Source organism: Hemicordylus capensis, chromosome 16 (genome assembly GCF_027244095.1).
Source record: "Hemicordylus capensis ecotype Gifberg chromosome 16, rHemCap1.1.pri, whole genome shotgun sequence".
Classification (NCBI taxonomy): domain Eukaryota; kingdom Metazoa; phylum Chordata; class Lepidosauria; order Squamata; family Cordylidae; genus Hemicordylus; species Hemicordylus capensis.
Genome location: NC_069672.1, coordinates 10997112 through 11134091, shown reverse-complemented (window position 1 = coordinate 11134091; position 136980 = coordinate 10997112). Strand labels below are relative to the sequence as shown.

General features: G+C 48.1%; 2 protein-coding genes across 7 annotated transcripts; one reads left to right on the top strand and one right to left on the bottom strand.

Annotated features, from left to right (window-relative positions):
- Positions 1-19968: 19968 nt before the first annotated feature.
- On the bottom strand, positions 19969-93362 carry CFAP74 (cilia and flagella associated protein 74). Of its 6 annotated transcripts, XM_053281251.1 has the most exons (40): positions 92604-92808; positions 91034-91254; positions 88192-88276; positions 86452-86595; positions 84839-84937; positions 81869-81973; positions 77209-77382; positions 76645-76755; positions 75801-75903; positions 74809-74966; positions 72824-73028; positions 71889-72071; positions 68377-68553; positions 67439-67557; positions 65471-65537; positions 64308-64397; positions 58204-58377; positions 57187-57349; positions 55870-55991; positions 55147-55269; positions 53729-53850; positions 48900-49028; positions 42288-42375; positions 41015-41188; positions 40432-40565; positions 38347-38623; positions 36955-37089; positions 34928-35073; positions 33347-33478; positions 32683-32792; positions 30845-30900; positions 29553-29672; positions 27547-27702; positions 26457-26583; positions 25143-25297; positions 23552-23687; positions 23155-23282; positions 22857-22991; positions 22139-22248; positions 21629-21760 (listed from the first exon to the last, which is right to left on the bottom strand). In XM_053281251.1, the coding sequence occupies exons 2-39, from the start codon at positions 91218-91220 to the stop codon at positions 22141-22143; spliced, it is 5157 nt and encodes a 1718-aa protein (XP_053137226.1). In that variant the 5' UTR covers positions 91221-91254; positions 92604-92808; the 3' UTR covers positions 21629-21760; positions 22139-22140. The 6 variants fall into 6 exon arrangements, with proteins under 6 accessions (XP_053137224.1, XP_053137223.1, XP_053137221.1 ...); XM_053281249.1 differs by lacking the exons at positions 22139-22248; positions 92604-92808 and adding an exon at positions 93103-93362 and having other exon boundaries at positions 19969-21760; XM_053281248.1 differs by lacking the exons at positions 22139-22248; positions 92604-92808 and adding an exon at positions 92886-93025 and having other exon boundaries at positions 19969-21760.
- A 13403-nt stretch (positions 93363-106765) lies between these two features.
- Positions 106766-134312, top strand: GABRD (gamma-aminobutyric acid type A receptor subunit delta). The gene is made up of 9 exons (XM_053281407.1): positions 106766-107497; positions 122554-122666; positions 123590-123657; positions 124645-124865; positions 125913-125995; positions 129013-129150; positions 130320-130475; positions 131133-131344; positions 132301-134312. Exons 1-9 carry the CDS (start codon positions 107427-107429, stop codon positions 132598-132600), a joined length of 1362 nt encoding a protein of 453 aa, XP_053137382.1. The 5' UTR covers positions 106766-107426; the 3' UTR covers positions 132601-134312.
- The last annotated feature ends 2668 nt before the right edge of the window (positions 134313-136980 follow it).

Sequence of the window (136980 nt, the reverse complement as noted above, 5' to 3'; positions counted from 1 at the left end):
AAAAAGAGGGAAAAGAGAGAAAAAGAGGGGGAAAAGAGGGGGAAAGAGGGGGGAAAGAGGAGGGGAAAGAGGGGAAAAGAGGGGGGAAAGAGGGGGAAAAGTTGGGATTCTTAGGAATTCTGCAGCCAGTATTGCATTCTGTGACTGAATTTTCTCCCGCCCAAAGGAATGATGGCCTGTATGAAATCCTGGAGAGGACATCCAAATGTAAAGATGAACCCAGTCTGGGACAGGAAAACAAAACAAAACACACACACACCCTCCCCCATGGCATTGCACACATCAACAAATTCTTACACCGACAAGCAGGGGTTGGTTAGGTTCCTAGGAGGCTGGAGGAGTCTCCCACCTACCCAACTGAACTGGCTTCTGCTGCTTGTTCTGGAACAGCAGAGTGAGTGAATCGGGCTTCTTTAAGCAACCAAGACCTTTAAACATAATTAATTCCAGCTATAGACCCACAATACAAGAGGACCTCGATATCCGCGGATCCGTTACCCGATTCGCATATCTGCGGTCGTGTAAAGGACACCCAACCTTGGCATATGCGGGAAAAGGGCGGGGAACACATCGACCTCACATATCCACGGGTTGGGGGAGGCTGGGAAGGACCATGGAGGTCATTTCTGGTTGCCATTTTGTGTTTTGGAGCCTCAAAATGGCTCCATAAAAAAAAAAAAAACTAACGAGGGGGGACTCGGGAATTTTTCGCCAATAAGAGGCATTTGGGGGCACAGAACAATTCAGGGGGAGCAGCTATGGTAGGCAGGTTCCCCCCTCCTCCCTCAAATTTGATGATTTTAAGACTTTCCCCCGAATGGGAACCTAACCCCCAATTCCCCATTGCCCGAATGCCACGATATTCATGGTTTCTGTATCAGCGGTTGTACCGTAGAATGGAATCCCTGCAAATATTGAGGCCTTCCTGTATATTATGATGGTACCGTTTGACACTTTGCTGTAAGGGTCTGGTCCAGTGGATGGGGGAGCGAAAGGTAGGGTGGGGAATATTTTTTGGGGGGAGTACCTTCCCTTGGAAGGTACTCCTTCCCAGGGGACCTTCCCAGGGGAGTACCTTCCCCGCTGTCTAATAAGCGTCTCCATTGCAAAATTTCAAAAGTTCCCTGTTACATATAGTGGCCTCCTTGGAGTATTCGCGGGATATTGGACAGGGTTTCGCTTCAGTCAAACGGGAGGTCCATTACCAGGATTCGACCGATCAATGAGCCAGTATGCCCATCCTGGCTGCAGCAGGCAAAGATGGCAAATTTGGGGGGGGGGGGATTCCTAAGCTGCAGTGGTTAGCTTTTGCTTTTTTGTTTCCCACACCAGTTTCTTCCTGCTCAGAAAGATCCCGTGCAGCCAAGTGTGAAGAAAACTGCCGCCGATAAGGAGGCCCTTGTGAACCGTTTCCTGGAGGGAAGGCCGAACGATGTCCTTCAGACCTATAAGCCACCCACGCTGAACCTTGGCATGGCTTCCTTCTGGGGCAAGGAACTTCCACCAATTCCCCCCACCCCCGGTGATAACTAGATTCCGTTTATGTTGGACCAAACCGCACTCAGAAAACAACTTTATATCTCTTTCCAAAATAGCTGGAAATGCGACGATCTTTCTGGATGCATAGCGCAAGCACGTGTGGGAGAGAGGGAGATGTCAGCCAATTAGGGGTAACCCACTGATATGTCGGCTTCACCAAAAACCCTATGGGGGTATCCCTCCCAATAACCCCAATGTAACTCAACGGAGCGGAATGTACATGAGCTCAAAAGGACAGTTGACAGCCAGGCAGCGCTAATAGAATTCAGTGGTGAAGAGCGGGATAATGTTCCTGATACGAGGGAATCCTAAAATAGATCATGTTGACTACAGCACCCAGAATCACTAGCTGCAGTGTGCTTTGGCTGAGGATGTTGTGTTGTAGTCAGGGGCGTTTCTAGGGTGGGGCAGGCAGGGCACATGCCCCGGGAGCCACTTGAAGGGGGCGCAATTTTGTAAAGTTAATTTAAAAAAAAAAAATGGCTGCAGAAAATAAAATGGCCACCGTGCATGCTCAAATGGCCTCTGTGAGGCCTTAGGTCATGCCAGGCCTTGCAGAGGCCATTTGAGCATGCACGGCAGCCATTTTGTTTTCAGTGGCCTTTAGAAAAAAGATTATTTTTAAAAATGGCCACCGCAAATGCTCAAATGGAAGGCCCTAGAGGCCAGTGGGAGGAGGGGGAACCTTTGCAACCCCCACCCCCAGACTTTAGGAAGCCCCCCAAAGGGGCTACAGGTTAAAATGAAATAAATAAATAAATAAACTTAATATAATATAAGACAATGTACACATATTCAGATTGGCACTATGTACAGAGAATCAGGGCTTGTGAATACTGAGCTGAAGTGTATGAGCTAGGATTGTATTCATTTGCTCTTACTTTGCTTCTTGTGATAAGTGAGTTAAATGTGATGTCTTGCTAATATGACTATTAATAGTGAGTTTCTCTTTGAATCAGTGTGAAATCCTTAATATTAAGGCCCACTGGGAGTTTCTTGCTCTCTTTCTCTCATTTTAACTGTCTTTCTGAAATACTAGGAGAGGAGAGCTGGTCTTGTGGTCACAAGCATGACTTGTCCCCATAGCTAAGCAGGGTCTGCCCTGGTTGCATATGAATGGGAGACTTGATGTGTAAGCACTGCAAGATATTCCCTTCAGGGGATGAAGCCGCTCTGGGAAAGCAGAAGGTTTCAAGTTCCCTCCCTGGCATCTCCAAGATAGGGCTGAGAGAGAATCCTGCCTGCAACCTTGGAGAAGCCGCTGCCAGTCTGTGAAGACAATACTGAGCTGGATAGATCAATGGTCTGACTCAGTATATGGCAGCTTCCTATGTTCCTATTCCAAGCAGTGACACAGTTTACTCTGTATATCCTTTAATTATTTACAGAGTATCTGGGAAAAGTCAAATTCTCCATTGATTCTTAAAACTTATGTAATGGTGATGCTACAGTGCATAGTAGAGAATTAGACAGGCACTTCTAGTTTTCCAAGTACACCTCCACATAGTATTTGGGTATTTCATGAGCCCCCGCATACTGAAATTTGTAGTTTTCCAGCATTTTTTGGTCTGGCTATGTCCACTGCTAAATAGTTTTTGAAATATTAAAAGATTAATGAGCCTGACTTGTATTTTTCAGCTGATATTATGGTAAAGTTATCTGAAAGATGGGTGTCAGATGCTTTGACAGGGGGCGCAATTTCAGTGCTTGCCCTAGATGCTATTTTCCCTAGATATGCCTCTGGTTGTAATCAATAATGTCTGGATTTTCTGTTAGAGGGAACAGTGGAGGAGGTGGGAGGGGAAATTTCTCAGCTTGAAGAATACTCCCTCAAAACACAGTGGCAACCCCTTCTGCTCCTGGTGGGGGAAAGGCGTCTAAAACTTTCACTGTCCTCAGGCACAAGCTCAGGCAAGGCACGCACACCAGAGATATACGGCAACATTTTCTGGCGGGTGCATAGTTGTTATTTTAGTCACACATACGTAGGCTTAAAAACAATAAGGCGAGGAGGAGGGTTGTGGCAAAAGCTTCACAGAAAAAAAGAGGACGTGGGAGGCAGTTCAGCGCTGATCTTTATTTTTAGCACAAGCTGAGCAGGGGAGGAGTCCGTACCTGCCCGCTTTTGAATTTGTAGGTGTGATCAAGAATAGCCACACGCCCTTCGTATTCTTTGTGAAGCCTGTTCACAGCCACCCAACCCAAACAATGAGGTTTCCTGGGTCAATTTGGTTCTCAGGCCCCGACAGAATGTCCCAAGCTCCCTTGGGCATTCCAGTAAGACTGGGTCCACCTCTCCAGCAGGCCTCAAAATCTCTTTAGCAAGTGGCTGCCAGGCTGCCATTGAGGACCAAGAATCCCACTGGCACCACTTGGCCATTGCCTCCGAGAGGTTACGGAATGTTCAGCAACATCCCAACTGCTCCGACGTTTTACTGCCGCTCTCTTGGAGAAATGGGGCCCGGTGGGCAGTTGGTGTCAGCCTTCCCTCTAACAGGGAATCCCAGATGCCATTGACTACAACTCCCAGCATCCCCAGCTGCAATGGCCTTTGGCTGGGAATTATGGGAGTTGTAGTCAGAAACATATGGGATTCTCTGTTAGATGGAACACTGATTGGTGTAGGAAGGAATTCAGCAGGGAAGTATTTTAACTGTGGCAGAGATTTGGGAGGTATCTTTAAAAACGGTAAGTGTTAAGGCCTGTCAGGTATTTGGAGAAACAATTGCAAGGTAACTTCCCTGCCCCCTGAAAAGGGAAAGCAGGAGGAAAATCCAGTGCATTTATTCGAGAAATACATGCAATCTTATTAGATGACTATCAGTGGTTTTCTTCAAAACAAAACTTGCAAAACCCGTCTTGAGACACTTTCTGGTTTTGCCCAGTGTGTGCAAATTGGCTGGTTGCCTCTGATGAGGCTAACCGACTCGTCAGTGAGAGAAAAGGCTTCAGGCACGAGTCAGGGCTCTGAAGAAGTATTCCAGAAAAGCAGGAATCCTCACGAGAAGAGCAGAAATAGGGCCAACCCATCAGGAGAAGGGGGACATTGTTGCGAGAGGGAAGCCTTACTTAAGTCAATAATTTGGTAACTAATCTAGCCTGTTTCTATATAACCAGTTCATTCTCCCATTTCGCAGGTGGGAACACCGAGGCGGAGAAAGCATTATGTCCCACAAGGTCATCTATGGCAGAGGACTCTTTTGGGGTGCCATTCTCCTTGTTATGTAATAACAAGCTGATGCAGTTGCTCCTTGCGATTTTGGTCCAGGCCTTCCACCCCTAGAGATGGAAAAGAGGAGATCGCACTGCAAGACTTTTGGCTTTCAGGGTCTTCTCAAGCTCGGATTGGGGTTAAAAAAAAAATATTTATTTTATTATTTAAAACATTCCTGTACCGCCCCAAACCTGCGTCTCTGGGCGGTTTACAATTAAAATCATTTAATATGGGTTCCCTCCCTGGCTTCTCCAAGATAGGGCTGGGAAAGACTCCTGCCTGTAACCTTGGAGAGCTGCTGCCAGTCAGTGTCGACAATACTGAGCTGGATGGAACAAGAGTCTGACTCAGGTTGGTAGCTGCTTATGTTCTTCTGGAGTATCTGCTTTGCATGCAGAAGGTCCCAGGTTCAATCCCTGGCAGCATCTCCAGGCAGGGCTGGGAAAGACTCCTGTCTGAAATCTTGGATAGCTGCTGCCAGTCAGTGTCGACAATACTGAGCTAGATGGACCAAGGCCCTGACTCGGTAGGAGGAAACTTTCTGTGCCCCAATGTCACGACCCCCTGGCACTCCTCATCAGAAGAGGCTTGTGCTCACAAGTTTTGCTGCTGATCTTGCGCTTTGCTGAACTCCGTTCAAGAGATGACAGTTTCCCCCTCAAGAGTTCACTGGTCAATGACTGAAATAAAAATTTATCTATCTATCTACCCCTCGAGAGATTCCTCTGCAGAACTAGCGGCCGCTAGATCACAAGATATACACCCGGATATTTCTTTTGCTCCATTTACAGAGCAATGAAGAAGCTAATGGTCTTTGGAAAGGTACACACAAGAGAAATGCTTAATGGGATGTATCCAGAAAGCATTTCAGAGTCAAGAGCTGGAAGCCCAAACTAAACAAAAGGTAACACGTATGCACTGTTCAAAATTAACCCCAACCACCCTCTGCCTTTAAAAAAAAAAGTTTCCAGAAGAACCAAGTTCTTCAGGCCCATAATCATAGTGGAAACATGAAACCAATTGCTGGGAAATTTAGGACACCCCAAGGAACGACTTTCACGTAGCACATAGTTAATCTGTGGAATTCTCTGCCACAGGATGTGGCAACAGCCACTTTAAGAACATATGAAAAGCCCTGCTGGATCAGGCCCAAGGCCCATCTAGTCCAGCATCCTGTTTCACACAGTGGCCCACCAGATGCCTCTGAGAGGCCCACAGGCAAGAGGTATGTGCATGCCCTCTCTCCTGCTGTTACTCCCCTGCAACTGGTATTTAGCGGCATCTTGCCTCTGAGGCTGGATATGGCTTCTTTGATGGCTTTAAACACATTCAGACACATTCACAGAGAACAGGTCTATCAGTGGCTATAGGCTGTATAGCTATAGGCTACCTCTGAGTTCAGAGGCAGGATACCTCCGAATAGCATTTGAGACGTGCTCTGAACCCCCCTGCCAAACCTAATACCCCATGTCTTCTACTCTCCAATCATATTTTCTCCCCTCAAAAGTGTATTTTCTCTTTCTCCAAAAAAAAAGAAGAAAAAAAAGAGTGAGGAATTGCTCCTCAGGCTTTCCCTCTGACTTCACAAAATTTGGTTTGAGGTAGTTTTTGTTTTTTAAAGGCTGGATAGAAATTTAAGCAAGGTCTTCCAGATTAAAGCTATGGAATGTGAAACCTATAGTTCATCCTAAACTTAATCTTGGAGATCCCACTTAAATCTCTCTCTCTCTCTCTCTCTCTCTCTCTCTCTCTCTCTCTCACACACACACACACACACAACAATTCAGAACAAATTCCATGCACCTTGTAGCAGATCAAAGCCTTTGTCACCGAGCAAGCTTACATGAGGAAAGAAATGCTGAATCATCCTTGCTGAGCTGCATGACTAGGCTTCTCCTAAAGCTCTTCTTTATTTGTGTTATTTATGTTCAGAAATGGCTGCCATCACCACCCCTCTTTATTACAGAGTATGAACCTCCCTGGACTTGGAGTGGAAACCCAGGGAAAACTCTCTCTTTTGCTATTGGAAAAGTACCCCAAAATCCTCCACGTGCAAATCTACACGTGGTGAGAAAACTGATAGCTGTTGACCGATATAGGAATGTTGGCACTTGATCTTTAAAAATCCCTTTCAGCCCCCTCTCCTTTCCTGAGTTAAAAACCCCACTCGGAGAGGCTTGTACAAGAAAGAAAGAAAGAGTTTTATTCAAATTCTACAGACTGCTTCTGTCTGAGGCTGTCTCAGCTTTTAGTAACAGGTAAAAATACTCAGTAGTTTACAAGAATACTTCAAAAAGCATCATAGAACAGTTTCAGGGATATACAAAGCACACACCAAAGAAACAGAAAGTCTAATGCAAAATCTGACTAAACAAACTTTCCTTAGATTAAACTTCCCCAAGCCAAAGCCCAGGCTTCCTTTGTCTTGAACTCACCAAATCCTGGATGAGAATTCAAGCCCCTGCTGTTCTGTCTTCCAAGAACTGTAGTCATCCTCCAGCAGCCATCCTCTCTGGTCACATGTGTTCCTCTCTGCACTCCCAGCCAGCTTCTTCTCACAAAGAACCTCTCCTTCCTTCCAATGGCCCTCTAGGTCCCACCCACCTGGTGTGCTGATTGGCTGAGCCCTGGAGTTCACCAGCCTGTCAATCAGGGCAGGGTTCACTTCCAGTTAACTCTTTAGGGGAGGGGTGGCTGATCACTACACACCTTACGAAGGAGTTCTATCCTTCTTAAAAGTGGTTCCCAGCTTTAAGTGGAAAGCAGATGCTGAAATGTTGAGCAAAACAGTTTTAAATCTCTCTCTGTTTGGTCACTCATCGACATATTACAATTTGCATTTGACAGTATCCTTCTATGATTCAAAGGCCACATTTGCATGTAACGGAGAACTGGAGTTTCAGGGATCTGAATTTTCCTTACTGTTGCATCAAAACGCCTGAAACTCTGGTCCCATCTCTAGGGCGACCCAAGGATTCGCTAGCGAAACTCCAATTTGAACCCTCAGTTTGGAGTGACTTTCGCTGCTCAATGCTGAGGGTCCACGGAGCGTCCATTCCATCCAAATGCAGCGCTGGAGGCTACATTTGGCCGGACTGGGATCAAGGAAGGAAGCTCCTCCCTCTCGCCCTCTGTGATTCGCTGTGTGGGCTGTCCTTCAAGCAAGAAGGAAGCCCACATAGTCAGTTGCCCCTCCTCTGCAGATTGCAGAAGGGACGCTGTCCCTATCATCCGAATGCCAACAGGAGAGAGGTGTGTGTGTGTGTGGGAGGGGGGGAAATGAAACCATGGATCCATTGTACCCGCGGTTCCACGTGACGTGTGAATGCGGCCAAAGCAGTCTGCAGCACTGCTTAGTGCCTTTTTAATTTTTCAAGTCCCAAATTCAAGAACTGCCTCCCGTCAGCTTTCATGCTGGGCACTGCTTTTTGATTTAAATTGCTTTATGGACAGCATCCCTGGCCAAATCCTGGGATAAGCCAGCCGAGGTGGTCAGGACAAATGCTCATGGTGAGTTTTTAAAGAAGGACTACCCGACTAGGGATGAAAAAGAGGCACCCGCATTGCGCAATATCCAGCTTTCCGTGTGTTCTCCAGCTTGAACTGTCCTGACTATCAGGCCTGTAGCAGCTATATCCACAATGCCAGATCAAAAGCCTTAAAAAAGTTCTAAAAGCACAAAGAACGACGATAAAAGTTTATCAGTGTTGTCAGAGGGATGGAAATGACAGATGGCAGGAATGCCCTGCAGGTTTTCCGCCCTGGAGGGAGTATTTGGTTTCCCTAACCCTGACCCTTTTGCTTTACGCAAAAATGACTGCAATTTTGCTCGAATGATTCAGGGGTAGGGATCAGGGAGGGGTGATCACACCCAGAAAGCGGTCAGTGCAACAAAGATGCCCCCCCATCTCTAGGGGGGTAAACGTTGCCCCAAACCACGATGATCGTTTGTCCACGGAAATGACACACCCGTAACCACAGTAGACTATTAGGACCGTTCTCTGCCAGTGACACAGTATGTACACTTCAGGGCAATCACAGGCACAGGTTCAGGGGCAACTGCTTGGCAGAACTGCTACACTGACCTACAGGCCAGTTCCAGGCAAGTGCTGGAGACAACTGCTCAGGATAGCTGTTTCGCAGCTGCCTTTGACGGCTTAGACCCCAGGTTAGCGAGCTGGAGAGACCAGAGAAGGTTGCATTCAGGGACACACAAATATGGAAATCAAGCCACTTTGGGGAGTCACACTGACCCTGTTTTGGTCCCCCGATCCTGCAAGTTTCCATCCCAAATGGCACGTGTGCACAGCACCGATTGGCTGGCCTTTGTGATGTCACTAACCCACCTCTCTACTCTCTAACCCACCTCTCTACTCTCTGGAGCAGTTTTTCAAGTCCTTGTTGTTTTTTAAAGCACTTCATGCATTTCCTTAAAAAAAGAAAAAGCCACCAAACCAACATTTTATCTGGTAAAATTGAAGGCACTTGTCCGTGAAACGCAGGAGGTACAGTCTGTAACATTTCTATGCAAATATATCAGAGATAAGCACAGTCACCATTTACAAGCAGAAACTGGTGCGTCCTGGCACTGGTCTTATCTTGTTTTAATTGGCAAAGGCTGTTGTAATTGCGGCAAATGGTCACTATGCTAACATTTCAAGCGTTGCCCAGAAATGACACATGCCTTTTGCATTTTGTATTTTGTATTTTGGCCTCCTTGTTTATATTTTACTGTTTCTTTTCTCCCCACTTCTAGATATCGGTCGACTGATAGCACAGCATGGATCGGATGACATGAGCTGTCGTCCAGAAAAAACCTTCCATGACGATGAATCTGTTTGGCTTTAAAGGGTCACAAGAATCCCCCCCCCTCTAAGTCCCTACAATAAACTGACACTGGGGGACTAAATTGGGTAGGAGGAGAAAAAGCAGTCCCTGCAACCTGGTCAGTTTTGTGGATTTGTTTTACAAGAAGAAAAAAGCAGAAGGCAGCTGTGGACAAGATCCTGTTGGTGGTCGTGTTCCCCCTAAGGTGTGCGCATGTGCGCATGCACATGCGCACGCATACAATTTTTTAAAATGTCTGCTCAGTTAATTTTAGATCCTGCTCAGATTGAATCAGGAAGGCCCCTCTCTGAATGCAGGTGTGCACACACTGCCTTGGTTCTGCTGCCTAGAACAAAACTCATTTTGCGCACAGATGAAAAATCTTAGAGGGAACTCAGGTTGGCTCAAGTGACTGTATGCTATGAATCTGCTTTGACACAGGCCTGCAAGAGGGCCCACAGATCCCTTCTCAACAATCCGCATTGTTATTTTTTTTTTTAAAAAAAATCTTTGTCAATCCTTGTCGATCTGAAGTTGGATTTTTTCACACCTGCAGACAGTCTGGTCTATGGGAGGAGAGTTGGTCTTGCGGTAGCAAGCATGCATTGCCCCCTTTGTGAAGCAGGGTCTGTCTTGGTTTACATTTGAAGGGGAGACTACATGTGAGCACTGTAAGATATTCCCCTTAGGGGATGGAGCCGCTCTGGGAAGAGCATCTGCAGGCTTATGTGCAGAAGGTTCCAAGTTCCCTCCCTGGCAGCATCTCCAAGATCAGGCTGAGAGAGGCTCCGTCCTGCCTGCAACCTTGGAGAAGCCGCTGCCAGTCTGTGTAGACAATAATGAGCTAGATGGGCCAAGGGTCTGACTCGGTATATGGCAGCTGCCTAGGTGACACAGAACCATTTTATTTAAATTTAATTAATTAATTAATTAATTAATTAATTAATACATAAACCACTTGAGAACTTTTGTGGGAAAGCAGTATATAAATATTCATCGTCATTACACTTGTTTAGCAAAGGTGTGTAACTCCAAGGCTATAGTACTGTTGCACTTATCACTTTCTCTATGTTTGAATCCTACCACCACTGGCACTGGTATGTTTCCCAGCCTATGGGAAACTCCTGTATTGGGCAGCAGCAATCTAGGGAGATGTTGAAAGGCATCATCTCATACTGTGTGGGAGGAGGCAATGGTCAACCCCTCCTGTATTCTACCAAAGACAACCACAGGGCTCTGTGGCTGCCAGAAGTTGACACCCATTCAACGGCACAACAACTATGTTATCTCCCCCCGCCTCTTTATCCCTAACCCTTTCTATATGCAACAGAGAGTTATGCTATAATAAAGGTAAGGTAAGGTGTGTCATCAAGTTGATTTTGACACCTGGCGCCCACAGAGCCCTTTGGTTTCCTTTGGTAGAATACAGGAGGGGCTGACCATTGCCTCCTCCCACGCAGTATGAGATGATAGCTTTCAGCATCTTCCTAGATCGCTGCTACCCAATAGAGGTGTTTCCCATATAGTCTGGGAAACAGACCAGCGGGGATTCGAACCGGCAACCTTATGCTTGTTAGTCAAGCATTTCCCCGCTGTGCCACTTAAGGTTGGTTATGCTATAATAGGCGTCTGAAAACACAGGGAACCAGAACCAAGAACTTGGGCAAAAACGATGTACGAGTGAGGCAACAGTTGATGAGCATGTTTTGTTCCTAAAAGTAAACCCTGCTGAGACTTAATTGGTGTCCTCGACACCACACAATAAGTCAGTGAGATCTGGACGCCGGACTTTTCTGGGTAAATCGTTCCCCTTCAAGATGTCAACAGAGAGATGACTGCACAACCATAGTGGTTATGCAGTCACCCCCAGCTTTATGATTCATGCCCCCACAAAGTATATTCCAGCCCTGCTCTGTATCATTGACACCCAGTGGAGGAGATGTAGAAACTTTACTCACCATAGGAGGGCCTCCAATCATCACAGGGTGGCGGCATATCAACACTACAGATTGCCACACTCCCAGAAGGTGCCGTCCTCATGGAGAAAACTCACCTGGTGGTGATGCAAGGGTGAAAAGCTTCTATCCTGTCTCCCACAGATGGCCAGAGTTTCTGTTGGCGTCTGCAACCTCAGCATGCAGACGATCATGGCAGCCGTTGGCTGGACACATAGCAAGTCCTCCGAGGATCGAGAGAGGCTTCCCAGAAGGCACTGCAATTCCTGGAGACTGGAAAAAAGCTCATCACTCAGAGGATGGGTCAACCATCCTCTGACACAGCCCTCCTGAAGGCATTGCAAGTAGAGAACCATAGAGTGCGCTCTGCTGAGTGGCACACACAGAGATGGCAGCCCCTCTAGCCACAGCTCTCTATCATAAGCATGGCCGCTCACTCCTGGGGACCCCCAGAAATGGTGAATGCACCCACATGATCAACACACTGAGCTCTTTCCTTTCTACCGTGGTGAAGAACAAGGTACAGAAGCTGGACTACTCACATTTGAGTGAGCTGGGTTGGAGGAATTTGTGGGGGTCCTCATGAGCATTCATAGCAGCAATTGCTGCCTCTACATCCATTTTGATGATCGTGTGAATAGCCCTATCATTAGACGACACAGGAATCTAGCAGGAGGGGATTTGACCGGGCCCTAGAATAACTTACAACAACACATATATTTGTTGTGAATATATGTGAAAATCGTGCTGTGAAAATCGTGCACGGTCCCTGCTTGGCCTGTGTACGGGGGATACAAGCCTGCTAGGGAGAAGCATGGAAGAGTGCTGCTTTTAACATTCTGCAGTTTCTTGGAAAGCTCCGGAGACACCAAAGAGATTGCTTTCATAGCCACTTCCCAGGCACCATATTCTTTATAGGAAATTGTCGAATACAATGGTACTAAAAAACTTTCTGAATACAGTATGGAGGCCAGGGCAAAGTCCCATAAACACTGGGAATTTCGGGAGGTTGTAACAACCCTGGGAGATTAATCAGGCAATCTAGCTGTAGGAAATTAGCGCCAATCCAATCGATGGGTGATGTAACCAAGTTTAAGTCAAGTCAAGATACTAGGAAATAAATTGTTTGCTATAGGGGATGTGTCACTAGATAGAAAGATGGGATTTGTATTATGGTCTGTTGACCAGCAAAATACGCCTTCCACACGAGGCCAATAAACCCGCAGAATAAATACTATATTTACCCGAACAGACAACTCTGAATTTATGATCCCTTTTTTTAAAAAGAGGGATTAAATATAGGTTATGTCTGTCTTTGGCTCAAAGGAACAGAACCCGTGATTTCTTACATCAAAGAACCTGGAAAAAGCTATCCTTGGATTCTGGTACATACGGTACAAGAAACACTTTCAAAAGTTTGCAATAACTATGGAAAAGCATAAAAACACGGGTCAATGTAAAAACCCCTCAAAACATGCATAAGAAATCAACATCAAACATGGCTCAGGGTAAACACAATTCAGGAGTCTTTTAGCAAACGCAGACAGTTATTAACCAGCTGTGATCTGAGAAAAGCAAAGAGATATAAAACTTAGCAGGACATGCCGTTAGACAAGGTCTTCTGTGAAGGAACTTTGAGGTGTGGACAGTTGTCCTTCACAAACAGGCAGTAAACCTGGGCCGTAAACCTGACTCGGGTGGACCATTTCACATGGCAGGATTTCATATCTGCTCCTGGGGGCGCTCACGGAAGTCTCTCTTGAGCTTTCTCTCACTCTCTCTCATGAATGGCCAGGAAAACAAACCAGATAATTCATTTTGGAGATGTTTAAGTTTGGATCTTTAAACAAAATACATGTTTTATATTTCTAAAACTGCGGTAGTGTGCATGATATGATATGATGGTTAGCATCAACCACTGAATGGACGGGATGACATCTCAAGAGGCCATCCATCCATCTCTGGTGAGTCCCCAGTGAAGGCAAACGAGAAAACCCCTCTCAGGTCACCTTGTTGCTCGTTTCCCCGGTCTGGTGCTCTTTTTTTTTACATGGCAGGCAGGAAGCTGGCCAAATCAAGATCAGATGAAATCAGTATGGTTCATAGTACCGACTGTGCTGTGCCCTGAGCAAAGAATAGGAGTGAAGTGGATTAGAAAGGGGAGTGAGTGGCACCCATTTTAATGGACCAATAATACCCCATTGAATTCCAGGGCTGTAAGGCCTGCCATAAATCAGCAACCAAACAATGCAAGTGGTTCAACCTGACACCATTTGGGAAGGGACGGAGCCTCCAAACCACACTAGCTGTAACAAGAAGCAGGGCTGCTTTTATTACAGTTTCACAGCTCTTTTTTGACACCACCGGAAGTTGCCTTGTGACCACAGCTCCTTCTCGCTATTCCAGTCTTGCCTACACCAACCTGGGGTACTCCAGATAGTTTCTGAACTACAACTCCTATCATCCTCAGCCACCGTAAGCAGAGGTCTACACTGACTGGCAGCAGCTTTCCAAGGTTTCGGGCAGGAGCCTTTCTCTGCCTGAAAACTTGGAGTGTAAGTCAATGTAAGTAGCCTGCATTTAGCCTCTGGTTTTTAAAGGGAGTCGTCTTAGATTCAGAATCATCTTCTATTTGGGTAAATACGGTGCCTTTCTTGAATTTGGACACAGTTTTTAAATCATCTCAGTTGTAAAAAAATAAAAATAAAATAAAAATCTCAGGTGTGCATCTGGAAGATATCATATTTGGTTTGAAAAGGGTTTAATGTTGCTTTTCAGAAGGCTATAATTTTACATTATTCACACACACACACACACACACACACACACACACACACACACACACATGCATCTGATTTAACATCATGTGATTTGCTTTTGAGTGACTCAATCACATACAAATATTGCTAAAGAGTATACAGACCAGTTCACAGTGTGGCAGTTAAACTAGGGCTGAGGCCATCTGGGTTCAAATCTTCATCCATTCCTCAAGTTTACTGGATGACTTTGGGCCAGTCACTATCTCTCAGCCTGTTGTAAAGATACACGTGGGGGTAGGTGAAAAGAAGTGAAGTTTGCATGCAAGAGTTCTTTGGTGAAAGAGGGGACCAAAAATGAAACAAATAAGGATTATTTGCACCTACCTTGCGAGAGATGGCAGTGGTAAACCCCTCCTGTATTCTACCAAAGATAGTCACAGGGCTCTGTGGTCACTCCAAGTCGACACCAACTCAACGGCACACTTTACTTTACCCTTTTTTAACAGCAAAGTATCTTGATTAATGCTGCCCCCTGATTAATCAGGGTACTCACTCTCAAGATCTGAGGTCACCAAGAAGCTGTGATGTACTTGTGAAGAAGAATGGAGGAATATCACATGGGGGAATAGACAGAGGTGTATCTAGGGAAAATAGCGCCTAGGGCAAGCATTGAAATTGCGCCCCCTGTCCAAACATCTGACACCCATCTTTCAGATAACTTTACCATAATATCAGCTGAAAGATACAAGTCTGAAGGTCACATACAAGTCACATATCTGAATATGTGTACAGTGACTTATATTATATTAATTCTTTAATTTTTTTTACCTGTAGCCCCTTCAGGGGGCTTCCTAAAGGCCATGGGGGGTCTTCAAATGTTCCCCCTTCCCCCTGATGGCCTCTAGGACCTCACAGGGACCATTTGAGCATGTGCGGTGGCCATTTTAAAAAATAATTTAAAAATAAATAAAAATATGGCAGCTGAAAACAAAATGGCCACCACGCATGCTCAAATGGCCTCTGTGAGGCCTGGTATGGCCTAGGGCCTCACAGAGGCCATTTGAGCATGTGCGGTGGCCATTTTGTTTTCGGCAGGCTTTTTTTAAAAAAAATTAATTTTAAGAAATGGCGCCCCCTTCAAGTGGTGCCCGGGGCATGTGCCCTGCCTGCCCCACCCTAGATACACGCCTGGGAATAGACGAAAGGGAGATAAAACAGCTGCTTGAGGGAAATAAAAGAGTGTCTTTTTGTGCTTCATATACTTTTGACCACAACTTTTCTCCCCTTTCATATATTTCCATGAGGCTGAGACTTTTCTGCTCTTTGCTCCAGTGAGTAAACGGAAAAAAAAGATAACTATCAGCAACCTGCTGAATAGGAGCTATTCTTTCCTTTCCTGTGTAGCAGGAGATGGGCGGGATTAGCACTGATGTTTGAGAACCACTCTGGGCTGTGAACTAACTTGACCCCCCTGATTATGCCTGCAGCAGGAAGTCTGGATCCAGCCAATCAGGCGCTTTATCCAACATGCACTTTCAACCCATCTGCGTCCCACAGTCATCCGTCCGAGATGTTCCGAGTTGATTTCTTGCCTAAAAGGCAGACAATTAGCTGCTTCACAGATTGCATTTGAACATGCATATTGTTGCAAGTTTGGCCATCTTGACCACTGTCAGTGGTCCATTGCTATGCCTATCCCTGCTTTGACAACATCTGGGATCTGTTTCCAAAAGAGCACAAAATATTAGGCTTCTTTATGTACACATAACCTGCAGGGGAAAGGGAGGTACTGGCTGACTTGGGGTATCCCACAGAAGAAGTGTCCGTTTCACAAAAATCTGAAGAAAAGAAAGTTAAAGGGGTCAAACCCCCTCCAAACAGATCAACAGGGGATTTGGTGCAGGGTGTTATCAATATGCTGATTTTATTTTTATTCAACAAATTTCTATAATTTGGGCAGTTTACAACAAACACGCAAAACAAAATTTAAACCTTAAAACAATTTAGAACTTAAAACAAAGTTAAAAATATTAAAGCAGTAAATCTAATTAAAAGCCTGGGTGAACAGATGTGTCTTGGGTGACCTTTTAAAATGTTGTCAGAGATGGGGAAAGAAACATTTTAAGAGAACTACACTGGCTGCCGATAAGTTTCCGGGCGAAATACAAAATGCTGGTCATTCCCTATAAAGCACTAAATGGCCTGTGTCCAAAGGATTTAAGAGAACACCTTCTTCCTCATCAACCCCACCGCCTATTAAGATCATCTCAGGTGGTCCGGTTGCAATTGCCACTGTCTTGATTGGTGGCGACTCGAACCCGGGCCTTTTCTAGAGTTGCCATGGGACTCTTGAACACACTTCCTAATGAAATCAGAGTTTCCCATTCTCTGAATGTTTTTAAGAAGGCCCTGAAAACAGACTTGTTTAGCCAGGCTTTTAGTTTTAACACTTCAGGTTTTAGAGTTTTTATTTGAATTTTTATATGGTTTTAATGGTGTCAGTGATTTAATGGTTTTTAGATTGTGAACTGCTCACGGACATTTTTGTATAGGGCGGTATAGAAATGTAAGAAATAAAATAAATAAATAAAACTCAATGTAACTCAACGGAGTGGAATGTTCACAGACTAAGAGGACACTTAACAGACAATCAGGTGGGCAGAGTTAATGGAACTCAGCGGTGAGAAAGGGAGGAGGGCTTGAACAAAAGGAGTGGGGCATTTCTGAATTTGAAGAATACTCCTCAAATATTCTGAATTTGGAGAAAAAAATAATTAAAAGAAAAGAAAAGAATACTCCATTAAGATAGTCACAACTTTTTCTGCTTCTGGAGGGGAAAGGTGCCTAAAACTTTCACCGTTCTCACGTATAGGTTCAAGTCACTCACACACACACACACACACCATACTGCAACACTTTTTTGTGGGCCCAGACACCCATGCCTAAAAGAAATTAAGTATTCAAATCAGGATGCAGTACATGAATGTCTTCTCTGCTGGTTGATTTCACCTCACATGCAACAAACCTCCCAGAATCCCTGTTCTGGCTCTGAAATTTGTGTCGGAGTTAAACAAGCAAAGATACCATCAAGATACGGAAAGCAACAAAGAGGCTGATACAGCCAGGATGACCTCTCATCCTGAACAGGTCAAGCCTTGCAGGATTTTTTCCATTGTGACCTGAAGATAGGAAGACGGCCAAAGGCTGAATATAAACAGAGACACTCACACTCTGCCGGACTGGTGGCTTCAAGCCCCTTGGATACTTGCTGACGTCAGAAAACACAGGTTTTCCTGCACCTGGCTAAATGATTATATGCAGAGCAGATGAGATTGGGATTAGCTGCCTAGGACCAATTTCTCTCCCCCCCCCCACCCTGTGCAGCATCATCAAATAAATGCCAGACACAATTAAGACAGACACAAAAGTGCCTTCAACTTTACAATCTAAAGGCACAGGAGAAAACACGCAGAGAGGGTGAGGGGGAGAAAATTTTGCATCATTTGGGAGAGGGTGAATTGAAAGAATAATGTTATTGGCCAAGTGTGTCTGGGGATGAGGGGAGTTGTAGTTCAACAGCAGCTTGGGAGCTTTGAGCCAAAGGACAGGAAAACACCACAAATCATTAAGGGTATGTGTACATACATACATGGTATTTTGAGGATACCATGGACAGCCAGGAAAACAAACCAATCGATCAGAGAACAAATCAATCCAGAATTTTCACTCGAGGCTCAAATGACCAGGTTCCAACTATCATACTTTGGACACATTGTGCGAAGACCCAGCTCCCTTGAGAAGTCCATAATGCTGGGGAAAGTGGAAGGCAAGAGAAGAAGAGGACGACCAGCAGCAAGGTGGATGGACTCAATGACGTCAGCAATGAATGCACCACTGAGAGGCCTTCAAGGCCAAGTGGAAGACAGATCATCCTGGAGAGAATCTATTGATGTGGTTACTAGGAGTCAACACCAACTTGACGGCACTTAATCAATCAATCAATGTATACATTGCTTTTTAGTAAGAGAGTTCTCAAAGATGGTTCTACTTTTACGTCACTTGCATTGGGATTACAACTCCTATCATCCTCGGCCTTCAGCCATTGTGGCTGAAGGGAATTGTAGTCCAAAACCCAAGATCAATTCATCCCGGTCCACCTTGATGCTGACAGATGTCACATCGGCCTGTCTTCGCATCACAAAAGCATTTCGGGTCAAGACGGATGGAGCGTTCTAACCCATTGTTTGCTTCCATTTGCATGCAGAGACCACAGGCAGATCAAGCTCGGAGGGCATAATTATAGTCTTTCACAGCACCACCTGAAAAAACGTGCAATTACCACCCGGGAACAGCCCTCATTGGCCTCATGACAGGGATGAAATGTTCTGCCAGGGAACCAACCAAGGAAGATAAATAGTGATTATCTGCCCTTCGCTGTGATGGACATCTGCTAGCAAAGTGCCTGGAATAACTTTATCAGGGGATAAAGGATATCAGGGGAGCTTCAGAGAAAAAAGAAGGCAACTAGCAGCTGGAGATGTGCCACCTTGAGTGGGAACTTTTATCGCCCAAGGTCCAAATGTTGCCTAGTCCAGTGGATCTCCAGCCAGATGGTGTCGGACCAGTTCTGGTCACCATAGTTCAAGGAGGACATTCTAGAACTGGAATAGGTTGCAGAAGATGGCCGCTGTCGATCAGGGGGCCTGGAGGACCTTCCTTATGAGGATAGGCTATGGCTTCAGGGGCATCTGAGTTTAGGAAAAATGTGACTGTGAGTAGAGATGAAGGAGGGTGATAAAATCATGCAGGGTGTGGAGAGAGAGAGAGAGAGGTTCATCTTCCTCTCTCACAACACTAGAGCCAGGGGTCAACATCCAGGAAATTGCCAGGAAATTGAGGACTGACAAGAGGAAGTTGTCTTCACATAGCACCTAATTCATCTGTGGAACTCTCTGCCATGGGATGTGGCGATGGCCACCAGCTTGGATGACTTCAAAGTAGGGGTTAGACAGATTCACACGGGACAGGTCTCTCAATGGCCACTAATCTGGTTGACTAGAGACCCCCTCCAGGCTCAGGAGCAGGAGGATGCCGAATAACAGTTGTAGGGGAGCAGTGGCAAGAGAGGGAGTGTGCCTTCATCTCCTGGTTGTGGGCTTCCCAGAGCATCTGGTGGGCCCCCATGGGAAACAGGATGCTGGGCTAAACAGGCCTTGGACCTGATCCAAAAAGGCTCTTCTTCTGTTCTTACCTCCCATTATCCCATTATTATAATGGGAGCTGTAGGTGGGATGATGGGAGCCGTAGTCCAACAACCTCCGGGGATCCCAATTTGAGAACCCCTGGCCTAGTGAGATACTCAAGACTGTGTGCACTCAGGATCCAGCGCCCTCTTCAGGCAGAGAAGGGAACAGAACGTGGCTGTAATGAACCCCTTCAGCAGGCAACCCAAGGATGCATGGGTGACCAGGCCTGGTCTAAACACTAGCAGCCTGCACAGCATTATCCCCTCTCCGAAGGCAGAAGGAACAAAGTCCATCTGATTCCCTGCTTTTCAGACTTAAAAAAAAACACCAATACATTTCAGGTTGCTTTAACAGGGTAACCCAAACACCCTATTTCACACTTTCCCCATCATGATCTCAAATGAATAATCAAAGTGTACTATTAGGAGTTTGGAACACTGACCTGTTTTTTATTATTCTTACTACAATTGCACATTTAGGTTCATAACCATTTGGCTGTGCTCCATGGGGTCTAATCCTGCACCGCGCCACAACTCTTTTGCCAAATGCAGACCCCACCCCAACAAAAGCCCCGCCCAGCCCAGCATCTTCAAGAGTTAGAAGACTATTGGGGAAGCAACGATCCTGGATAATCCTGAGGCTGAGGGCAAAACCTCACACAGTCTCGGAGATCTGTGATCTAATTTCTCAGTTTATATATATATATATGCTATAAAGGAACAGGGTGCCCCCCCCCAATTTTAATGGGGAGAGCAGCACTGGTGGAGCAGAGGCTATGTTATGTTGACCATGAGTGAGAGCCCACAAGGAATGAAGAGGTCCATCGGAAAGTCAACACAGCAGTCACTGCTGGAGTTTCAGCACCTTGGATAGCTCCGAGTAGAGACTGTGCTCCACAGAAGCCTGATAGTTAACAGAATCTGGGCTCTGTCCCCTTCCTAGGAATGGAGAGCCTTAAAAAGGGAAAGTCCTCAAACCTGGAGCCTAACACTCTGCCATCAATTCCCCCTTGATGCGATGCCTGCGGTGGTGAACAGTGGGGAACTCAAGGCCCGTGCTGTGGAAAGGGACAGGCCTTTGAAAAAACTCAGGCTCAACAGATGCTGCTGTCGAGGATCCCAGTTCAGGGGTCCAAGGCTCTAGGGCAGGGGTTGGCCACCTTGGCTCTCCGGCTGTGCTGAACTACAACTCCCATCATCCCCCGCTACAATGTACTGTAGCTGGAGGTGACGGGAGGTGTAGCCCAGCAACAGCTGAAGAGCCAAGGTGGCCACACGTGCTCTCGGGGCTCTCGGCTGTCAGGTCCAGTGTTAAGGATTCAGGTTCAGCATTTCCGCAGCTGGTGCTGAATCCTCCTCTGACAGAAGCTGCAAATACAGGAAGGATACTGCTCATTCCCCTCCCCCTCCCCCTCCCCCATGCAGGCTAAGAGGCCAGAAGGTTCTCAGACTCGGGTCCCCAGATGTCATTGGACTGTAGTGACAGGGGATGATGGGAGGTGTAGTCCAACCACATCTGGAGGGACCCAAGTTTGAAAACTCCCGCAATAGGAGGTTTAGGGAGGGAGGGCAGATTAGATACAGAAAATGTCATGGCAGGGGTGGGGGAGGGTTAACTCCCTCTCCTGCCATGCCACGGCTCTGGTCAGAACTGTAGTCTGCAATGGCTACTTCAAACTCAACAGAAAAAAGAACCAGGAATTCTGACCACAGAGCTCCTATGTCACATGTGGGTTGGCCATAGAGCCATAGGAGTTTAGATGCTCCGGGGCCTCCTTCTCGGAAAACCAAGTTGAGGCTAAGCTGGAAAACTTAAGCCACCTACTCATAGGCAACCCTACTAGTTTCCAGAGAGCCAGTATGGAAAGGAGGTCTCCCCTTCACATCCAGAAACTTTGCCCTGTGCCACCCACAGATTTCACTTGGTTTCCAACTATGAAGAAATCCATGCCTATTTTGCCTGGGTTTGTGTCTGTAGGTAAAACATCTGAGGTCCCTTGCTTCAGTTCTGGGTGTCCTGAGGGACTCTTGGGGGTGATGGAATCTCCTGAGGGGTGTTGCTCCATCTGGCTTACAAAGAGGACGCTTGGGGGCTTTGCTTTTGGGTAGCTCCGTTCTCACTCTCACAGGTCACAATCCTGCCCATGAAGTAGATGTTGTACACTTCCTTGATGTCTCCTTTCACCAGTAGGGTGGCTGACCCCGTCACAGGCTGGTTGGGCTGCAGAGAGACGGCAGAGGAAAGCATGAGAAACAAGGCCAGAACTCTCCCCCAACAGACCCCTTTTGAGTTTCGACGGCAGGTAAGAAGGAGACAAGGGAGGCAGAAACAGACTCATCACCTTCCTTGCTACTAGGGACGGCCTTTCCATGAGGCAAGGGGAGGCAGTGGCCTCAGGCGGCAGTAGATTGGGATGGCAAGATGCCCCACGCCACTACCATCAAGCAGCAATTCCAGCCCAAACGTAAGAGCATATATATATATATATGCTCTCATAAAGAGTCAGACCGTTGGTCTTTTGGAGAGCCGCTGCCAGTCAGTGTAGACAATACTGAACTAGCGGGGCCAAGGGTCTGACTCAGTTTGCCAGCTTCTTACGTTCATCTGGAGCATCCAGAGCTCAGGGGTGGAGCATCTGCTCTGCTTGCAGGAGGTCCCTGGTTCTGTCCCTGGCAGCATCTCCAGGAAGGGATGGGAAAGACTCCTGCCTGGAACCCAAGAGACCAATGGTCTGACTCGGTAAAAGGCAGCTATGACCGACCTTCTGCCTGTCCCCCTGCTAGGAGAGAGGGCATGCCTTCTGCTCTTGCCTGTGGGCTCCCCAGGGGCATCTGGTGGGCCACTGTGTGAAGCAGGATGCTGGACTAGATGGGCTTCCTTGGGTCTGATCCAACAGTTCTGCGGATGCACACTCTCAAGCAGTGTGCAAGACCCAGTTTTGTTTTTACTTAATTGAACCCAAGATGTTCAGCCTGAAATCCATGTGCTCTACCCATTGGGCTGTGGCCCCATCTTCTTTCCAGAATACTAACCTGGAGAGCCCCCCACCCACACACACCCAGTTGAAATAACCTAGTGCTCGGGGGAAAGCAGAATTCATCTTCCTTGGAGGCCTTCGGGAGAGCCTTAGGCCCATCTTCTTAGCTTTTAATGAGATTTAGTTTTAATTTTAATGAGTTTTAATCTGGTTTAAATGCTGTTTAAAAATTTAAATCGCCTCTAATGCGTTTTTGATTTTAAGGGAAACCGCCCGGAGCCACAATCAACCAAGCCAAACAGTACCAAGAAAGGAGCTACTTTGAAGCTTGCAACCTACATCGGAGCCAGCGGGGGGCACCCAAGAGACGTTGATGGTTTTCGTTTGTCCCCGCTCGACAGCGCCTTTCACTAGGTCTATGGTGAATCCTTTCAGCTGCAGGAGCTGGAGGCCTTCCCAGCTGAATTCGACATTCTGCAAAAAAAACCGGGGAAAGTTTCCAATAACTCGGTCAGTTACCGCTGCTGCCACCAGAACCCTGTTGGCCCCAAAGTACATCGGAATCCACTCTGCTCAGGGCCCCCGGGAATGCTGAAGATGCAGGCCAGTGGCAAACGCCACACTGGGGCCGCCGTACCTTCTTCGATGCACAGAAGCTGCCTCGTATCCCTCCGACTCGCAGCTCCCTTACAGCGGGGATCACGAAGGTCTCCGACTGGATGCTTTCCAGGCTGAGGAGGATGGATTTTGTGGCCCTGTCGCTTTCTGCAGGAGATGCACATTTGATTAGCAGAGGGCTGGACAAAAACGTGTTGTGTTCTCTTTCAAGATCATTGGTCCAGCCAGTAATGTCAGCACCTACACAGGACGGGGACTTTTCAGTGGCAGCCCCCTTATTTCCAATTTCTACTCCTGCAAAGCCGGGGTGGGTGTGCTGTTAGCATTTTGATGTGCTCTAAAGACTAAAAACTCCATTTCTAACCAGAATACCAAGCCACAGATTCAGGCAGTACTACCGCCAAGTAGAGCATTACCTGCTGTGGCCATATCTTCAGCCACCGACGCCGTGGTGGTCAACGACTCGATGGGCACATCCAACGGGTCACCGCCTTCCACAAACATGATGTGGCTCCTGGCCATTGCTTTTAGCTGGATCACCCGGATGACTTCCTAAAGTTGGGAAGGAGAGCTGGTCTTGTGGTAGCAAGCATGAATGGCCCCCTTTGCTAAGCAAGGTCCACTCTGGTTTGCATTTGGATGGGGGATGACATGCGTGAGCACTGTAGGAGATTCTCCTTAGGGGATGGGGCTGCTCTGGGAAGGGCATCTGAATGCTTGCATGCAGAAGGTTCCAAGTTCCCTCCCTGGCAGCATCTCCAAGAGAGGGCTGAGAGAGACTCCTGTCTCTGCAACCTTGGAGAAGCCGCTGCCAGTCTGGGTAGACAATACTGAGCTAGATGGACCAAGGGTCTGACTCAGTATATGGCAGCTCCCTGTGTTCCTATGTTTATTTTTCAGTGCAATTTCATGCTCAGGACCACTTGATCACCAGTGCCCCAGGTAGCTTAGGCAAGAATACAGTCCCGACAGGCAAAACCATACTCAGCACCACACCAGGCCCGCCAAGTTCAGTTGGTGGAGAGTTCTTGGAAATCCAAGAAGAGAGTTCTTGGAAATCCAGCCAAAATGGTCGAGGATGCAGTTACGGTTCTGAAAATCAAGGACTTTCTCTCTCTCGACTGTTCCAGGTGTGTTATGCCCTTGGGCCTGACAGGCACTAGATGGCGCTATCTGTTAAATCTTGATGCTCAAGGTTCACTCAAGAAGGCAGGGAAAGGAGGGAAAGATCCCTCTACAACCTCACTCCCACCAACAGCTTCTTCTGTACGAATTACACCACTTGTACCACTCGGGTTTACAAGACCCTTTCTGGGCTCAGCTTTGGTTGGGGGAGCACAGTTTGATAAAAGTATGCATGGTGTAGAGAGAGAGAGAGAGAACGAGAGAAGTTTTCCTCCCTCTCTCACAACACAGTTCTGTTGTAAACTGCCCAGAGATGTAAGTTTTGGGCGGTATAAAAATGTTTTAATAAAACAAACAAACAAACAAACAAACAAACACCAGCACCAGGGACCATCCCACGAAGGTGATGGCCAGGAAATTTGGGACCAACAAAAGGAAAGACTTTTTCACACAGTGCCTCATTAACCTATGGAACTCTCTGCCACGGGATGTGGTGACGGCCACTGGCTTGGATGGCTTTAAGCAGACAAATTTGCGGAGAACAGGTCTATCAGTGGCTACTAACCCTTTGGCTATGGCACAAGTGGGGAGACACTAAGCCCTGAACTCTGTGGTCCGAGGCTGGACTGGCCCCACCCACACTGCTTTTGGACAGATCTGAAGGGAGAGAGAAAGAGGGCACTGCACAGGCATCTTGGGAGGGAGTTCTGAGTATAAGAGGATGCAATTTGTCCAAGCTCGCCTGCCCGGAGCACTCATCCAGCCTATTCCCGTCCTCCCAGTACGCCAATCCGACCCACGCCTGCCCAGAGCTCTGATACGGCCCACTCCCTCCCATCTGGAGCTCCGATTCGATGCGGCGGGCTCCCCAGCAAGCCTCACCTTGCCAAAGAGGACAATCTGGAGGCAGTCTGTATAATACAGGCTCTCGTGATCAGGGCTGAAGGTGACGGTGATCTCCTGACTCTTCCCCGGACCAATGGTGCCTTCTACGGGGGAGACGCTGAACACACTTGAGCCGCTGTAGTTCTGTGTACCTGGGAAAGGAATCCAACAGCAGGCGGGGTCAGGGACAGCGGAAGGAAGGCCATGTCTCCTTAGCTGACACTTTAATCTCTTCCGGATACAGAAACAGAGCTGCAAAGTCCTCCGGCAAGGCAGGGAAATCTGGATATTAAACATATTAGAGCCACCTCTGCCCAGCGTGCAAGAGGGATAAATCGAAACGGAAAACAGAAAGGCTGACGACATAATCCAAAGCATGAGTAGTTATCCAGAATTCAGCTCCAATGATTTCAATAGGTCTTACTTCTAGGTGAACGAAGGAATCTAGTCACCATGAAATGTTTTCATGCCGATGGGCAGGATAGAAAATTTTAACACAGATAAACAAATAAGGAAAGATGTATGAATGGAGGTGGATACGAGTCTGGGATAATAGTGGATACGATACGGGTGGACACGAGACTGGGATAATGAGACCTTAGACCGGTTTAGTCCACCATCCTGTTCCTCACAATGGCCCACCAGATGCCTCTGGGAAGCCTACAGGTAAGAGATGAGGGCATGCTCTCCTGACGTTGCTCCCCTGTGGGTGGTATTAAGAGACATCCTGCCTCTGAACCTGGAAATAGCCTATAGCCATCAAGACTAGTAGCCATGGATAGGCCTGTCTTCCATTAATTTGTCTAAGCCCCTTTAAAGCCCTCCAAACTAGCGGCCATCATCACATTCAGTGGCAGAGAATTCCATGGATTAATTATGTATTTTGTGAAAATGTACGTCCTTTGGTCGCTCCTGAATTCCCTGGAAATCCAATTCACGGGATGCCCCCTGGTTCTAGTGTACCCTACAACTGCTCCAATCTCCTCATCCGTCACCGTGGACCCAAATAAAAATGTAATTACAAGTTGCCAGCCTGCGACTTGTGATTCAATTTATAGGCATCAGTTCTGGAATGTATTCGTGTCGTTCAGCCTTAGTCTAAACCTCGTTGCTTCTGGATCAACCCAAGTAGACTTCAAGAAGATCCATCACTGTTCTCCTCACCACCATTAAATTAATGTTCAAAACAGTGGCTGACGTCAGGACAATTACGCCAACTGTCCACTGAAATGGCCTAAGCTCTCCTTTTAATTTCTGGGGGACCACTCGGAGTAATTCCCTTCTTGTCAGGCAATAAGAATCGTGACTTACCAACCACGTCTGTTTTCCCTTGAGATTCAAGGAAAAGAGGAAGCTTCTGCTGGTCTTTGTGTCTGCGTGCCGAGAGGGACTCCAGGACCATGGAGAACTTCAGCGGTATAGCGGAGGTGTTCTCAATCTGCAAGAGACCAGTGGCCCAACTTCGGTCAACACCACCCTCCTACAAACGGGCTGTGTTAATCAGTTAATGCCAACTTTTTCTGCGGTTCTATTTCCATTTCGCAACACATGAGCCTGCTTATTGAAACAAGCCATCGCAGAAGAATTACAGAGATGGGCCACCTTGTGGTGAGATTTCCCTCCAAGCAACAATCATACAAACTCGTTCTCATTTCCCCCAGAAGTTTGGCCTCCTAAAAGCTCTAGAAACTGAATGTGGACAAAAGTAGCACATTTCTTTCCAGGTGATTTATGCTTTTCAGAAGCTTACGGAACACTTAATTTTTCCAAACATAAATTATACCTGGGTGGGCCCTACTGTGTGAAAAATTGAACAGAGGGTTAGTTCTCCCTCCCCCAGTCCCTACCCACCTGGGGAAGCCTGATCATAACTGATCAGGCTATTTATGTTTGAAAAAAATCATGCTGTGGGAGTATCATCTGCTTTGGTTCTGAAAAAGATCATTATAGGAACATTGGAAACTGCCTTTTGCTGTGTCCAGTTCAGGATTGTCAACACTGACTGGCAGCAGCTCTCCAAGGTTTTAGGCAGAAGTCTCTCCTAACCCTAGCTGGAGATGCTACCAGGATTGAATCTAGGGCAGGGTTTCTCAACGTGTGGGTCCCCAGATGTAATTGGACTTCAACTCTCATAATTCCCAACCAAAGACCACTGGGGCTGGGGATTATGGGAGTTGAAGTCCAATTACATCTGGGGACCCACACGTTGAGAAACCCTGATCTAGGGCCTTCTGAGCCCTTCTACTGAGCCATGGCCCCATCCCTTATCTTACAGCATTCACATGTAGTCTCCCATCCTAAAGAAGACCAAGTCACACCCTGCTTAGCAAAATAGACAGCACCAGACCAGCTCTCCTCCCCACCCATCCAACCAACTCCCTTTGTCCACAATGTGATTTACCTTGAAGGTGGCAGAGGTCATTTCCTTGGCAACCACATATCCCATGTTGAACACGTCTCCCTCTACCGAGCAGCTGATTGAAACAGGCACCCCTTGGCCGATCAAGATGAGGGCCAGGATTGTTTTCTCGCTCCGGATTTCCAAGATTTCAAAGTACTATGGGGAAAACTTGACATTGGTCAATATGCATGTGCGGAAGGGATGTATTCACTCATTTTAGATGTGTACACCTTGGTTTTTACCAGAATGTCCTAAGAGGTCCAAATCATTCTTTACTATATTTCCTGCATGCTGCAGCTGACGCTCTCCCATGATTCTATGCCCAATGTCCAGATTTTGGGTACGAAAGTCAGGAGGAGGATGGATGGAGAATCTTGGGAACTGGATCTGGACAGGTTCAGATGTCACACCTGGGAGGGGGGAGTGTGTGGACTCCACGACTCTGGTCCCCCTCGTACCGACTTGGTAGGCACCTACAGAAGGTTGTGTGAATGCGGCTATAGTCTTGTATATAACTTGTCTCATTGATTTCAGTAGTGCTTAGTCCTGTCTGATTCGTGACTGGCTCATGGACACTGAGGGAGACATACAGATAAACTCTTTCCCCTCATAGTCTGCACCATGTACAATTTGGACCTTAAAAATAAAACAAGTATGGATTCACAACAAAATGTTGCAGTATAGCCTCAATGTGCATGTGTTACCTCAGCTTGTCCCTCAGCATGGAAAAGGTTTTGGCCATCTTTCCTCCTCGGAAGGGGTTGCGAGCGACAGTCTTGAGGGAATATTCTTCAAGCTGAAATGTTTCCTGCTCTTTTTTGTTGAAGCCCAATTTGTCCCCGAGTTACATTAGCCCCACCCACCTGCTTGTCTGTTAACTGCCCTTTGAGTCCACAAACATTCCGCCCCATTGAGTGACACTGGGGCAGTTCTGAGGGGTCGGAGCCCCTCTGTTCCATCCCCCCTCCCAAAGCATCTGTGGGTTATGCTGCCGGTACCTCTCTCTCACCCACAGGTATTCTGGTTATGCATCCATAAGAATTATAACATTTCCTGCTCTTTTGGAAATAGATGGGGTAAGAAAGGAAACCACCCTGGATTCCTTGGAGGAAGGGCGAAACAGAAATGGAATAAGTCTAAATGCTGCTGCCAATCTTTAGTTAATAATAGCTTGGAAATTGATCTCCGTACATTCATAACAATCTTCTCAATGCAAGACTAGTTTTATGGCCCCAGATGTTCTTCTCTGAAACACGAATTTTGCTGTCCTTCTTTCCCCCTGCATTCATCCACCTGCCCCCTGCACCCAAGCCTCCCCCACTTCTTCACTACTTTGGGGGTAGCAGGAGAACGGAGCGATGCCTCTCACCTTCACCCCTGCTCTGGTCCCTGCCATGCTGGGATGGCTGCATGCTAGACTCAAAGGGAAGTGTAGTTTCCCCAAGGCGACTCCCCCATCTCAGTAGCCCCTGAAAAAACTATAATTCCCAGCACTTCTTGCATTACACATGCAGCCACAGAAGCGTGACGGGCATCAGAGAGGGGAATGAGGAGAGAGCCGGCCCTCTATTGCCCTGCCAGTGACAGAGGAGAAAGGCAAGAGCGGTGTCAAGGGGCAGAAGCAGGTAGGTGGGAGAGGGTTGTTAGACTTCCATAGGGGGCTAGACTTCCATAGAGGGATTAGACCAGGGCTGCTCAACTTTGGCCCTCCTGCAGATATCGGCCTACAACTCCCATAATCCCTGGCTATTGGCCACTGTGGCTGGGGATTATGGGAGTTGTAGTCCAAAAATAGCTGGGGGGCCCTAAATTGAGCAGGCCTGGATCAGACCCTGCTGCATTCCCAGTGACATCAGTGCTGTCGAGACAGAGACTTGGACTTTGAGTGGGGTAGGGGGGATACTATTTTCCGAACTGGAGGGAATTATTCCTCCCCGCGCAAAACCTGGCTAGAGGGAAGGATCTTCCATCATTGAAGAAAACCAGCCCCTTGTTCAGAGACTCACCCGTTCGCACTCATCCGGACAGAACGAAATGACAAGGACTCGGGATTCTCCTTCGCCGAGTGTTTTAATGGGATTTACCAACAGGAAGGGTCCATAGGGATTCAGGAGGGAATAACTCAGCTGAGAAAATGCTGACGTAAGGACAACCGGAGTTAACTGGTAGCCAAAGCAACAGTTCCCAAAAGAGAGCGAGCGTGCGCCATGGCAGTCTGTTACCTAGAGACCACTGCACCTTGCAGAAGCTAACAAGGAAGAGGGCATAACGCGTGCCTCCTCTTGGGCATTTCAGTCCGCAGATCGGTTGGCCCCTGGGAACTGTAGTTCTGCAAGGGGTTCTCCGCCAAGTCTGGAAGCCCTTATCAAACTATAGTTCCCAGGATTCTCTGGGGGAAGCCACGGCAACCTCATCAACAGAAATTTAATCCCATTCAGACATGACATTGTACTGTGTACAGAAATCTATGTGGCTGGCAGTGGTCTTTCCCTGGGAACTGTAGTTTGGCAAGGGGCTGGGGAGAAGAACATCAGAACAGCCCTGCTGGATCGGGCCAGATCAGGCCTAGTCCAGCATCCTTTTTCACACAGCGGCCCACCAGAGGCCTCTGAGAAGCCCACAGGCAAGAGGTGAAGGCATGCCTTCTTTCCTGCAGCTGCTCACTCACCTGCAATTGGTATTTAGAGGCACTTTGTCTCTGAGGCTGGATTTGGCCTATAGCCACAAGACTAATAGCCACCGATAGCCCTGTCCTCTGTGAATTTGCCTAAGCCCCTTTGAAAGCCATCTAAGCTAGTGGTCATCACCACATCCCATGGCCGAGAATGCCCATAGATCAATTATGCACTCTGTGAAAAAGTCCTTCCTTTTGTTGGTCCAAAGTTTCCTGGCCTTCACAGTTTCAGGGGATGAAACTGACAAGTCTGGGAATTCTGATCAAACAATAGTTTCCAGGATGTTCTGGGGGAAGCCACGACAATCAAATCAACAGAAATTTAGCCCTATGCAGACATGGCATTGTATTGTGTCCATATAGGAGCAGAAGAGATTTTGATTTCTCATGCTTGAAATGCGCCAGGCAATTTGGAATAGACAATGTATTAATTTATTGCCACCTTTGGGACTCCCCCCCCGCCCTCCCCACACTTTTGACTTGTAGGTCTCCATCCCTTTTTTGTCCTCTGTTTGAGTGAAATCCTGTTTATGTAAGCATGAAGATGTCTCCTAGGGTGCAGCAATTCCTTTGGAGAGAAGGGAAGAGAGGGAAAAAGTGAGGGAACGATTCCGTAAAGGATACAGTCAGTTCTTCCTGGAAGATGTTCTGTATCTGGACTTCTTTCTTAATTCGGTGCCCTGGTAGAAGGAAGAGTGTCACGTTTCCAAAGGATATGTATCCCTACAACAGATGTTCTGCTCTGTTGACTTGACAAATAGTTGACTGTGGCAAGAAGAAGCCGTGGGCGGGTTTAGATCCAATCTGGTCCATCCAGCAATGTATGGTTCCAGGGGCGGGGAAAATGAAGGGAGCATTGCCCAAAATTTACTTATTTATTTGAAACATTTAATATAGCGCCTACTCCAAAGACTCTGGGCGGTGTACAAAAACGTGTAGATAAGGCATCATTAAGGACTGCATTGTAAATTAAAAACTAGAGTAGGTAACAGAAAGCAAATAAAGTGAACTAGGGGGCAAAAGCCTGGCGAAAAAGAAAAGTCTTCAAGAGAGATTTGAAGATCAGTACGGAAGGGGCTAAACGAATCTGGAGGGGAAGAGAGTTCCGAAGAAGTGGGGCAGCAACCGAAAAGGCCCTTTCGCGGGTCCTAGAACCCCGAACCACTCGGAAGTCAGGGACCGACAAAAGGGCCATCTGAGATGATCTAACAGGACGGGATGTAACTAGACGGGAGAGGTGGTTCTGTAGGTAAACAGGCACCAAGCCCCGCACGGCTTTGAAGGTAAGAACCAGGACTTTACATTGAATTTGGAAGCGAATGGGTAACCAGTGCAGTGACTGCAGAATAGTCCACAGAATCCACAGATTCACAGAATAGTCCACAGAATGTCCACAGAACCACCGCTGCCTGATTCTGGCTTGTCAATCCGTGGGGTCAATTTCATACGTGCCTCTTCTCTCTGGTGCACAGCGAGGGCACCAGGGTCCCAAACACATACAGCCCTCACCGGGAGATGTCCCAGCTCCAGGGCCTGAGGATGCCGCCGCCGCCCAGCTTTAGCAAGCTGCTAAAATTGCCTTCCCCAAACAGGCATAATTCCCCAAAGCCCATCTGGAGCCGTAGGCTGACTGTTTGTGGCACAGCCAGAAGCAGCCCAACTGCTACTGAACAATCCCCAATCAAGGAACGAGAAACAGCGGAGGCTTTATACAGGGTGTCAAGATGTCGAGTTAGCTCCGAGTAACCAAGGGTGACTGCTATTTGCAAAGGGGTGGAGGGGTGGGTGGAGATCTCACTGGCGCCTATCCTATGAATAGCCACTCGGAGGGCACAGTTCATCGGGGAAAGGGCTAACTTCCCACTCCCTGCACACTGTGGTCCCAGTCAGAATGGGTCCTATCCTGCAACCACTTTCAGCCCAGTTTCAAGCATGCCTCTTATTGATGCAATTTAGCCACCTGGCCCTTAGAAAATTGGAAGGGGGGGGAGGAATGGGTTGCTTGCCGGTAACCAAGAATCTTTTGAGTGGTCCTCGTGCATGCGCACTAATGGGATTGAGCCTGCGCAGAGGAGAGTCTGCACAAGTGCAATCCCATTAGCATGAATGCACAGAGGACCACAATGAAGATATACAGGTTGCTCACCTAGAACCAAAGACTTTCAAGAGATTGTCGTGTATTCTCCGGAGATCTGGGAGGTCCTCGTGCATTCGCACTAAGGCGATTATGCCTGCGCGGATGATCATCTGCACATGTGCAGTGTCATCAGTGTGAATGCACAGAGGACCACAACCAAGTGAATCAGGTTCACACTAAGGGAATTGTGTGTGCGCAGAAAATGACTGTGCATGCGCAGTCCCATGAGTGCAAATGCATAGAGAACCACAACAGATGGACATTACGACTGATAAGGAACCCAAGCCAGCCCCAAGGCTGCTAAAGCTTGCTAAAGTTGCCGTACCTACTGCGACATCTCCGAAGTGGAAAGTGGTTTTCCCGTTGTTCGAAGTCACCATGATAGAGGGAGGCACGGCAGGGCAATGAAGCTCCAGGTACAGAGTGTTGTAAGGACTGCAGAGGTACAAGCAAAACAAAACCCAGAACATAACCGTTAAAATCCAGTGTCCATTAAGAAAGTTACCTTTGCAAGCTTTTAAAATTGGACCTCAGCTAGAGATTCGGGAGGTGCGAGCCAGCTCGATTCGAATTGTCCCCTTTGCTATGTAGGGTCTACACTGCTTTGCATTTGGTTGGTTGACTACACAGAACTGTAAGATATTCCCCTAAGGGGATAGAGCCATACCTCAGTGGAAGAGCATCTGCTTTGCAGGCAGATGAAGGCCCCAGGTTGAATCCCTGGCAGCATCTCCAGGTAGGGCTGAGAGAGACTCCTGCCTGAAACCTTGGAGAGTTGCTGCCAGTCAGTGTTGACAACACTGAACTAGATGGACCAAGGGTCTGACTCAGTATAAGGCAGCTCCCTATATATTTATTTTATTTTATTTTTTACATTTATATCCCCTAATGCCCGCCAAAGACACACACACACACACACACACACACACACACACACACACACACACACCCTCTCAAGCTAGGAGAACCCAATTCCATATACACAGCACCTGTAATGTAGATCTTCTGCTCCTCTCTTATTGATATTGCCACTGGCAACAAGGCACGGTATCACGTATTTCTCAAATTTTTCAGTGAAGGTCCGAATCAGAGATAAACGTGCCGTGATATACTCTTCAGAACTAGGAAGGCAAAGGAACGTCATCTTAGGAAGTACAAGCTAACAGGCTCAAGAACATTTGATGTTCAAGATTATCTTTACAGTATTTAGATGATACGATAATTGATAGAGCAGACGATCTTTGCAACGCTAATCTCTGTGCTTATCCTTCTTTGCCGTTTAGCGATCGTTCATCTCAAAGAGGATCCAAGTGGGAATTCTTTGTGGATCGCTAAATGGATGGTGTACAATGTATTTGCTTTTCTAGTCATCAAAACGGCATGGAATTTAAACGTGTCAATATATAATGCCATGCCGAGACGAACCATTTCGAAACGCCAGTGATAGATTTTCTATTTGAAGATGCATCTCAGAGATTTTCATATCACATCTTTTTATAGTTTCGTAATATAGTCCATGAGCCAGCTGGGGTAGTTGGTACCGTCTGCGGGAGACTAACACTCATGGTGATTATTGAAATGGTCTGCTCCCCTAGAGGCGCAAAAGAGGTGATCGCATTGTAAGACCCTCACCTTCCAGTGTGTTCTCGTGCTTCAACTACCCTGACCATCGGGCCTAAAGCAGCCACATTTGTGATGGTGTTTAAAAAGCTTTTAAATGTTTTAAACAACAAAAAAGTGAGTATGAAATTTTATCAATGTCGTCAGAGGAATGAAAATGAAAATGGGCAGGGATGTCCTCCCAAGATTACTCCATGGAAAGAGGACAGCCATTTCTTCATTGTTATCTGAACCCTGACCCTAACCCTTTGCTGTGTGCAAAAATGTCTATAATTTTACCCTAATCATTTGGGGGTAGGGGTAAAGAGGGGGGTGATCACACAAAGTAAGCTGTAAGTGCAACCATGCTATCCCTTCTTTTCCATCTCTAGGAGGGCTAACGTCAAAAATCGCTATGAGCACTCGTCCCCTGAGATGGTAAAGGTAAAGTGTGCCGTTGAGTTGATGTCGACTCATGGCAACCACGGAGCCCTGTGGTTTTTCTTTGGGAGAATACAGAAGGGGTTTACCATTGCCATCTCCTGCGCAGTATGAGATGATGCCTTTCAGCATCTTCCTATATTGCTGCTGCCCAATATAGGTGTTTCCCATAGTCTGGGGGACATACCAGCGTGGATTTGAACTGGCAGTCTCTGGCTTGCTAGTCAAGTAATTTCCCCGGCACCACTGACCAAAATTTGTGGGTCTGGCTCACGGACTAACAGGACTCTCTAGATTCCCACAGAGCTGACATTAGATCGATTGTTTCAAACCTGTCCACAGGCAGTCCCACAGGGAGAGTGCTGAAGTAAACTGGATTGGAACTAAGACATGGATCTCTGAGGTCAGGTTGGTCTTCCTTAGGAAAGGCTGAAGAGACACTATTGAAGAGCTGCTCTTAATCATGGAGGTTCGTCAACCATGAAACGCATCATGGATCGATGGACCAGGGGGTGCTCTCTCATACTTACTCTGGCTGTATGTCCTCTGCGTTGGGCGGCTCATACTGCTTGAAGGAATGTCTACTGCTTTTGTCCTTGGATACTTGACCAAGGAAAGATCCACTCCCCTGTTTCTTCCACTCTTTCCGTCCAGTTATGACCTCCTCCTTCTTTTTCTGATGTGGAAAGGAAAGCCAGAACTGTCAAACCTTCTCGCCAAATGGTTAGAGGGACTGGCTTAGAGGTGCTTCTTGGCAGGGGGCATCTTGTTGATGGAAAGAGACCTGGTCTATGGGAGGAGAACTGGTCCTTTGCTAGCAAGCATGAATGGTCCCCTTTGCTAAGCAGGGTCTACCCTGGATTGCATTTGGATGGGATACCACATATAAGAGCACTGGAAGATATTCCCCTTAGGGGATGGAGCTGCTCTGGGAAGAGCACCTGCCTACTTGCAGGTAGAAGGTTCCGAGTTCCCTCCCTGGCAGCATCTCCAAGATAGGGCTGAGAGAGACTCCTGCCTGCAACCTGGGAGAAGCCGCTGCCAGTCTGGGTAGACAATACTGAGCTAGACGGACCAAGCGTCTGACTCAGTATATGGCAGCTTCTATGTTAGGACATGCACACCTGCAGCTGTTATTCTCCAGATGCAGTGCTGTTGCAGGGCATGATGGGTTAAAGAAAATGGAAAGATGCTACAGAATACTAATGTTCAAATGAGAATATTTCAAAAGAAATATAGAACAGCTTTGTACAACTGCTGGAAAAAGTTAGTGGGAAGGCAGCAGTATTTCCCGGTACACTTCTTATTTAAAGTATTTATACCCTACCCCTCTATTACACTACTGCTCAGGGTGGCTCACAACATAGATACAACAATTTAAAAAAATTACTCAAGTTAAAAGACCAAGATATAACCACATTTAAAAGTTAAAAATTCAAATTAAAAGTTCTGGGTAAAACACTAACAACTAAGAACTAAAAAATCTACCATATATAAGAAGCGGATAAAATGTTAAAAAGCCTATATAAAAAGATGCGGCTTTGTTTAAAAAAAAAAAAAAAACCACTGAGAGAGTGAGCATGGCAAAGCTCTTCCAGGAGTGCATTGCAAAGCTAAGGAGCCACAACCGAAGAGGCCCCGTCTCTAGACCCCGCCAACTGGACCTCCGTTAGTGGCAGGGCTGTGAGCAGGGCCTGAGACTCTGAATCGAGTCCCCTGGGATATTCATATGGGCGAATGCAGCCCGACAGCTACCCTGGCCTGAAGCCGTGTTGGGCTTTAAAGGTCAAGACCAGCACCTTGAATCTATCCTGGAAGGAGACTGGTAACCAATGAAGCTGCCGCAGGATGGGTGTGACACTCATGAAGCGACTTGCGCCCACGGGCATCCTTGCAGCAGCATTCTGGACCAGCTGAAGCTTCCGAACAGTCTTCAAGGGCAGCCCCATGTAGAGTGTGTTGCAGTAGTCCAATCTGATTCGTCGGATCCCATAAATGTTGGGTGGAGAATGTAGGTTCCCCTCTGCCACATAGCACTTCAAATGTTGGTTATCAATGTTAGGGTGGAGCAGAACAGACAATCCCCACCCGACATTTCTAGTTCAGATGACAAGGCAAAGGGCAGAAGAACCAGCAAGAGCTGGGAGATCGCCAGGAACTGCCACTTCCCTCCTACGTACTTCCTGGTGGTTGTGTGAAGTTGGGCATATAAAAATACCTAAGCAAAGGAGAAAGTGAAAGTAAACCCAAAGTAACAATGGAATGGGAAACAAAACCCATTAAAATGAAAAAGAAACAAGTTTCCCCCCCTTTGCACACCCCTTCCATCTTCTCTGGGGCTCCTTCATTTGCCATCTCAGCCAACCGGTGCATGTTTCTAGACCTCATGAAGGCACGGTGCTTTGGGAGAAGCTCCCCACACACTCATTTCCCTGGATGTTTGAAATTCTGAAATCTGGCTTGCCTCCATGTGGTATCAACGAGGGTGGGTGGGGTGGGGTGGATCAGATATTTGTCTCAAGGACAGGGGGTGGTTACAGATCACTCTCCCACTTACCTGCTGTTCCGCTTCCCGGATCTTTTTTTCCATCAGCATTTTGGCTTCCGCAGCCTGGCACAGCAGGTGAACTGCCTCCAGTCTGATCACCTGATCGCACAGCACCGGACGGAAGGATACCTCGACCCTGCATTTCTGGGCATTGGAAGGGAAAGAATGCAAGAGAGAGATCGTGAACTTGGGGAAAGAGAGAGAAAGAGAGAGAGAGAGAGAGAGAAAGAGAAAGAGAATGCAAAATCCATTGTGAAAGGGCAGACCTATTCTCTTACTAGTCAGCTGAAAGAGCTGGAAATGTTATGATCCTCATGGACTCAGTGCTGTAAGATATTCCCCTTAGAGGATGGGATAGAACACCTGTTTTGCATGCCGAAGGTCCCAAATTCACTCCCTGGCAGCATCTCCAGGTAGGACTGGGAAAGGTTCCTGCCTGAAACCTTGAAGAGCTGCTGCCAGTCAGTGTAGGCAGTACTGAGCTAGATGGACTAATGGTCTGACTCAGTAGGCAGCATCCGTAGCTCCGTGGTAGAGCACCTGTTTTGCATGCAGAAGGTCCCAGGTTCACTCCCTGGCAGCATCTCCAGGTAGGACTGGGAAAGGTTCCTGCCTGAAACCTTGGAGCAGCTGCTGCCAGTCAGTGTGGACAATCCTGAGCTAGATGGACCAGTGGTCTGACTCAGTATAAGGTCTCTAAGAGTGGGACAGAACATAAAAATAAATAATAAGTGCCATTTTTAGAAAGTGACTTGAAGCTACATGTGAACCTAAAATCGAATTTGCATTGGGGAGTGGCCTTGAGCAAGATGTTTTAGTTTAGAAAAAAAGACGACTGCGGGGAGACATGAGAGAGGTCTATAAAATCATACGTGGAGTGGAGAAAGTGGACAGAGAGGAATTCTTCTCCCTCTCACATAACACTAGAACCAGGGGGTCATCCCAGGAAACTGATTTTGCCAAGAAATCTAGGACCAACGAATGGAAGTACCTTTTCACACAATGCATAATCAGCTTGTGGAATTCTCTGCCACAAGATGTGGTGACAGCCAACAACCTGGATGGCTTGAAGAGGGGTTTGGATAACTTCATGGAGAAGAGGCTTATTAATGGCTACTAGTCGGAGGGCTATAGGCCACCTCCAGCCTCAGAGGTGGATGCCTCTGAATACCAGTTGCAGGGGAGTAACAGCAGGAGAGAGGGCATGCCTTCAGCTCTTGCCTGTGGGCTTCCCAGAAGCATCTGATGGGCCACTGTGTGATACAGGATGCTGGACTAGATGGGCCTCCTTGGGCCTGATCCAGCAGGGCTGTGCTTACGTACAAGGTGAACTGCTCCCGTAAGGTTGGCGGTTACCCAAGGATTTTGCCCTCTGCATTAAGAGCCGTGAGAGAATTTCACCTTCCCCGGCAGAACAGTTCCGACACACGGCAAGATAGTTATGGGAGAATCTTCCGGCACGAGGAACTGGAAGGAAGTGGGCCCCACAGGGGCGAGCTCCCCCTTGCCAATCCTTGGGACGACGTGAGTGAACTGGTTGAGGCTGACGTGCGAGTTGATCACGAAGACGGTGGCTGTCGACACGCCAAAGAGTGCGGTGGCGGAAAACTGAACCAGGGAGTGCGAGAGCTCAAGCGGAGGGTGGACTCCAACTGCTTTGCACGACAGCTTGAATTGTCTAAAAATGGAACGGAGCAGACACGGTCACAGCAGACACACAACCCGGTGCCAGGATCTAAATCAGTTCGACGATGAGCCTGCGATCCGGCCACACGCTTCCCCCGGGCAACGAGATAACCCTGTTGCCCATTCGGGGTCGTGCGGCACTTTTAAGGTCCAGGATGATAAGACGACAAACCAAGATGGAATCCAGATGGAATCCCAGGAGCCAGGCCCACAAACTTTGGCGATCAGTACCATCTCGGGGGACGGATGCTCAGAGTGGTTTTTGGCAATGCCTACCCTGCCGAGATGGAAGTTAGATTATAGCACTGCAGCTTTTTCTGTGTTGTTGCCCCTTTCCGCCCTCCAAATTAGGGTGAAATTCCAGTCATTTCTGCACGGAGGGAAAGGTTAGGGTAAGCATGAACAAATGGTTGCACTCTCTCCTGCTCAACTTAGCCCCTCCCCCAGCTGCTCTTGGACTACAACTCCCATAATCCCCAGCCACAATGGCCAATAGCCAGGGATTATGGGAATAGTAGGCCAACATCTTCAGAGGGCCAAAGTGGAGCAGCCACTAAAGATCATGGAGTGATCTTTACAGGACATTCCTGCTCATTTTCATTTCCATTCCTCTGGCAACACTGAAAATTTGATAGTAGTTTTTGTGTTTTCAAAACGTTGAAGAGCTTGCGAACACCATTGTGAATTTGGCGGCTGCAGGCCTTATGGCCAGGACAATCAAAACTTTGGAAGAAAAGGAAAATTGAAGGTCTTGCCATGCTCTCTCCTGTTTTTCATCTCTAGGGGTGTACAGTAGACCCTGCTAACCGAGTAAAGAGGCACCTTTAAAAGCGGCGATTCTCTTCTATTTAACGGGGGAGAGCAACTGGCCCTATCCGTCCCCAGCACAGCACCCATCAAGTGGTGGTTGCTGGTGTCTGTCTCTCTCTTTTAGATTGTGAGCCCTTTGGGGACAGGGAGCCATTTTATTTATATCTATGAAAATCGCTTTCGGAACTTTGGTTGAAAAGCGGTATATAAATATCCTTCGTATTTGTAGGCTCTCTCAAAAACCACAAGGAGCAAAATTGGCAGGCATGTCCTCTCCCATGGAGAGAGTGCAAGTTGTTCACTGTTACTCGAATGGGGCCCTAACCCTTTGCTCTATACAAAAACGACTGCAATTTTACCCTAACCCTTTGAGGGGTGAGAATAAAGAAGGGGTGATAACGCACAGAAAGTTGTGAAGTGCAACAATACTATTTTCCATCTCTGGGGGGAGATATTGCCAAAAGTCACTATGAGCATTGGTCCCCTGAGATGGTACCAGTGGTCAACATTTGGGGGGAAATCTGATTCATGGAAGGCCTCAGTTAAGTCCTGGACCTTGATGGCACATTGGAGGCTCTCCAAGGTCCTGAAATTGTGGCCTGCCTTGCCCTTCGCCCTCCAAACACCCTGTCAAATGCTGTGGGTTCCTGTTCATGAATGGGCCAGATGGTGGTGGTGGTGGTGGTGGGGAGCTCTGGCTGGGCCTAGGTTTCCCCTTTGCAAGCATGCAGAACTGGTCGAACCAGGCCGAGCCGGTTCGAGCTCGAATCGGTCAAACTGGGCCGGTTCAATTCGAACCGGTTCTGCACATCCCTACCAGGCACAGGTGCATGCAGAAGACAAGCAGAAAAGAAGGAGAGGGTGAACCACCACTTAATATCCCCCCGCCCCCCGTTCAGTTGCTTTGCATCTCAGGGGCTAATGTAGGATTGAGAACTGAATCTAGTTCCGGACTCATCAAAATCCACATATTTGAAACTTTTCACATACCGATTTATCTCGGTCTTGCAGGTCAGATGGAAGCTGTACTCTTTAGCTTTGTTGGCCTTGAAGATTATGTCAAGCTCCAGTCTCTCGAGGGGGAGGAGCACTCCAAAGCCATCATTGGGCTGAATTTCTACAACCTAAAGATGGGGGGAAGAAAAACAAATGCTTTAAAGGAATATACCAAGGGAGAAGTGCGCCACCTGATCTGACGTGCTCTCTCAGGAACCACAAGTCTCAGAGTCCCTTATTTCTTGCAAGCATTTCCTCTGCACAGGCAGAAGGAAGCCAACAGGGTGTGTCAGCCGACTGGGAGGGAAAAGCCCCATAGCAAGCAGGGGCATCAAGATCCTACAGATAATGGGAGAGAGCCAGTGCTACTGATGTGCGTTACAGGCTCCAGAATGTAAGTAAGTGAATGAATTAAGCCTACAGTCTCCAGGGGGAACAGAATTTAGCATCTTCATGGACAAAAAGTGGAACATGAGCAAGCAGTGTGATGCAGCGGCTAAAAGAGCTAATGTGATCCCAGGCTGCATTAACAGAGACACAGGTTATTGCACCAGAAAGTCAGAAGTAGCCATTAAACCTCAGGGAGTCCTACAAAGCCAAACTCCTGGGGAAGGATAGCTTTGTTGGTTAGTGTGATGGTTGTCCGGACAGCTTCGTAGATGGAGCAGTATCCAAAATTGATTTCCGTCGGACTGATCTCCACATCCGAGGGCGTGACTATGGCGTGGACAGTAAATTCGACGGGTTTACTCTGAAATAAAAGCAGACGGCTTACTTTTCACGGCTCTTCCCCACCCTTCAATCCTGCTAGTACTTTAGTGTCTATTCTAAGAGATTAGGTACTGACGACATCCTCCCAAGACCAAGCATCGTTCTCAGAATGCCTGGCAGGAGAAAGAATGACGATCAGATCAATACACCCACCATGCAGAAATGCCCTAAGAAAGACAGACACCAAAAGGAGAAAGTTGGACACATAACAGAAAAGACTGAAACTTGGTTCATTGTTTCGAGTCAGAGTTCAAGAGGGATTCCAGATTTATAGAGAATGAAGGACTATAGTTCTAGATTGTATAAGAGCAACCATTGCTATTTCTATGAGCTCTCCTAGGGAGCAATGTAACAGCAGCCCTACTGGATCAGGCCCAAGGCCTATCTGGTCCAGCATCCTGTTTCAAATAGTGGCCCACCAGATGCCTCTGGGAAGCCCACAGGGGAAAGCACGCCCCCTCCCCTGCAACTGATATTTAGAGGAATCTTCGTGTCCTCCATCAATTTGTCTAAGCCCCATTTAAAGCCATCCAAGCTGGTGGCCATCACCACATCCCAGGGCAAAGAATTCCATAGATTAATTATGGGAGATGTGAAAAAGTACTTCCTGTAGTTGATCAATTTCCTGGCATTCTGTTTCATGGGATGACCCCTGGTTCTAGGGTTGTGAGAGAGGCAGAAAACCATCTCCCTAACCACTCTCTCCACACTACGCATAGTTTTATCAACCTCGATCATGTCTCCCCTTAGTTGCCTTTTTTATAAACTATAATGCCCCGGATCTTGTAGCCTTGCCTCATAAGGAAGGTACTCCAGGCCCCTGATCATCACAGCTGCCTTCTTCTGCACCTTTCACAGTTCTATTATGTCCCGAAAAGCCCCAGTCTAATCAGTTTCCTCTTCTCTGACCGAGTCTACGCACTTCTCTGAAGTGACCGAGTCTGCTCGTTTCTAAAAGGTGGCTTTCCCCAGATGTCGACTAGTTCCCAGCACACCTCTTGGGCTACCTGGGACACAACGTTCTGCAGATCAACAACAACAACAACAACAACAAAAGCGCTGTATTTTTGGCCACTGACCTGATCTGCAACCACAATGGTCACTGGGACCTGCAAGACTCTGGTCTTTTTATCAAAGTATTTTCCTGCATCTTCTGGAAGAGACTGCCTGAAACAAGAAAGTGCCACATCGTAATCGACGACTTCGGAACATCGGAAGCTGCCATATACTGAGTCCAACCATTGGTCCATGTAACTCAGTTTTATCTACCCAGACTGGCAGCGGCTTCTCCAAGGTTGCAGGCAGGAGTCTCTCTCAGCCCTCTTAGAGATGCTGCCAGGGAGGGAACTTGGAACCTTCTGCTCTTCCCAGAGCGGCTCTGTCCCTTAAGGGGAATATCATACAGTGCTCACATGTGGTCTCCCATTCAAATGCAACCAGGGCAGACCCTGGTTAGCTAAGGGGACAGGTCATGCTGGCTACCACAAGACCAGCTCTCCTCTCCACTTAAGAACACCATACTGAAGAATAAAGCTGTGCTTGTGTGTCATTTTATTATTAGGATTTCCAAGAAAGCTAATGCAAAATCTGGGATGATTTTGGCAATGTGAATGTTAAAGCAAGAGCAGAGAGATCTTCTCTTGGAAGGCCTCAAATAGAGAGATCCCTTTCATTTATCTCATAGTTTTCCTTCTCCAGGTCTCAAAGCCTTTAAAGCAGATCTGCACAAATTCAGCACTCTTGCAGATATAGAACTACAACTTCCACCATCCCCAACTATTGGCCACTGTGGTTGGGGATGATGGGAGTTGTAGTCCAACAACATCTGGGGACCAAAGGCAGGCCTGCACAACATAAGGCCTGGGGACTGGATTCAGCCCATGGGAACTTTTTTGCTGGCCGTTGGGTAGAAGTTGTTAGGAGTGAGAATTCTAAAGCATCAACTCTTAGCACTGCAGTAACTGCTTTTGGCCACTAGAGGCATGAAGAGTTATGTTAATAGGTCTCTAAGGCAGTTAAGTCAATTAGAATTATTCATTTATTGAAAGCTAGTGCCTGTTTGTGTACGTTGTTCAATGGTTCTCTCTCAGAAAGTTTTAGTTTCTTAATATATCTTTATTTGTTTTTCTGCTTTACTACTATCGTGGTTTCCCAAATGGAAGCCAACTCCGAATCTAAGATGGCCACTATAAAAATAAATAAATAGAGGTTTATTTATTTATTTAGCATATTTGTATACCGCCCACAACCTACATCTTTGGGCCATTTACAGTTAAAAACATTTAACCATTACATCAACCAAACAATTAAAATCATTTCAACACTGAAACCATTAACATTAAAATCATTTAATGTTAGAACTTAATCATGTAAGGTTAAACACAGGTTATAATCATTTGCCCCAAAGAAGACTTTTAATTTAAGATGACCAGTGGATTTCTAACAGCAGAGAACTTGAGGGGAAAACAAAAACCAGGTCTCGGATTCAGGTAAATGCAGTACTTTGACTCCAGCTAACAAACAGCAATAAAAAAATGCCCCATAAAAATATAGTGCTATGGTTCCATAATTTGTTTTGAATCGCACTCTACTGTTCTATCTTATGCTGGTCTTGGACCATAATAAAGATGACTGATTGATTGAATGCCCTGCCGAAATTGCTACAATTGATGTCCACAATGCAGACTAAAATCAAGACTCATGTTGTGCCAGAGTATTTTAAGTACCAGTTCCACGTGGGAATTACAAAGCAGGATATTAACGGGTCTCGTTGCCCGCTCTTTCTTTGCCCGTTAATTCCCGGTAATGCTTGTGCTACGAAAAGCAGCTGATTAAGGGGCTGTGTTGTATTTACCAGCATTCTAAGGCAGTATTAACCGATATATTGCTCTTTTCCTCGCAAAAAAACCAAAAAAAAAACAACCCCAACCCACTGACAGCTATAAATAGGGCTTTCGAAACTTGCTTGGTAATCAGTATGTAAGCTTCCGCGGGCCCAGCTGTAGCGAGGAGCACAGATGAGAGACCCATCTTGGGCAAGCTGTTCCTCTTGACATTGACGTTAATTAATTCCCAGCGCCTCCGAATCAGTCACAATGGGAAAGCAACGGCACGCAGGTGCGGAAGAGAGAGCTGGCTGCGGGGAGAACCGTCGAGACCAGCGCCCATGCCATCAAGACCAGTCCCCATCTGTCCTCCTGCCCACCAAAGAGATTGGCAGTTATCACTTGCCCGAGCCTCGTGCTAGCACCAGCCCAGCCTGAGAATGCAAACCCAATTAGTCCAACCAGGGCATCATTTCAAGAGTCCACACCCTATCCATAATCCCCAGGTGTCCAATACACCAGGAGTTCGGATGCTCGCCGTCCCGTCTCCATGGGGACAACATGCTCAAGGTTAACTCAGCCTTCCATCCTTCCGAGGTCGGTAAAATGAGTACCCAGAATGTTGGGGGGCAATATGCTAAATCATTGTAAACTGCTTAGAGAGCGTCGGCTATAGAGCGGTATATAAATGTAAGTGCTATTGCTATTGCTATGCTGTACCGATGGTCTTCTACTCCTAAACACCTGCTGCGAATGAATGTGCCTCTAGGCGGGTCGCACAACCAGAGAGGTGGTCTTCCCCCAGTTCAGGGGTGGGCAAACCCGTCTCGCCAACGGTTGTTGAATTACCACTCCCGTCATCCCCAGCCGCAATGTATCATGGCCGGGGAAGATGGGAGTTGTAGTATAACAACAGCTGGAGGGCCAAGCGTGCCCGAACGGCAGGTCATCGTCCGCTGGATTTTAATCGCTGCCGCAGAGAACCTGGCGGGGTTGAAAGCAGAAAGCCGTAAAGAGGTGTAAAATTGGTCCGTGTGATCAGGATAATTCTGTAATAATGGTAGAATGAAGGCGGCATATTGATGTTCCGAGAGTGGGATCTTCCTATATCGTCCCTCAAGCACAGCTGAGGGAAGAACATGGCAACGCACCAGCGTGAAGGCCCTCCTGTGCTTTGGGACTTCCGGCTAACTGAACAAAAGAGGCACCCTTTTCAAGTGGTGATTCTCTTTATTGAGCAAGGGGAGAGCAACTGGCCCTATCCATCCCCAGCACAGCATTCCTCCAGTGGCTGTTATCTCCCTTAAAAAAAAAAAAAGACTGTGAGCCCTTTGGGAACAGGGAGCTGTTTTATTTATTGATATCTAGGAAGCGCTCGATTCACAAGCAGAAGGTTGCCGGTTCGAATCCCCGCTGGTACTATATCGGGCAGCAGCGATATAGGAAGGTGCTGAAAGGCATCATCTCATACTAAGTGGGAGGAGGCAACGGTCAACTCCTCCTGTATTCTGTCAAAGAAAACCACAGGGCTCTGTGGGCGCCCGGAGTCTAACTCGACTTGACAGCAGACTGTACCTTTAAGCCGCTTAGGGAACTTTTTGTTGAAAAGCGGTATATAAATATCTGCTGTAATGTTTACGACCGCTAGAAATGGAAAGGAGCACTATTGCACTTCTAGCTCAATAACAACCGCTTTGTTGCGCTTATAGCTCTCTCTGTGTTATCACCCCTTCTTTATTCTGGCACCCAAACCATGAGGGTAAAATTGCCATCATTTTTGCCCAGAGAAAAGGGTCAGGTCATCGATGAATAAGTGGCTGTCCTCTCTCCATGGAGTCATATCCGGAGAACGTTCCTGCCCATTTTCGTTTCCATTCCTCCGACAGTGATGAAATCCGAAAGTAGTGTTTTGTGCTTTTAAAACTTTGAAAGGCTTTCCAAACACCACCTGAAGGCTGAGGGCCCTATAAACAAGCCCAGTGCGAGACCATCAGTTCATCTAGTACAGCAAGGTCAGCCCGGACTGCCACACACTAAAATGCAAAATGCTCCGGCAATTATGGAAATGCTATCGAGTTAGAGCCTTATGTCTGTTTCTCTTACTACCTAAATCCAGGGAGGAGAGCTGGTCTTGTGGTCGCAAGCATGAATGGTCCCCTTCGCTAAGCAGGGTCTGCCCGGGTTTGCATTTGGATGGGAGACGACATGTGTGAGCACTGGAAGATATTCCCCTCAGGGGATCGGGCCATTCTGGGAAGAGCATCTGCCTGCTTGCACGCAGAAAGTACAAGTTCTCTCCCTGGCGGCATCTCCAAGATAGGGCGGAGAGAGATTCCTGCCTGTGACCTTGGAGGAGACGCTGCCAGTCTGTGCAGACAATACTGAGCTGGATAGACCAAGGGCCTGACTCAGTATATGGCAGCTTCCTAGGTCACTAGCTCAGCATTTTCAGCCTCCGGCTTTCAAAAGCCCCCTCGATAGGCCTCCCTCCCTCCCCCACCCCTTCTAAGTGATCTCCGTTTGTGTGAACCAGTTGGGTGCTTATTTCATGAGTCAGAACTGCCTTAATCTCATCAAATCGCCTTCTGAAGCTTTCGCCCATTATTTTATTTATTTTTTTAAATGCAGATTAACATTTTTAATCCACACTGTGTGCCTCTTTCCACTTGACAACATGGTAGCAGTGTTTCACAACATCGGTAATGCAGGGAACTGGAAACTGTCATAATAACAGGCTCAACAATGGGATGGGAATTTGCTCTATAATAAGACACTGCGGTGTTTGTGTTTCTTAAGGCGATGTGGCAAGAGGACCCTGGCAAGTGGTCCTGGTCAGGATCCCAAGCACAGATACTCACTTGCAAAGCTGCCTTATGCGGAGTCAGACCACTAGGTCACACAGCCCATATTTTCCACTTTGACCAGTGGTGGCTCTCCACAGCCTTCAGGCAAAACCTGGAGACCTCCTGGAGTTGCAGACCGAACCGAAATTGGAGAGAGCTTTAACAACCTAACCTGAGCACTTTAACAGAGGGACATAGGAAGCTGCCATATACTGAGTCAGACCACTGGTCCATCTAGCCCAGTATTGTCTACCCAGACTGGCAGAGGCTTCTCCAAGGTTGCAGGCAGGAGTCTCTCTCAGCCCTCTCTTGGAGATGCTGCCAGGGAGGGAACTTGGAACCCTCTGCTCTTCCCAGAGCAGCTCCATCCCTTAAGGGGAATATCTTCCAGTGCTCACATGTGGTCTCCCATTCAAATGCAAAGCAGGTTGGACCCTGCTTAGCAAAGGGGACAATTCATGCTTGCTCCCACAAGACCAGCTCTCTCCACTTAAGGATTGCTAGTCTTAGGAGTGGAGACCTTGTCAAAAAAATCACAATTTGGCCTCCCAGATGGGACCAACCAACACAGCTGGCCCATCTCCTTCTTTCATAGGAAGCTACCTTATACCGAGTCAGACCATAGGTCCATCTAGCTCAGTATTGCCTACACAGGCTGGCAGCGACTTCTCCAAGGTTGCAGGCAGGAATCTCTCTCAGCCCCATCTTGGAGATGCTGCCAGGGAGGGAACTGGGAACCTTAGATGCTCTTCCCAGAGCGGCCCCATTATCCCCTGAGGGGAATATCTTTCAATGCTCACACATGGAGTCTCCCATCCAAATGCAAACTAGGATGGTCCCTGCTTAGCAAAGGGAACAATTCATGCTTGCTGCCACAAGACCACAGGCTGGTGGTGCATCACAGGGGAGAGCAGTGCACACTGCCGAGGGTTCCTGGTCTGCCCCCAGAATGCCAGCCCAGACAAGAGATCTGTTGAGTTAAGGAGGTGAGGGCGGAGAAAATGCCTCTCTGTTGTGCCAAGTCATTCTATGGCTGGCGCTGTGGGGAGAGAGTTACAGGACAGGGATGCAATCCAAATCCGTTTCCTTCCTAAGCACCTGGGAACTCCTCAATCTGTCAAGAAGAAGAAAAGCCAGGAAAGCTGCAGGAGAACCAGAAGGAAAATGCTGACGGACTTTTAGTATAGGATAAAAATGACCTCAAAACGAGTGGTACGTATGCTGGTAACTTCTGAGCTAGACTTCCGTAACGTGCTGTTTCTGGGGCTGCCGATGTCCATTGTCCAGAAACTGCATTTGGTGCAGAAGGCAGCAACCAGGTTGGTTGACCCGAAGAGACCATATAACTCCAATTTTAAAAGAGTTAAAACTGGCTGCCAGTATGCTCCCGAGCATAGGAACATAGGACTAAGAGGTTTCCAATAAATCAGGAAAAAACAAACCAGATCAAACAGTTATACCTACCTACATAACAATATCACTTATATCGGGCAGCAGTGATCTAGGAAGATGCTGAAAGGCATCATCTCAGACTGCGCGGGAGGAGGCAATGGTCAACCCCTCCTGTATTCTACCAAAGACAACCACAGGGCTCTGTGGGCACCAGGAGTCAACACCAATTCAACAGCACAACTTTACATAGGAACATAGAAAGCTACCTTATACCGAGTCTTAATTCTGTCAAAGACAGAGACTGATGAGATTGATCTGTCTAGCTCAGTATTGTCTACTCTGACTGGCAGCAGCTCTCCGGGGTTTCAGGCAGGGGTCTTTCCCATCCCTACCTTGAGATGCTGCAAGGGATCGAACCTGGAACCTCCCGTGTGCAAAGCAGGGACTCTAACCCTGAGCTATGGATGCTCCCCATAAAAACAGATCCAAATGAACAAATAAAGCTGCTGCCTACTGAGTCAGATGCCTCGGTCCATCTAGCTCAGCCTTGTCGACTCTGACGGGCAGTGGCTCTCCATGGTTCCAGATAGGGATCTTTCCCAGCGCTCCCTGGAGAAGCTGGGATTCCTACCTCGGCAAGAACTTGAGCTGCACGCTGAAGAAGGAGTGGGCTTGAATGTAGCCTGTCTTGGGAAGGAGTTCCAAATGGTTGGCTAGTTCCTTGCAAACGTCGAACTTCAAGCGCAGAGCACTGGTTGCCCTGTGAAGAGAACAAGAAGACCTCCATGAGATTTGCATGGTGCACTCCAGCCACTCTACTAATATTAATAAATACATCTGCCCAAGTCTTTGGGTCGGCATCAAGGGCCCAGCTCTTTGACCGGCTGCTGACGGAGATGTGTTTGGTGGGCAGTAGAGACGGGGCCTTTCCAGTGGTGGCTCCCGATCTGTGGGGTTATCATACCAGGAAGGAACGATTGGCTCCATCTTTTGCCTTTTTTGAAAAAATAGCCCCTGGAGACAAGATGAGAGAAGTGAATGGTTTGGGCAGCAGATCAGCAAGTCTAATGAGATAGCTCCTTCAGTCTTCCGAGGAATGATTGTCGGATCATCTCCATCCTAAGCCAGCCAGTCTTTAGTAAAAGATTTCTCTGCGGCTGGGCTGTGCAACTTCAGCCTCCCTGCATAAGCTGGACAACAACCCCCAACATTCCTGATTATTGGCCACTATAGCAGGGGGTGATGGAAGTTGTAATCCAAAAGCAACGGGAGGGCCATAGTCACACAGCCCTGCATTACAGCACACCCTGGACTGAAGGCATTTGTTCTGGACTGATGTATTTATTTCTTACATCCAAAGGTTCTGGGCAGTGCACAACAAAAAACGCCCCCCCCAACAATCATTATAAAACAATCAATACTAAAACAAAATTTCAAAGCAGTTTAAAATCGTTAAAACAATTAAGAACATTTCAAAGCAGTTTAAAAACCCTTGAAGGCCAGACCAAACGACGAGGTTTTCAGGGCTCTCTTGAAGGACAACAAGGATTCCAAACTGCTAATTTCTGCCGGGAGTGGCAGAAATTCCACAACCCAGGAGCAGCTGCTGAGAAGGCCCCGTTCTGGGGCGTCAACAGATGTATCCGTGAACTGGAGACAGACCTCCTCAGATGACCTTAACGTGAGGTGGGGATCATACAGAAGGTGGCACTCTCTAAAGCAACCCGGACCAAAGCTATTCAGGACTTTAAAGATGATAACCAGCACTTTGTATTTTGCCCGGAAACATATCGGAATTAAAGACCAAGGGTAATGATTGCTGCCGATATTGGAGCAGGTGGTCCCAGATATTTAAGACACCATGAGACGAGAGCTGGTCTTGTGGTAGCAAGCATCAATTGTCCCCTTTGCTAAGCAGGGTCCACCCTGGTTTGCATTTGAATGGGAGACTACATGTGTGAGCACTGTAAGATTATCCCCCTTAGGGGATGGGGCTGCTCTGGGAAGAGGAGAAGGTTCCAAATTCCCTCCCTGGCAGCATCTCCAGATAGGGCTGAGAGATATATCCCTGCCTGCAGCCTTGGAGAAGCCGCTGCCTGTCTGTGTAGACAATCCTGAGCTAGATGGACCAAGGGTCTGACTCAAGATATGGCAGCTCCCTATGTTCCTAACGCTTTGACAATGAAAGGATCCCTGTTTTGAAGTTGGACGGGGAGGTTTCATCCTGTGCAGGGTGCTTAGTAAAGTTGGCAGCAGATAAAGAGGACAGATAAGGCCTGGCATTCAGTTTTTTTGGTGTTGTTTTTTTTTAAAGCAGCTGTGCAGGTCAGGTTTGGGGCTGAACATGTGATAGGTGTCTGACCATAGTACTTCAAAACCTGGGATTTGTGTGGGAAGGCAGAATCCAACTGATTCGACAGAAAAGTTACCCTGCCTCCATACTTCTAATCCCGTCTCTGGGAGCGGGGGTTATCGAGACTCGGGAAAAATCTCTTACATAATTCGACGCTTGTCACATTTGTAAGCTGAATTTCGGAGATAACAGCTTTCCTCATTTCCTTCCCACTGTGAAGACTCGTGGCTGTGTCTAATTCTAGTAAGGAGTTTAGGAAGTATGCCTTCCAACAGAAATAGTAAAAAAAAAAAAAAAGAGCCCCACACATATACACACACAACACAACCAAACAAATAAGAGACAAAGGAAAATCAATCCTATTTGCTTGCATTTAAATAGAATCTCACACAGCCGGAAAGAAAAGCGAGCCAGAAATAGTAACGTTCCAAATCCAGTTGGCACCATCCGTGGATGGAAAGAAAAGGGGGACGTCAGCTATTTGTGGTCAGAATAGATGGCACTTCTTAAACAAAGTTATATTTTAGAATTCACGTCTTGTGAGAGGGAAGAGGCTCGTCACAAAGGGACTTGTGTTTTTTTTAAAAATATATATCTCTAGATCATATTTGCTATAGGCCCTTTTGCAATGCAGGTCTGCCCTGGTTGTCTGCATTTGAATGGGAGACTCCATGTGTGAGCACTGTGAGATATTCCCCTTAGGGGATGGGGCCGCTCCGGGAAGAGCACCTGCATGCTTGTGTGCAGAACATAAGAACAGCCCTGCTGGATCAGGCCCAAGGAAGCCCATCTAGTCCAGCATCCTGTTTCACACAGTGGCCCACCAGATGCCGCTGGAAGCCACAGGCAGGAGTTGAGGGCATGCCCTCCCTCCTGCTGTTACTCCCCTGCAACTGGTACTCAGAGGCATCCTGCCTTGAAGGCTGGAGGTGGCCTATAGCCCTGCGACTAGTAGCCATTGATAGACCTCTTCTCCAAGCAGTTATCCAACCCCCTCTTCAAGCCATCCAGGTCGTTGGCTGTCGCCACATCTTGTGGCAGAGAATTCCATAGGTTAACTATGTGTTTGTGTGCAAAAGTACTTCCTTTCATTGGCCCTAAAAGGGTACCCAGTTCCCACCCTGGCAGCATCTCCAAGATCGGGCAGAGAAAGACTCCTGCCTGCAACCTTGGAGAAGCCTCTGCCAGTCTGGGTAGACAATACTGAGCACACCAGTTAAATAGTGCCTGATGGAAAGGCAGTATGGTGTACCGGTTAGAGTGTTGGGCTTGGACTGGCAGCGCTTGGGTTCAAATCCATGCTTGGGCCTACTGGAGGAGGTGGAGTCAATATTGTGTTCAGGTCAAGCCGGGGTATCCACTAAGGCTGGGACCCGGGAGGTGCAGGTACCTCAAACAGCTCTAAGGCAAATGCTAAGCATCATTATTCTCAGCCTAACCTAGCCTACCTCACAGGGGTGTTTTGAGGCAAAGAGGGTGAGCAGCCTCGCCTATGCAAGCTGCAACTCCTTGGAGCTCAGCGGCAGAGCACCTGTTTTGCGTGCAGAAGGTCCCAAGCTCAATCCCTGGGGGAGACCGCAATCTGAAACCCTGGAAAGCAGCTGCCAGTCAGGGTAGACATGAATGAGCTGGATGGACCAAGGGCCTGACTCAGTAGAAGGCAGCTTCCTACGATCCAATGCTGGAGGCCATCTAAACCATAGAGTTGGGTGGCAAGCGGGGCCCACAATCTTCAGGAGGGTCTGGGAGAGACTCCTGCCTGCAAACTTGGAGAAGCCGCTGCCAGTCTGTGTCGACAATCCTGAGCTAGATGGACCAAGGGTCTGACTCAGTATATGGCAGCTTTCTAAGGGTGGGGTATAAAGTGTGAAGAAGAAATATTCCATGAAGCTATGATGCTTCAAGAATCTGTCTGCTGCCTGCTTCACAGAACTGCATTTCAGAGCTGTTTTTGTTCCGAGGCTTTATTTCTGTTTTTAAAATCATTAAAAAACAACAACAACATAGTAGCATTAGGCTGGCCCTAGTATTCTGGGATAAAAGCCAAAGAGAAGTGTTAAGTGAATCCGTCACATTTATAAGAACCCTTGGCCAATATTGTTAAAATTTGTAACAATTCATTACTCTTTCCGCCCATCTCCCAAGTCAATTCCACTGTTCCAGAAATAACAGTTATCTAATTTGTTTTTGTAATTAGCGCAAGCATCAAACCTGTTGATGATTCAAATCTCTTTTTTTGGTTTTGCTAATTAAGGGACTGCTTTAAGGCTGCGATTCTGCACAGTACAGAGGTTCTACTAAAATCAGGGGAGCCGATTTCTGATGCATGGGATTGCCAAGTCAAAATGCTTGAGCGTTATTGACTTGTCAATGAACAACAGCTTTTCTGACTGGCCAAGGGCCCAACCCTAGCTCTAAGATTTGTTGTCTGTGCTGGAGTAGAGCGTTTATCTTTGTATTAGAGATGTGTATGAATTGAATTTTTCAATTCAATGTGAATCAAATTCCAAAAATTCATTTTGAATTCAAATCTGATCTGAAAATTCAATTTGACCATTTTGGTGCGATTTTTTTTTAACCAATCAGGGGGCCTGAATGGTTTTTTAAAGGTGACAAACAGCTCTCGAAACAAATTTGAATTCAAATCAAATTGCCCTTAAGGCAATTTGATTCAATTTGAATTCGAACCACTCGAATCACCCAGATTCGAGTTGAATTCATCCGAATCGATTTGCATATCCTTATTTTGTATGCAGAAGGTCCCAGGTTCAGTTCCTACCAGTATCTCTACACAAGGTTGGAAAACAGACTCCTGACCGAAATCCTGCAGAGTTGCTGCCAGTCAGTGCAGACATTACTAAACTAGATGGACCAAGGGCCTGACTCATTCGGCAGCTTCATATGCTTATTGAACAATGTTTGCTTGTGCGTGTGTTTGGAAAGAAGGGATCTGGTTGCCAGAGGTCACATCAGAACTTCCTTTTAAAACGGAAGACATCTTTTTGGTTCAATCTCTTCGCCACCATGCTACGCCGGCTTCATGTTCTGATTCTGAAAGTTACAACAGAAGTTCAAAGGGACTGAGCTGCATTGCCAGGTCAACTCACCTGCTTTGAACAACGATGCAGTCCTGATACAGCCTGTCATACATGCAGATCTTGAGGTCCACGTCTGGATTAGGCAACCACACCGGCACGGTCAAGGAAACGGCAACCACGCTGAAACGTAACTACGTGGAAACACATGCAAATGAAGGCTAACAGCCAACAGGCTTTGCAGAGCTTGAAATGGCCACCCTGAAGTATTTGGGTGGGAACACTCCTTATGAACTCTAGGGGTCCAAACTCATCCTGATAACTGCAGTCACTGGCTCCCCCCATGTATGCATACATGTCATGGGCATGCTGGAAGACTCTGAGGAGGAACTGGAGGTAGAGACAGAGTTGACAGCAGAGGAGGGTAGGCAAGGACCAGAGGTTGCAAAGGAGAGTGGGTCTGATGCACAGGGAGTTGAAGATGAATTAGAGCTGGGTGAGGCAGCAACTGTGGAGAGGCACTGATTCAAGAGACAGCAAGAGTTAAGAAGCCGCATGCATAGAACAACAGGCAAAGCTGCTGACTCAGCAACTCTTAGTTAACAACACCGGCGGCTGAGCCTATTTAAGGCACCCGTAACATAGCTACCCTGCTGATAGCAACTACAATTTCCTGCGAGCTAATCGGCTGTGTTCGTGTATTGCCTTGACTGTGTTTGGACCCTGGACTGTGTTGATCTTGCCTGTGGATTTCGCTTTGGACTCTGTTGGATTTATTGGATTGACTCGGATTGGACCTGGTTTGGAGAATTTATTCCTGTTTACGACAATACAGTGGTGGTGGTGGTGGGGTTAGGGTTTGCAGGCCCTGACCATTGTGTTGCTGACCACGCAAATGGCACCCGCACATGTGCAGACGCCACGTGCATGCTGGTGTCACGCGGGGGTACTTGGGCTGAGCGTCCCCCAGCAGGAAGCTACATGGTAAAGACCTGCTTTCCTCTTTCTTAAAGTTCCCACTCCCCGCCCCAAACTGGTGCTCGAACGGTGGTTCATACACACCCTCATCTCGAGTTTGATTTAGTTGTTATTGACATCCTGATCTTCTGGTAGAATAACTAGTCAAAGTGTCTTGCAATATAAATAGTAACATAATACAACAAACAGATATTTTAGTTTCATTTTAATGATGACCATGTTCCACTCTTGGTGGGTCATGTGAAGCCATCCTGGGTATGCATTTTCCATGTCTGGTAGAATTGAGCCTGAAAAACGGGCTGGAGAAAGGTGAAACCTGCCGGTCTCCCTACCACTCCTTGAAATCACAGCTCCCCTGCACGGCTTAATAGCAATTCGGCAGAGACCCAGCCACCCGGTCTGGGGAAATCTCTGTCAAATGGGCAGCTTTAAGCTTACAGAGGGAGGGCTGTGAACTCTCTTTCTTGAGCACAGGCTATAGCATTAAAACACAACCACCTCCACACACTCACGGGTTTGCAGTCCGGGTGGTCAAAGGTGATCTCAAATTCAGTACGAACGGCTCCTGGAATCACTGGGGTGAAAATAATCTGGAGTTTGACGGAGCTGAAGGGCCCAATCTCGCCTTCTGTAACCTGACGGGCAAGCCAAAAGAAAGAAAGAAAAAAGAAGATGACTTATGGAAACTTGAGGCTTCTTAAAGACTTTTGCAGCCCGGCAGGGAAGGGGGCGGGAGGACATCTCCCTGCCGCCCATTTCTAGAGAGCGAGTGGTTGGGGCAAGATTTAAGGGGGCGGCAGGGGGCTTCAAGGGGGCAGCAAGGAGGTATCCTGCCGCCCGATTTTTTTACCACGGAGGAGGAGCCATCGTCGATTGAAGCGGGTGGCAAGGAGGGATCCCGCCGCTGGATTTTTATAATAACTATGGCGCCGGAGTTGGGAAAACGCGGGAGGGGTAAGTAAAGCCCCCCCCTTAATGGAACCCCCCACCCTAACCCTTCTGAACCCAGAACCGCCCATGTTCAGACTGGTCTGGAGGCCAGTAGAATGGCCTATTGACAGCCAGTGTAGCTCCATCAGTAAAGGAGTAATGTGGTCTCTCCGAGATGACCAAGAGACCAACCTGGCTGCCGCAATCTGAACCAACGGAAGTTTCCAGAACACAGAGGAGAGATTTCATGCGGCACACTTTCCATGCCCCAAGACACTCCCACCATTTCTCCATCGAGTGGTTACCTTGCCCAGCGTAATTTCAGCCGAGTCTTCTCTAGAAGGATGATCCTGAGGACTCGTCGTCAAAGACGTAGGTATATTCTGTCCATGTAGATTGAACTCGGAAACCATCGCACCAAAAGGCTCTAGAGAGCAAACAAACAAGGATCTGGATTATTGTTATTATTCATACCCATTCATATCAATCCTCCTCTCCAGGGAGGTAGGAGATATTTTCGGGATGGAGCGCATTCCTAAGCCTTGGGGCGGTAACAGAGAAGACCAGTTCCCAAGTAGCCAATACCAACTGGTGGCAACTGCAGATGGATCCCTCCAGATGAGTTCTATGGGTGGCACGGCTCATAATGAAGACAACGTTCTCTTAAACACCCGGGGCCTAAGCTTTTTAGGGCTTGCACCAATAATTTCAACTTAGTCTGGATCAACCCCTGCTAACTGGGCAAAGAGGAAACTTTTTAACATGGTGATTCTCTTTATTTAGCAGGGGGAGAGTAACTGGCCCTATCCGTCCCCAACACAGCATCCCTCCAGTGACTGTTGCTGGTGTCTGTCTTATGTTTCTTTTCCGATTGTGAGCTCTTTGGGGACAGGGAGCCATCTTGTTTATTTATTATTTCTCCATGTAAACCACTTTGGAAACTTTTGTTGAAAAGCGGTATATAAATATTTGTTGTTGGATGTAAGCCAGTCACTGGAGTAGCTTGTCTTATAACTGTAACATTTAAATTTATGTGTGATCTTTAAATTTATGTATTTAAATGTATATGCTTATGGACACCCGGGCTGAATATAACTTGGCAAAGAGGCACCTTTTAAAGTGGTGATTCTCTTCTGTTTAGCAGGGGGAGAGCAACTGGCCCTATCCACCCCCAGCACAGTATCTCCAGTGACGGTTGCTGGTGTCTATCTTATGTTTCTTTTAGATTGTGAGCCCTTTAGGGACAGGGATCCATCTTATTTATTTATTATTTCTCTGTGTAAAATGCCCTGAGCCATTTTTGGAAGGGCGGTATAGAAATCAAATAAATATAATATAATATAATATAATATAATATAATATAATAAATATTTGCAAGAGAAGAGGTAAAACAAGTTGACTGAAAAAGCCTGGGAACCCCCAACCTTAACTCAATCAACATTGATACAGATTGATCTTGTGGGTTGTTGGGGTTTTTTTTTTACAATGCAACTGAAGTGTCATCAATGTCCATTCGTATGATTGAAATAAATCACTGTTACGGAGTCTGACCCCAAACCCCTTCATCAAACTACAATACTATTTATACTACTGGGATTCATTCTTTAAAACCAGAACTTTACCAAAATGGCCGACGACTGGAACACTTTCAGACCGAGTGGTGAACTGGATCACTTCTTCAGAACGGTTGAGGTCATCCGCTTCTTTGCCAAACACAGATGCCATTCGGTTATGGCTGCCGCTACCTCTCTCACCGGGGGATTTAAGATCCGAAGTGGAATGGATCTAAGTATTATTATTATTATTTAAACATTTTTGTGTATTGTCCAAAACTCAAGTCTCTGGGCAGTTTACAACAAAACAATACAAATTACGACAAATACAAAGATCAAAACATCACAATAATTTACGATTTTAAACGAAAGTAAAACAAACGATTAAAAACAGTATCTAATTAAAAGCCTGGTGAATGCCAACTATTTCCAGATGAACCAACAAGGCCAGGTATTCATAGATCCACCCAACACTGTGGAAACAAATATATAGATTTTCATCAGAATGCCCTTTCTGGTACTGGCTGTATCCCTTGTACCAAGGTAGATGAGATTTTCTCCAACAGCCACCTTAACTTTGCTTAATATTTGCTGATTGGTAGGGATGTGCACCAAACTGGCGGAGGCAGAAGCTCTACCACTGGGTGCGCCTGATGAACATCTGCAGCTGCCTTCCGAGCCATACCATTGCTCCACCTAGCTCAGTATTGTCGACCCTGACTGGCAGCGGCACTCCAAGCAAGCTTTCAGGCAGGAGTCTCTCCCAACCCGACCTGGAGACGCCGCCAGAGACGGAACCTGGGAGCTTCTGCATGCAACGCAGACGCTCTTCCGCGAAGCGACGGCCCCTTCCCCCAAGGGGACATAACTGAGCATGCTCACATGGACCAAGGGTCGGACTCAGGATAGAGGCAGCTTCTTGTGTTCCTGTACTCCAAGCTGGCCTAAAGGAAAAGAGGATTACTTCCCTCCAGGGAGGGAGCACCTACTGGCTACTGGCTAGCAGAGCCTATTTTTTAAAAATCTGCTTCTCTGTGCTGTTTGGGGCTCTTCAGTCCACCCGAGCCCGAGTTTACCCAGACGCACCACTCTCTCGGCGGACGGCATCGCCGCCGTAGCGTGCGCCGCGTCGCTGCTGGCGGACCGGTGGAGCTGGAATTGGGTTCCCAGCGCTCCGCAGTTCGTCAAGGTGATGGTCCGTGAAATTGTCTCTCCCACCACATGAGTGCCAAAGTCAATGAGCTCTTTATCTAGAGCCAGCTGGAAGGAGGGGAGGGGAGAGGGGAGAAAACATCATTATCACTGCCCTATATAGGCAGCAACGCAACGTCAGTTCAATGAAGCTCCTGTGTGTCGAGGCCTGAGAAAGCCGCACCGCCAGTTCAGAAGACAATGTCACAGAGGGACTCCCCACCCACACGGGCGTTTGGGCAGAAGGTCTCCTGTTTGAGCAACAAAAGCCCATTTCTTTTCCCCACATTTCTGCGCATGTGTGAATGTGGTTAATAAGTGGGGAAGAGAAGCAGGGGGAAGCGCACGTTTTAAAAATAGATCTCCGTTGCTTCTTTTCAACAAGCTTTTAGAAAGAATTTTCATTTTACCAAAAATGTGGGGGGGGGACACCCCAAAGCAACCAGGTTTTCATCGCTTTACAGAGGATAATCAATTAAAACTTACCATTTTCAGTGTGTCTATTTTATTTACTTACATTTTATATCCTGCTCATCCTCCAAGGAGCCCAGAGCAGTGTACTACATACTAAAGTTTCTCCTCACAACAACCCTGTGAAGTAGGCTAGGCTGAGAGAGAAGTGACTGGCCCAGAGACACCCAGCAAGCATCATGGCTGAATGGGGATTTGAACTTGGGTCTCCCTGGTCCTAGTCCAGCACTCTAACCACTACACCACACTGGCTCTTTAAGCCATGTTGTCTGGGGGAATAGATGTTCGCTGTGATTTTTGACAAGGTCGTCACCAGGGCTGCTCTGTTCAATTCAGTTTGTTACGATCTTTGATCAGACAGATTACAACACAGACAGGGCTGCTCAACTTCGGCCCTCCGGCTGTTTTTGGACTACAGTTCCCATAATCCCCAGCCACAGTGGCCAACAGCCAGGGATTATGGGAGTTGTAGGCCAACATCTGAAGCTGAGCAGACCTGGTTTCCACCCTTAGAAATGGAAAAGAGGTGATTGTATTGCAATCCTTTCAGATTTCAGTGTATTCTCGTGTTTGGATTGCCCCGACTATAAGGCCCGCGCGCAGCCAAATTTAGAGAGGAATGGAAATGAAAAATCAGCAGGAATGTCTTCTCCAGATCACTCCATGGAGAGATTACAAGCATTTGTTCATCTTTAGCATAACTTTGATCCTAACCCCTTTTTTCCTCTATGATAAAATGACTGCAATTTTACCATAACTGTTTGAGGGCCGGGAAAAAGAAGGGGTGATAACGCAGAGAAAGTTGTAAATGCAAGAATGCTATCACCTCTTTTCCATCTCTAGGGGAGTAGCTATTGCCACAAATCACTACGCACATTCGTCTCCTGGTACTGACAACCAAATTTTGTGGGCCTTGCTCATGTACTATTCAGAAAATATACATTCCAGCTGATGTAGATCTTATATTTAAAGAGAAAGGTTGTGCCGTTGAGTCGGCATTGACTCCTGGCAACCACAGAGCCATGTGGTTTCCTCTGGTAGAATACAGGAGGGGTTGACCATTGCCATCTCCTGCTCAGTATGAGATGATGCCTTTCAGCACCTTCCTATATCTCTGCTGCCCAATATAGGTGTTTCTCATAGTCTAGGAAACACCCCAGCGGGGATTCAAACCAACAGCCTCCTGCACTCTAGGCAGGTTGCTTCCCTGCTGTGCCATTAGGTGGTTCAGGTCTTATATTTACATTACAAAATATGGCCGGTGGAGTCACACACACAAAATGGCTTTTGGTGTCACTGTAGATTGGGGAAGTAATCTAGGAACCCAGAAATCTATGCAATGCTGCCCTGTGTAATGAGCCACAGATTGGGGCATTCTCAGGCAGTAAAGGGCTCCTAGGCTCTGGGGCAACTATACATATCCTTCTTGCCCAGTACTTCCCCCTGACATGGAAGGATTATAAAGACTAGTTTTGACTAATATTCTGCCTGGTCCGTTGTCTGCTTTATGTCAGCTCCAGTATACACAAGGAACAGGCGCAGCTACCAAGCCAAGAGGCCTGGCATCCTAGACAGTCAAGAATCTGGAAGGCAGTTAGCATTTCAGCACCCTGGAGAGCTCTGAATGAGCCACTTGCTCCAACCAAAACCAGAGCTAGAACAAGGCCTTACAATCTCCCAGGGTAAAGAAAGGCTTCAGCACCCTGGAGAGCTCCGAGTGAGCCACTTGCTCCAACCAAAATCAGAGCTAGAACAAGGCCTTACAATCTCCCAGCCTGGTGTCCTTTATAGTCAAGAATCCGTAAGGCAGTTAGCATTTCAGCACCCTGGAGAGCTCTGAGTGAGCCACTTGCTCCAACAAAAACCAGAGCTGGAACAAGGCCTCACAATCTCTCAGGGTAAGGAAGGGCTTCAGCACCCTGGAGAGCTCTCAGATAGCACCTTGCTCTGGCAAAGCCCAGCACTGGAATGAGGCCTTACATCTCTCCAAATTCAGAGCACCCCTCCCAGGCAATGCAAGGCCCAGCACCTTGCAGCTCCTGATCCTGTAAGGATAAAGGCACAGAACACCTGCAGTGTGTGATGGACTGAACTGTACTTATTACTTGCACATCGCATAACTGGAGCTCTAAAGGCATATATGCTTCCCAGTTCCACCCAAATAAATGGTTCATAGTCCTTGTCACAGAACAGTAGAGAATGTACTGTTTACTGAACTACCAGCATGAGGATACCAAGCTGGCCTCAGCACCTGCTCTTCTCTCCTGCAGCCTCAGTGCAGCCCCACCCATGATAGGGCCCATCCACTATTTTCATCGTTTCACTATTTTGATATTTAGCTCTGTTTGTTGTGCTGATGCCTTTGACATTTAGTGACAAATAAGAGAACCCAAGTCACTGATTTATTAAGCAATTCATTTCCTGGCAGTTGGCTGCCAAGTCAGGGGGCGCATTTCTAAACTTGGCAACAGTCCTTGCTCGGGAGAGCCAGCAAGAAGCGCTATGTGCCAAGAGCGAGAACTTGGTCATGGCATATTTGACACAGAGGAAGGGATGGCAGGACGAAGTATGTTTGATTGGGAGGGGAGAAGATAATGCAAGAGATGGTTCTCAAACCACAAGCTCCTACATGGTCCCTTTCCATAAGTGGTGGGAGCTCTCCATGGTCCTGAAGTCTTCCCATGCTGCTTACAACCCAATACCAATTGGGCTTTCCTTCAGAGACGGAGCTCATTTTCTTTGAGAATTACAGGAAGAAAGCAGTACAGGTGCCACGTCTATCTTGCCTCATCAACCACCTATCATAGTATCACATCATATAGGCCATCAGTCAGGTACCAAAATTTTGTCCAGCCAGGTCCTCTCTCTCGCAGGCATGAGAGACAGGCATGAGAGCTGGTCTTGTGGTAGCAAGCATGACTTGTCCCCTTAGCTAAGCAGAGTCTGCCCTGGTTTGCATTTGAATGGGAGACTAGAAGTGTGAGAGCTGTAAGAGATTCCCCTCAGGGGATGGAGCTGCTCTGGGAAGCGCATCTAGGTTCCAAGTTCCCTCCCTGGCAGCATCTCCAAGATAGGGCTGAGAGAGATTCCTGCTGGCAAACTGGGAGAAGCCGCTGCCAGTCTGTGAAGACAATACTGAGCTAGATGGACCAAGGGTCGGACTCAGTATATGGCAGCTTCCTATGTAGGGTTGGTCGGTTCAAGCCTTGGAGCAAAAAAAAGGGGAGAGGGTTGTGTGCCACACTGGTCCCTGAGTTTGTTGATCCTGGTGTCTGCCTCGCACCGGAGGTCCAGCACACTACCCCACAGGACAGCCCTCTCATCCCAGGCCATCCCCTTTATAGTCATTTATACACATATAAATGTATTAAATAAATAATAAATAAATAAATAAAATTTGTATACCGCACAAAGAAAAACTTAAAACAAGACTATAAAAATTACACAATGAAAAATATGCTAAAATATAAAAAACAGATCTCATTTTTAAATTTTTTAAAAATACATACGTAAAAATACCATACAATATACAAAGAAGCAGCAATGGAGACAATCGCATACGCTTGACTAACAAGCAGTAGGTTGCCGGTTCGAATCCCCACTGGTACTATATCAGGCAGCAGCGATTGAGGAAGATGCTGAAAGGCATGATCTCATACTGCGCGGGAGGAGGCAATGGTCAACCCCTCCTGAATCCTACCAAAGACAACCACAGGGCTCTGTGGGCACCAGGAGTCGAAATAGACTTGACGGCACACTCTACCTTTACCTGAGTAGAGTAGAACACACTGAAAGCTGAAGGTCCTGCACCACTATCAACTCTTTTCCATCTCTACCTTGCCAAAAATCACAATGAACCTTCTCCTCCTCCACCACCACCCCCAAAATCTGGCTCATGTACTAGCAGAATGCCAAAGTTCAAAAGGCATCTTAGAGGCAATCGAGTCCAGAACTCTACCCACAGAACAGCTGGGCCCAACTCACACATCAGAGTAGTCTGAGGAACCTATTCCAAAAACCACCCCCTTTAAAAAAAAAAGAGGGGGGGGTACCAGCTTTGCAAGCTTCCCACTTTTAGGAATCCTACACTGCCACTTTGCCACGTGTTCTGAGCCAGCACATGCCACGGAATGAATCACGCACTGGGTGGTCTCACCAGCCGCTTGTAGATCTAAGTGTCTAGATTTCATAAAAGTGCCCAGCCTTGAGGGAGCTCTAGACTCAATGCCGACAGAATAATGCATTATACCTTTCCCCCCTCGGATACCTGGCTTGAAACGTTCCTGAAGAGACAGCTAACAATGGAATAACAAAACAGAAAACCCACGGTTCGTAAACTTTTATGGCAAGCGGCGGGTGAGATTTAATGATGGTCTTGTTTTCGACTGCATTGCTAATTTTAGGGATGCAATCTCTGCAGTCGTCATCTTCTGGTGTTATACTCAAACGCACTATTAAACAGATCCACCTACCTGCAGTTCGGGAGCTGTGCAGTCTTTCATATTAACGAGAACCAACCAAAGCAAAATGTACCTGCATTTACCTGCATCCAAGACTAAGTTATGCCCAAGTTCTTTGTTGTTAGAAATTGGAAGGTCATCTTAAATTCAGAGTCCCCTTCGGGTAAATACAGGTATAATCAGTATGTAACCTCTCTCTCTATTTTTTTTTTAAGAGGAGTGTCTTAAATTCAGAGAAGTCTTCAGTTTGCTAAGATACGGTATTGTTTACATCAATGGCAGCCAAATTCTGTATTCTTGCAACCCCTTCGTTCTCCAGGCAGTGACCGCTGAAACAGTGTCTATTTTGTCATACAATGCAACCCCTTTCTAAGTGAATAGATGTTATGGGCTAGTTGGCAGGTTTGGCTTTTTTTAAAAGCCAAACTTTGGGTTATGACCCATTTGACCCACGAGTATACCCCTTAGGTTCTGGCAGCACAGAGGTGCTGTCTTATTGAGTCAGAACTTTGCTTCCTCTAGCTCAGTATTGTCTACACTGACTGGCAGCGGCTCTTTGAGATTGCAGGCAGGAGTCTCTCCCAGGCCTACCTGGAGATGCTGCCAGGGATTGAACCTTCTGCATGCAAAGCAGATGCTCTGCCACGGAGCTACGGCAAGCACTATTACATATAAATGTTGAACTTGAATGGTTGAATGCCCATCAGTTTTCACTTCCTATGATCTGGAACATAGGAAGCGGCCATATACTGAGTCTGACCCTTGGTCCATCTAGCTCAGTATTGTCTTCACAGACTGGCAGCGGCTTCTTCAAGGTTGCTGGCAGGAATCTCTCTCAGCGCTGTCTTGGAAATGCTGCCAGGGAGGGAACTTGGAACCTTCTGCTCTTCCCAGAGCAGCCCCATATCTTACAGTGCTCACACGTCTCCCATTGATAAAGCAACCAAGACAGACCCTGCTTAGCAAACAAGACAAGTCATCCTTGCACCCACAAGACCAGCTCTCCACCTGACACATCGACATTCTGACACCGCGGGATCTCAACCCAAGAACAGATCTGGGACTTACCACACATTTCTTGGTTGAACATTTTAGCGGGATCGAAAAGGACCCAATCTGCGATAAAAATGTAATTTCGCCTTCCAGTTCTTCATTGATCTAAAAGGTGGGTTGGTGGGGAAGCGGCCATTAAGGATATAGTGAAACATCTCAGCAAAGTAAAAGCATTCTTTTAGCCCGTTCAAGGAGTTTAAAGAGTGTGGGGGGAAATCAAAGTACTAAAACAATCATTATCCCGTACAGTTGTCCGGCTCTAAAAGGCCCTCCCGGGGCAAATTCACCATAATAGACCCCACCTACCTGGCTGCACTGGTTTCTGCCCCTTGCTCTGCAGTAGAGTGAGGAAGTGAATGAGACTTCTTTGAGCAACAGAAGGCTTTTAAAATAATCAATCCAGGCTATAGTAACACAATATAGTGTAACTGCATTGCCTGACACTTTGCTATCAAGTTACAATCTAATGTATGGGAGAGTGAAAGGGAGAGTGGGGAATATTTTGTGGGGGGAGGCATACCCGCTACCTTTTCCTCCCCCCCTTGGACTCATCCCTGCCCCCATGAGATTGCCATCCCCTAGCAAATGTCTGACCCAGGGCTCTCTTCTTCAAGAGGCCTTTTTCGCTCATTTCCACCAGGAACGGATGTCCGACATTGGCTCCATCGTTGTTTGTGATGGAGAGCAATGAAAAACTCCCCCGTCAAGTGAGCACAGCTACTGGGCACGCAAGTCGCTTTCACTACCACGAGATCTGCCCATGCCAGAGGCATATCTAGGGAAAATAGCGCCTAGGGCAAGCACTGAAATTGCGCCCCCTGTCTGTCTGCAAAGGTTCCCCCTCCCCTCGCTGGCATCTAGGGCCTCGCATGTGCGGTGGCTGTTTAAATATATATATATATATATATATATATATATATATATATATATATATATATAAAATGGCTGCGGATAACAAAATGGCCACTGTGCATGCTCAAATGGCCTCTGAGAAGCCTGGCATGGCCTAGGGCCTCACAGAGGCCATGTGAGCATGCACGGTGGCCATTTTGTTTTCTGCAGCCATTTTTTAAAAATGGCGCCCCCTTCAAGTGGCGCCCGGGGCATGTGCCCTGCCTGCCCTACCCTAGATACGCCCCTGATGCCATTTTATTATGCTGACGGCCTCGCCCTCTTACCATTGGCTTGAAGGTCACCCCGACTTCGCACGACATGCCGGAAGACATTGGGCCCGGCGGGTCAAAGCTGCGACGACAATTCAAAGACAGAATTAGAGAGAGTGTCCCTCGACAGCTTCTCCGTGCCGTCAGCAAAAGGCAAGGCTCACAACTGGGAAGGATCCTCAAGAATTTTGTGAGTGATCTCCTGCCTTTTAAGCCATTAAAAGATGGGCCCGGAGCTCAGTGGAAGAGCGTCTGCATGCAGAAAGTCCCCGGTTCACTCCCTGGCAGCATCTCCAGATAGGGCTGGGAGAATCTCCTGCCTGAAACCTTGGAGAGCTGCTGCCGGTCAGTGCTGACAATACTGAGCTAGATGGATCAAGGGTCTGACTCAGTTTGGCAGCTTCCTATATAAGGGAAGGGACCATAGCTCAGTGGCAGAGCATCTGCTTGCATGCAGAAGGTCCCAGGTTCAGCATCTCCAGGTAGGGCTGGGAGAGACTCCTGCCTTCTGTAGCGGGGGGGTGGGGGAGAGGGAAGGGTGGCTTCTGCAGCAGCACTAAGGGTGGGGGGAAAGGCGCCTTGGCAACCCCCTCAGCCCCATGGCCCAGGGACATTTCTCCCCCCTTGTTTAATGGTGCCTACACCACTGACAACAACTCCCACTGCTGCGATTTCACCAATTTACCACTCTAACATGCCAATAAGTCAGAGGATGAAGCCAGTTCAGGGTTTGTTATGCCCGGATAACCCGCCCACATCAAAAAGCCTCACACTCACACACACACACACACACCCAACACCCAGAGGTTGCCCAAATCAGAACCTTGGGGAACTTCTCCCAAAGAAACAAGCACAAGCCATCAAGTGGCACTTGCTTGGCGCGCCGCGAAAGGCAGGCAGAGATCATTATTCTGCACCCACGTTGCATTACTGAGCTGCCTCCGATTTCCCTCTCGCGCACACACACGCACACTTTAGCTAGCAAGCGGCAAGGTCTTTGGAGGGTGAAATCAGTTATTGTCGTCGGATGATTTGCCCGCTTGGGGTGGAGGATACACCGTGCCGCTTCAGCAGGGCGTGAAAGAACACATCAATATTCCAAGTGGCTTATTCAGGGTGGGAAAATGTTCGTCGTCTAGGCAAGCTAAGTGAACTTGGTTCAACACACACACACACACACTTATATGAATCTGAGGCTTCAGAGCAGGGGTTCCCACGCTTGGGTGCCAGGACTACAACTCCCATCATCCCCTACTGCTGCCAGGCACGGAACTTGAAACCTCCTGCTCTTCCCAGAGCGTCTCCATCCCTTAAGGGGAATATCTTCCAGCGCTCACACTTCTAGTCTCCCATTCAAATGCAAACCAGGGTTGACCCTGCTTCGCTAGTGGGACAAGTCATGCTGGCTACCACAAGACCAGCTCTCCTCTCAGGGATGAGACTTGGGGTCTCATCCCTGAACTGTCAGATACAGCAAGTTGCAGCTGAGAAGGACCCCTCTCAGAAACCCCGGAGAACTGCTTCCAGTCAGTGTAGATCAGAAATGGACAGCTGAGGTTCCCAGCTGTTGCTGGACAACAACGCTTGCTGCTGGAGATGAGGGATGTTGAACAAGAACTCCCATCATCCGCAGCAGCAGGGGACAATGGGAGTTGTAGTCCCCTGACAGCTAGAAAGCTGCTAGTTGGCCTTTCCTGGTGCACATTATGCTGAGCTGATGAGACCACCGCTCAGTAGTCAAGCATCTGCAGAAAGTCCCCATTTCCTTGGCAGCATTTCTAGGAAGGACTAGGAAAGACTCCTGTGGGAAGCCTCGGAGAGTCTCTGCCAGTCTGTGCAGATGATACTGAGCTAGGTGGACCAAGGGTCGGACTCAGCAGAAGGCAGCTTCCTATGTTCCTATGAGCCAGAGGGACCAATGGGATAAGGCAGTTTCTGACATTTCCCCCGGAGCCAAGCCAAATCACAGCGACGCTTACTTACTCGACAGTGAAAAAATCCTTCAGGTGTTCGCTGACGCCCCCCAGCTTGCAGTAGTTGATGCTGTAGAAGGCATTGATCAAAACCATCTTCTTTTTATACGTTTTGCCAATATCAAAGTCCTGGAAATAAGCAAAAGGTATGCCACTGGTGTCGTAAGGCAGGAGGAGATTTCATGGTGGTGGTGAAGCCCCTGGCACTGATTGGCTGAACTGCCCTGATGTCACACAGAGGAAGGGCAAGCAGCAGCATCTCTTGCTGCCGCTGAGCTGTTAAGCCCATCCTAGAGAGGCATCAAGGAGAAGAAGGGGCCAGAAGAAAGCAAGGAGCCCAGGGAAAGCACACGAGTTTCCACATTCAGAGAATCACATAGTCCCATGAATCACATAGTCCCATGAATCACATAGTCCCATGAATCACATAGTCCCATGAATCACACAGTCAGAGTTGAAAGGGAACTTAGAAGTCTTCAAGTCCAACCCGCTGCTGATGCCTGCCCATCTCTGTTTGAAAACCTCCAGCGACCGAGAGCCTACCAAGAAATAGAGGCAGGCTGTTCCATGGCCCAGCAGCTCTTACAGAAAGGAAATGTCCCCCCTAAATCTGTCTTTTTAACCAGCTAATCCCAAGATGCAACCATAACTGAACATAAGTTCATGTAATGGAACTAATCACGTCTTCTACCCCACCTCTGTTTCCATAGCCTCCTTCTCCTTCCCAAGTGCTACTGTTTAGGTTGTAAGCCCCTCGGGGCAGGTAACCTGTTTTCTCATACTCTGCAGTACGTACAGACAAATACATATTTAAGAGCATAAATCAAAGTCACCAAAAGTTCATTTCCACCGGCCTTTACCGCTAAGTAGGTAAGAGCCCCTGCCCCCGTCTTTTTGAAATAGGCCCCAATCAACTTCCTTCCCCAACAACAAATCGTCTGCACCAACCTTGAAATGGATGATGCTTGGCTTGCTATAGAAAGGGCGTCCCGTATATTCGAGGCCAGAGACCCTGTGCTTGCGAATAAATCCACGGCGCAGCTTCTCCAGGTTTTGAGCGTAAATCTCCTTCTCCAGTTTGGTGGCCCCCAACGGTTTGGAATCCGTTCTGTCATCTGGTATGGCCTATGCAGGGCGGGACCATAACGGAGAATTATAAGCTCACTTTGGAGAGGTGGAATCTCCCCCCCGCCCAGCGCCCCCTCCAAATCAGCTTTGGAGATCCCTTAGACACTTGCTATGGCCACAGAGAGATGAGCAAGAGATCCAACTGAAGCACAGAACCTGCAGATTTGCAGGAAAATTGTCATTTCACCAGTTTATTTTTAATTAGTTAGTTAGTTAGTTAATTAATTAATTTTTAACATTTATATCCTACTCTTCTTCCAAGCAGCCCAGAGCGGTGTACATCGTTACATTTATCCTCACAACAACCTTGTGAGGTGGGTTAGGCTGAAAGATAAGTGACTGGCCCAGAGTCACTGTGAGCTTCACGCTCTAACCACTACACCACGGTGGCTCTGCCAAAACATCTTTAAGACAGAATGTCTCCTTATACTCAAGGAGGAGGAGTTGCTGAAAAAGAAGTGCAAGGGGAAAGGATTAAAGCCACCCGCCCTCAGCACTTTAGTCTCTATCCAGACTGCTGCGCTGTTCATCCTCCATAACTGCTATTAATATCTTATATGTACTTCAAAGAAGTTTGTTCAGAGGGTCTTCAAAAGATTTGAAGGAAACTCCCCCCGCCCCACACACACACACAATGCCTCCGTGTTAGTAAATGGGACGGAATGATCACGGGCTCAGAATGCAGTTAACAGATAAGCAGGTGGGTGGAGCTTATGGAACTCAGTGGCTAGGAAGGCTTTAACAAGAGCAGGGGATTCCTCAGCTTGAACACACCTCCCACAAGACCCTCATAACCCCTTCTGCTGGGGAAGGGAGGGGTATAAAACTCTTGTTTTCTCACCAGCCATTTCGCAACTTTATGTTTGAGGAGGAAGCTGTTTGAAAAGGAGCAGCAACTGAGCACCAGTGGCCAACGCCCCCCCTCCAGAAAACAGAAACAATAAAATCTGCGTGTGAATTAAGAGTCACGTTACAGCAGGGACTCCTGTCTGTATTGCTAACTTCTGTCCTTTCCCATGCACAGGCTCAGGTAACACATGCACAGCCGGGGAGGAGAGCTGGTCTTTCCCAGCACAAATCATCTCCTTCGCTAAGCAGAGACTGCTTCCGTTTGCCGTTTGGATGGGACACTCAGTGTGAGCCGCTGCAAGTTATTCCCCTTAGGGGATGGGGAGGTAGGTAGCTCAGCGGAAGAGTATCTAGGTCCCGGGTTCACTCCCTGGCAGCATCACCAGGGCTGGGAGAGACGCCTGCCTGAAAACTTGCAGAAGCCGCTGCCTGTCAGTGTCCAGGCCTGCACAACGTAGGCCCCCCCAAACTGTTTTGGACTACAACTCCCATAATCCTCAGTGACAGTGGCCAATAGCCAGGGATTATGGGAGTTGTAGGCCAACATCTGCAGGAGGGCTGGAGTCGAACAGCCCTGGTAGCCCATTCTGAGCTAGGTGGACCAAGGGTTTGACTCAGTAGAATGCAGCTTCCTATGTTCCTATACTGTAAAACTTTTTAATTTAATTTAATTTTATTTTATTTATATTTTGTATCCGGCTCTTCCTCCAAGGAGGCCGGAGCGGAGTACTACATACTTAAGTTTCTCCTCACAATAACCCTGCGAAGTAGGTTAGGCTGAGAGAGATGTGACTGGCCCAGAGTCACCCAACCAGTTTCATGGCTGAATGGGGATTTGAACTCGGGTCTCCCCGGTCCTAGTCCAACACTCTAACCACTATACCACATTGGCTGTTGCAGGTCCCTATTTTGTATTATCTCAAATGCAGCAAATCTCCGCCACACATCTCTCACATCCCACTACATGTGGCCGCCCCAACGTTGCCTCCCAAAGTTGCAAAACAACTCAGGAGAACAGAATGCAAACACTCCGGGCTCAGGCAAGAAACAGCCGTTCCCTCTTTGCAATGGTACATTATTTATTTCCAAGCTGGACCTTTCACACGGTGCTGAGCAACACCTAAAGAGCCACTCTGCTGCCTCCACCGTGGGGAGAAGACGGATTTCTTCCCCCCACACACACACGCAATCCTCTTCATCACCAACTCAACAGAACGTCATGTTCGGTTGCAGCAGTCAAACAAGCCAGCAAACACGATGTGAAGTCTGTCTTCGCAGATCTCCGAACTCAGAATCGAGCCAGCTAATTTCTCCTCTCGTTAAGGGAGGAAACGCTCTCAGAATCATGTCAGCTTTCAGCTCCTAGGGACTGACAGTGCTCTAAATGGGTGTTTTGGAGACTTTTCTCTGAGTGAAATGGGGCCGGGTGCGGGGGGGTGGGGAAGGAACCAGTCGCTAATGTCATACCTAGAAGATCAGCAAAGCCGTGTTTTACTTCCCACCTCTGTGTCGGGGCTTAGAGAAGCCACCAGAGCAAAGGTCTAATATTGCCAGTTCAGTCTGGAGGTGGATTGCGAACAGTGTTCCCCCATTGTGGTTGAGTACAACTCCTATCATCCCCAGCTGCAATGGTCTATGGCTGGGGATGATGGCAGTTGTAGTCAACAACATCTAGGAAACCCTGTTCCAGGGGAAAGTGCTCACAACTCCGTCTCCTTTTCTCCACCGCACTTGCGGCTACTTGGCTTGCTCCAAGGTTGTGTCGAATGCTCCCCAACTCCACATGTAGTCATCAGGTGAAGTTGCCACTAGTGAGAGTCGAACAATCCAAAGGTCATGAAAGAAACAGGTTTAATAAAAATCTAAAAAGGTGCTGTTTGCTATGGTATGCCCTCTGTATGGGCAGGGACCTATTTCATCAGATACAGTGTACAGAACACTAGTTTCCAGAGAGGGAGAGAGAGAGAGAGAGAGAGAGTGTGCCTTCATCCCTGGCAGATATCCACAGTTTAGGCTCGCTGTTGGCCTTTAAGAGAGCCCTGAAGACTGACTTGTTTGGCCTGGACTTCCAAGGTTTTTAAATTGTATTTTAAAGTATATTAACTAGTTTCGAGTTGAATTGTTTTTGAATTGAATTGAATTGTTTTCAATTGAATTGAATTGAATTGTCCTTTGGATGGGGCGGTTTATAAATATAATGAATGAATGAATGAATGAATGAATGAATGAATAAATGAATATCCCTGTACAGTTTTTGTGTTTGTATATTATATATTTTAAATCTGATTTGTTTTCGTATTTTTAGCTTAATACTTTTAACTATCATTTTTATTATATGTTTTTTAACTTTTGTAAACCGCCTTGGGATTGTTTTTAATGAAAGGCGGTATATAAATTTAACAATTAGATAGATAGATAGATAGATAGATAGATAGATAGATAGATAGATAGATAGATAGATAGAATGAAATGCATGTTCTCACCTCGTCAGAGATGTTGAACTCTTGATCCCAAATTCCTACAAATTCCGGCTCGGCCAGAGTCCCTTCCTCTTCTTCTCGGTCTTGCCTTTCAGGGGCCATCAGCGGGGAAGAAGCCGTCACATCTTCTGAACTGCCACCTTTGCCTTCAAATGAGGAACAGGGCGAAGGGGTGCGCCTAGATTTCTAGAGCAAGACAAAACACTGTGACTGACCACCCTGGTGGTCGCCATTTTGAAAACAGAAGTTTCACCCATTTACGGAGCAACCTCAATTTTCCGCACTCAACCACTGTCCTGGGCACATGGCACAACCTTGTGCAGAGAAATCACATTCCATGTCCCGAAGAGTGTTTTGTGTAGTAGTGTACAAGCTTTGTTGTTGTTGTTGGGACACAGAAGACATCACCTTCGGTGTCCCCAAAGCTGAGTGTTTTGTGCCACAACAACTTATTTTAGCAACTTTTGTGATCATGTGTTTTTTGCTTCAGTTTTCTGGGCAATCTTCTAATCAGGACTGACCTTTCCCCCAATTAGAGATCAATTAGATCTCGCTATGTTTCTAACTACAATCAAATGCAGAATCTCTGCAGTCTCTCATGGGCGTGGGAGCAGGGAGCATCATGGGTATCATGCAGAACCCAGCTTTAACCGTGGTTCCCCATGATGTTTGAACAAGCCCGCTCTCTCTGAAACTGGAGAGCCTATCTAGCCATCTAGCGTTGATAGACCTAACTTGCATTAACTGGTCCAATTGTCCTAAGCTATTCCCCATGATCACATCTTGCGGCAGCAAAATCCTCCAAGTTAGTTCCCGCCCTGCAAGTCCAGCCCCACCAGGGCCACCAACCGAAGCAACGGTAGGCATTTTGAGTTCGGATGGTTAGCAATACCACCAATTCACCCATTCCTAAAGGCTCCCGGCCCTTGGGCGCTCACCTGCGCCACGCTTTCCGCTGAACCGGCACACGTCTTCGCTATGTACTGCCAAGTTCTCACGCGCCACTTCACGGCGTCGGAAGGCTTCTCCCGTTTCGGTCTCCGTGAGCGGGACAGCTTCTTGATTTTCTCCTGCTGGGCTTCTTCTTTCAGAATCCGCTCCACAATTTTGAGCTTCCGCGCTTTCTGTTGCTCCTCGAATTCCCTGCATTTCAAGCAATGGCCATGGAAACCATAGGAACATAGGAAACTGCCATATACTGAGTCAGACCCTTGGTCTATCTAGCTCAGTATTGTCTTCACAGACTGGCAGCGGCTTCTCCAAGGTTGCAGGCAGGAATCTCTCTCAGCCCTATCTTGAAGAAGCCAGGGAGGGAACTTAGAACCTTCTGCTCTTCCCAGAGCAGCTCCATCCCTTAAGGGGAATATCATACAGTGCTCACATGTGGTCTCCCATTCAAATGCAACCAGGGCAGACCCTGCTTAGCTATGGGGACAAGTCATGCTTGCTCCCACAAGACCAGCTCTCCTCATGACTCATGACACAAAGGAATGGATGTCTACCCTGTAACAGAGCGGATTAGAGACCCACAGCCAGGACAGCCACCCTCATCCAAATGGAGCTCTCCACCTCCCCGTGACTGTTTTTATGCACAGAACTTTACATCGAGGGTTCTAGCCACAAAGCTCCCATGTCACATGCAGTTTGGGCCCAGCTCTGACCTACACAGGTTGTTCTATACAGACCTATGCAGGTTGTTCAACCCACCCAGCTCTTTGAGAGGAAAGCTGGCCTTGTAGTAGCAATTATGAATTGTCCCCTTTGCTAAGCAGGGTCTGCCTCGGCAGATCCATGCCTGGGCAGGGTCATGTGCCCAGTAGGTCTCTCCATAGCTGAGTGCCAGACCACCTGCTATGCATGTAGAAGCTCCCGGGTTCTTCATTCCCTGGCAGTGTCTCCAGGGACGGCTGGGAAAGACTCCTGCCTGAAACTGTGGAGTGCTGCTGCCCGTCAGTGTGGACAATACTGAGCCAAAGGCCTGACTTGGTTGGCAGGGTCATGTCTTCATCGGGTGGATCCATAGCGGAGTGCAAGTCTACCTGCTTTGCACGCAGAAGGTCCCAGGTTCAGTTCCTGACGGCATCTCCAGCTAAGGCTGGGAGAGACTCCTGCCTTGAAACTCTGGAGAGTTGCTGCCAGTCAGAGTAGACAATGCTTAGCCAGATGGACCAAGGGTCTGACTCTGTATAAGGCAGCTTCCCATGTTCTATAAAGCTGCTCAGCGAACTGATACATAGTACTATATGGCAATTTTAAACACAGATTAGCAAACAAAGACTGATAATATTCTCTTATTTACTTTTGTACGCTCCCTCCCGTAAAGCACGGCATCCACATTCTGTCTCTAGCGAGGCCGCGCCATCCCAAATGCCCAGCATAATCTCTCACACACATTCCCAGGCTCGGGTCCCCAGATGCGGTTGGACTACAACTCCTATCATCCCATGCCAAACTGGCAGTCCTTGTGGCGGGGAATGATCCGTGTTGTAGTCCAACCGCATCTAATAGGGATCCATGTCTGAGAACCCCTGACCTGTTACAGAGACAGGCTTGACTAGATATCTTCGCCGCAAAAAAGACATTGGTGGGTTTTTTGTTCTTGTTTTTAAAGCAGACCCAACAAGAAAGTAAAAGCAAAGTGTGCCGTCGAATCGGTGTCGAATCGGTGTCGACTCGTGGAGACCACAATGCCCTGTGATGGTCTTTGATAGAATACAGGAGAGGTTTACCATTGCCAGGATGAGATGATGCCTTTCGGCATCTTCCTATATTGCTGCTGCTCGTTATAGGCGTTCCCCATAGTCTGGGAAACACACCAGCGGGGATTCGAACCGGCAGCCTCTGGCTTGCTAATCAAGTCGTTTCCCCGCTGCGCCATGAAGTGGCGAAGAAGAAAGCACTCCGTGCAAAATTGGCAGCTCACTTTTTCCGCTTCTCAAACTCCGCCTGCCGTTTCAGGAGAAAGGCTTCCCGGGTGACATTATGCCCTTCGGCCTGGATCTGCTCCAACATTTTCTGCTCTTGCTCTTCGGCTTCCAGAGCTTTGGCTCTGTCCTGCGCCTGGAGGGTGTGGAGGTGCTCCTACACGATAATAAGAAAAGCGCACATGTATAAACCCACGAGAAGGAAAAACCAGCAGGGTGGGAGCCAGCGACTTGTTCCGGGCGGGGACGGACGGCTACCCTCCAGATTTGAAGCCGTTTCAGCAGCATTCTCCGGGAAGCAGACGGAAGGAATAAACAGACTCTTTGCACAGTGGAAAGAAGCCAATGGACTCTCCAGAGGTACTGTGGCTATTTGGGCTGTTAATTCAGAGTCTGCTGGGGTGTTGAGCCTCGACCTGGCCTCTCTGTGTGGCCAATGGCAGCCAACTATTTTGAGGACAGTCTGAGCCAGAGAGGGACCTTTCATGATTGGTCTCTGGGACAACCCAAAGAGACCACAGAACACCAATTTTAAAAGAACCACACTGGCTACAGGTATGTTGCCCAGCAAAGTTCTGGTCATTACCTATAAAGCCCTTAATGGCTTGGGCCCAGAGTATTTCAGAGAGTGCCTCCTTTGTCATGAGATTAGAAATGCACAGATTTCTATCCATATTGTTAAAAACGATGTAAGCTATTTATAGCTATATTAAATGTATCTTTTGGGCAGCAGTCTGTGCCTCAGGGTTATACTACCTGTCTTGCACGGAGAAGATCCCCAGGTCCTTGGGAAACCCACTGCTTACTTCCCTGCAAAAGGAGGGTGTCTATTCCTCCCTCTTCAGCCCAAGTTAGCGTCCCTCCCAGTGGCCATTGATGGGGTCTCCCTCGTCTTTTTAAAAAACAAACAACAAAAAACCTGTGAATCAGGTAAGATTAGGGGCCTGTTTCCTTTCCCTGTTTCCCGGCTGCAGTGCCACCCACATCATACCCGACTGGCAGTGATGTGGGTCTTCAGAGAGATCACCGTCTCCATCCTCCTTTGCAGATGTTCCTGCTGTTTTGCTTCCTCGGCGGCTTCTTTCTCATGAACCCTGTCAGAAGAATACAACCAGGCAAGGTCACAGTCTACCCAATGGGCCAAAGGCAACTTCCTATGCAGTTATTTAGGGCAGGGTTTCTTAATCTTGGGGGCCCCCAGATGTTGTTGGACTACAACTCCCAGAATCCTCAGCTGCTATGGCTCTTGCTTGGGGATTCTGGGAGTTGTAGTCCAACAACATCTGGAGGCCCAAGGTTAAGAAACCCTGATCTAGGGGATGGGGGCCATAGCTCAGGAAAGAGCATCCACTTTGGATGCAGAAGGTTCCAAGTTCAATCCCTGGCTTCTTCAGGTAGGGCTGGGAGAGACCCATCTGATATCCTGGGAGGACTGCTGCCAGTCAGTGAAGACCAGTATTGTCTCTCTCTTCCTGTTGCTCCCCTGCACCTGGGGTTTAGAGGCATCTGAAGACAACTCTAGAACCAGGGGGAATTTAGGATTGACAAGAGGAAGTACTTTCCTGCATAGTGCATAATCAACCTATCGAATTCTCTGCCATGGGATGTGGTGATGGCCACTAGCTTGGATGGCTTTATAAGACAGAGGACAGGTCTATCCATGGCTACTAGTTTGGTGGCTATAAGCCACCTTCAGCCTTCAGAAGCCTCCTGCTAACAACCCAGAAAGTGGTGACTGCAGAGATTTCAGGCTGCGTTGATCTGCCCTTAAGGGTCAAATCCGTCACGGGCTGCTCTTTAAAGGCTAACTTTAAGGAGAAGCATAAATGCCGAACCTTGCCAGACTTTTCTTCAGGAAGCTGACCGCTTTTTGGTGGTTCCTCTGGTCCTCTTCCAATGCGTCCAGAAGGCCTTGCTCGTACTCCTCATTCGCTTCCTGGACTTTTCTGCAGAGAGGCAAAATGCAGATGAAAATGGGGAGCAGTGGGGGGCTTTGTCCTCAAGTTATAGGAGGACGTCTAGAAGTGAGCAGAACTTCCTCTCTATGGTTAATAACAGCTTGGTGGGGCTGTGCAGAGATGTCAATCAGAATCAGCACGGAAATGAATTGTAACCTGCCTTCCACAGGCCTGATCATTCAGGGGTGTGGTGCCCCATCCTGGTTACTAGACAAAAACTATCCCTACACGATTGAAGCAGAGGCCTTGCCCTTTCAAGTGGTGCCCGGGGCATGTGCCCTGCCTGCCCCACCCTAGATACGCCCCTGCATTCACACCTCTCTGACAAAATATTTGAGCCATTTTTGGAAGGTCAGACTAGAAATTATTGATTGATTGATTGAATGAATGAATGAATATCTAGATTGGCCCCGATGCCACGGTATAGAATGGCCCCCTTACCTCTCGGTGTTCAGCCACCTTCGGCCCAACAAAAGAGTCCGGCCCTTCTGTTTCTTGAGCCGCTCTTCCGCGTGCTTTTGACGCTGTGCCTCCAGATCTTCCTCGTCCTGAGTGATCTCCTTGCGGAGATCGGAGAAGTTGCCTTGTTCGATTTCAATCTTCCACAACTCCAGCCTGGGGAAGGCACAAGCGGAGGACCACTGTTAACGAGGAGCGTCAACAGACTTTGGAACAATGCATTCACTAGGTCGTTTGGGAGAACATCGGTTTCCTCGCTTCCCAAGAAATGGTAGTGGCACAGGAGAGCATTTCTTAACCTTGGGCCCCCCAGATGTTGTTGGACTACAACTCCCAGAATCCCCAAACATGGCCTTTGTGGCTGGGGATTCTGGGAGTTGTAGTCCAACAACGTCTGGGGGCCCAAGGTTAGGAAAACATGGCATAGGATAAAACAGGATGGGGTCATGGGTCAGTGGGGGAGCATCTGCTTTGCATACAGAAAATCGCAGGTTCAATCCCTGGTGTCTCCAAGTTTGAAGAACCCCAGCATGAGCCCTCGGAGAGCTGCTGCCAGTCCATGTAGATAATACTGATCTAGACAGACCAATGGTCGGACTTGGTTTGACAGCTTCCTCTGGAGCATCCATATAGCTCAGTGGAAGCGCATCTGCTTCCCATGCAGAAGGTCCTGAGTTCAGTCCCTGGCAGCATCTCTAGGTAGGGCTGGGAAAGACCCCCTGAACCTGGAACCTGGAGAGCCGCTGCCAGCCAGAGCAGACAATGCTGAGTGAGAGGGACCAAGGGTCTGACTCAGAAGGCAGCTGCCCATGCTGCCACCTGTCCCCGCAACTGTGTTTTATTTATGCCTCTGGATTCACAAGAGGGATCTCAGGCCACTTTGGGTAGCATTTTTGGAACTTTTTAAATAAAACACATCGGCTGCTAATCGGCCTACTAAGAAGTGTCAAAGAAGCTTTGGAAATATATTAAAGCTTTTTATGTAATACTGCAGCAGGAGAGCCTGCTTTCTGCTTAATCGGTTGCTCAGGCAGCCTGTTCTTAAGCCTTTCCTCCTGGACTCACACTGATGTAGTCGCAAGCAATATTGTGACTCCGGGGAAAAGATTAAAAGGATGTCCCGTCCCTCTTCTTATCCCCCCCTGCTGACACTCTGTATCTCTCGCATACATTATTCTGGGGGGTTTCAAACCTGGGCCCCCAAATATGTGGGACTACAACTCCCATCATCCCCAGCCACAAAGGCTTGCAGGTGGTGAAGGGAGTTGTAGTACAAGAACATCTAGGGACCCACCTTTGAGAACCCCTGGGTTACGCCCTCTTCATCTCCAACTGAAACAAATCCCAAAGATCCAACTACAGATAAGGTTTTGTGAGCCCTTTTCTCACATATTTTGATGCGCAAACCGCTTTGAGAACTTTTGTTGGAAAATGGTATACAGTATCTATTTCTGAAAGAGCTGGGGATATTATGATCCTTATGGAACTGCACCTGTGGGTGACGGGCAGATACCAGCAGACACGGGGTTAGGTAACCGGCAGATACTTTGGTTTCACAAAAACATATGAAGGGGGAAACACAGGGGGCAAAAAAGAAAAAAAAAGTCCCCAAAATTGGCCTAATGCGACCCAATGGAGCAGAACGTTTGCAAGCTCAGAAGGTAGTTAACAGAGAAGTAGGTGGGCGGAGCTAATGGAATTAAGTGGCAAGGAGGGGAAAGGGGAGGGGGAAGTGTAGGAAATGTCTCAGCTTGAAGAAAACATCCTCAAGTCATCCACAACCTTTTTACGCACACCAGGGATATACTACAACATTTTGTTACATATCCATGGTTTTAAAAATAAAATAAATTTAATAATAAAATAATAATAATAATAATAATATCCACATTATTTCATCCTCGCTTCTCTTTCCCCATACCATAGCCTCTCCTTCTTGTCAAAATGTATTTTTGTATGTTCCTGTTTTGTTTACGCGACTCCGTAAAGTATCATATCCACGATCTATATCAGGGCTGCACAAACTTTGGCCCTGCAGCTGTTTTTAGACTACAACTCCCATAATCCCCACAGTGCCACTAGGTATGATGGGACATGTAGTCCAACAGCTGCAGAAGGGCCAACAATGTGAAGCCCTGATCTATATGAAAATATTATGATCACTATGCTACGCAGCTTGCTTGAAAAATGTCCTCCCAATGATGCTACGGGATTTTTTAATTTTTGGACAGGTTTTCCCCTTTTGTGGAAAACTCGGATTCCCCACCTTTCTCTCTCCGTTGCAGAAGGAGAAGGCGATCAAACTGGTGCCGTCTGGCAGAGCTCCCTCAAAACATCATTGAAAGTTTGAGCAAAGTAGGTTAGGCAAACATCTGTTGGTCTAGTCTAAATGGTCCTCTTTCAGGGCAAGGGATGAACTCCAAGTTGACCCCATTAAGCTTGTCTTCCTGCATGAAAGGTCTCTGATCTTCCCAGTTGCCCGATTTAGTCCGCCCGGCAATTCAGCTCATAGGAAAGTTTCATTTTCAAAGTGGTTAATTGTGTGGGAGCAATTGAGGACGAGGTTTTTTGCTCTGCATGTGTATACATAACAGGACTGCATAATTCCAGCCCTTGTGCAGATGTCAGACGGCAATTTAGGGAACAGTGACTGACCACAGTATGATCGGATTCAGCATATATGCCAGGAGGGAATCGCCATGGAGGTCTGACACAGACACTCTGGCCTTCAGAAGAGGACACTCTTTAAATGGAGGAATTTGGTGAAAAGAAAACTGCAAGGGGAAATCAAGAGAGTTACTTGGTTCCTGAAAGCACGAAGTTGATTTAAAACCACAGTAATAGAAGCCCAGTTAGAATGCGCAGTCATTCTTCACCAACGGTGGCTTTGCGGTGTTTTTAGTGGTTTTAGTCTTTTGTCTTTAATTTTCTGTCTTTTCCCGACTGCGATTCCCCTAACCCCATTTCCAGTGCATTTCTATCGCTCTCCAACCGCGAATTCGCCAACTGCGAGGTTTTCCCGGAATGGAACCTTACAGTTGGCGAGGGATTACTATAGATCAAAAGGGAGGAAATCTCGCATAACACTAGAACCAGGGGTCATCCCATGAAACGGATTGCCAAGAAATTTAGAACCAACAACAGAAAGTATTTTTTTTCCAGATGCTGCATAATTAACCTATGGAATTCTCTGCCACAAGATGTGCTGACCGCCAACAGCCTGGATGGCTTTAGGAAGGGCTTAGATAACAGAGGATAAGTTTGTCAATGGCTACTCGCCTGAGAGCTATAGGCCAACTCCAGCCTAAGAGGAAAGATGCCTCTACATACCAGTTGCAGGGGAGCAACAGCAGGAGAGAGGGCATGCCCTCACCTCTTGCCTGTGGGCTTCCCAGAGGCATCTGGTGGACCACTTTGCGAAACAGGATGCAGGAATGGATAGGCCTTGGACCTGATCTGTTGGGCCTAATCTGTTGCTAAGAGCGGTATTTTTGGGGTCGCACAAAGAAGGGCACCCCTCTCTCTGGTCCAGCCAATGCATTAGATCACAGGCTAGCAGCCTTCAGTAACGTTACAGCCCAAGCCGCCCTCGGCTTCTTGGCACAATCCGGTCATTAGCACAGGCACTGTTTGGAAACACACCTCGAGGTCAAATGATAAAAGACTGCAAAAAAAAAAAGGGCAGTCTTTTGCAAAGGGTGCAAAAAGACTGCACTACAGACACCTCCGCCTTTCTTAAGCCAGCTAGTCGATCATTAAAAGTTATCTCAGGCAGGAATCCTCCTATTTCAGTGATAAGACCCGAGTGCTTCCAAGCAAGAAATGAACCAACAAGCGGCCATTTCCCCCTCGTTAGAGTAAATGAATCGACTGGCAAAGATAAGGAAGAGAGCTCAGTGGTAAACAAAACTTTTGCATCATACACCTGGTATACCCAGTTTCCCCGTGAAGTCATCAGATATAGAGACACTTGTCTCCTCTGCCATTCAATGCAGGAACAGAAGGTGTACCTACACTTTAGCGATAGATACCTTTGCAATGCCTCTATCTCCCTGCCCTTCAGGAAAAGATAGTCTCACAGTTGCTCCGATTCTGCCCAAGGGCATGATTTTGGGTATATCTGCCTGTGGCAGACAACATGAATTGGAATCTGTTACATGACAGACTCTCACAAAGCCAGCTAAGGCTGTTGCTTCTTGCTTCTGTCCTTACTCCTGAGGGACCCCTGGATCGAACTTCGCACACCGAATGTGCACCAGGAATGGCTGGACTCAGTTTGGCAGTTTCAGATTTCCCCATGGGACTCCTCCAGAATGTGACCGTTGGTGGGGGGGAATCAACATGAAGTCTATTTCAAGGCCTCCCAGACAGTTTTACGAAAAGCAGGCAGAAAATATGTTCAACAGTGCAATCCACGTTTCCTTAATAAGGCGGCTGTCTTTTGCCTTACGCAGCCGAGTGTTAGACGTTAACACATTTGCATACTTATTGATTAATTCCCCCACTTTAAAAGCCAAAAAAGAAAAAAAAAAGAAAAAACCCTTAAGTAGGCTTTCTGGACTCAGGGTGAAATTGCTAAGTTGCGTTAACAGAAAAGCACAGCAATCAATCCTTTTGACTCTCGCTTGTGCTTTAAACTTACACATTTTCGTTGAGCATCGCAGCAATTTTGGACTGCAGGTCCTTTTCATTTTCCAGCTCACCACACAGGCGCCTATGCATTGCCTGTAGGCGGAACACGACAGCACTGTTACATTTGCAAAGGAAGGGAAAGAAAAGAGAGGAAAATGAATGTTAAAACCTGGTGCATTAAAAAAAAAAAAACACGCAACAAATTACCGTGCCCCAAGGGGGAAGCTTATGTTTTTGGAGCGCTGCCGGTTTATATTAATGGAATATCTTTCAATTATGTTTCTAAAGAGGCCATTTCTCCTTGCCGCCTCTTAAAAAACCTTTATAGTGGTCGACTGGCGATTGCGAAAATCAGAGCATTTCTGCACATGTTCCAGCCCATTCCCCAACACCGTTTGCAATGGCCAAAAAAAAAAAGAGAGAGGAAAGACATTACGACAGATATCGCTTCTAAGACAAACTTAAAGGGGGGAAATCCAAAGGGATTCGAGATTGAGGGAAGAGAGCTGGCCTTGCAATAACATGAACTGTCTCCTTTGCTAAGCAGGGTCTGCCTTGGTTTGCATTTGGATAGGTGACTACCTGCAAGCACTGGAAGGTATGGGGCTGTAGAACATCTGCTTTGCATGCAGAAGGTCCCAGGTTCAATCCCTGGCTGCATCTCCAGGAGGAGCTGGAAGAGACTCTTTGCCTGAAACCTTGGAGAGCTGCTGCCAGTCAGTGCAGACAATACTGAGCTAGATGGACCAATGGTCTGACTCGGTCTGGCAGCTTCCGATGTTCATTAGGAGCACCCATAGCTCAGTAGAAGGGCTCCAGCTTTGCACGCAGGAGGTCCCAGGCTCAATCCCTGGCAGCATCTCCAGGGAGGGCCTGGGGAAACCCCTGCCTGAAACCTTGGAGAGCCGCTGCCAGTCAGTGCGAAACATGACCGAGCAAGATGGACCAATGCTCTGGCTTGGCACAAGGCAGTTTTCTATGTCGAGTCAAACTGAGCTGCTGAATGAGGCAGTGCCAAGCCACGTTTCCCAACTTGGGAGTCCTCCAGACGTGACTGAACTACAACTCCCAGCACCCCCAGCCACAATGTATTACAGCTGGGCACGATGGGAGTTGTGGTCCAGCATCATCATCAGAGAGACACGTTGTCCACCCCTATTCGAGGGCACTTGCTGTCTGTTTTCATTCCGTCTTCTGATGCAGACTCTCAAAAGGGCTTTTCCATCTTATATTATCATTATTATTATTTATGCGATTTCTAGACCGCCCTTCCAAAAATGGCTCAGGGCGGTTGACACAGAGAAATAACAAATAAATAAGATGGATCCTTGTCCCCAAAGGGCTCACAATCTAAAAAGAAACATAAGATAGACACCAGCAACAGTCACTGGAGGGATGCTGTGCTGGGGGTGGATAGAGCCAGTTACTCTCCCCCTGCTAAATAAAAGAGAATCACCGTGTTAAAAAGGTGCCTCTTTGCCAAGCTATGCTCATCTCCCAAGCCTGCTGCTAGTAACTAACCATCTCCACCCTCGGCGGCAGCGAGGCAGATTTCTCAGCCAGAAGCCACTCCACGGACGAGGCCCTTGGTACAACCCTGTAACTGCTTCGACGAAGAAGAAGATCAAATGCCCTTTGAACCTCCCTTCCTTCCCCGGCATTTTGCAAGCACAAAGAGAGTTCAGCAACTCCGGCTGCTCTCCGGCACCTTTACCCGTGTTATAATTACCCTCCCAGAATCTTACCTACGAACCGAAAGGAAGATCAAGGATTTCAAAAGCTGCCACACACTTAGCTCTGGTGAGCAGGCATCCCTTGGGTGTGAATAGCACATGATGCAGAGAAAGAAAGAAGAAAGGAGAGCCTATCTTGTGGGAGTGAGCATGATTTGTTGCCTTCCCTAAGTGGGGTTTGCCTTGGTTTGTATTTAGATGGGCGACTACATCCGAGTGGTGTAAGATATTCCCCCGAGGGGATGAGGCTGTAGCTTAGAGGTAGAGCATCTGCTTTGCATGCAGAAGGTCCCAGGTTCATTCCCTGGCAACATCTCCTGTTGCTTTGACGCACAGCAGGTTTTACCACGGGTTGGTGGGGAGGCTTTACTGTGAACCCGAAGATGTCCCCAAAAACCGACACAGTGGATTTTTTGAAACCCAGGATATAAATTGGGTTACACTCTAATGCACAGTGAAAAACCTGAATTGTGTGTGAACTGCTCCCTGATAATTCGCAGGGACTTTGGGGTAAATCTAGCTGATACCCTCCATTCCAGAGAAGATACGGGGCTTCAAAAGGCCCGTGTGAGAAGCTTCCGGGAGCTTGCCTAGATGGCAGGCTTGACTATGGGTTTACTGCGAGTTCAAATTTGTCTAAAAAACCCAACACAAGTGGATTTTTTTTTTAGCCCTGGACATAAAATCTGGCTAGGCTCCAAGGCACAATGAAAAACCCGAATCGTGTGTGAAGTGCTCCCCAATATCTCGCATCAACTTCGGCACGAATCCGGCCGATGTGCGAACACACCCCCTCTATTCAGAGCTAAAAGCCCCATCTGGAAATGCTCCCGGTAGGGCTGGGAAAGACCCCTGCCTGAAACCATGGAGGAGCTGCTGCCAGTCAGTGTAGAAAATACTGAGCTAAGATGGACCTAGGGTCCAACTCGGTACAAGGCAGCTTCCTACATTCCTAGGAAATCTTCAGTAACATGGAACAAAAGCACTCCGATTTTCAGCAGTCAAGGAGATGTCAATGGTCCCCTGCCACATGGTCCCCCAAGATAACTGTGTTTCTGTTATCTATTTTAATCACCAACTTATTAAGCATCACTTGACACAGAGAATTAAGTAGATGGTGGACTTTCTCAAGCGTTGGCCGTACCCACTAGAAGCTAGAAATAGCGATGTTCAGCTGATACTGTTACATCATCTGCATAAAACCTGGGGAAAGTAGTAATCTATGATAAACAGGTACTGCTACCTACGTATTCCCAGCCTCCTCTGCGCTCTGGATTTCTCTCTCTGTCTTCTTTTGTTGAGTCACCAACATCTCAATCCGGGCATGGCAGGCGTTCAGCTCCTCTCTGGAAATGAGCACACACAATTGTGCATTTTTAAGACTTGGCACATCTCAGTCCCACTCCTTGGCGTTAAACCCTTGTGGCACCTGAGGGAGTGTGGCCCTTTGGGACTTGCAGGAGAATGTCAAGAGAGGGATTAATTTAGGGAAAGGGGGTCAGTTTCTGGAACGGATGCAAGGTGATCTTTTAAGGGATTCCTGGCACAGGCTGGGATGAGCCCCTGGTGGCGCAGTGGTAAAACTGCCGCCCTGTAACCAGAAGGTTACAAGTTCGATCCTGACCAGGGGCTCAAGGTTGACTCAGCCTTCCATCCTTCCGAGGTCGGTAAAATGAGTACCCAGAATGTTGGGGGCAATATGCTGAAATCATTGTAAACCACTTAGAGAGCTCCGGCTATAGAGCGGTATATAAATGTAAGTGCTATTGCTATTGCTATATAGTCGCTCGCCTGTAATGAATCAAGATGGATTCCTGGAGACCCAGCAGGAAGGCTTTTGGGAATTAGCAGAAAGTTTAGCGCATGAAAATCTAGCATAAATTTTGGCTAAATGGGGGGGGGGAATAAAGAAGGGATGATAACACAGAGAAGGCTGTACATGCAACAATGCTATCATCTTTTTTCCATCTCTAGCGGGGTGGACATTGCCGAAAATCACTATGAACATCTGTCCCCTGAGATGGTACCATCTCAAGGGACAGATGCTCATAGTGATTTTCAGCAATGTCCACCCCCCACCCCCAGAGATGGAAAAAAGATGACAGCATTGCTGCATGTACAGCCTTCTCTGTGTTATCATCCCTTCTTTATTTCTAACCCCAAAATATTCGTAAAAGAGCAATCATAGGAACATAGGAAGCTGCCATATACTGAAAGACCATTGGTCTATCTAGCTCAGTATTGTCTTCACAGACTGGCAGCGGCTTCTCCAAGGTTGCAGGCAGGAATCTCTCTCAGCCCAATCTTGGAGATGCTGCCAGGGAGGGAACCTGGAACCCAGATGCTCTTTCCAGAGTGGCTCCATCCCCCAAGAAGGGGAATCTCTTACAGTGCTCACACTTCTAGTCTCCCTTTCATATGCAACTAGGGCAGACCCTGCTTAGCTAAGGGGACAAGTCATGCTTGCTCCCCACAAGACCAGCTCTCCTCTCTCGTTTTTACACAGAGGAAAGCGTTAGGGTAACAGTGAACCAACTGTTGTCCTCTCTCCAAGGAGAAATCTTTAGAGGATATTCTGGCCCAAATTCATTTCCATTCCTCTGACAACAGGGATAAAATTCAATGGTCATTTTTGCATTTTGAAAACTTCTAAACGCTTTTAAAACACCATTGCAAATTTGACAGGGACCACCTTAGCTCCCCAGTTTGGATTGAACCTTGCTGCCCTCTCCTTCTGTCCTGCGCTGGTGTAACAAATGTCCTGCCTTTTAGCACGGGGGGGGGGGACTTATGAACGACTTTCACTCCAGATGTTGTGGGGTGGGGACAAAACGACAACAACAAACAGTCGAAAGCTGACCTGGTTTTCCGAAAAATCATCTCCTTTTCCTTGGCCAGTTTGTCCAGTTGGTTCAGATTCCTGCGCAGGTTGAGGATGCGGACGCGGTCGTGGTAGGTCATCGGCTTTTTGGTGATGGAGGACACGTTGACTTCCATGCTTTGCCTTTTGGTCAGAGGACGGAGGCGGAGTTGGAACGGCTCCATTTCCACTAGGGATGTGCACAAAGTGGCGGGCGCGCATGCGCACAGCACGCACCGGCCACTTCCGGTACGATGCTAAATGGGGCTGCAAGGAGGCACGCAGCAGCCCCACGCCAGCATTTTTGAGGACAGCGCCTGTGGGGGGGGGGAGTGGGGGAGGCAGGGATGGGCACCCTCCTTGGTCCTTAAAAAGGTGTAACACAGAAACCAAAACCCGCCTCCGAACTGGCCCGAACGCCAGACCTCCAAACCGGTTTGGCACTCCGGAACAGGAGTGCCGAACCGGTTCGTGCACATCCCTAATTTCCACATATACATAATATTAAGACACAGAACCCGTACATAGCAGATGCAGGATGGTAGGTATTATTTGCGTGCTTCTCCCCCTCCCCCCACCGCCCCATTTGCGAAGACAAAGCAGCTAACATCATAGAGCAGGGTTTCCCAGCCTCGGGTTCCCAAATGTTGCTGGACTACAAATCCCATCATCCTCTGCTGCAATGGATGATGGGAGTTGTGGTCCAACAAGATCTGGGGACCAAAGGCAAAGCCAAAATCATCAAGGCAATGCCAAAATTGAATCCTATAAAGGAGGAGGAGGAGGAGGAGGGTTTCTGTCCCGCTTTTCTCCAACCACCTCAGGATGGCGTACCACTTTCTCCCTCTCCACTGATCCTCACAACAACCCTGCCAGGTAGCAACCAGCCAGAGGCCACTCTCAGCTGTTAATGGCGGAGTGAGGATTTGAACCTGGGTCTTCCCACTGACACTGCAACCACAACGCCAGCTGGCTCTGGATTGTTCGAACCCAGAATCCGGAGCAGAGAAAATCAGTTTGGCAGCAATAAGAATTCTCCATTGGCTCAGTCTCCCACAGAGCCTGGTCTTCAGTAGGCGCCGCAAGGCATATACTGATGAGGCCATACCAGCTTCACAGGAGTGTTCTGGGAAACTGGTGCCACAACCAGAAAGGCCCTGTTCCTCAAATTCACCCACCGAACATCAGCTGGTGAGGGATCCAGAGCAGGGCATGAAATATTTAACCAAGTGCACAGGAGAAACACATAAGACAGACGGCAGGCTCTAGGATATCTATGCCCAAGCCTTTAAAGACAAGAGCCAGTAGCTTGAACTGAGCCCAGAAATAAACAAGTTATCAATGCATATCAAAGAGGGCCAAAGTCTGCTGTTGGCCATGAAATCAAGATAGAACCTCCTTCTGCAGGAGCAGTGCATTACCCTAACTATCAGCATCACACACTGCTCGAGAGCTCTCCACCAGGGACGGAACAACAAGACTAGGGTCACACAACTCCAGCCCTCCGACTACAACTCCCATCATTCCTGGACCCTGGGGGTGATGGGCATTGTAGTCCCACCACAGCTGGAAAGCTGAAGCTGCGCACCCCTGAATTAGACAGACTTTGGCCCAAGGGTGTTCTTGCTGTCCATCCGAAGGAAACCTTGCGGATTTCCCCCCGTAGCGTGGGAAGCTTATCTGCTCGCACCAATGCCAAGTGAGTCATCAGCACAGCCGGTGGCTGAAAGTCACACTCACCCACTAAAGTCCTCTGCAGTGCTTTCCAAAGTGTTGTTCCCGCCCAAAGTGTTGATCTCCTCCTTGTACTCTTCTTCCAGCAGTCCTGATGGAGTTAGAGAGATTTGGGGCCAAAGCAAACGTGACTTTAAATCATGTCCCCGGTTTGGGGGTGCTTGCTTATTTTTTCTTGTCAAATTGCAAAGGGGGGGGCTGATCCCCTTGCAATCAGGCTCAGGGGGGTTCAGTGCTATTGCCCGTGCCACAGTCCTGATTCAAATCCCCACAGACACACAAATCTGGTCCGGATCTAACAGGAGCCTCTTTCCCAGCTAAAAAGTGCAAGCATTTCTGGATTAGGATCCGGATTCCAATTCAGATTAGGATTTGGATTCCAATTGGAATTCAGGTTTGATTTTAATCCAGATTAGAACAGCGGTAGGACATAGGGTTAAAGCTCTTCCCGTTTCTGCCACAGTCCCAATCCAGAATCAGGATCCAGATTACAATTTGAATTGGATGTTAACCCAATCCAGATTAGAACAGGCAGTAGGGGGAGGGTTCAAGTTTCCCCATCCCTGGCACAGTCCCAATCCAGCAGAGGTGCTCTTACCTCTAGACTTCGGGGCTGAAGTCCAGGGCCTCCAAAAGCCCCTGGCCCCCCCCCCCAAATCCTCTTTTGTCTGTCCTGGGTGGTGTGGTCGCTTGGCCAGCTTAATTTGCTGGAAGGGGCGGAGGCTCCAAAGGCCTTGAGGTCCAGACTCCAACATTACCTAAGGGCAACACCTCTCCAATTCAAATCAGGATCCAGATTCCAATTCAGATCAAGATCCGGATTCCAATTCAGATCAAGATCCGGATTCCAATTCAGATCAAGATCCGGATTCCAATTCAGATCAAGATCCGGATTCCAATTCAGTTCAAGATCCAGATTCCAATTCAGTTCAAGATCCAGATTCCAATTCAGTTCAAGATCCAGATTCCAATTCAGTTCAAGATCCAGATTCCAATTCAGTTCAAGATCCAGATTCCAATTCTGGTTGGATTTTAACCCAATCCAGATTAGAACACCAGGAGGAGGTAAGGTTCAAGTCCTCCCTGCCTCTGTCCCAGTCCCAATCTAGGCACACGTCAGGGTCCATTACGTTATTAAATATCACATGTGATTATTTTGGGGTTCTTCTTCCATTCGACGTACACAGCCTCGAAACTTCTTGACAAGTCTATGCAAACCAAAGGGATGCAAAGATGACATATTAAAAGCTTTGTCGCTGTGTATAATGGGGGGTTAGGGGTGAAAAAGGAGATCTTGTCAGAAAATATGCACAAAGCCCATTTTACAGCCCGGGACGTGGAACAGACAAATGCTCTCCACCTTGGCGCTCAAACTGTCACCGACAATCAGACCTAAGTGCTGTACAAAGGAACCAGGGAGATCGGCAAATGGGAGCGTGGAGTTTTACAGTGCATGGAGAGGTTATGGAAGGCAGCAGAGGCAAACGCATTTATGGACGCAGCCTGTCTTTCCCTGCCTTTTCCACTCGTTTGCATCGACAATAACCAAACGAACGTACTCTCTAAATATTTATATTGCCTCCACGGGCCCAGGTCGTAATAAAAGAAAGTAAAAGGCCGGGAAACGCAGCTTGCCTTATACCAAGTTGGGATAATTGGTCCATTTGGCCCTGCATTGCCTACTCTGACTGGCAGCAGCTACACAGGAAGTGGCTTTATACCGAGTCCAAACTTTCGTCCAGCTAGCTCAGTGTTATCAACACTGACCGGCAGCAGCTCTCCAGGGCTTCATACAGGAGCCTTTCCCAGCCATACCCGGCGATGCTGCCAGGGGTTGAACCTGGGACTTCCTGCAGGCCAAGCAGGTGATCTAGCAGTGAGCAATATGAAGCTGCCTACTGAGTCAGACCATCAGCCCATCTAGAGCAGGATGCTCAACACTGACTGGCAGCAGTTCTCCAGGGGTCTTTCCCAGCCCTACCTGGAGATGCTGCCAGGGATTGCACCTGGGACCTTCTGCAGCAAAGCGGCGGGCTTGTTCTCTGCCCAGTTTCTAAGGTTCAGGCAGCCAAAACGCCCATTGACATTGGCAAGGGAACCTCCTCCTGTGAGGATTCGAACAGCCATCAAGCCAGCTTTTCTGTGGGGGAAACTGTGTAGCAGAAGCAACTCCTGTCCCATGTGAGGTTTTCATTAGTAAGGGGCCATTTTTTTGCTTTCAAAATATTTCAGGGTGGAAGGGGAGATATCTTTGGAAGACATGGGCACTGGGAACCTGGAAACCACCTCTGCCTTCTTTATACTGCCATGATCCCAAACAATAAGGGATCACAGAAGGAAAGCACGGATGTCACAGCTCTGCACAGCCAATCAGATTTGACTATGTGATGACCTCACGGAGAACAAAGGGAGCGGATGCTTTGCCCCGAGTTTAAAATGGGCAGGGGAGGAAATGTCAGGGTTGCCACAGCAACTGTGCTTTGCACTGGGTTCCTTAGTGACACATCCGCTCTTCTCCCTGTGAACATCCCCCCACACACCCCTTTTCCTGGCACCTCCAGACACCTGCTGAAGGGAGGAGGAGCTGCAAAAATGTTTAGGAAACTCAGCTTGATCTCAACTTTAATCCCAGCCAAACTGGCAATACCCTCCCTCCACTAAAACTGGACTGCAAACATCCCCACAGTTATTGTGCCCTGAGAAGTTGGAATGTTCCTGAACATTCCGTGGCCTCACATCAGCTCAGACAATCAGGGACAGAAGCTTTACCAACACTACAAGTGTGAAATGCAAGACAAAAAACAAGATAAAACCCTGTTCCGTTTTACAAACACTAATCTATCTCAACCTTCCAAAATTTCCTCCTCTTTTGCAAGTTCTTCAAGTATGCTTTCTTCATCATCATCATCATCTTCTTCTTCTTCTTCTTCTTCTTCCTCCTCCCCCTCCTCTTCTTCATTTTCTTCTTCCAGGGAACATAAATCAGGGGGAGTCAAGTTCTCTTCCAGTATACTGGGAGACTCCATATCACTCATTCAGGCAGGCTTCCCCACTGCCACACCAACGGACCTACCAAGAAAGTAATTAAGATTTTGTTTAAGAATTTATTTATTTAACGTATTTATATACTGCTCCAAACTCACATCTCTGGGCGGTTTCCAATAAAACACCACAATTTAAAACAAAAATTAACACATTAGCACAATTTAAAATTCAAAACAAGGTTAAATTCTAACAAGGAATTATGTTTTCAATCAATAAATTTGAAATGAATAGCAGGGATTGACTTTCCTCCGGTTCTCCGTCTTACACAAGTGTAGCTGTTTGTTTGCCCACCTTACAAAAAACCATTTTGCTTACAAATGATAGGAAGGAAATTTCAGCCTCCCCAAAAGTATCTCATTTCAGATTTTGTCCTGGTCAAAATGCAGCTGGATTTTGTTCATTCTCCATGGACATTACTCCCCAGTACACAAGAGAGACTTCTGAAGATAAAAGTTGGGTCAATTTCAGTGTCAATTTAAAAAGGGATTTATTTTGATCAAGTGTATTTGTTGATATTGTAACCAGAAACACAGAGAGTTGTAAATATTTTGCAAATATATAGATATATACATACACACACAAAAATTCATTGTGTACTGTGTGTATAGTTGCAAACTATTTGCTGTACAACTGTGCATTTATATGTGTGTATGTATACAAACATACACAAACTCACACTCAGATGCATAACATCCATTGTGCAAAGTGTGTAGCTGCAAAGTAGGTTTGTACTACACAACTGTTGTATACAACTGTGTGCATTTCTAGTTGCAAAACACACAGTTGCAGTATAGGAGTGTGTGTACCCACACACCCACAGTGCATGACAGATGTTCACTGTGTAAGGTGTGTGCATACACACCCACTCACAGTATATACTATATTGCAACTTTAAGTGTGTGTGTGTTGTATATGCATATGCATATTTTACAACAACACACACACGCATGGCAAGAGATTCATTATGTGAAGTGTATGAATATATATATACACACTCCAAATACACACACAGTTGTACAGTATATACATATATCGCAACTATGTGTATACACACACACACAGCCTCATGCAGCATGACAGATACCCTTTGTGTGACATGTCTTCGAGTGTGTGAGTGTGTGTGTGTATATATATAGAGAGAGAGAGAGAGAGAGAGAGAGAGAACTATTTATAGATACACACACACACACACTCGAGTGCTGCCCAGCAGACAGACATTCAACAGGCGAAGCTTCCCTTCAGTTGCTGAAATGGCTGCAGCCCATTCAGAACTCGACAGGTGCACTGTGCATAAAGGCTGCCAACCCTGAGGGAATATTCCGGGTTTTTTTTCCCTTTGCCCCCAATAGTTTTCACACTCTCGAGCCCTTCACCTCTCCAGACCTGCTTTCAAGCGTCATCTGCAGACGGATGCCAGTTCCCGGAAACCCCAGGCCAAGCCCGGAGACCTGGCAAACCTAGACTACACACAACTGTGGCAGGTGCAGAAAAAACCAAGAGTTCAGCGGCTTTCCCTTCACCACAGCCAGCTCTAGTGCTGAGGGGAAGCTTCGCCTGTCAAACTCCTGCCTGTCAGGCAGTTCTCATATATATTTGGGCATGCGAGTCTCCCAATTCAGAAAGAAAGAAACAATCCTTCAAACTTTCCTGCCTACCTCTCTTGTTACACACTTACACACACACACACACACACACTCTCTCTCTCTTTCTTTCTCTCTCACTCACACCCTTGTAATTTTTGCGGTCTCCCGTTTTGGGGTTAATGGTATCGCCCAACCGCCGCAGGAAAGGATCCAACCAACACCCACCCACCCCCCCGCGCGCGCGCGCGCGCCCCGGGAGGACACGCAGGAGGACTACTCCATCACCTACCTCCCCAGCGCTTTCCAGGCGTCCGTTTGGGGCCGCTTCTAAGGCAACGGAGCGAACCAACTTGGAAAAACAGGGGTGGTGGTGATAACTTCTCTAAAAGAGGCAGAAATTGGGGTCCTTTGTTTCTCGGAACTCGAGAGGTGGCCTGTTCAAGGAGCACAGGTGTTGGTTGTTCATAATCCGCGACGTGCTAGGTGTAGAGAAGGGGCGTGGTTGTCCCCTTGCCCTAGGAAGGAATTGTGGTACGTTCCAGCAGTTCCCGGGCTCCTCCGAGTCTGTCTGGTAGGAAAAGGTACACGGGAAGGAGCAGCTGCCTACCGAGTCGGACCACTGGACCAGAAGGGTCAGTATCGTCTGCTCTGACTGGCAGCAACGCGCCAAGGTTTCCGGCAGGGGTGTTTCCCAGCCTTATCTGGAGATGCTGCAGGTGCTCTAGCTAGCAGATTGCTATGGATGCACCTCCTAATGGACATATATGGCGCTGCCTACTGAGTCAGACACTTGGTACATCTGGCTCAGTATTGTCTGCTCAAACTGGCAGCAACTTTCCCGGCTGGAGTTTCTCCCCAGCGTTGCCTGGAGATGCTGCCAGGGACTGAACGCCACTGAGCTACACCCCCAAGGTGTTAATTACTCCTGAGTAAATGCTACCCCCAGCATCACCACGCTTAACTCCGCGAGGGCTTGCCAGCTTTTGCTTCTAGCGCATTTTCTGTGTCTATAACAGCTCCTTGGCGTACAGATACTCGCTGCGTGAAGTGTATCCAAACTTCCAAACCCAACAATAACAATATAACGCATTGTTGATTGATTTCCCTTTTGCAACATCTATAGCCTCCTCTTTCAGTAATGAAGCCGTCCCCAAGCAGCTTACAGCAAATTAAACGATCATAAAATACTAAAATAAAATTATAAGAACTCATACAGCACTTGGAGCTTGCAAGCAACGGCCCTATCCAGGATTACAACTTAGAATAAGACAAGATGCATTAGGCAGAATAGATACATTAAATATATAATTCCTTTCTTTACAGCTTTTTCACTCACTGGCTATGAAGCTGCCATATGCTGAGTCAGACCCTTGGCCTAGTATTGTCTACTCTGACTGGCAGCAGCTCTCTTGGGATTGTGTTGTGAGGAGGCACACCCTTTTAGCTGGAGGAGCCAGCGATCACACCAGAGATCTTCTTTAGGTGCTCGGTCACTGAGTTATAGATGCTTATAGAACACTGGGTCTCCAGATGTTGTTGGACTTCAACTCCCATAATCCCCAGGCCCAGTGGCCTTTGGCTGGGGATTATGGGAGCTGAAGTCCAATAACATCTGGGGACCCAGCGTTGAGAATCCCTGCTCCAGATGACGATAAGCAGCTGCTGCCTACTGAGTCAGACCCATGGTCCACCTAGCTCAATATTGCCTACACTGACTGGCAGCAGCTCTCCAGCATTATAGGTACGAGTCTTTCCCAGCTCTCTGCATACGAAACACCGGCTCTGCTGCTGAGCTACAGTCCCTCCCAGGTTCAAGGATGAGCAGTTTAGGCAACGGAGGTTTCTTTCTGAAAAGCGACATAAATTCTGGATATCCCCACCACCGCCACTCTGCATCAGAGCGTTTTATTATAGCATAACTGAGAACATCCTTTTAACTTGTCTCAGAAACAGCCTTGGGGTTTTCACCTTGTTCTCTCCCAGCTCCGTACTTCATTAAGGTACAATTTGCAAGGCGCCGTTATTGATCGTAAGAAAGTGGAGCGGGCGGCTGAGTGCTTGCTGTAAAGGTGGCGTTTTAATCTGCTGAGTTTGGGTTTAAAAGCCCACCTTAATGGAAGCAGAAAGGATCCAATCAGCAAAGCAAATAGAAAACCACCGTGGATAATGCGCTTCTTAACGCCACAACAGAAGTCGAGCTAGCGTTGGAAGGGGACCCTTCCAAGTTCTCTTTAAAAGGTTCGCTTTTAAAGTCCTCTGTGCGGCCATCCTGTTCAGATTGTTCCTCCTAGCTGAAATCGCCTGTTGGCGTGTGCAAAGCCTCAAGCCACATTTGCCCATCCCCATTTTCAGCAGACAACATCCATTGCCACTGGCTTCAGCTGAAGCCAAGGACTCCACACAGCTTCCCTGGCACTGTGCAGAGGCAACCATAATGCTGGGCTTCTTCCTGGCACTTCTGGGGCTCCTTTAAGAGAAACGGAGCCCTCACAAGCCCCAGCGCCATCTTGGAAGCTGCATACGAAATACTGGAAAGCGTAGTCTTTATAGAGGTCTATGGGGAAAGCTCTGGAAAGGACTACACTTCCCAAAAGTCCATGTGCGTGCCATCTTGGAAGCTGCATAGGGAACACTGGGAAGTGTAGTCTTTATAGAGGTCTATGGGGAAAGCTCTGGAAAGGACTACCCAAAAGTCCATGTGCGCCATCTTGGAAGCTGCATAGGGAACACTGGGAAGTGTAGTCTTTATAGAGGTCTATGGGGAAAGCTCTGGAAAGGACTACACTTCCCAAAAGTCCATGTGCACCTTTCTTTTCTTTTCTTTTTCCCCCTTTAAACATTTTGTTGTGTATAAAGTCAGCCAACCAGAGATTCGTATGTTGGGCCGTATAGGAAGGAAAGTCGGAGAGCAGCACTTTAGGACTAATGGTAGACTAGCCCTAAAGCCTTTGGGGGCTTTAAAGATCAGCACCAACCCTTTGAACGGAGCCCAGAAATGGATTCGCAAGCAAGGCAATTGATACAGCATGGGTGTGTTATGTTCAGAGCAAATATATTTAGGATGGGAACAAACATTACTGAGAAATAGACCATTCTTTCCCTTTTGAGAACTCTACCACATGGGACAAAAGCGTGCCCCCCAAAAAAATTAACACTGCCCTCCTGTAACACCCCCACCACCATTTGGGGTTGGAGATGCTGCCGTTGGACACGAATATATTCAAGATGGAAGGTCCCAGCTAAGGATCCGACCGCACTGAAATTCCCATCCAGCAATGCTACGTCGACGGAGCAGAACCCTGCTTTCCTGTCAATTGCCAGAAAATAGAATTGATTCAAAATAATCGTCCAAATCCTCGTCGAGAGGCCTCGGCTTTTTCCACACGTGCCTGCCTCCAAACAGCCTATTTTTAGTGCTGGCAAACCAAACGTGTGCTCCTGCAGAATCAAACCTCCTGCCACATCTGAGTGACAATTCCTTTGTTACCCGTTTCAATTTGAATTTCACTCTCCGCCCGCCGCGACTGTATAAAAGCTGCAGGTGGAGGGGGTGGGGGACCCAATCCCCCCCACCCCCGGTTCCATCTCGAACTTCGCAAAGATCTGTGTTTTTCCTGCTTGCCTGTGGCACGGAGTGAACCTATTTTAGATCACTCCAGTTACCTTCCTCCGCGATAAGTAGTGACGGAACATCTTGTATGTTTGCGTCGCCATTATTCCCTTTCTTCAAGACGCCGATTAAAATGCAAGCGTGTCTCTCCCCCCCCCCCCTTTCGTCTTTTCCTTGTTATGTTATTTTTAGGCCTGGATTTTGCTTTGAGGACTGATGCTCCCACTTTATAGAGCACAAGATTTCTTGCATGGTTCTGTTTTGTGACAACAGCTAATTACCTTAAAATCACACTGTTCTCAGCCTTGAACTCGCGGTGGGAGATAATAGTGGAGGATTATGTCTTTAAAACCTCAGGACAATCATAATTGATTGAGCTGATGCACCATTATATAAAACACGTGTATCCTGGTCTTTCTTCATATAACAGAGCCTCACCCCAGATATCTTCAACCTCTTTCTCCTTGATTCCACATTCTTTGCGTTGGTGGCCTCATCTTAGCAGGACGCGCTAATATGTACTTACTCACAAGTACTCCCACTGGAATCAATGGATAAAGGTAAAGTGCACCGTCAAGTCGATTCCGAATCCTGGAGACCACAGAGACCTGTGGTCGCCTTTGGTAGAATACAGGAAGAGTTTGCCATTGCCATCTCCTGCTCAGTATGAGATGATGTCTTTCAGCATCTTCCTCTATTGCTGCTGCCTGATATTGGTGTTTCCCATAGTCTGGGAAACATACCAGTGGGGATTCAAACTGGCAACCCTCTTCTTGTTAGTCAAGCATTTCCCCAGACACTCCCATTAATTTCAATCTGGACTGCTTATGGGTAACCTAATCTGGATGTAAGCCAGTGACTGGAGTAGCCCGTCTCATAACTGTAGTGTTAATTTCAAGGGGTTATTAAAATTATTAAATTTCTAATTAAAAGCTTGCGAGAACAGGGAAGTCTTGAGGGTCGTCCTGAAAACAAATTGAGAAGGAGATGCTCTTATTTCAGCAGGAAGCATATTCCAAAGTCCTGGGGCAGCCACAGATAAAGCCTGGTCCTGAGTCGCCATCAGACAAGCTGGTGGCAAATGCAACCAGACCTCTCCAGAAGATCATAAAAGGCGGGAGGGTTCATGACAATCGGATAATGGAAATTTTCTGGCTGTTTCAAAACTCCATTTCGGAGGGTGATTCATCGCAAGCTGAGGCCCTTCTATAGCTCCTCGAGTGCTTAACCGGCTCAGGGACAGGACGCCAGCAAGAGGTGCCATTTCAGATGGCAGGGTAGGAAGGGAGGAAAGATTCACCAGCGAGACTCACCAGACACCCACTCGTGGAGGCTGGCAGGATGGGAACCACAGGAACGGGGCGTGTTTTCAGAGTGGTCATTGTGATGATCAGTGTTTTTTAAAAAAAATACCTTGCAATCATTACCGCACTATGATTGGCACAGGTCAATTCTGCCGTGCTTGGCTTTCTTCCTTGCCGTTTTCTCACAAAACGGTCAGTGGCTTTTGGCAGAAATTCTGAGCACATCGGTCCGTTTAGTTGTTGGCAACAAGAGACAGGAGGGCCGTTCTCACGACCCTAAAGAGGGTTAGGAGAGCGTCCAGTCAGGATGAGAGCCCTTTGTGCTCCCAATGGTTAGTCGTGTGTTTGCAAAGATCAAGACAGGAGGAGGGGAGAGCGATCGCGGGGGAGTCAGGAACTGGGTAGGATGACTTTTTATCCACCCTCAATAAAATGCTGTGGACAGAATGTGGGTTGGGCATGCTTAACCAACTCCCGGCTTAACCAGCTCCCGGCTCCCACGTGATCACTCTCTTCTCCTCCTACCTTGATCTTTGCAAACACACACAACTAGAAATGTGCATGGAACAATTTTTTTTGATGAGTTTCAATTTGACTTGAATTCTGAAAATTCATTTCGAATTCAAACAGATTCTAATTCGGTCCGAAAATTCGATTCAAATTTGAATCGATTTGGCCTTGTTTTGGCTCCTTTATTTAATCAATCCGGGGGGTGAATGGTTTTAAAAAGGTGCCAATTCATTTTGAATTTGAATCAAATTGCCCTATTAAGGGATGGTTCAATTGTAATTCAAATCACTCGAATCAATCAAAATCCAAGTCGATTTTCACATCCTTACACACGACTACCTACACACGACTACCTATCAGAAGTGGACACGGCTTTCCAGTTGGTAAGAGATCCACCAACCAAGCCCAGAAAGGAGAAAACTACCTAAGAAAATTACACCAAAACGATGAAACACTAAAAAGAAAGGACCAAGAAGAAAACGGAGCACAAGGACTGGAATTCTAGGGAGCCTACACATCCCTGCGGTTGGAATGTGAAGAAAGCAGATTTCCCCGGAGTTTCCAAAAGTGAAAGAACCATTAAAAAGTAGGGCAAGGATTGTTTAAATAATTGGGGAGGGGAAATAATTGAAAGTCTATAAAGATGCTTTTCTGCCTGCTGGGACGAGGCGCGTGCGGTGTGCGATTGATTACCCAGGGGACTAGTTGTATGTGTTCCATCCACATGTGTGTAACAAAAAGCTAATCGGTTTGAGGAGGTGGATTTGGCATTGAGAAATGGATCTCTCCAGCCTTACTGGGAGATGCTGCCAGGGACTGAACCTGGGACCTTCTCATCCTCATCCTCTTAAATAAAGCTCAAACAGAACATAGGAAGCTGCCATTTACCAAGTCAGAAAAGTGGTCCATCTTGCTCGGAGGGCTATAGGCCACCTCCAGCCTCCAAGGCAGGATGCCTCTGAGTACCAGTTGCAGGGGAGTCACAGCAGGAGAGAGGGCATGCCCTCAACTCCTTGCCTGTGGCTTCCAGTGGCATCTGATGGGCCACTGTGAGAAACAGGATGCTGGACTAGATGGGCCTTGGGCCTGGTCCAGCAGGGCTGTTCTTATGTTGCTTAGCATTTTCTGCACTGTTTGGCAGCAGCTTTCCAAGGTTTGAAGGCAGGCGTCTCTCCCCGCCGTGCCTGGAGATGCTGCCAGATATTGAACCCGGGGCCTTCTGCATGCAAAGCAGATGCTCTACCACTGAGCTAGCTACCTAATACTGAGTCAGACCCTTAATCCATCTAGCTCAGCATTGCCTACACTGACTGGCAGCAGCTTTCCAAGGTTTGAAGGCAGGAGACTCTCCCAGCCATACCTGGAGTTGCTGCCAGGGACTGAACCTGGGGCCTTCTGCATACAAAGCAGATGCTCTTCCATTGAGCTATGACCCCATCCCCTAAGGGGAATATCTTCCAGTGCTCACAAGCAGTCCCCCATCCAGATGCAAACCAGGACAGCCCCTGCTTAGCAAAGGGGACAATCCACACTCACTCCGGCAGGGCCAGCTCTCCTCCCCTGCTGCCTGTTATTAGATGGCAGACTCTCCGATGCAACTCGCTGCAGAAATAATGTGTTTTGGAGAGGAGGGGTTGAGAGAAGTGTGCCTGGTCGAGAAATCATGTTCTACTTCACGATGCACAGTTCCGTGCAGCTGTGTTGGAGCTCCTGGAATCGCAAGCCATCGGAAGCGTTAATACTTCACCTAATCTGTCTCTTTTGTAAGGCACCAGTGTAAGATTTTTTTATTTTTATTTTTAATCAAGCTATTTTTAAAATAGAGGCTCTGCCTTCCTCTTTAGAGTCCTCCAGATCCTCTTCGGCTCTGGGTCCCGTGGTTGGCTGTCCTGTGCCAGGATCTCTAGACTCCGAGAGGCATGACAGAAAGTCCACAAAATGCAGCGGTGTAGGAGCATAGGAAGCTGCCATATACTGAGTCAGACCCTTGGTCTATCTAGCTCAGTATTGTCTTCACAGACTGGCAGCGGCTTCTCCAAGGTTGCAGGCAAGAGTCTCTTTCAGCCTTACCTTGGAGATGCTGCCAGGGAGGGAACTTGGGACCTTCAGCTCTTCCCAGAGCGGCTCCATCCCCTGAGGGGGAATCTCTTCCAGTGCTCACACTTCTAGTCTCCCATTCAAATGCAAACCAGGGTGGACCCTGTTTAGCTAAGGGGACAAGTCATGCTTGCTACCACCAGACCAGCTCTCCTAGATGTCACTTCTATTCCCTGCTAGAATTACCACCATCACCACCTCTGGGGGGCAAAAGGGATGATACAGTGCTTTCTTGTACGGTGCTTTCCATCAGGGATGGGAATTTTTAGCTTATATGAGTAGCTGTCACCTTAGAAACGCTGGAAAAGAAAAAGGCGGACTTATATCGGTAAACAGCTGGGTGGGGGGTGTATCGCGCGCCATGAGAACTGTGGGTCTTGCTGGTCTTAATTCCAATTCATCATTTAGGTGGCACTTTAAAAAAAAAGTGCTTGCAGTCTTATGCACACTGGGAGCAAGTTGAAAAACATTGGGTTCAGCACTCCTCCCTCACCATGAGCCTGCAAGCTAGGCCACAGTCAGGACCCTCAATCGCAAACTTGGGGGGCTGAGTGCCTGGGAGCTGGGAAGAGAAGTGGGGTCACCCAAACAGAGGCGCTCTTACCCCTGGACTTTGGGGCCCAAGTCCAGGGCCTCAACACCCCCTGGGGCCCCCCAAATCATCTTTAGTATGTCCTGGGTGGTGTGGTTTGTGTTCTCAAGAACCTATGTGTTAAAAAAAAAAGAGATGTTTAACTTGCAGCGGGGGCCCACCAAAGGCCTGTAGGTCCAGGCTCTAAAATTACCTAGTGGCACCTCTGACCCCAAAATAAGGTAAAGGTGTCTGCGTACTCAAGGGAGTCCGTTCCTTCCGACCCCTGCTAACTGGGCAAAGAGGCACCTTTTAAATGTGGTGATTCTCTGTACTAAGCAGGGGGAGAGTAACTGGCCCTATCCGTCCCCAGCACAGGACCTCCAGTGACTGTTGCTGGTGTCTGTCTTATGTTTCTTTTTAGATTGTGAGCCCTTTGGCGACAGGGAGCCATCTTCTTTATTTATTATTTCTCTGTGTGAACTGCTTTGGAAACTTTTGTTGCAAAGCAGTATATAAACATTTGTTGTTGTTATTGAATGAATGGGAACATAGGAAGCTGTCTAATGCTGAATTAGACCCTTAGCCCATCGGGCTCGGTTTGGAGTATGGAGGAGAGCTGGTTTTGTGGTAGCAAGCATGAATTGCCCCCTTTGCTAAGCAGGGTCTGCCCCGGTCTGAATTTGAAGGGGAGACTACATGCATGAGCACTGGAAGAGATTCCCCTTAGGGGATGGGGCTGTAGCTCAGTGGAAGAGCATACCTGCCTGATTGCCTGCAGAAGGTTCCCAGTTCCCCCCCTCTGGCAACATCATTGAGACAGGGCTGAGAGAGACTCCGGCCTGCAACCTTGGAGAAGCCGCTGCCAGTCTGGGTAGAGCTCTGACATCCATTCCTCCCCTTCTCTCATTAACAAATGAGAGAATGCCTCTTCTGAATAACTGCTCCCGTGGAAGCCAGTAAGATTCTCCATCTTTAGAGATATTCCTCCCTTCTCTCATTTCATTAACAAATGAGAGAATGCCTCTTCTGAATGACTGCTCCGGGGGAAGCCAGTCAGATCCTCCAACTTTAGAGGTATCCCTCCCTCTTCTCAATAACAAAGAGAATTCCTCTTCCAAAAGACTGCTCCCATGGAAGCCAGTCAGATCCTCCCTCTTTAGAGGCATTCCTCCCTTCTCTCATTCACAAATGAGAGAATGCCTCTTCTGAATGGCTGTACTCCCAGGCTGGAGAGCCATCAGCAATCCCTGCATCAGCGCAGTTGAAAGGATTCTGGATCTCGCTGCTCAGAGGTGATTTCTGATCTCTGCTCCTCCTCATTGAAAAATAGGAGCCCATGTGCAGTTATGCGCTCAGAGGCACTGGAGTCTTTCCCTCGGTGTTCATGTGGAGTTCATGGGAGAGAGTGAAACCAATTATCTATGCAGGGCGTGTGGTGGGAAGGGGGTTGGTGGTTTTATTTATTTATTGCCTCCGGAGATGGCACGAGACAATTAGCCCTGTTTGCCTGACAGATGGCGATGAAGTCATCCTTTGAAAGCGGTCCATGAGCAAACCCGAAGCAACACAGGTGCAGCTTTAAAAACAGCAATCACAAAACAATAGAGGGTGAACGACATTGTCATCTTCCTTTAAGATCCTCCTCCGTGTGGAAATGGTTTTCTTAGACAGAGAGAATTGCTGGGTGCATTTCCCCTGGTGGGGAGCACTCAAAGGAAAGATCCAGGTAGGAAGCACACTGGTCTGTCTGTCTGTCTGTCTGTCTGTCAAATAGCGGGTGATGGGGCTGAAGAACCCCCTCGAACCCCTCCCCCCCTGGTTCGGTCTGATTTATTTTATCTTATTTTTAAACCTTTCTCCCCTTCGGGGGAGTTCCTTGGGGCGGCGGGTGTGTGTGTCCGTCCGTGGAGGTTCCCCCTCCCCACGCCAGCCTCCATTGCTTAGCATGCCGAAGTTCCCAGGTTCAATCCCTGGCCACGAAGGTCTAGGGAAGTCTCCTGTCTGAAATCCTGGATAGCTGCTGCCAGTCAGGGTCGACAATGCTCCGCTAGACAGACAAAGGGCCTGACTCAGCAGGCAGCATCATGTGTTCATCAAACACTTCCATAGCTCAGTGGACAAGCGCTGCTTTGTATGCAGAAGGTCCCAGGTTCAATTCCTGGCACCTCCAAAAAGGGGCTGGGAAAGTCCTCCTTTCTGAAACTCCGGACTGAACCAATGGCCAATGGTCTGACTCAGTTTGGTAGCTTCATGTGCTCCTTAGGAGTATGCACTGCTCTCTGTTAGAGGACTTGTTTTGCATGTGGGACGTCCCGTGATCAATCCCTAGTATCTCCAAATAGAGTTTGGAAATACACCCTTTCCTGAAACCTTGGAGAGCTGCTGCTAGTCAGAGTAGACAATACTGAGTTAATGGACCAGTGGCATGACTCAGGTTGGCAGCTTCATTTGTTCACCAGGAGTACCCATCGCTCTCTGGCAGAGCACCTGTTTTGTGTGCTGATGGCCCCAGGATCAATCCCCAGTGGGGCTGGGTAAGACCCTCTTTCTGAAGCCTTGGAGAATGTCTGCCAGTCATTACAGACAATACTGAGCGAAATGGACCAATGATTTGACAGGAAGCTGCCATATACTGAGTCAGACCATCGGTCCATCTCGCTCAGTATTGTCTACACAGACTGGCAGCGGCTTCTCCAAGGTTGCAGGCAGGAGTGTCTCTCAGCCCTATTTTGGAGATGCTGCCAGGGAGGGGACTTGGAACCTAGATGCTCTTCCCAGCTCACACTTCTAGTCTCCCTTTCATATGCAACCAGGGCGGACCCTGTATAGCTCAGGGGACAAGTCATGCTGGCTTCTGGAGGGTCCCTACTTTGAGCCCCACCGGCATCGTGATGGATGAGGACCTCTTCTCAGGGCTGTACTGTGGGCAGCGGCCACTAGGTGGAGCAAGGCCAGAAGCCAGAACTCGGAGATGAAAACTAGTAGCCCAAAGTCTCCAGTGCCCCAGAGATCAAGCCAAGCAGTCAGGAGTCCCGGGGCAGGAGGACGTCAGGGGCCAAACCGAGAGGAGAGATGGGGGGGGGGTCAGCAAGAGCAGCAAGGTGGCCTTGAAACTGAGACGAGGTCTGTCTGTCTAAGACAGGAAGCCATTTATTATATCCTTCCTGTCTGGAGGGGAGTCAATCAGTCAGGGACCTGGAGACTCAAAAGCGGCAGCAGTGCCGTCAGTGGCCACAAAGGGCAGCGATAAGCAGAGTCCCAGCCTCGGTGAACTCTGACAGGGCCTTTTTCATAGTGGGCCCTCAGTTGAGGAACCTTTTCCTCGTGGAAGCCAGTCAGACCCTCCATCTTTAGAGCTCTCTCTCCCCTTCTCTTAGGGGAGGAATACAGCAGAATGCCTCTTCCGAATGACTGCACCCATGGAAGCCAGTCTGATCCTCCATCTTTAGAGATTTTCCTTCCCTTCTCTTACTAACAAATGAGAGAATGCCTCTTCCAAATGACTGCTCCTATGGAAACCACTAAGATCCACCATCTTTAGATGGATTTCTCCCCTTCTCTTAGGGGCGGAATACAACAGAGTGCCTCTTCCAAATGACTGCTTCCATGGAAGCCCGTCAGATCCTCCATCTTTAGAGGGATTCCTCCCCTTCTCTCACTAACAGACGAGAGAATGCCTCTTCCAAATGACCACACCCATTGAAGCCAGTCAGACCCTCCATCTTTAGAGGTATTCCCCTCTTCTCTCCCTAGCAAACAAGAGAATGCCTCTTCCAAATGACTATTTCAACTCTGCAATGGACACATCCATCTTCTTTTGCACAGAAAGCAAGCTTCATTGCTTCAAAGCCAAGGTTTTAGTTATATGCCTGTGCACTGTTTTAAAGCATCTCGGTCACACAACTGATAAGCTAAGATGTCTTGAAATGAGACATCTAGAAATTCTAGAAATTCAGCAGCCATAGTAGGCGGCTTAGGTTTCTAACGAGAACTTGCCTAAGTGGTAGTTTCTCTTTGCAAGGAACTGGATATTGCCCTGAGGGGTTAACAGCATATCTTCCCCGGGATTAAAAGATAGATTTGCTTCTCCCAGATGAGCATTTCCAGAGATTACCCAACACAGACTTTGGCAGGGTTTCTCATCTTCCTCCCTTTTCCTTAGCATCTATTCAAGATACCAGCATGAAAGTCTATAAATAAGTAAGCAGAATGGGAGGGCCCGGAGATAAAGGAAACTTCCCCGGCAGAGGAGAGCTGGTCTTGTGGTAGCAAGCATGACTTGTCCCCTTAGCTAAGCAGGGTCCACCCTGGTTGCATATGAATGGGAGACTAGAAGTGTGAGAACTGCAAGATCTTCCCCTCAGGGGATGGAGCCGCTCTGGGAAGAGCAGAAAGTTTTAAGTTCCCTCCCTGGCAGCATCTCCAAGATCGGGCTGAGAGAGATTCCTGCCTGCAGCCTTGGAGAAGCCGCTGCCAGTCTGTGAAGACAATACTGAGCTAGATAGACCAAGGGTCTGACTCAGTATATGGCAGTTTCCTATGTCCCTATGTCCCCCCAATAAATCCGAAGAGAAAGGGACTGTGCCATGTTCTACCTAGCGACACGTCCTTTAAAAATATTCCCAACCCAGTTTTATCATCTTTGTTTTCTTTGCGTTTTAATATGGAAGTCCTGCTAAGCAGGGTCTGGCTTGGTTTGCATCTGAATGGGAGACTACACCTGAGCACTGTAAGATCTTCCCATTAGGTGATGGAGTCAAAGCTCAATGGTAGAGCATCTGCTTAGCATGCAGAAGGCCCCAGGTTCACTCCCTGGCAGCATCTTTGGGTAGGAATGGAGAGGCTCCTGCCTGAAACCTCGGAGAGCCGCTGCCAGTCAGAGTAGACAGTACTGAGCTGGATGCACCAAGGGCCAGACTCAGTAGAAGGCAGCTTCCTAGGTTCCTTGTTTTATCTTTATCAGATGCTGGAAACCACTTCGCCCCAGATCGTTTTGAAAAAGTGGCATAGACATATTTTAAATAAGTAGGGACCCACAACAAAATGATGCAGTATATCCCTGGCGTGGCGGGGGCGGGATGTGACTGCTGTGTGAGTTGTGATTGTTTGTGTACAGATGTTCTTCCCAGAGCAGCTCCATCCCCTAAGGGGAATATCTTGCAGGGCTCACACATGGAGTCTCCCATTCAAATGCAAACCAGGGCAGACCCTGCTTAGCAAAGGGGACTCTTCGTGCTTGCTGCCACAAGACCAGCTCTCCTAAGAGAGAGAGAGAGAGAGAGTGTGTGTCTGTACACATGTACATGCGTTTGTGCGAATGACTCTACAGGCGATGCTTTTAAAAGTGAACCTGAGTCCCGGCATCCACAAGTGCCGGGACGGGTGCAGATAGGAAGCCCTCGCCCTGTACACACACTGGAGCGTAACGTGTGAATAATGCGTGTGCAGATCTGCACGTGCCAAGGCTGCCTACAAAGCTGGGGGGGCTGCGACCCCCCAGGACTCTCCTCCCTGACCTCCTTCCGTGGTCCCTAGACGCAGCAGGGCGGGTGTTAAAGCCTTGCTGCTGGAAGACCCCCTTTTTTTGGATCTGCAGAAAGTTTTCCCCTCCGCTCTAGGCTGGTGTGGGGGGAGTGGATCCGGGCATCTCTCTCTCTCTCTCTCTCTCTCTTCTCTCGCAGCTGAATCTGAAAGGCGCGGGGGAGACGAGCGTGCTTCTAACACCCACCCACCACTTCTGCAATTGACAGGTTGCTCCGGAGAAGAATCAACGCTCGCCTTCATTTTTAGAGCATCCCTCCCAGAATCACCCCCCCTCCTCCTCCCTCTCCCCCCTCCTAATCCAAAGGAGCTCCAAAGGGCGGACTCTCTCTCTCTCTCTCTCCTTTTTTTAATCCGCGGTCTCCAATGAACATGTGTAAACGCACTTCCTCCTCCTCGTCCTCCTCCTCCTCTTCCAGCTGCTGCACTCTTGAGGACGCTGCAAATCTGTAATTTCCAGAGAGGGTTTATTTTCGGCCGCCACGGCCAGCTTGGTCCGGATTCTGCTTCCCTTCTTTCTCTCTCTCTCTCTCCTTCTCCCGTTAAGAAAAAGCCAAGGAAAAAGAGCACGGAAAGCTCTCTTGCTTCGGCGTGGCGCGCGAGAGAGGGTGGGGTGGCCAGCCAATCCAGTGGCGCAGGAGGAGAGCCGAGGTAACCCAGCGAGGCAGCCTCCGGGGTACGGAAAGCGAGGTAACGCGTTCTGCGGGGTAGATTTTTTTTTTGGGGGGGGGGGGGCGCTTGCTGCTAGCCCGGATCCCAGGCTGGAAGCCATGATGGGGGAAGCGGAGGTGTCGATCCACGGCGGGGCTGCGAGCTGAGCTTTTGGACTCGCAGCGGCAGCGAGGGGAGGACGCGTCTCTCTCCAGGATGGTGCCCTGCCGGCGCGCGAGAAGGACCTGCTGCTGCTGCTGCGACCACGCGGCGCGGATCTTGCCACCCGTCACCGTCTGAACGGCGCTCGTGGGGACTGGCTGGGGATGATGGAATTTCTCACCTGGGTCTTGCCTGCCTTCCTGCTTCTCTGCTCTCAGCAGCACACCTGTACCAGGTAAGGACTCACCTGGGGCTCTCTCGGAGAGGATCTCGCTCTCCCCCCCCCCGCGGGAGACGACCGCTCCAGAGTCAAAGTTTTATAGAGAGCTATATTGAAATGTATAAGGAAGAGATATAGGCTGCGAGATATCAAGAAGATGACAAGAGATAAATTCGATATGGGTTACAAGGAATAAAGTGTGTGTGTGTGTGTGTGTGTGTGTGTGTGTGTGTGTGTGTGTGAAGACATAGATTCCAAAATATAAGTAATATGGATTCCAAGCTATTCATATTGTGTACACAGAGAGAGAGATTTCAAGAGATAGTAAATATAGATTACAGGATACAAACTCTGTGTGTGCGTGTGTGCCTGTGCGTGTGTGTGGATTACAAGAGATAAAGAGAGATTCCAAGATATAAATATTGTGCGTATACACACACACAAGTATAGATTACAAAAAAAATAAGCTACAGATTGCCAAAATTTAATTGTGTGTGTGTGTGTGTGTGTGTAAATATAGAAAGAAGCTATAAATATATAAGACAGACAAATATCTCCACCCCAGCTTAGGGTGGGGGGAGAAACCCAAGGGAGCTCCAGGAAACTTACTCGCGAGTAGACGGGCATCGCTAGGGCGTGCTAACTTGGAAGGATTGGAAGGCTCTTTTTGGCCAGCGGGGAGCTGGGCTTGCTGTTGAGGAAACGGGTAGAGATTTGGGCTGCACGCTGATCCGGGATCAGCCCCCTTGAGCAGAGGAGGATTTACTCCCGAGTAAGCATGCCTAAGCCAAGCGACACATCGCAGCAGAGGTTGGTTCAACACCCCCGCCCACACACACGTAGGAAGACCCATATGGCGAACTTCGATGCGGTTGTTGCTGCTGCCCAAGTGCCCAAGACGAGACTCTGGCCTCTTCCAGTGCTGCGTGAAAGAGAGAATTTTCTCAGGTGCAGCTTCTCACCTCTACTGGCATTTCCTTTTTGCACAGGCAGCAGCGGAGGGAGGGGATTAGCCTGCCCCCCCCCGCCCCATTGCTGACTGGAAGGAAAGGCTTTTCAGAGAGAGAGAGAGAGAGAGAGAGAGAGAGAGAGAGAGAGAGAGAGAGAGAGAGAGTAGTGCAAAGAAGCAGTAAGAGCATTTCCCCATCATGGACTCCATTGTGTCTCTGTTTAAGATACAAAGGAATTTAACCACATCCCTTTTTCTTTCCTGTGGGACAACGTTGCCCCCCTCCCAAAATGCCTCCTCCCTCATCTGCCCCCCCCCCATATTCATTTTCTGGTGTCACTGAGAAAGATGCTAAAGGCACCACCCTGTCCAAAGCAGAGGAATCTCCTTCTGCTCGGTCCTGACTCCTTTGCGAGGCATCCTGAGGACATGGGAGTGAGGGGGGGGGAGGTTTCGCATCCATTTAAGCCCCGCAATGGCCTTTGGGGCCCAGTGCCTGAGTGGCCTGCCGGTGGTGGGCTACCTCTGAGCCCGTGCCAAGTGCTTCTGCCCCAGCTAAGGGACTCTTAAACTTGGCTCCCAACTTGCTGTTGGACTACAACTCCCATCATCCCCAGCCACCTTGGCCGGAGGCGTAAGATTGCCGGCAAGGGGCTTACAAAGTGGGGCTTCTCTTCCTGGCTGGCTGTGTGCCCCAGCACCTCTTTCGGCCCCATCCTGCCTGCCTGTCGGTCGCTGCATTCAATGGGGCATCGTCCCAAATCTGTCGACACCCTTTGCTACTCGCCTTGCCCCACTCTCTCAGAGGGGCTCACAATCAAGCGGCCCGTGAAAACCAGATAGAGGAGAAGCCCCCCAAGAAATCCTGATGTGATGGGAGAAAGCGAACTGGGTTTGGGAACTACAGAAACCGACCCAGCGGCATTGCACAGATGTCTCCAGAGAGCATAGGACCACATCTCTTCCATCCCTGGGGGCTTCTGCTTCTTCGTCCCTCTCTCCATGTCCTTGCTCATTTTGCATTTTGCAGAAAATAATGCAGAGTGTGTGTTTTTTGCTCAGCCTCAGCTTAGTTTCCCTTTGTCGGGGCAGGATTTGAACTCGCCACTCCCTGTTCCAAATGGAGGGAGCTGCCACAGTCAGACCCTCAGTCCATCTGGTTCACTAGCATCTCTGTACCCATGCTGCGTAACTTGAGCCCGCCAGCCGTTGTTTGACCACAGAGCGGTGTTGTCCAATATCTGCAGGAAGGCCAAAGTTGGGCAGCCCTGCTCTTCTCTGACTGGCAGCGGCTTCTCCAAGGTTTCCAGCAGGAGTCTATCTCGGACCTACCTGGAGACGCTGCCGAGGATTGAACCTGGGGATCTTCTGTAGGCAAAGTGGGTGCTGGGTGCACCTGACTAAACACAGGAAGCTGCCTACTGAGTCAGGCCTTTGGTCCATCTAGCTCAGTACTGTCTACACTGACTGGCAGCAGCTCTCCATGATTTCATATGGCGGCGGCGGGTGGGGTGTCTTTTCCAGCCCTACCTTGAAATTCTGGAGATTGAACCTGGGACCCGCTTCCGCATGCCCCATAGGAAGCTGCCTTCTACTGAGTCAGAGCTTTGGTCTATCTAACTCAGTACTGTCCGCTCTGACTGGCAGCCGCTCTCCAAGATTTCAGGCAGGAGTCTTTCCCAGCCCTACCGGGAGATGCTGCCAGGGAATGAACCCGGGACCTTTCTGCATACAAAGCAGATACTCTGCCTCTGAGTTGCAGCCCCATCTGCCCTAGGAAGCTGCTTCATACTGAGTCAGACCATTGATCCATCTAGCTCTGAATTGTTGGCACTGACTGGCAGCAGCTCTCCAAGGTTCCGGGCAGGAGTCTCTCCCGGTCCCACCTGGAGATGCTGCCAGGGATCGAACCTGGGCAGACGCTCTTCCACTGAGCTCTGGACCCCTCCCCTATGGCAAAAGGGGGTTCCCTAAGGGTCCCCAGATGTCATCGGGCTACAGCTCGCATAACCTCCACCCAAAATGAGCATCGCAGTGGATGATGGGGTTTGTAGTCCAACAACCTCCGGGGACCCGGGCTTGAGAACCCTTGCCCCAAGGGGAAGATCTTGCAGTGCTGACATCTAGTCACCCATCTAAATGAAAACCAAGGCAGACCCTGCTTAGGAGAGGGGACAATCCCAGCTGGCTGCCACTGGCTCAGCTCTGCTCCCCATCCGCTTCTCTGCCCCGAGTCTTTCTGCAGGGTGGTGGAATGATTGACGCGCCGAGTCGAGGATGCAGCTCTTGCAGCCGAAGAGAACCACGAAAGGATGCCCTACTTCAAATTACACCCACAGCACTGCATCCCTAGAGGGCTCAGCCGAGGGGCGGGGACGACTCGAAAGGCAGGTTCAAACGGAGCACAGAGCTTGCTCCCGAACCGGACGGCTTTTCTCGGTTTTTCCATTGCTTTTCCCAGGGGGATCCGGTGCAAAAGGAGGTCAGCTCCCTGCGTGCTTAAAGAACTCACCCTCTGCGCCACTTTCCTGGGAGCAAACATCCCTCAGGCTCTGCGGGGTTTGCATCTGAGTTAATGGAGGACTGGCAAAAGGAAGTACTTTTTCACAGGACGTATAAATCAGCCTATGGAATTCTCTGCCACAAGATGTGGTGACAGCGGACAGCCTGGATGGCTTTAGGAGGGGTTTAGATAAATTCATGGAGGAGAAGTCTATCAGTGGCTACTAGTCGGAGGGCTACAGGCCACCTCCAGCCTCGAGGCAAGATGTAGGGGAGTCACAGCAGGAGAGAGGGCATGCCCTCAACTCCTGCCTGTGGGCTCCCCAGAGGCATCTGGTGGGCCACTGTGTGAAACAGGATGCTGGACTAGATGGGCTTCCTTGGGCCTGATCCAGCAGGGCTGTTCTTACATTCTTATGTTCTTAAATAAGATCAGGCCCCCAGAGTAGGAATTTCAGAAATTTTTAGTAGGGTCAAGGTATTGCGTCCAAAAATAAGCTGTACATTGTCCATCGGTACTGCTATAAATGCTGATAGACCGCTTTTCAACAAAAGTTCTCAAAGCAGTTTACATAGATAGCTGTCTGGAAAGATAGATAAAGATGGTTAACACAGTCCATTGGAAGCTGCCATATACTGAGTCAGACCCTTGTCCATCTAGCTCACTATTGTCTACACTGACTGGCAGTGGCTTCTCCAAGGTTGCAGGCAGGAGTCTCTCCCCACCCTACCTGGCAATGCTGCCGAGGACCGAACCTGGGACCCTATTACTACTACTTTGAATATTTATATACCACTTTCCCAACAGAAATATAAATAAAGTTAAATATAAAGTAAATAAGTAAAATGGCTCCCTGTCCCCAAAGGGCTCACAGTCTAAAAAGAAACATCAGATAAACACCAGCAACAGCCCCTGGAGGGATGCTGTGCTGGGGACAGATAGGGCCAGTTGCTCTCCCCCTGCCCAATGAAGACTTTTAAAAGATGCCTCTTGGCTCAGTTAGCAGGGAACCCTCTGCATGCAAAAGAAGAGATGCTCTTCCACTTGAGCTATGGATGCCTTGATGAACAAAGGAAACTGCCTTGTACCGAGTCAGACCATTGGTCCATCGAGTTCAGGATTGCCTACACTGACTGGCAGCAGGCTCTGTGAGGTTGCAGGCAGGAGTCTCTCCCAGGCCTACCTGGAGATGCTGCCAGGGATTGAATCTGGGACCTTCTGCATGCAACGCAGATGCTCTGCCACTGAGTTATGGCCCCATCCGTGTCCCGAAAGGGCTCACAGTCGAAAAGGAATTACAAGATCAGACACCAGCCACTGGAGGGATGTTGTGCTGGGAATGGAGACAGGAACCATTGCTCTCCCCTTCCAAACATAAGAGCATCGCAACTCGGACCGGTGCCTCTTTCCTTAGTTACTCAGAGGTAACGGCTCGAGTGCCCTTCTCTGCGCTTGGCCACCCTTCGAGTAGGAGATTGCGCTCGCAACCAGTTTGCCGGCATCCTTTGGATGGGATGCAGATCTTCCGAATCCTTTGCAAGAACAAAATTTTCTCTTTCCCTAATGCCACTTGGGTTTTCTTCTAGCAAAAATCCGCCCCCCTCTCTCTCCCACACTCACACACACACAGAGCACACACAGCACACTCACATACTTTATATCTGCACATATTTGACTTTTTTTCTTTTTTGGTTGGTTGGTTGCATTTCTTCCGAAGCGGTTAACTAGGCAACCATGTTGTACCTATTCCTGCACCGAGAAGAGGTGGAGGCAGCAAATAGTCTGATTATGCAACAGAAATGCAGTGGGGGGGGGGATGTCAGAGCCTCTCTAAGCAAGATTGCTACCCCACCCCCCCGCTGAGTTCACAACAATGTGGAAAATCAGTGGGTGGGAAATTATATTTTCCCCCAATAGGCTGTTTGGGGGGGATTCTAGGCTGTAGAAGGGGGGTTAGATTCCGCCCCCCCCTCCATCAGTGTACTTTTGATGTGTTTTAAATGCGACATCTTGGAGGAAGTGGTATCCTTTAGCATCTGAGTTTACTTACTTTTAAACTGAGCATTTTGTTCTACTTATTTGGAAAACCTAATTGTCCATTTCCCTTTTTCTTTTCTTTTTCTTTTAATGACCTGGAGCAGGAGATGATGGGAAATGCAACCTAAGTTTCAGGACATGGAGGCCATTCACACAATCAAAAACTGTGTCCTACCCAGGTTTGGGAGCTGTGTGTGCTCCCAATTTTCAGTTGTGTGGAAGCAAGGGAGGAGGAAAAACTGGGTAGCTTTTCCTCCTCCCTTGCTTCCACACAACCCCTTCTCCCCAGCTCTTCCTCCTCTTTTCCTTCCACACAATCCCCTCTCCCCAGTTTTTCCTCTAAAAGGCTTCCACACAACCGAAAACTGGGAGCACACACGGTCCCCAAACCTGGGTAGGACACAGTTTTTGATGGTGCGGATGACTTCATGACCGCGAGTAGGTTGCTAAAAGTTCAAAAATAGCAGTTATCTGTGATACTCACACAATTGTTCGAACCTAGGTGTAATGTGGGTTACCAGCATTTGTGTGATTGTGTGAACCCAGGCCAAGGGGGGAATCTCGGGCCACAAACCGCCTTGCCAATGGGCTCTCACCATCAAATTGAAGTTGGTCGCCCACATTAAACCTAAATGCAGACAATTGTGTGAACCAGACCGTCACCATTCTGTCTTATGAATCGGTCCTCAGTTGGTAGCATCTCCAAGATAGGGTGGGTGGAGAGATACTCCTGCCTGCAGCCTTGCAGAAGCTGCTGCCAGTCTGTGCAGACAATGCTGAGCAAGATGGACCGAGGGTCTGACTCAGTATAAGACAGCCTCCTAGGTTCCCATGATTTCCCCACCCACCTCTGCCACCTACTACTGTGATGTCCCTTTCCCTCTCCTTTTAGGGAAACCTGGGGAAGATGCTGAAAGGCATCATCTCATACTGTACGGGAGGAGGCAATGATCAACCCCTCCTGTATCCTACCAAAGACAACCACAGGGCTCTGTGGGCGCCACGAGTCGACACTGACTCGACGGTACACTTTACTTTTACTTTAGTTTGCTGGCTATAGGCCAGGCTTGAGGCAGTGTGATGTGGCCAGGGGGGCACTCTCTAAAAGGACTCATGTGTGTGGGTATAAAGTTGGGGGACCATGAGCTGAGACAGGGTCACCTTGCTCCACACGCCCCCCCCAGGGGCAGCCCTGCCCCCAAATCCCAGTGGAAGTGGGGAGCCACAGCAGGAGAGAGGGCATGCCTTCAGATCTTGCCTGTGGGCTTCCCAGAGACGTCTGGTGGGCCACTGTGGGAAACAGGATGCTGGACTAGATGGGCTTCCTTGGGCCCGATCCAGCAGGGCTTCTTCTTAAGTTTGCAAGCAGTACGTGAAGGAGAACAAATCCACCCTTGGCTTTCCAGTCGGCTCCAAGCGTTCTTGAAGGGAACGTGCGTCTTATACACTGCATTAAAGAATTGCCTTCAGCTTTGCGTGACCGTACGGGCAGTGATCCCTGAGAAGGAGAATGCTGAAGACCGGCAATCCGTTTCCTTTTAATGCCTTTCTACGTGTATTTATTTGGAGTGCCTTTCTCCGGCTTTTCCGGAGCCTGCAGCAATCCCAAGAGTTTGCCAGAAAAGGGGAAATCCCAAACCCTATGACAGTGAGATAAACAATATTAAAAACCAGAATGCACAAGCAGGCAGGATAGAAATGTTTTAAATCTATACATAAATAAATAACAGATAAGCACAGCGTATCAGCCGTAAAAACAACAGTTAATAAAATGATTGACGCTGCCTTCGGGGTCGGGGGGGGTTTATATAAATAAAATAAATAAATAAATAAATAAATAAATAAATAAATAATAAATGATGATTGATTGATTGATTGAATTTATATACCACCTAGTATAAAAATCTCTAGATGGTGTACAGAATTAAAACATAAAATATAACACATTTAAAATCCATAAGATAAAAAATTAGATAAAAGCATGTTAAAAACACATTAATTTTTTTTTAAAAAAATATATGATTAATGTTATGATTAATGTTATGATTAAATTTGATGATTAATAATACATGTTTATACCCAATAGCTGAAAAAGCGAGATGGAATTCTTAGAAACCACGCAATGCAGGCAGCCAAAATGATGGGAAATAACGGGGGGAAAGGGGGAAACTCAAGAGGCGTCTTATCTTGGTGTGACAAATTGACTTATTCTTTTATTTTCAGTCCTGAGAATTCCGACATTCAGCCCTCCAGCGAATGCTGGCGTTTCATTCTTCCGTTAAATACAGAAACGTAATCTCTCCGTAATAAGCGACTGTACTTTTGTTTTGTTTTTAAAAAGAAATTAAACCAGGTCTGCTTGCAGGGAAGTGTCACGTACAACGATCAACCTTTTTGACCTTTAAGAACAAAGCTTTTTTTAAAAAAAAAGTGAATACACAGAGAGGGGACAGGCATTGGGATGGGTAAAACCAGCAGAGAGGAAGGGCTGGTAAGGTTACCGCGAATTAAGCCTAATGCTTTTTCAATTACATTTCAAAATATAGAACATATTTGCGGCGAGCTTCACTTAGAGTCAAGGATGGCAGATGGAAAGGATACATGGTTTGTGGCTTGGGATTATCCGAGAAGCCACGGCGCAGGGCAGAATCCGTGCAGTGCCCGTCGGCTGCCCTTGTGACAGCCCTTGCGAGGTGGTCTTTTAGGATGCTGCAATAGCATCCGGTGGGCCACTGTGTGAAACCAGAAGCTAGACTCGAGAGGCCACGGGCCTGTTCCAGAAGGGTTAGGGTCAGGGACTTATTTTATGATGTGTGTCTGTGTCACCTTAAGTGGCGCAGCGGGGAAATGCTTGACTCACAAGCAGAAGGTTGCCAGTTCAAATCCCCGCTGGGACTCTATTGGGCCGCAGCGATAGAGGAAGATGCTGAAAGGCATCATCTCATACTGCAGGGGAGGAGGCAATGGTCGACCCCTCCTGTATTCTACCAAAAGAAAACCACAGGGTACTGTGGGCACCAGGAGTCGAAATCGACTTGATGGCACACCTTTACCTTTTACCTGTGCGATCAGTGGCTAACTTTAGGTAGGGGAGGGCCGGTGAGAACTTTTGCTGGCTGCTAACTCTTGTGGGCTTATTTGCAAAGTGGGTTGAAGACAGAAGAACAGAGCAAGCGGCCTTCAACTGAGTCAGGCTACTGGTCCACCGAGCTCAGTAGTGTCTGCACTGACTGGCAGCAGCTCTCCAAGGCGTCAGGCAGGGGTCTTTCTCAGCCCTACCTGGAGATGCTGCTAGGGAGGGAACCTGGGACCTTCTGGATGCAGATACTTTCCCTCTGAGCTGCAGCCCCATCCCTTCAGGGGAATATCTTATGGCACTCACATGTAGTCTCCCATTCAGATGCAAACCAGGGTGGACCCTGCTCAGCAAAGGGGACAATTCACGCTTGCTCCCACAAGCCCAGCTCTCCTCCCAGCTCTGCCTTGGCAGAATTGAAAAGATCTTTGCCTGACGGCCGAAAAAACACAGAATAGGTTTCTGGTGAGACTTCCGGAGGACTTCCTTCCGGAGGCGAGGGGTACCCCCAATAAGGCACTCACCCCAACATATTTGACGGGGATGCCCAGAACAGAGCCTCCAGCAATCAAACGTGGGTCCCTGGATGTTGTCGGACTACAACTCCCATCAGCCTCAGCCTCCGGCCAATGATGGGAGTTGTGGTCCAACAACCCCCATCATCTCTAGCCACGATGGCCTAGGGCTGGCGATTACAAAACCCATCATGGGAAGTGACGGGGAATCTACAGCTCCCATCATCCCCAGCCACCATGGCCCAAGGCTGAGGATTATGGGGATTGTAGTCCAACCACATCATAAGAAGAACAGCCCTGCTGGATCAGGCCCAAGGAGGCCCATCTAGTCCAGCATCCTGTTTCACACAGTGGCCCACCAGATGCCTCCAAGAAGACCACAGGCAAGAGTTGAAGGCATGCCCTCTCTGCTGCTGTTGCTCCCCTGCAACTGGGATTCAGAGGCATCTTGCCTCTGAGGCTGGAGGTGGCCTGTAGCCCTCAGACCTAGTAGCCATTGATAGACCTGTCCACCATGAATTTATCTATAAGAATATCTGGGGATCAAGTCTGAGAATTACAACATTCTCAGGGTGACCAAGCCTGGCCAAAGGCTGCAGTTGATAGCAATTGCCGTCCACTAACACCTGTGGGCTCAAGTCTGAGAAGTAAAAGTAAAGGATGTCCTCGAATCGGTGTCGACTCGTGGCAACCACAGAGCCCTGTGGTTGTCTTTGGTGGAATCCAGGAGGGGTTGACCATGGCCATCTCCTGCGCAGTATGAGATGATGATGACTTTCAGCATCTCCCTATCTTGCTGCTGCCCGATATAGGCGTCTCCCAGAGCCTGGGGAACATACCAGCGGGGATTCGAACCGGCAACCCCTTCTATAAAATGCAGAATTGCTTACTGGTCCATCAGCTCGGCCAGCAAACTGCCATTCTAGGCCAAGCTCTGAGAATTTCACCCTGATTAGAAAGCAGAGCGGGGATTACGTGTACTCTGGAGCGTTGGGGTTTTGTACTTCTTCCTCCCTTTTTTAAAAAAACAACAACAACCTGGAAACAGGTGGATGGAGACGCTTAGGGAAATCTAAAATGCCTAGGATTTACATTTCATAATCCACTCGGAGGTTAACCCGCTTTACTTGATTCAGCAGTTCTGCTCATGAAAAAGGTGGCATGTAAGAACAGGTTATGCGTTTGTAAACATCCAAGGGTTTTACAGCAGCATGTAATGAGGCAGCGGAGTGGGGGGGGGGGGGGGGACGACGTTTAATCTCCAGCTAGCCTGCACCTCAAGATAAACGGGGAAGAAAGTTGACAGCAAAGCTTGTCAGGAAAGGACTTGACAATCTCTTTCTCTCCCGCGGAAGTCTTGCAGATGGCCTTATGGCTGTTGCCCAACCCATTCCTTTGGTAGGCAGATGGCCGGTTAATAGTCTAGAATGGCCACTTGCACGGGAGGGAGCGGTCAGGAGATGGTCTCCTGATTGCTGGGCATCTCTCTGTGCTTTTGAATGCCATACTCATGCCAGCTTGGGGAGATGACACAGCAACTTTGCTGGATCAGACGTAAAGCCTATTATACCTAGCCCAGCAACCTGTTTCACACCATGGCCCACCAGATGCCTCCAAGAAGCCCACAGACAAGGAGTGAGGGCATGCCTTCTCTCCTGCTGTTGCTCCCCTGCAACTGGTATTCTGAGGCATTCTGCCTCCCAGCCTGGAGGTCGCTCCTAGCCAGCAGCACTAGTAGCCATGGATGGGCCCACCCTCCAGTAATTTGTTTAAGGCCCTTTTAAAGCCATCCAAGCTGGTGGCCATCACCACATCCCATGGCAGAGAGTTCCATAGATACATTATGCACTTGTGAAAAAAGTAGTGAGGTAGAAGGAGTAAAGTGAGTAAGAAACAAAAAAAAGAAGTTACAAGTTCTGAAAGAAACAGAGGACCAAAATATAGCAGAGATCTATTATGGGATATCCTAGGGTTGCCACCCTTCTAGGATAATGCTGATTCTGCACCTTCCTTTCCCAGGAAACCTTGCCATACATAAGCCCCGTCCCGTCTATAAGAACATAGGAAGCTGCCATATACTGAGTCAGACCACAGGTCCATCTAGCTCATTTTTGTCTACACAGACTGGCAGTGGCTTCTCTGAGGTTGCAGGCAGGGGTCTCTCTCCGTCTCAGCCCTGTCTTGGAGATGCTGCCAGGGAGGAAACTTGGAAGCTTCTGTATGCCAGCATGCAGGTACTCTTCCCAGAGCAGCCCCATCCCCTGAGGATAATATCTTGCTCACTTGGAGTCTCCCATTCAAATGCAAACCAGGGCAGGCCCTGCTTAGCAAAGGGGGCAATGCATGCTTGCTACCACAAGACCAGCTCATGTAGTATAATTGTACCTCCACCAGCATCTTGGTTTATAAGCCCCCTTGGGAGCTTGTGTCGGCGGAAAAGTGGGACACAAATATAAATAATAAATGCAGTTACGATGAGATCATAATATATTTTGGGGATGGGGAATAGAAATAGCACCTGCTTTGCATGCAGAAGGCCCCAGCTTCAATCTCTGGCAGCACCTCCAGGTAGGGCTAGGAAAAAAATTCCTATGGGAAATCCAGGAGAATGCTGCCAGCCAGTGCAGACAACATTGAGCCCAATGGACCAGTGGTCTGACTCAGTTTCAGGCAGCGTCATTTGCACGTGGGAGAAGCTGTAGCTCAGTGGCAGAGCATCTGCTCTGCGTGCAGAAGGTCCCAGGGTTGGACCCTGGCAGCATCTCCGGGTAGGGCTGGGAAGGACCCCTGCTTGAAACCTTGGAGAGCTGCTGCCAGTCAGTGCAGGCAATACTAGAGGGACTGACTCAGTATAAGGCAGCTTCCTATTTAACACTACTCCTATCCCCACAGCTGCAGACATTTACATATCCCTTGTCAACAAACATTCTCAAAGCCGTTTACATAGAAAATAATAAATAAGGAAATAAGATGGTTAAGGTTTGTTGGTTTGTTTGATTGATTTCTATACCGCCCATCCGAAAATGGCTCCGGGCGGTTTACATTAAAACAAAGCTAGAATAAATTCACTATTAAAATCAAAAACTGTAAAAACAAAATAAAACCGTTATTAAAACCGTTTGTAAAAACCCTGGAAAACCAGGCTGAACCTTTACGGCTTAAAAACAGTTGAAAACCCCTGGAAGGCCTGGCCAAACTGAGAGGTCTTGAGAGCTCTCCGGAAGGCCAATAATGAACTCAGATTACAGATTTCTGCCAGGAGCGCATTCCACAGCCCGGGAGCAGCTACAGAGAAGGCCCTTCTCTGAGTCGCCATCAGACATACCGGTGGTAACTGGAGACGGACCTCCTCAGATGACCTTAACCTGCGGTGGGGATCGTGCAGAACAAGTCGCTCTCTAATAAGCCTTTTTATACGGGAAATAAATGTCAGAGCGAGTAGGGAGGCAGGGCATGATGCTTTTTCTTCCTTTCCCTCTTCATTTGCTCCCCGCCTCGTCCCCCTCCCGCTGCGGCTGATGATAGCTGTTCTTCGTACAATGCCTCTAATAGAGATCTGATCGAGCGATTGAGTCACAGTGAGTCATCCAACTTGGGACTCATTTTTTCACTGAAGCGTGCCAGAGGTGTTAAGCAAGAGGAGGTTTGCGGAATGGGGGCTGGTTTGGTTTCGTTTTTTTCGTTTTGGCTCTGCTCGGAGAAGGACCTCCACGCTTCTTAATGGGTGGGCCGATCCATGTGGCATAAACCAGTCCTTTGAAAACCACGGGGCTCTAACGGTCACAAGCAGAACTTTGGAATGGGCTCGGAAAAGAACCGGGGGAGCCAAATTCCCTCCCGCTGGGTGATTTTTAACGCAGGGCTTTAAAAGACCGTTCGTTCGGTGTGTGTTCACATGTCAGTCAAATCTACCCCGAAGTCCCTGCAGGGTATCAGGGAGCACTTCGGGTTTCTAATCCTGTGTTAGAGTGTAGCCCTATTTGTATCCAGTGGTTTTAAAAAAATAAATCCACTTTTTGTGTCGGGTTTCTTGCAGTAAACCCGCAGTAAAGTGTGATATCTGGGAAAGCTCCCGGGACTTATTGGCATATGGCTTCGTGCTGCAGGGTAAATGTTGAGTGAAGGCACTTCGAATTACACTCACGGGATTGAGGGAAGCAAAACCCTCTGCTCTCGGGGTTTTGTTTTGGTGCAAGTTCACATCACATGCTTCCATGTTTTCCTTCGAGCCAATGGGGGGCGGGGGGAGAGAGAGATTTCTAAAGAGCTCTCTCTGCATTTCTAAAGAGAGTATCCCTCTTATCATGCTAATGATTCTACGGCAACTGAGCAACAGAGGTCCGCTGGGGTATGTGAGGCTGCCAAGGCACTCCCTTACCCTCGGCCAGGGCACCCTTTTGCCCCACCTTCACCCAGCTGGCCAACGAAGCGCCCGCCCGCTGGGATGCGACGTGCACCCCTCTCCTCCCCAGCTAGCACTGACTGGGCTGGAGAAAAGCCCCCTAGGATTTCAAATTGCATGCACAAAGTCTGCATGCCCCTCAAGCCACGCCCCCTGCATCTGACATCAGTCGGGGGTGTGGCCAATAACTGGGGGTGGGGCCTGTCAGCCCCTGCAGACCTCCTCCAGTCAGCGGATCATGGACTCGCTGACGGGGAACTCCTTTCCCAATCAGCGATTCCACAAATCACTGACTGAGGGAGGTCTTCAGGGGCTGACAGGCTCCGCCCCTGGTATTGGCCACACCCCCTGTGACTGACATCAGGCGCAGGGGCCGTCACCGCTGCCCTGGAGGACCCTGGGTTGGAAATGACTGGTCTATGCCATCAGATCCCGAAAGCAGTCAAACTGCAGCGTTCTGCGCGAGCATTCTGCGGGAACGTTCTGCGCGAGCATTCTGCGGGAACGCTCTGCGAGAGCATCGCAAAAGGACCTCTGTGTCGAGCAGTTAGGTACCTCTCCCTAGTTTTCATTCATGTAGTTTTATGATTATTTTATTTTATTATTACAAAGAATAAGAAAATAGATCCCTGCCCCAAGGGGCTTATAATAAAAATAATTTTAAAAAGAGCTAATGGAATGTTACTGTTGGGTAATGGGGCGTTCCCACCATTACAGTTGTTCTGTCTTTTGACAACTCTGCTAATACTAAGCATTAGTGTCTTTGCTAGTCAGAACTTACATCCAGCTTTCCCCAAAGCATTCTGCCTCTTCCATGCACATGCACGCACATATGCACACGCAGGCTAAAGCATGATCGCCCCAAGGGTCAATACAATCCCCCACCTTTTCGTTCTGGAGAACTAGATCATTACCCTATATGCAAATCCTGGCTCAGATATATCTAAAAAGAGACGCTGGAAATCTCGTATTGCACTTCTTTTTGGGTCAATGTCACACAGGGAAAAAATATATGTATATATGAAAGTTACATAAGTCCCAGGGCGGGAGATGTTTATGGGATATTAGACTACAGCCTTTCATCAATATTTAACAAGATTTCTCTTCAGCTACCCGCAATATTTCTTTTTACAGGCTGTGCTCATTTCAGAGCCTGATGGGAACCCTCTGCACCAGATTTGCGGGCGTCTCCAATCTCATCCTAGTCTTCTGTTGTATGAAACTCTAGAGTATTACCCGTAGCTGGTTTGGGAATCTAATATCAAGTACTTCCTTGGTTCAAGGGATAAATTTTAATCATTGACTCGGTGATTGGTCACTTTCTCGCAGAGAGAGAGATCGGGAGAGAGAGAGAGGGGATGTGTGCCTCTTATTTGGCTAATCGGACCAACTTTTTAAAATCCCGCTAATTTCCTTCACAGTACACTAAATTGGTCGTTTTGCTTAATTCCAGCTAGCCACCGGAGAGCAATTTCTAAACATCCCACAAAACCCTAATCTCCTTAATGGCAAACAGTTCTTTTCAAGCATCTAATAGCATGTTTCCACTCAGGTTTCCCTGATGTTTCCTTTCTCTTTCTTTTATACAGAGCTATGAACGACATTGGCGATTACATCGGGTCCAACGTAGAAATCTCTTGGCTGCCCAATTTGGATGACTTGATAAAAGGATACGGACGCAATTTCAGGCCTGGGATTGGAGGTGAGAATCGGGCCCATCCCACAAGCAGGAAATAAGCTAAGACAAGGGTTCACCCGATGTTGCTGGACTACAACTCCCATAATCCCCAGCCACAATAAGTTACAGCAGGGAGTGTTAGGAGCTGTAGTTCAGCAACATCTGGAGGACCACCGCTTGGGTACCCCTGAGCTAGGATTTGATCCTAGTTTGCAAACCCTGGTTTTGTAAGGAGTGCTCAAAGCATGGTTTTCTGTTTTAGATATAATGGTGTGTCTCCTTTCTTGTGTCACCTTGAGTGGCACAGTGGGGAAATGCTTGACTAACAAGCAGGAGGTTGCTGGTTCGAATCCCTCCCGGTACTATATCGGGCAGCAGCGATATAGGAAGATGCTGAAAGGCATCATCCCATACTATGTGGGAGGAGGCAATGGTCAACCCCTCCTTTATTCAGCCAAAGACAACCCCAGGGCTCTGTGGTCGCCAGGAGTCGAAATTGACTTGACGGCACACTTTACCTTTACCTCCTCTCTTGTACAAAAGGGAGTCACTTTTCCCTCTAAGGCGTGCGCATGTGCACACGCTCACGTTTTCTGATGTCTGCTCAGTTAATTTTAGATCCCACTCAGGTTGAATCAGGAAGGCCCCAATCTCAACGCACATGCGCACACACTGCCTTGATTCTGCCGCCCAGAACAAAACTCATTCCGCTCACAGTTGGAAAAAATTGGAGAGAACCCTGCAAGGCGTCCTCTTCTAAAACAAGGTCCCACTCCAATTAAAAAACCCCCATAGAAATCATGCTCTTATGTGAAAAACCAAATGCAGATTTGATTGCTCAAGCTAAGGTGACTCTAATGGGACAAAGCCTGTAATCGCACGAGTGCAGAAGTGGACAAGGTTGCCTCCATTTTAATTCCTCTTTGCCTCCTTCTTTAATAATCCAGGCCCTCCTGTTAACGTTGCTCTGGCCATTGAGGTAGCCAGTATTGACCACATCTCCGAGGCCAACATGGTAAGTTGGCATTGAAAGCAAATAGGTTGCAATGTCTAAATGCCAGTCATTTTGCCAAGGGAGAAAATAGAGGGGGGTGTTTGTGTTTGTGTGTTGATTAACGTCAGAAATATAATAGGCAAGGCATTTTGGCGTAGCAGTTGGAGTGCTGGATTAGGACTGGGGGGACCCGAGTTCAAATCCCCGTTCAGCCATGAACCTCATGGGACGATTCTGAGCCAGTCACTTCTCTCTCAGCCTAACCCACCTCACTGAGTTGTCGTGAGGATAAATATAACCATGTGTACCACTCCTCGGAAGAAGAGCAGGATGTAGATGTAGTTCTTATTTATGTTCTTATGAAAAGGCCTGGGGAGAGTGTATTATTGGGGAGAGCATTCCAAGATGAGGGGCCCCAGCGGAGAAGGCCCCGTTACATATCGCCACCTACCTCGCGTCACCCACAAGGACCCTCCTCTGTAGGACCTTGAAGAAGACCTTAATAATGGGGCAAGCTCACCTGGGTGGAGGTGTCCTTCAAGCAATCTGGTCCCGAGCCAGTCAGGGTCTTAAAGATCGAAATTGGCACCAAGAATGGGGCTGAGAAATGGACCTGGAGTGGTTGCAACTGTTTTCTGATTGATGAGACATGTTCTCTGTGTGTGCCATAATTATATCGACAGATAGGAGTTCTCCAAATTGAAGCTACGCCACTACGCCTCGGGCATCTCTGAGTCAGTGAACCTTTGCTCCCAAGTTCCCTCCCTGGCAGCATCTCCAAGTTAGGGCTGAGAGAGACTTCTGCCTGCAACCTTGGAGAAGCCGCTGCCAGCCTGGGTAGACAGTACTGAGCGAGACGGACCAAGGGTCTGACTCGGTATATGGCAGCTTCCTAGGATCCTATGAGACATCTCCAGTACCCCCTAATACTGATTCTCAGAGGCTAGGGTTCACCTTCTCAGTTTTGGAGCTCATCTCCCTTTCCGTCTTGGCGACGCTTGCTCCTAGGAATACACAATGACCGTCTTCCTGCATCAAAGCTGGCGGGACGACCGGCTGTCCTACAATCACACGAAAGAGACTCTGGGCTTAGACAGCCGCTTCGTGGACAAACTCTGGCTACCGGACACCTTCATCGTCAACGCCAAGTCTGCCTGGTTTCATGACGTCACCGTGGAGAACAAGCTCATCCGGCTGCAGCCCAACGGGGTCATTCTCTACAGCATCAGGTGAAGCGATAACTGGTCCTGATGGTGGGAGGCGTTTACAGGGCACCCATCGGCAGCTTCCAAGGAGTCACCTGACGATGTCCCAGCAGGTGCCTGAGTCATGGAGGGCTGAATATTCTTGAGTGGGCATATGGTTGAGTGGGCGGAGTCATAGAGGGGCTGGATATGTCGAGTGGGCGGGGAAGCCACCTGGTCAGTTCAACGCAGATGTTCCCAACCTGTGGCACTCCAGATGTTGCAGAACTACCTCCCATCACCCCCATGGTAATAAATTGTCTCCTGCTAAATAAACAGAGAGGCACCTTTTCAAAGTCGTGATTCTCTTTACTGAGCAGGGGGAGAGCAACTGGCCCTTTCCATCCCCAGCACAACATCCCTCCAGTGGCTATGGCTGGTGTCTACCTCGAGGACTGAAGTCTACCTTGTGGCTGATGTCTACCTTGGGCTGTTGGGGACAGGGACCCATCTCCCTCCCTCCCTCCCTCCCTCCCTCCCTCCTTTCTTTCTTTCTTTCTTTCTTTCTTTCTTTCTTTCTTTCTTTCTTTCTTTCTTTCTTTCTTTCTTTCTTTCTTTCTTCCATCCATCCCTCTTTCTCTTCCTTCCCTCCCTCTTTCTCTTCCCCTTCTTCCTTCCTTCCCTCCCTCCCTCCCTCCCTCCCTCCCTCCCTCCCTCCCTCTCTCTTTCTTTCTTACTTTGATCTGCTTTGGGAACTTTTGTTGAAAAGCAGTATATAAATATTTGTCATATTTGTATTTGTATTCGTAGTTCTGCAACATCTGGAGTACCACCAGTTGAGAACCCTGGTCTAGCAGAATAGAGAGATGAAAACCTGGAAAACAAACTGGGAAAAATTGAAAGAACAACCATTTTTTCCAAGAAAAAAATGAGAACCCCCACCATTTCCCTGTTGTTGTTTTTCTTCCCTCCCCCGCACCCCGGCCTTCACATCTCTAAAGCAGAAGAGTTAGTTTGAATCCGGAGGCTCATTCAAGCTGTGTGATCATGGCCAACTAGGCTGATATCTAATGATGGCTTAATTTTGGGTAGGGTTACCTCAACAGTGGCTTGTGACATGGACCTGACCAAATATCCCATGGATGAGCAAGAATGCACGCTGGACTTGGAAAGCTGTGAGTTGAACGCAGAGATATGGATATCTATATATTTTTAAAAGCTCTCAAAGATTTGGCTGGGGGAGAGAGAATTATCTTTACTTATGGTGGCCATGCATATCCTGCCATGCAGATCTGTTATGGAAACAATGGCCGCACTCGCCCTCAACGTGGAACCGCGGGTCTAATGGACCCGCAGTTTATTTATTGTTCGATTTCTATGCCACTTTTCATTAAAATAATCTCAAAGCGGTTTGCAATAGAATTAAAACAATGCATAATAAAAATACGAAGGTGCAGGTGATCTCAAAGCAGTTTGCATCATCATCATCATCATCATCATCATCATCAATAATTCGATTTCTATACCGCCCTTCCAAAAATGGCTCAGGGCGGTTCACACAGAGAAATAACAAATAAATAAGATAAACAAAATGGCTCCCTGTCCCCAAAGGGCTCACATTCTAAAAAGAAACATAAGACACACACCAGCAACAGTCACTGGAGATCCTGTGCTGGGGTGGATAGGGCCAGTTACTCTCCCTCTGCTAAATAAAGAGAATCACCACGGTAAAAGGTGCCTCTTTGCCCAGTTAGCAGGGGAATGAAAACAATGCATCATTAAAATATGAAGGTACAGATAATATAAATATAAAAATAATTTCTCTGTTGAAAAATTCAACAGCCCATTAAAAAACAATACGTCACACCAAGCAGCAGCAGCGGTGAAAAGAATGCTTCCATTCAAATGGCTGGGTGAAGATCTACGCCTTTAATTTTCCCCTAAAAACTATCATGGAGACTGAGGAGCAGATGCCACAGCATCCCAAAGCCTGGGGGCAATGACTGAGAAGGCCCTCTCCCGCATGCTCGACAACCGAGCCGCTTGCACCAAATTTGGACACAACGAAAAGCTAGGAGCCTGCAAGCCAGCAAGACTGCTGAGAGGAGGGGGAATTGGCTGTGTGAGCTTCCTTCTTGCATGAAGGACAGCCCGCACAGCCAATCATGGCCAGAGGGAGGGAGGAGCTTCCTCCCTCAACTCCGGGCACAGGGAACACAGCCCGCGTTCCAAATTCAGACATAGCGCAGGCTGCATTTAACCTCGGGTTGGGATGACAAAACTCACTACAACCCGAGGGTTCAATTTGGAGTTCCAAAAAGAAAACCTCGGATCGGTTGTCTGGAGGAACCGGAGTTCGTCCTGCGTTTGGACGTGCAGGTTTGGCCACCTCTGGCCCCTTAAACTCCGGTTTTGCGTTACGTGTGCGTGCGGCCAACATGTTGAGAAATACTAGGAGTCAGACGGTATCACATATTTGACAATTCATAGAGAAGGGGAAACTGCCTTCTTCTGCACAGGGACTAGTACAGAGGACCTTCTACTTCTTCTGTGGGCTGGCACCTCTGCTCTTGGGAGGCTGAAAGGGAGCGAGCTGGTCTGGTGGTGGCAAGCATGACCTGTCCCTTTGCTAAGCAGTGTCTGCCCTGGTTGCATATGAATGGGAGACTACATGCATGAGCACTGTAAGATATTCCCCTTAGGGGATGGAGCCGCTCTAGGAAGAGCATCTGCATGCATGCAATCTGGAGGCTCCAAGTTCCCTCCCTGGCAGCATCTCCAAGATAGGGCTGAGAGCGATTCCTGCCTGCAACCTTGGAGAAGTTGCTGCCAGTCTGGGTAGACAATACTCAGTTAGGCAGTAAGCTTCCTAAGCTCCTATGTTCCTCTTTTGGCCCCATCCTTTGGAGGAAGGAGCCCGGAACCCTGGACTAGATCTTCAGCCGCCAGGAACCGGCCATTTCTGCCGAGTAATAAATAGATTCATATCTTGCTTATCAGTCAGGTCGGGCTGCAAAACGGGGTACGAGTCAATAATACACTTTCAAAACGCCGATCACACGGCCGCAAAGCTTCTGATTCAGGCAACTTCAGCCTTCCTGCAGATGTTGGACTACAGCCCCCATAATTCTTTACTCTTGGCCACTGTCGTTGGCGGTGATGGGAGTTGTAGTCGAAAAGCTGCTAGAGGTCCAATTTGTGCAACCCTGACTTAGAGAAGGTCTGGAGGACAACATGAATAGGAAACCACCGGTCTGCCCACCTGCTCAGCTGGTTGTATAAATTGTGAACGGTCTGGAAAAGTTTCAAAGGGCCTTGTCTCCTCCTCCTCCTCCTCCCCCCTCCGATTTCATTTTTAGCACTGGCTGCCTTCTTGGCAATTAAGCACAACACATTTTTATCACGTCAGATATAGCAATCTGCAGTTTTTTACTTATGTAATCAGCAAACTCCGAGGCGGTCAACAATGAGACGACAATTCACGCCACCGGCAGGTTTTGCGGAGGGCTGGGTTTTTAAAATTAATTTGAGGGTTTCGATTCCGGAGCAATAAACAGAAAGAGCAATATAGGCTCTTTCACTTTCACTTCTTAAAAAAACAAAAACGTGAGGGCACTTTAAATATTTTTCTTTCTTTTTAGAAAATGGACAACCGAGTTGTGTATTTCCTAGCTGGTGTGTGTTTATGTGTGTGGTGTGTAGCAAATTCTGTGGAAATGCCATGGGTGTGGTACAGAATTCCCTGTAACAAGGATTCCCAGATGGTGCTGACTACAACTCCCATAATCCACAGCCAAAGGCCATTGCAGCTGGGGAGGATGGGAGTTGTAATCAACAATAGCTGGGAATCCCTGTTAAAGGGACCACTGGTGTGTTGCTGGGTGCAGAATTCAACTTCCTGAGAATCCTAGCCTTTGTTTTCTCTTTGATTGGGTTTGGGGTCCTTGTGGTTACCAAAATCGTCTTGCAGAAATCTAAGTTGCAGTTTTTGGTTTGCAAACAGTGGCCTGTTCTTATGTTCTTGTGTGTCTGTGGCAATTGGGATCTTTGGGTCGGGATGCCTGAAAGAGAACGGGAAGGCTAGCTGTGGGACCAGAAAGGGAAACTGGCCGCGGTTTTTGAGTCGCATCCTGAGCTTGTCCATCTTTTATCTCTCCCCGTATCCCTGTATTTATTCAGTTTCTTTCGACAGATGGCTACTCCTCAGAGGACATTGTCTACCAATGGTCAGAAAACCAGGATCAGATCCACGGTTTGGATAAGCTGCAGCTTGCTCAGTTCACCATCACCAGCTTCCGGTTCGCAACTGAAGTGATGAACTTCAAATCCGGTAAACAAAGCAGATGGTCCTCATGGTAGAGACGGTTCTGAATGTTACTTCTAGGGAAAGGGGAAATGACAACCCCTGCTAACTGGGCAATGAGGGACCTTTTAAAAGTGATGACTCTTTTCTGTTTAGCGGGGGAGAGCCACTGGCCCTGTCCGTCCCCAGCACAGCAGCCCTCCGATGGCTGTTGGTGGTGTCTGTCTTATATAAGACTGTGAGCCCTTTGGGGATAGGGAGCCATCTTTTTTTGCTTCTTATTTTTTTATTAGATTTTACAATAACTTTTACATTTTAATTACATTCATTTCCTAACTCTACACATAAATAAATATTGACTTACAGCTCAATCTGCACAGTTCACAATAACTATGCATATAAGCCATTGCTATAATAGCTCAAAATATACAAACTGCATTCAATACTACTCAATTTTACCCAACCCAACCTGCTGCTACGTATTACTATATTTCAAACCCTGCTGAAAAGTCCATATTGGGAAAATAATTCTTTAAATAAAGGGGGGGGGGGAAAGGTTCCCAATCTTCTTTAAAACATTCGAGATTATCTTCTCTTATAAATGTTGTGAGCTTTGCCATCTCTGCATATTCCAAATTTTTTATCAGCCAGTCTTCTTTCGAGGGCATTTTAGTGTCTTTCTGCTTTTGTGCATAAATTATCGTGGCCGCTGTGGCTGCATACATAAAAAATGTTAAATTTCTTCTAGGAAGCTCTCCTTCTGTTATCGGGATAGGGAGCCATCTTTATTTATTTATTTATTTGTTAGTTAGTTAGTTAGTTAGTTAGTTCATTATCTCCCTATGCAAACAGTTTTGGAAACTTTTCTTGAAAAGCAGAATATAAATACTTGTTGTAGTAATTTGTTGTCGTTGGCAACCACAAACAGGCAGGACAGCTGCTAGGATTGGTGTTCATGGGTGTCCAGAGGGGGTTGGCAAGAGGGGAAAGTTGCCCCCCTGGATTGAGCCAGTTCCCATTAAATTCAACGGGGCATTCAACCCTCCAGGGCTGGCCAGGATATCCAGGAATCAGCATCCGTCACAGAATCTTCAGCATCTGTCTCGGAATCTTCAGCATCTGTCGCAGAATGTTCAGCCTCCGTATCGCAGAATCTAGATTTGTATGCACTTTTTCTCTCTCTCTCTTCCACCCAGCTGGTCAGTTTCCCCGGCTGAGCCTCCACTTCCAGCTGCGGAGGAATCGAGGGGTCTACATCATCCAGTCTTATGTGCCTTCCATCCTCTTGGTAGCCATGTCCTGGGTTTCGTTCTGGATAAGCCAATCAGCTGTGCCTGCCCGGGTCTCCTTAGGTAAAAGCAGATGCTGCTCTTCCTGGGGAATTCTTCCAGAGGGTGCTAAAGCCATGGAGTTATCTGCAGGGGTGGGATAAGCTCATAAGAAGAGCCTAGCTGGATCAGGCCCAAGACCTATCTAGTCCAGCATCCTGTTTCCCATCGTGGTCCACCAGATGCCTTTGGGAAGCCCACAAGTGGGAGATGAAGGCACACACCCCATTCTTTCGCTAGATCAGGGTTTCCCCGATGTTGCTGGACTACCACTCCCATCATCCCCCACCACAGGGCTGGGGATGATGGGAGTTGTAGTCCAACAGCTTTGAGGGGACCCAAGGTTAAGAAACCCTCACCTAGAGGATGGCCGGACCTGGAGGTAGCCTATAGCCATCACGACAAGTAGCCATTGATTGCACTTTGAAAGCATAATTATTTCCCTGGCTTCCTTTCCCTTCCTTTATCTTCTCCCTTGTGTTTGTTTTCTGGACTGGAAGCCCCTTGGGGCAGGGACCTCCCCTCTGATTACTGTATCTAAAAACAAACAAACAAACAAAGCACCAAATACATAGATGAGGCAGTGGAAATAAATATCATTTCTTTACTTAGGAAATGTAAGCAATTTAAATTGTTTAAATAAGATTGCCACGGCCGTGTCTTTTGGGATGCTTCTTCCAGGGATAACGACAGTCCTCACCATGACGACCCTGATGGTGAGTGCCCGTTCTTCGCTCCCACGGGCTTCGGCCATCAAAGCCCTGGATGTGTACTTCTGGATCTGCTACGTCTTTGTCTTCGCGGCGCTGGTGGAATATGCCTTTGCCCACTTCAACGCGGACTACATGAAAAAGCAGAAAGACAAGCTGAAGACCAGCAGGCAGACGGCAGAGGTCAGTTTCTGGTCCACCCCGCTGTTGGGTTGAGGGAGTAGTCAAGTCAACCAAAGGGCTACCAACCCTTACGTATTATCACCACTGCCAGGGATGGGGCTATAGCTCAGTAGGAAAGCATCTGCTTTGCATGCAGAAGGTTCGGTCCCTGGCAGCATCTCCAGGTAGGGCTGGGAGAGACCCCTGCCTGAAACTGCGGAGAACCGCTGCCAGTCAGTGTAGACAGTACTGAGCTAGATGCACCAGTGATCTGACTCAGTAGATGGCAGCCACCTAAAGCAAAGTGAAGTGTGCCGTCGACTCCTGGCGCCCACAGAGCCCTGTGGTTGTCTTTGGTAGGATACAGGAAGGGTTTACTGTTGCCATCTCCCACACAGTATGAGATGATGCCTTTCAGCATCTTCCTGTATCGCTGCTGCCTAATATAGGGGGAAACATACCAGCAGGGATTCGAACTGGCAACCTCTGGCTAAGTAGTCAAATCATTTCCCCACTGCGCCGTTAGGTGGCTTGGGAGGCAGCTACCTATGTTCCCATAAATCATCTCTTAGGGAGGAGAAGCTGGTCTTGTGGTAGCAAACATGAATTGTCCCCTTAGCTAAGCAGGGTCCACCCTGGTTTGCATTTGAATGGGAGACTATATGTGAGCCCTGAAAGAAATTCCCCTAAGGGGATGATGGAGCCGCTCTGGGAAGAGCATCTAGGTTCCAAGTCCCCTCCCTGGCAGCATCTCCAAGAGAGGGCTGGGAGAGAGACTCCTGCCTGCAACCTTGGAGAAGCCGCTGCCAGCCTGTGAAGACAATACTGAGCCAGATAGACCATTGGTCAATCAGAGAATGAAGACACTTAAGCCGTTTAAAGTTAATTTTAAAGAAAAGCCTGAGAAAACAGGTGTGCCTTCAGGGCCTTATTAAGTCGACCAGCTTCCCAGGTGGGCTCTCTCTTCCCCTTTGCAGGTCAACGTGAAGAACGCCATTGTCATGTTCTCCTTGTCCATCGCTGGCGTCAACCAGGAACTGGCCGTCTCGAACCGGCAACACCGAGCCCCCAAAAACCTGCCCGGGTCGTTCGGCTCCGTGGAAGTAGAAACCGGGGAGACGAAGAAACCGCAGGAAGCCAAGCCGGAGAAGAAAAGCGGCCTGAAATCCCTCTTCAAACCCATCGACGCAGACACCATTGATATCTATGCCAGGGCCGTCTTCCCAGCAGCCTTTGCGGCGGTCAACGTCATTTACTGGGTTGCTTACACCATGTGAGGACCCCAAAGGGGGGCAAACGGTGTCACAGATCACCAAGGAGCTCTGGGCCAAAGTACATTTTCTAGAGCCAGGGAGGATTTCGCTCAGACAAAAGACACCACACTGCTCCCCGCTCGGTTCTCCTTAACGTGGGCAAGGACCAGTCCAAGACCGCTGTCTTCCCCAGCTGGCATGGGAATGCCACGGAGACGTCGCCACCAAACCCTGCACGACACATTGGCCTTTTGCCGACTTCATTCCGAGCGCCGGCTTCCAGGAACCCGCCCCCGTAGACAGGGTCTCGAACCATCGTGGTACAGCCATCGCAGAAGTGGGCACATCTGGCACGGACCTAGGAGAAGGTGGTGTGTCAAGGTCAAATGAGAGATGACGAGGAATAGGCCACCAGGTTTCCATCTGTTTCTTTAAATCACAGCCATTGTAGGGCCTTTAGCACTGGGTCATTACTAAGACCCCATGGCAGCAGGGGGAAGTTCATCCTTTCCTCCTCCGTTGCCGTTTTCCAGGCAAAAAATCACCTCCAGATCTGCACAGATATGGTTTTTCTTCCCGGGCAAATCACTGCTTCGGTGGGAGGGTGAATGGGCACAGATTTATCTATTTCTTCCTGGGCAAATAGCAATGTTGGAGCGAGAGATAACACAGGAGAGATGTTAACATAGGGGACATTATGCCCACCACTCCCTGGTTCCAGTCTGCTGCTATTCTGAACAACAGTTTAAAAGACGGCTGAAATGCGATGATGCATTTCTGGGTGCGTGCCGTTGGCGCCTCAGAGGGGTGTCAGGGCAGAGCGGCTTTGAATGTTGGTTATTTTTATTGGCTGAAACGTTGGGTAGGAATGCACTGGGGAAAAAGAAATGAAGCTTTGAGGACGATGATTGGGGTTTTCAGCGTCGGGGTCGTCTGGCCCCAAGAGGTACCTGCTGGAATGGTTGTCACTGGTTGGATGAGTGAAAATCCCAGCCATCTAGCAGTCCGTTTATTCAGGGTTCTGGTCATGTCCCTTTCATCGGCAGCACTGCAGTTCTGTTCTCTTGATTTCACAGGTTTGTACCCTGGATCCCAACCAGAGTTCCTCCAGATCAGGGTTTCTTAACTTTGGGCCCCCAGTCATGGTTGGACTACAACTCCCAGAATCCCCAGCCACAAAGGCCATGTCTGGGGATTCTGGGAGTTGTAGTCCAACGACGACTGGGGGCCCAAGGTTAAGAAACCCTGCTCCAGATGTTCCTGGACTACAATTCCCAGAATCCCCAGCTACAATGTATTATGGCTGGAGATGCGGGCAGTTGTAGTTTGGCAACATCTGGAGGAATCCAGGTTGGGATCCACTGCTCTATCGCAAGGCTGCCCAGATGCAGGACTACAACTCCCATCATCCCCCGCTGCCACGGGGGTGATGGGAGTTGTAGTCCGGCAACAGCTGGAGCACTGAAGTGTGCAGCCCTGCTCTGTACTGAAGTAAGGAGTTACCTGTTCCCCCACATTTTGGGGGCCGAAGGTGATGGGTGGGGGGAGAGAGGAAGCCGGCCCATCTCTCTTCCTCTGCAGTGCTTGAGTTGTAAATTTGGTTAGCAACGCTGGTTTATGGTTTGTTTGTTTTTTAAAAAAAATAAATGTATCATTTTATCTTGGATAAAAGTATTTAAAACACGTTTGGATGATCTTCTTTTAGTACCGCATGCAATAAAGCCGACTTCACAGGGCTTTGGTGATTTTTAATCTATCTGTTTGGAAACCTCGGCTGCTTCACGGTAGCTGGTTCAGCTCTTTTTTTTCTACACCGCTTTTCAGCAAAAGTGCGCAGAGCGGTATCCATAGAAAAAGAAATAAGGTGGTTCCCTGTTCCAAAAGGGCCATAATCTTAAAATAAACACAAGGTAGATGCCAGCCACTGAAGGGATACTGGCTTGGGGCTGGGTGGGGCCAGTTGCTCTCCCCCTGCTAAATACAAGAGAATCGCCACTCGTAAAGGTGCCTCTATGCCCAGTGAGCAAGGGTGATTCCCACACTGTGTGCCACGAGGGGGGGGGGTCTGACCCTGGTTCTCTGTCTTCCAGGTGCTTACAGTCCAAACAGAAATGCAAGGGGGACCCCAGCAACAAAAATGCTGTCATAGGGGTGGAGAAGGCCAGTTGTATTCCCCCATGCTAAAGGAGAGAGACTCACCACTTTGAAAGGTGCCTCTTTGTGTTGGGGTGTGTTGGGTGTCGCCACTTCAGCTTTTAAAGGGGGAGGGGTCAAAGATTCAGCAGGGATGCGGGCAAGATTTATTTAGGATCAAAGGACAGCAAAAGTGCAAAATAGGGATGTGCACGAATCGATTGTTTTCAATTTGATTTGTACCCAAACCATTTGTTTTGGATCCGAATCTCCCCCCCCCGAATCACCCCAGATTCGATTTGTACCCAAATTTTCCGAATCCAAATCCAAATAGATTTGGGGCAATAAGTTGGGGGCAGATTCGGGGCAATAGATTTGGGACAATAGGGAATCCAAATTGTATGCGGTTGTATGTGGTCTGAACCACAGGATGGGGAACATAGGAAGCTGCCGTATACTGAATCGGACTCCTGGTCCATCTAGCTCAGTATTGTCAACACAGACTGGCAGCAGCCTTGCAAGTTTTCCAGCAGGAGTCCCTTCCAGCCCTTCCTGGAGTTGCTACCAGGGATCGAACCTGAGCCCTTCTGCACACAAAGCAGACGATCTGCCAATGAGTGATGGCCCCATCCCTTAAAAGATGCTAATTACTCTCTGCTAGTTTAGGAACATAGGAAGCTGTTGTCTACTGATTCAGAGCCTTGGTCCATCTAGCTCAGGATTGTTGACACAGACTGGCAGCATCTCTCTAAGGTCTCATCCAGAGGCCCTTCCCAGCCCAGCCTGGAGATGCTGCCAGGGCTTGAACCTGGGACCTTCTGCATGCAAAGCAGGTGCTCTTCCACTGAGCTGCAGTCCCATCACCAAGGTCCTCCCTGTAATCTGGCCCTAGCTGCTATTTGGCCTGAGCAAAACTGGAGTGGCAGGGAGGTGGTCAGGCTGTGTCCCAGGGAAGCCAAAAGTTGCAGCTTCTTTCTGTACTGATGGAAACCGGACGGAAAATCAAGCAGGATGGGATCGGATGTTACTGAGGCAGAGGGGTTTGTGGGCACTGTTGCTGAACAGCATTGCCTGATGCCCTGGGGGGCAGCTGGGGGCGGACATTCAATGAGGAGAAAGTATTGAAGCAGATCCTGATGTCTACGCAGAGCAGAAGATGCTGCTCCAAAAGTCTCCCTCTTGGGTCCTTAACAGGAGTTTGTTGCTTCAGCTGATAATGAACTGAGACACCATTGCAGATCCAATGAGCTTTCTACAGCAGGAACAGCTCACTTGAATCCCACGCTTTAGCCACTGCTATCATTGAGCAAAAAGAAAGAAAGAAAAAACCTGAAACATGTTTAATGTTAGAAGTGAGCATCAAGAGCTTCCTACTTACCCTTTCCCGGTGCCAGCCGTTGGGACCAGAAGTAAACAGAGAGGGGGAGAAATCTATGGAAGCTTCCCAAAGATTTACATTCGAGATGCATTTTAATAGTGATCCCAATTATATTTAGAATGTCCTAATTTGCATGTTCTTTAATGCAAAATCAACCTAGCAGCCAAGTTGTATTATTGTCCTTCCCAGCAATGTGTGTGGAGTAGGGACAGAAATTTCCTGGCGCTTGGCTTAAAAATTGCTGCTTGCCCGTTTTATCGACAGACTGGTTGTAAGAGCAGGGGGCACTGGAAGAAAGAAAAAGAAGGAAGAAAAGGAAAGATCGGCAGACAGAGAAAAGGAAGGGTGGGGAAGGGGAAGGAAGGAAGGAAGGAAAAGAAAGATGTGTGGAAGGAAGGAAGGGTGGGGAAGAGGAGAAGGGAAGGAAGGAAGGAAGGAAGGAAGGAAGGAAAAGAAAGAAAGATGTGTAGAAGGGAGGAAGGTTATACAAAAAGGAAAGAAGGAAAATGTGGAGAGAGAAAAGATGGGGGGGGGGAGAGAGAGAGAATCCCGAATACATGCTGAAGAGTGTAATTTATGTCTGCATTTAAAGCACTTGGTAATTCCTCACCCACACAGAGGATTAAAAAAAACATTTTTTAAGGAGGATCTGAAGGCGTGTGTGTGTGTGTGTGTGTGTGTGTGTGTGTGTGTGTGTGTGAGAGAGAGAGAGAGAGAGAGAGAGAGAGAGAGAGAGAGAGAGAGAGAGAGAGAGAGAGAGAGATTAGACAACAAGGAACACTGTGTTAAAAAAAAACAGGTGCAATTTTTGACTTTGTGATCCCGCCCCCTGCCCCACACAGTCCTAAGGAGGGTACGTTGGGTTGGGTGGCATCGAATCTTTCTTCTGCCAC

Coding starts and splice junctions, on each gene's coding strand:
- CFAP74 (XM_053281249.1), bottom strand. CDS start 91,220: ATGAGTGATATGGAGTCTCCCAGTATACTGGAAGAGAACTTGACTCCC. Junction 64,398..65,470: donor GGGTGACCTTCAAGCCAATG/GTAAGAGGGCGA, acceptor CCCACCTTTTAG/ATCAATGAAGAACTGGAAGG. Junction 40,566..41,014: donor GCTTTGTAGGACTCCCTGAG/GTTTAATGGCTA, acceptor CCCCATCTTTAG/GTTGTAGAAATTCAGCCCAA.
- GABRD (XM_053281407.1), top strand. CDS start 107,427: ATGATGGAATTTCTCACCTGGGTCTTGCCTGCCTTCCTGCTTCTCTGC. Junction 122,667..123,589: donor TTTCAGGCCTGGGATTGGAG/GTGAGAATCGGG, acceptor TTAATAATCCAG/GCCCTCCTGTTAACGTTGCT. Junction 131,345..132,300: donor CCAGCAGGCAGACGGCAGAG/GTCAGTTTCTGG, acceptor TCCCCTTTGCAG/GTCAACGTGAAGAACGCCAT.